This window comes from Corvus kubaryi, unplaced genomic scaffold, assembly GCF_017639235.1.
Source record: "Corvus kubaryi isolate FWS band 111438036 unplaced genomic scaffold, C.kubaryi_AGA036_p1.0 split1-37374, whole genome shotgun sequence".
NCBI classification, from domain to species: Eukaryota; Metazoa; Chordata; class Aves; order Passeriformes; family Corvidae; genus Corvus; species Corvus kubaryi.
In genome coordinates, this window is record NW_024582079.1 from 2657528 (window position 1) to 2796290 (window position 138763).

Consider the following 138763-nt stretch of genomic DNA (forward strand, 5'->3'; position numbering starts at 1 on the left):
CCATGTGCTCAGATGACAAAGCATGAGACTTCACTGTCTGTAATCATACTGAATTTCAGTTCCCAACTCCCAGCTCAACCTTGAGAGCTCGGGGGAATACCGACTATGATCTCATGCATCTTCTGAGTGCTCAGAAATCCTCTGCCACTGCAGAGGGTCTTGAACTGAGCTGAACAAAAAGGGGACTGTTTTCTTTTGGCTTCCCAGTCTCAAGTGAGCTCTCTAAGCTCACTGTTTCTGTTTTTTTGGTTTTTTTGTTGGTTTGTTTTTTTTTTTTAACTGTGGAATGTTAAATGTGACATTTGCATGCTCTGCCAGGAGGACTTTGCTGTAAATGAGCCATGGTTTTAAATTTTAAAATTAAACCTGTAAAAACAATTGTGAGAGGAGACATGGCAGATTACAGCGAGATAACCCTCTTAGCTTCAGTTGGAGGTGAAATCTGAGTTGATCTAATTGTCAGCAGAGAGTGGAATCAAGCAAGGATGGAGTTTAGAAGGTGATTGGAATGGCTGAGTGTTTGATTAAAATCAAGCAGTTAGCCTGGACCAGAGGGAGGCAATGCCTCAGACTCTGAGTCTGATGATTTGTAATTCAGTTAAGAGATTTAATTATGTTGTCTTCACTGTGCTGCCTTGTGTATCCTACAGCCCCCTGCTTGGCCCTCTGCCTGCAGCCCAAAGGTGTGAAGAGCCTTGCAATGTTCAGTTTTTGGGCTTTTCATAGGGGTTTATGGCATCTTCGTCTGATGTTATGGGGCATTACCATGATACTGGTGCATTTGAGGAGGTGGTGTGGGATCCTCTTGCATGGAGAGACTGGATTTCTGGGTGCATTAATGGATTCTCCTTTGTGGGGGGATAGATCTGTCCTGCCCGTTGCTTATTAAGCTGTCCTTGGGCAAAGCTTCTCTGGAGTTTGGGTCTGCCTTTGATGTGCAAGCAGAAAAGTGTGTTGCAGTGCTGAGTGCAACAACCTTGTCAGAGGGAAACACCATCCTATATCAGTTTCCATAGTGTGGGACTCAGCTGGCTTGTGGGCCACACCAAAATGGCTCCTGTATTTCAACAAGAGTCTTTAAGACATGTATATTTTGCTTGATCGTGCCAGAAATTTTACTGCCTGTTCAATATCCAGTGGCTTAAAGAGCAATTTGGGGAGGGTGATTGTGATCTTTGGGCCCAGACTCATGTAGGGTTGTTCTCTTAGAAGGCCTAAGGCCTCCAGTGGTGTCACTCCATGCTTACTGGTGATTAAAGGATGTGAGGCAGAGAGCTGGGTCACCAGCTGCTCTATGGGAACAGTAATTGAGCACCTTTAAGTTGCCTTGGACTTTCTTTGAAGCCCCTTCTTGGGTTCGTGATCAGGAATGTTGGGATTCGTGCTGTGGAGCAGCAGCACTTCGCTGCTTCTCCATTTTGGAGATGAGAGGAAGGGGTTAATGGCAGAGAACACCCAGTGTTTGTTCTCTCCAGTTCGAACACTGATAAGTGGATGGGAGAAACAACAGCCTGTGACCTTCCAGTTATTCCTTGTGTGCCTGTGCATATGTGAGCATTGGATTCACAGGACTGTCTGTTTGGAGAGCTTTCGTTCTTCTGGTCAGGTTCCCCAGAACCCCATTGGCATCTCTGGTGTTGGGAGAAGAGACCTGGACCCTCTTCCATATGGATCTCTGAAAGGTGTTTTTGCTGGGCACGGTGCTGGTCCTTCTGGCGACTGTGTGTTCAGCTGGTGGCACAGCCCTGCTAGGTCTGCACTGCTCCCCTTCGGTCTGGAGGAGACTGAACGTCAGCACTGAGGTACTCATTTAGTGTGTGGTGTGAAGTTAGGGAGTTACCTCAGATAACGCTCTGATTTTGGAGTAGGTGATTTTTTCCCCAGGGTTGTTCCTCTTGAAACTCTGTGATGTTGGAAGTCTTCACTACTTTTCAAGTACATGAAGATATCACGAGCGCCACAGCTGAACTTCACTGAACCCACAGCTGTTCATACACTGAAAACCTATTTCAAGCATTTGTTTCTGTGTGGTTTGTGGGAAATTGATGTCAGAGCTCACAGTGGCTGCAGCTCTTGAGCCAGTGCAGGTGATGGGGGTGTCTGAGAACAAATCTAACCTCTCCTCTGGACAGAGGACAGAAAACCCCTTACCAGGTACTGGTGGTCTGGATACCCTTGCAGAGGAACTGATTTGGGATAAAGCCTTATGTAGCTTTTTTTTGTTCCTCTTGCACAGACCTTAGTGGTGTCTTGGGACCTAGCCAGCATCATGTTAGGATTGATCCATCTGTCTCATGCTTCAGCTTCTCTTCAAGGGGGTAAAGATATTATAGTAAGTTGAGAGGCATGGGAGGTGTTTGCATGCATCTGGCAGCTGAAGAGGGTTGGGACGATCTGGGTGACTGAGAGCTGAACCCTCCCTGATCCTGCTCAGCAGGTAACAAAGGAAGGGAACAGGAAACAAACAAGATCTAGGGAGGGATATAATTGGCCATGCTAATCTTCGGGTTTAGGGTTTCTTGCTTTGCTACTTTTCCCTAGCAGACCTCACCCCCTTCTCCTGAGTGCTGCTTTGAAGAGGCCTGTAACTGTCTCGGGAACCTGTGCAGACGCTGCCTTGGCCTCCGAGGGGGAGCCAGGTGACAGAGGTTTGAACTGAAGTGTTGCATGGAGCTGGAGAAGAGATTCAAGCAGCTCTGGTCTCTTTGCACTACATGCTAAACTATGTAATTTGGACCTTTTCCCTGCCTGGATCGTCCCTGCCAGGCAGCAGGTCAGGTTAGGAGGAGAGATACCAATCGATCCTGCCATCTGCCAGCACTTCCTTCCCCAGTCCCTCTCCTGGGCAGTCAGTGCTGCCTTGCAGCTTTTGAGCCATTGTCATGAAGTTCTGGTCACGTCTCTGCTGCCGAGTCCCCGCGTGACCTTGGAGAGGTCATTTTTTTTGCTGACGTCCGAGTCTTTTGTCTGCAAAACATGGAGGATGATTTGGTTACAACTTCATGGGTCGAAAGCCAGAATAAATCAGCTGGTGTCTTCCTGTGGCAGTGTGGATGAGCCCCATGTCCCACTGGGAGCAGCCGAGGAGCTGGCTGTCATCTCTGCGCTTGTACCTGTGCGTGCAGAGGCACAGCGCTCACCCAGCACACTGGTGTGCTGGTACCAGTCAGTGCGCTTTGGTGACTGGCAGGTGACATAAAGCACTCTGAGGTCGTTTTTCCCCCTGTTTGGAGAGCAGAAGGGTAATGGGAGGTGGGGGCCAGCAGGGAGTTGGTTCCTGCTGGTGCTTGGCCTGCGGCCACGCGGCCCCTCGGCAGTTACGGCTGCAGGTTGCTGTAATAACGAGTCAGTGTTTCTCTTGCGTCAGGGATAGTGAGCTGCTCTTCAGCTGCTGCCTCCCAGGCCCTGCCAGGAGGAAGCAGTGTCTGTACTGGAAAAGGGTGGCTGGAGTGGGTGGTGGAGGTCCCTCCCCAGCTGTAGCTCCTGAGCTGGGAGAAGACAGGCTTCCTGTGCAGGCGTTTGGATTCAGCACTGTGAAGCGTGGCTGGTGGAGGAGCATGGTTGGCGCATGCTTCCGCAGAGAGCAGTGGAGGGGAGATGGGGGCTCATAAATGGGGTGACTTTTCTGGACCTGTCCCAGATACGTGAATAGCAGCAGTAGCCAGATAACCCCTGGGGAGGGGGTATGTGTGTGGATGCATCAGCTTTTCTCTTTAAATGCCCCATTTTAGCATACGGTCTTCTCCTTTGTGTAAAAATACCATCAGGCAGAAATTGAAATTGAGATCCACCCCCAGCACCACCTAAATTAAGGACAACTGCCCTCAATTTAGTTATATCTCCTGGGCTCAGTGTGCAGCAACTCTGGGTATTGGTGCTCAGAGCAAGCACCCCTGTACCACATCTGCACCTTCACATGATGGTCCTGAAAGGCTCTGTCCCAACATCCTGCCAGCTGCCATGCACACCCCTGACCTCATCCTCCTCACTCCTTCCTCCAACCCCCCTCCCCCACCCGCCCCTTCCTGATAATAGGAAGATTCACAGAATGTGTTTTCTGCTGATCTGTTGTAGGCTGTATGGATACTCTGCAGGGCTGAAGAGAATGGTCAGGGGCTTGGGAAGTACCTGGCTCTGCAGAGACTGGTGCTGCAGTGAAGAGATCACTGGTTCCTGTGGTGACTACAGTCCCTTTGTTCAGACACCAGTTTTTGATTTTGAGCACATGCTGAGAAACAAAAGTGTCTGCATGCAAGAAGGGGAAGGAAATGTGAGACCATAGGGTCCAAATTTCGTGGGTCTGCTCATTTGCATTGTGATACTGTTATTTTGTGCTCCTTCCCACTGATGCCTGGAGGGCAGGCTGGGCATGGCTGGGAGGGTGTTGTGCAGGCAGGGGCAGAGCTGCCTGGGTCCCATGTAGGGATTACCTGCTGCTGAGCAGGTGGCTGATGGGATGATGAAGAGCTGCTGCGAAGCACTGTCCTGCAGCATCTGGCCAGTGTTGGGATACCTGGCATCGGGGTGCCTTGCAAGGTAGCAGGTGTGTGTGGTGGGAGGAATTGGTGGGGCTGGTTTGCTGGCTTCACCTTTCTGTGTTGGGACTTGGAGCAAAATCCCATCCCAGTCTCTGTGCCTGGGTCCTTTGTGTTTGAGTTTTAGCCTTGGGAGAGCTGAAAAAGGAGCAGCTGAGCTGGGCAGGCAGCCTCAGTCCTGCAGTGTAGGAGATGGGCTCCTTGGAGAGCAGTCCACGGCTTTACCCACTGGCCACATATGTTTCTGCCTCCTTCCCTACCATGACTTTCTTGGGAAAAGAAAGCACTGCCTGATTTAGACTTCTCTTGGGCACCTGAGGTGCTGCCCTTAATTGGCAGGCTAATTTTTAATTTAAGTTTCTTGTGCTTGTGGGGGAAGAAGGTGTCCCAAAGGGTCGTTGTGCTTGCCGGTCCCTGACTAGCCCTGCCTCAGATGTGTCCTCCCAGCAGCACCGTTTTTCAGAGCAAGTCCTGCAGACTGATTGCTCTGTGCTTGCTCTCAGCTCCGGGAAAAGCTGCCTGCAAGCCCAGTGTTCTCAGTGTCTGCTCTGGAGAGCTTGGAGTCAAATCTGTATTAGTAGTAGGTGTGATGAGTTGGACATGCTCAGCCTCTCCCAGACAAGGGGGCTGAGCACTGGATGCAAGTGTCCTTCCTTAACAGGAGTTGCCCTGGCAAGCCCCTTGAGGTGAATGTGAGCTGTATCTGCCCTTGGCCATCACATGTGGTCCTTGCTTTCTACGGACCTCAGCCATTGAGTAGAGTCATTGCTTTTCTAGTAAGTGTAGTGGCAAAGCTGCTCTAGAGTTGTGGCTGAGCTCAGGAGGAGCCAGGAGAGCCTTGCTGCACATCTAGAGCAGGACAGGGCAGTGGGGAATACAGCGGTGAGCTGAGAGGAGACCTTGAGAGAATGCAAGTTTGGAGTTGTGGTGGTGACATGTCTGATAGGAGATGTTGCTGAGGGGTCACCTGCAGCTGCTGCCTGATTTGGTGGCACTTGTGGTGTCCAGAGCCTATTGTGAGTGGCTTGGTTCTGTGGTGTGTGTTTGATGAAGAGTCGGCTGGACAGCCTAGCAGGAATGCAGACTGGACAACTGCACCCCTCAGGGCACAGCAAGGGGAATGTTTGCCAAAGCCGGGCTTTGCTGAATTCCTGGCTGGCACAAAGGAATTTATTTTATCAACCATTGTGTTGTTGTTATTTATTTTGGTTTTTGGTAACATCTGGTACCGCTGGCTGATCCAAACAGGTGGGATTGCCAGTGTTACCACCTTATTCCTTTGCAGAGAAGCCCAAGTAGGGAAATAAATTGTATCTCGTTTGAGATGTTAAAGGTCTTTTCCAACCTTAACCATTTTATGATTCTGTGAAGTACAGGGTGTTTCAGCTTGCTGATGTAGAAGCCTGAACTCATCAGTGGCCATCACAGAAATATAAGATGTTTAAATGCATTTGGGACATGGGCTGGTGGAGGATTGCAGTAGAACATCCACCTTGCAAAGGATCCAAACTGGTGCTTGGAGACTGTTCTGGATGTGCTGGGCTGTCCTTGATATCATGCCTTCAAATGGCCACAGACCATAACTGTAATAGGGATGGAGGGAGTCTTGATTTAACTTCTGGGTATTTTTGCTCCGCTTGGCTCTTCCCGTTCTTATGTGGGATGAAAGCATCCCTGCCTGAGGATGCATTGAACATGGTGCAAGTCAAAGGAAGAGAAGTTATTTTGGCAGAGGGGTGTTTTTGCTGTTTCTGCATGAGCTGAGCCCAGGCCAGAGAGCATTGCCCCGCCTCAGAGGTAGTCCTTGCTGCAACTCTTGTGATTTTCCAGCTGAATGTGTGTTTTGGGTAGCTGATAAGCAGGAGCCAGGGGTCTGCCCCTGTCCCAGGAGGACCTTGCCTTGCTGGCAGCCTTCCTTCCCCCTCATCTTTCAGGATCCTTGAAGAAAACATAATGTATTGCTCTCTCAAAAGTACTGTTTTCATATCTTCTGGGGGAGCTGTTATCAACAGGGTTTTTCCACACACACTGTCCTGTGTGCTCCTCAGATGAAAAGTCAGGTCCTTCACAGCTACTTAAGTAAATATCTTCCCAGCAATACATAAGGCCTTCCAAGAGAAGGGCCTGTACCTCTAAGTGGAAAGAGCTTGGGGGGCTGGGGAGGTTGAATAATCTGTTTTGGGGTTTGAACCCTCCAGACTCCATCTGTCCTGTGCAGCTGGCTGTGCCTGCTGACACAGACTCCTGAGCTGGGAAGGGGTTCTCCTGGTGTGATGGGTGTTGTGCCAAGGCCCTGGGTGTCCATTTGGTGATGAGTGTGTGTATGTCTGGTGTAGGTGCTGTGTTAGAGCCAGGCACAGCTGCTGATGTCCCTTGTGGCTGCAAAAACCAAGGACCATCAGGAGAATGCTTACTTGGCTTTTGCCTTGGCTTCCAGCTGTGCTCTCTGTTAGATGTTCTCTGTAGATTTCCATCTGATATTGCTGCTCAGGGAGAGTGTGGGGTGCCACCAAGCTCATTGTGTGGATCTCTGTACATCTCAACAACCTTTTTTATTGCTCACTGCTGTCTGCTAGAAGCCAATACAGAAGGTTATTTATGAGAGCAACGCATTCAGGTAAACACAGACTCCTTCAAAATCTTTCTCACAACAAGTGGTTGAATTGTGGTGGGTTCCAAGCTGGATTGATGTTTAACTTGAGATACTAAGAAAATACTTCCTCTGTTTAGCTAAAGCAAACAAATCGAGAGATGAGACCTTTTAAATGTGATTTGCACTCCAGCTGTAACCAATACTGATCTTTTTTTTTTCTTTTACAGATATATTTCCAACTGACGGCCAGTCTGGTATGTATTAAATAAAAATGGAGCTCTTGAAACCTCCTTCTCCCTTGCCTTCCCTGCACTTCTCTTCCTTCAGAGTCAGCGCTAACCAGACTTAAAAGACTGGTACAAGAATATGCAATGGACATTAATGTAACAAAAAAACTCCAAACCAACAAAAACCCCCCAAAAACCAAAGCAAAACAACTTCGTAAAGAAAGTACAGACCTTTAATATTTGGCCATTCCTGTATAGCAGGGAGGTCTTTTATGCTTTCATGTAGTGATGACTAAACTGCTGGAAGGTTCTTTCCTCCCGTACATTGTAGCATAGCAAATTTGGATGTCCGGGGTGAAAGAGTTTGGGAACTTGTAGGTCTTGGTCATCACACATAATTGAAAACACTGATGTGTCAAGATGCAAATGTAGCTCAGATTGTTGTTGTTTATACGTTACCTGTATACAGATGGACGTGCCTATGAACCCGAGGTTATATATTTGAATTTGCAATACTTTGGGAAGACACAGACCTCCCCCATGGCTTGTAGTCTGTGTGTTGCTGTTGAGTATTGCTGTTAAGGACAACCAGGACAACTCACTGTGTTGCCATCAGTGCAGAGAAAAGACTTCCTGGCCCCAGTGGTGTGTGCAGCCTTGCTGGGAGGGAGGTTGCTCTGGATGGAGGTTTCAAATCAGGAAAGGAATTAGTTTTCCGAAGCAGATACTGATGATCTCAATTCATGCCTTTCCCAATTGCCAGAAGCTCCTCATCCAGGTTGGTGTTGTGGAAGTGCCAAGACTGAAGGAAAGGTTTGTGTTTTAACCGGTGATACCAAGATCATTCAGTGGGAGCCTGTTGTCTCAGAGCTGTGGTGCCATGTGGGGATGTCCTATAGCAAAGGCACTGGGAATGGAAGTCAGTGCCTGATGTGGCCTTGTGTCACCCTAGGCATGTCACTGTGTCCACCTCTGATGCCCATCTTTGGCTTTGCATGGGATCCCATTTCACCAGTTCATGGATAGTGTGAGGGTAAATTGCTGTTGATGGTGGAGGTGTTGGAAGTATGGAAATCAGCTCTGTTGCCTTAAAGCTGATTTCAGTAAAAAAAAAGGTGGTCTGGTGTAACATTGGAGGCACTGTAATTTAAGTTCCTGAGCTGATCAGAGGGATGAAATTTGTGGATGTGTTTCCAGAGCTCTAGCCAGCTAACAAGGCCGTGGTATACAACTAGATGCACTGGATTAAGGCTTTGATTCCACAGTTGTAAGTTTCTCATGATTCTGTTGCTTTCTCAACATACGAGAGTGAAATACTAAGGTTTTGAAGCAGCAAAGGTATATTCCCATCTGTTGAGTTAATAGGAGGCTTTTCTTCACCCTGCTGAAGATCTGTCTTCTTTGGGTATTGGGTTTTGTCTGCCTGTGCTGCAAACTCAGAGATGTCCTTTGTTTGGCACAGCTCCATCCTCTGTTCTCCAGCTGGTTGGGGACCTTGCACAGCTGTCTCCAGGGTGGGGCATGAGTGTGTGTCTGCAGCAGATGATAGTGCTTCAGAGAGTGTTTGTTACATGTCAGTAGTGTTGCAGAAGACATTACCTACAGAGCTGGGGGCTTTTTTACAATTCTGTATGTTTTTTAGGAGATAAGTTAAAGCTTAAACAGGATTCCTCTAAATGGTGGCTGCACAAGACACTGTGCAGTCTTTCTCAGAAAAGGCTTAAAGCTGGTGCCTTGCTTTTTCTTCCCATGCACTAAGCTTATCTGGAAGCTCTGGTATCTCAAAACACATTGAAGTGTGAAGGCAGCAGGCGAAGGCAGAGTAGCACTGCTCCTGCTACCAGAGCTGTTGTGCACTCCTGAGGCTGTTGGGTTTGACTCCCTCACCTCCTTTTCATTGCTGAGGTTACTGAATGAGTTGATTTGCTTTGGTCACCAGAACTCCCACACCCGTGTCTGGTCTATTTTTTAAGGTTAATCCTGGTAAGTCAGGTGGGTTTCTATGGCTGGTTTTCCCTCTGGGTGAGAAGTCTGTTCTCCCAAGGAAATGGTTAACAGAGTGATGGAAGATGCTGAGTTGCAGTATCAGGGTTGGGAATTGCATAGGTGGGGCGCCTGAGCCAAAAATCTGCCATTTTGTAGGCTCAGTAGCTGTAGTGTGCCCCAGAGCATGTTCCTGCTTGTTAGCATATGGATGCCAGTGGTATCCTGCCCTCAGCCTGGATCATCCCCATGTCACGTGCAAGCGCTATGGAGGTGGAAGGGCAGCAGTGTTTGCATCCCAGTTACCTAATAGTGTTTGCAAATAAAGCAGTTGTTGGAGAGAGGCCTCACTTTCCTTCTGTCTGGCACAGCAGTTCCTCTGTCCTCTCCTCTCCCACATCCCACAACCAGGATTCAGCAGCTGTAGGGTGCTTTTCAGAAGGAGCCACTTCAAACCATGTGATCTGGAGTTCAGATGGAAAGTTGGGAGACTTCAACACCCTTGAGAGATGCAGGGTTGGGCTTGGTGGGCAGAGGGATGCACTTTGACATTCCCACTTCTGCTGTTGAGGAGGACTGGGAGGGCGCATTTGTAGCTGGATGTCTGCGGACAACTTTGGTGTGAACACCAAACTCCTCTGCCAGGTGACCGATGCTGTTCAGCTCCCAGGACTTGCTACTATGTGAAATTTGCTGCCTGCTCTGGAAGGGAATACTTTTGCCACTTCAAATGGATCTCCTGCTAGCTTAGTGTGCTGTGCCTGTGCCCTCCTGGCCTGCTGTGTGCTGCAGCCAGCCCTCCGCCTCTCCATGGTGGAGGATCCCAGCCTTTTTAGTCTCGCCTCTGGAGGAGCTGCCTCTGGGTGGTTTAATTGCTTTTCTTTGAGCAGCTGTAACAGCTCTGTGCCCTTGTTGAATTCCAGAGACCAGAGCTGACTGCAGGGTGCAGTTGTGGATGCGCTGATGTTCAACAGAGCAGCAAGTGATGCTCTGTCTTGGTTTCACCACTCCTGATGACTTTTTTCATCTGCTGCACCCTGACCTGATCATTTTATACAATTGTCAGCAGTGTCTGAGATATCTTTCTTGAGTTTATAAATGCGCCTTTGAATTAAATGCTGTGAAGTTTTCCGTAAAGAGATGAGGGTGATGCTACCACTGCAAGGAAGTGGTTTTTAATCCTTTAGAAAGAAAAGGAGGGGAGATAGATCTTTAAATTAGGAAAGTGCTATGTTGCACTCTTTTGTAATTGGGTATTCCTGACTCCTGTGGGAAAACTTAGTTGGATTAGGGTGTTGTACTCTTATGCTCTGTATTGACATGGGAGGTAGCCACCTGTAGCACAGGAATTAGCTTTGTTAGAGAGTGGTTTATGCATCAGGATTCATGTGATTGCGAACCCAGGAAGGAAGCTGCTATATCAGAGTGATTTATAAATAACCCAGAATGTCACTGCATCTCACTTAAGCTGGGGGGCATAAGTGAGGATGGTGTATCTTGTGCTTGGAAAGCATGCCCTGAGATCAGCTCAGCTGAGGTACAGTAATCCTGAAGTAACACAAAAAGAAGCCCTTCTGCTTGCACTCAAAGATCACAGGGATATTTGAGTACCTTGTCATGGTTTTAATACTCTGGATTCACCAACAGGAGGAAACCCCCATACCTGTGCTTAGTTTAATCCAGGTGGTTACGGGACTGTAAGATTTCTTCAGCGCATTTATGGAGGCACCTTGATTAGTGGGTGACCTAGGTCTGACCTCCCTAAATTCCTGGGAAAGTTTGCTGCACCTGCTCCTACCACCAAATCCCTATTGCTTTCTCCTGCCCCAGGAGATGGGGCTGGATTTCTGCATGGTGCTGGCCTTGTCTTCCTTGGCCTCACAAGCCGAGCTGCTGCTCAGTCTCTTCTTGTTCTATGCAGTCAGGGAGGCAAGTTTGCAGCTGTGTAGGCTGAGGGTGAGGTTAAGTGGTCACTTAGCAAGTGGCCACTGCTCAGGGGACACTCTGGCCTCGCAGGGATGCCGCTGCAAAAGTTGCTGGTCAGGTACAGGAATCACAGTGGGAGGAACTCGGAATGATGTTATTTAAATTACGTCACCGTCTCCTCTCTGGAAACCCATTCTCTTTGAGATGACAGGTTTTCCAGAGGCATATTTTGTGCAGAGTTTGTACTTTTGCCTTGTACAACCCCTCTCCCCCTCCACTGCCACAGTGGAGCTGCACAGTCTCCTCCTAGACAGTGCGAACGCTTGGAGCTGGAGGGTCTCTCTGCAGGCGCTTGGCTCTCGATTCCTGTCTCTTTGTTGTTAAATATTTACAGTGAGACGTACCAGATGCTTCCCAGGAAGGGTTTTGTCAGCTTCCAAGTCCCCAGATGCAGCTGCAGAAGAGGCTGACGGCCATTAAAGGGATCGTGTCAGCACGGCGCCCTGGGTTCGGCAGCGATGCAGTGACCTCCTCTCGCTCGTGCCACGGGCGCCGCCGGTTGTGCTGTCTCATCAGCCGCAGCGGGATGCAGGCAGAGAGCACCCTTCTGCTGATGACAACAGATTAATGATGTCTGGTCCTAAGGCTTTTTGTTTTTCTTGTGCTTTGACGCTCTTTCACTGCAGAGGGAGCAGGTGATGCTCTTGGATTTTGTTTCTGGGGCCATCTCTCCGCAGTGGTGCTGCCTTGGCTCCCACTCCATTCTCAGCACGCCGGTGTCTGTCTTGGTCACCCAGGTACTCTGAGAGGAGTAGAGTGATCCAGGGAGGCAAACTCCTGTCACCAGCTCTGGCATGGAGAAGCCAGCAGCTGGAGCATTGCTGCTGAATGCCTCTCCTGTGCTGGTCACACTGGTCAGGTTCCCAGTGTGCCTCCTGCTTTCAAGATAAGGTCCAGGACCTTGGGCTAGGCCCCTGTTTGTTGCTCTTGCTGCTTATCAGCTTTTGCTGCTGACAAGGTGACCCATTCCAGAGCACTGAGGATGGAGAGGGAGGGTCCCCCCAGCCTGGACTATGTGCTGGTCTGGCCCCTCCACCCGGGATAACCTGGACATGCACACAGGGCTTGCTCCTGTGCCAGGTGTCCCTGTTTTGAGTATTACAACTCCTGCTGGATGAGGATCTTCCAGGGTGCCGTGGAGGTAAGATCTCGGGAGGTGGCAGGTCTGCTCCTCTGAGGGGGGGGCCAGGGAGGAACAGGCTCGCTAGGTCATCGTTTTTCCAACTAAATATAGTTGCCCGTGCTTTCATAAGGTCGGGATTTTTGCATCACGTGACTGTCTTATCCCTCCCAGCCGGCAGTCAGAGTAGGGGATCGTGTGTCTGAATGGGTAATAATTAACTGTTAACTAGCTTTTCATTAGAGCCTGGCAGAGCTACGGGAGCTGAGGGAACTGCTCCTGATCCCTCCTGGAGGGTGGACACCCCCTTTTAATTTGCAAATCAGTTGTCCCCAGAGGTGAGTGGGGTGGGATTTTTTCTGTTTTATAAGGAGTTATGAGTCTGGTGTCTGTCTTTGCTGTCTTGTAGTTCCTGTTCATGTCAGCCCTCCCTCTCCCCCGTGACTGATTTTATTTTTTAGGTCGTGAACTATCAACTGGTCTGTGAGCTGGCTTGAAGGAGGGCCTGACCCTCCATCTCCGCCACGATTTGGCTCACTTGCATACCCTGGGCCCCTGCAGCCTTGCCTCAGGTGCCCTCCTGTCCCAGCGCTGAGGTGTCCTTGCTGTGCCTCGTGCCTGGAGCGGCAGCTGGATCAACTCGAGCCTTTTCTCAGGGGCCCAGACTGACGCGGCGTTTTCCCTGGAGTGTTTTCCCTGGAGCGCGGCCGGCTTTTCCAGCCCCTCTCCCTGAACCATTTAACTTGACCCAGTGTTCACAGGTGTCCTTGAAGGCTTTTCTGTCTTCCATGCTGGCAGAGGAATTGCTGGTGACATGCTCTGCCAGCTGGAGATGTGTCTGCACCAGACGTGCTGGGTCAGGCACTGATGCTGGAGTAGCCTCTCCTGCAGGGGTGGTGAGTGCATTTTCCCTGCTCAGAGACAACAGGGCGGCTCAGCAGCTGCGGGGGCCTGAGCCAGCCCAGCTTCCTCATTTTGAGTTTCTGAAGTCTTGTCAGCTGGATGACCTTGGCTGTATCCTCTGTGCGATGCTTCTTGGTTTCTGGGAACCACTGGCTTCCCCTGGAGAGCCCTTAGTTTAGGATTCCTTTTTTTTTTTTTTTTTTTTTTTTTTTTTTTTTTTTTTTGTAGAAAAGTGGTTGGGGGGTGGTTCATGTGCTGTCTCATTCCGTGTGTGCCTGGCATCTCAGGGATCGTGTGCAGCGCTGTGAGCATGGGTTGTGTGTCAGGAGTTTCCTAGAAATCCTCCTCAGGAAAGAGGTTTGCTTGAAAAGGCGGTGGAAAGATGTCACTTGCCCTTAAGAGGGAGTTCATTTGCTACCTTTAATAGTAGCTGTCTGTGCCAGGAAGAATCCAGGGTGCCCTCGCTGACACTGTTAATGTTAGAAATGCCTGTTGGCGTTTCCTAACCCGCTCCTCCTGGAGTGTAGCTTGGTCACAAGTTGGAGCATTTCTGTCTTGGACTGAGAGGCTGCAGGGAAGATGATCGTGCATTTTTGGTAAGTCCAGACCCTTCCTGCCCCTCATTTGCTCTGGAAATAAAAGTCAGACCCTGCAGATAACGCACATGTGTAGAGCTTGTAGCAGCTTTGTGTGTTTAAAGGAGCAGTGCTGTTCCTCAGCTCCCTGAGAAGGGCTGTGATCTGCCTGGAGCCCCTGCTTGCTGTGAGGATCTGTGCTGCCCGTTTGTGCTGTCAGCAGATATGGGCTCTGCACGTGTCTTGAGCTGCTCCTCCTGTTCCAGGGCTTTCAGGACTATCAGCTGAGGGATGTGAGGGTTTGGAGAGCTGGGATTATAACTCGGATGCCCACACTCAGCCTGTGACAGCGCTGTCCTCGCTCTACCTGCCTGTACCCCAGCCTCCCTCCCTGTGCTTTTCCAGGGCAAACTCCTGAGCTCTTGGAGCTGCCTAGGGCACCCAGGTGGGAGTGTTCTCATGCTCTCTGTGGGGCTGTCAGATGCCCTTTTTGAAGTTATTTTTAGCGAGTGATCTCTGCAGCAGTTGCAGAGCTTGCATTGCAGAGAGGTGTAGGCAGCTCCTTGCTTCCTTTGCTGTTACAGTAGGGCTTGTACAGTGGAGCTTCTGCTGAGGAGCTGTGGAAAATTGCTTGGAAGGCTTTGAGCTGTGGTACCTGCAGCTTATCTCCTGCTCCAGGCTTTCCACATGATTTACAAGCCTGAATACTGCTCAACCATTCACCTGAAGGATCCAGTCTTCTGCTTGATCCTGACCTTGACCATACTACTGCAGTTTTTCTTGCATGTACAGGAAACTTCTGATATTGCTGAGGTGTTGCAGATATTCCTCTTACCTTTGTAAGCAAGGCCAAATGCTGCCAGCTGGGAGCTGTGAGACCTCATGCTGCAAATGATGAGGCTGACTGTGGTTCTCCACAGTCCCCAGGAGCAGGTGGGAGCCCCTGTTGTGGAGACACCAACCCCTTTGTGCTGGAAGATTCCTTGTGATAACATCTCATTTAAAGCTGTTGGAGAACTCCATCCAGTGCTCCCTCGTTTCCTCCTCCATGCACTCACACAGCCTGTGGCTGTGATTTGGTGGGAGGTAGAGCTGTAAAACATTGCAAACCTAGAGGAGGTGCAGTCTGCGGGCTGAGCCTGTCCTGAACCTTTCTGGCTTTGTGTGCCTTGTGATGCATTCAGCAAAATGTGAGCATGCCAAGCAGTCAGTGCTATAAATCCCAGGCTTTTCCGCCCGTGTGTGGAGCTGCAGCGACAAGTGTTTCCCATCTCAGTCTGGCATTAGCTCTGGCACATGGCTGAGGCCGTGCTGGGAGCAGCTCCTTGGGAGGCAGGGCAGAGGTGGATCTGCTGGTGTCTGGGGGTATCTGTGCCTCTCTGCACACAGGGGTGCTACCAGATGGCTCCCTGGGGAGCCTGAGGTCCCCTCCCATCTGCTGCTGCTTCCCAGCCCCTTTACAGCAAGGGTGTGTTGCCCACCACAGCTTCTTACTGATGCAGAAACGGGTGCAGCACCCACAGAAGGGGCACAAAAGGGACATTTGCCCATCCCTCAAGGCTTCTCTGCCTTTAAGTTAAGTTCAGGGGGTCCTCTTGGGATGGACTCAGAAAGAAAAGAGCTTTGTCACTGCCTGCAGGAGACAGGCTGCTGGTGGGAGCGGGGACTGTTGTTGGCTTGCAGGTCACATCTGGCCTGCAGGACTCGTCCTGCAAATGTCTCTGTGTGCTCTTGGTGGACATGAAGCTCACCAGCTGTGTCCTCTGATGGCTTGGTCAGGCTCAGACTCCATGTCCTGCACGGAGTGCATGGACAGTGAGGAGTGCCACAGGAGAGTCTCTGAATCCATGTTGTGCCTCTGCTGCTGTGCAGATTAGGCCACCCTGAGGGAGAGATTGCTTGAGGCCTGGAGCAAGGACAGGGACAGGGTTGGTGCCCTGAGTTTCCCAGTTGGCATGGTGGGGATGCACCTTTGGAGCTGTTCTCTGTTGGCTCCCTAAGTCTTCTTCTAGGCCCGGAAGGGGATTCTTGCAGCCATGGTGGGGTCCTGGCAGGCTTGGCTGTGGCTAGCTGCCTGCTGGGTCTGTCTTAAGGGAATTTCTTTGCAGGTTGTGTCAGTACCCCAGGAGGGACTTCCCTGCCCTCACAGAATGATTCCGAAGGAGCTACCTCTCTCCAGGGAGAACAGCTAATCCCAGGCAGAAACATTTTTCTCAGTTCACCCTTTTCCCTTTTTCTCAGACGTTTTTCTCAGCTCACCCTTGCCCAAGCTCCATTTGCTCTTTCTCACCTAAAAACCTCGAAGGAGCATTGTGTTGGTTGTGACTTACAGTCTTCACATGTGCCAAGAGTGTCCCGTGGAGTGTGGGAAGGAGGGAGGTTTGTTTGGAGACAGAAGAGTTGAAGTGGATCCTGGTGGACTGCTGGACACGTGGCCGTCTGTCCCACGCGGCACCGTCAAGCTCCTGCCAGGGCTCTGGGGAAACTGGGGATACTGGTCTGGCTCTTCCAGCTCCATCATGACGTGCATCACAGAGCATGCGCCCCTGCCTCAGCCTCTTCAGCACAAAGTCCGGGCTCTTGGCTTGGAACCACCTTTATCAGCAGTTTCTCGTAGGTGCCAGGCTGTGGAGCAGGGAGCAGGATGGCTCCTTTCTGTCAACCTGGCTGCTGGGTAAGGAGGGGGTGCTGTGTCAGGGACAGTGTGCCAGAGCTGAGGACTCTGCACTCCTGCTGGGAGCCTGGGCTGCCCCCTGAGGCTGTCCTAGCTGCTGCTGGGGTTCTCTGAGCCCTGGTCTGCACTGCACATGAGTGGTACACCTGGAGCAGGCATTACAGCGTTCTTGCTATAGGTACAGGTATTTCTCCAATAATGCCAGGTCTCTGCCCAGCACTTCAGATTTATTCCCTCTCTTCATTTACCTTCTCTAAAATTCCATTATAAATGTCATTGGATGCAAGAAAAGGCAGGAAACGAGACTGCTGGGTGTTTGGTTTCATTTTCCCAGATAAGGCAGTAAATATGTTTCCTTGGCTGAGCTCAGTGGTCCTATGTCACATGTCCCTGTTGGGGTGGAGGGACATTTAGCTGTGGATCTGCTGTCTCTCTGGCTGTCTGGTCCTTGTGCATGGGCTCCTCTTCCAGATAAGAGGCATGTGCTCACCTGGATGCCCCTGTGAGCCTTCCACCTCGATGGCTCTGTGCCCCAGACAGGTGTGGGCTGAAGGAAGGCACGAGGTGTCTGCACAGCCTTGCCCTTGGTGTTTGTCAGGTGTGTTGGCGAGTGCTGTGGCTGTGGCACAGCCACGGGAAGGGTTTGACTGTGACAGCAGCATTGGGGCTGCTGTGGGTGCTGCCACCTGTGCCTCATCCCCTTGGTTGCTAAGATGTAGTCTCCTCGTGGCTGGGCAACCCCATGGCTAGGCAAACGATCAGGTTCTGGCTGCAGGCAGCAGATCAAAACTCAAGACCTGCTTTTCTGTTCTTGGCTGTGCCAGCATCTGCCCTGTGGCTGCAGGCAAAGCTGCTCCTTGCTTCCCTGCCCGCTGTCCCCGTGCCAGCCTCACACCACTGAAACTCTGGCTCCTGCTGCAGCTGTTCTGTCTGTCCCCTCACACAGAGAGGCCCTGTTTTTCGGGAGGTGGTCAGGCACTGCTAGTGCAACTGAAATTACTTACTGCCACCAAACAGATGCAAAAGGAGGGTTGTGAGACGCCCAGGGGTCTGAGACATCTGTCAGCAGCTTTTAAAGGCTCGGCTGTGAACCAAGGCAGTATCCCTCCCTGCCTGTCCTGAGCTCCTGTGTGGGATGAGCAGCACTGACTTGCTCTCCATGTCTCAGGCGGATGCAGTGAGGTTTTCCTGCAGTGGGTCTTTTCAGCTGAGGACCACAAGACATGTTGCTGGTGCCCTTGATTATGTCACTGTGCCCTGGAGGGTGCCAGCCATGCGTGGCCTGTGCATACCGTGGTCTTGACTCAGCAGATGGTGTGTCTGACCATGTGTCCACCAGCGCAGTCACACCCTCTCGGTCTCCACCGTGAATTGCTGGATCTCAGCTCCATCCATGCTCCAAGCTGGCCAGAGCTGCCCGCAGCCACAGCCCGGAGCAGCCTCCCTTCCTCCCTCGCTGCCGGGCAGCAGTCCTTTGCTTTGTGTTTTGTCTTCCGCAGTGCTCTGCAAATGCTAATTAGTCTTCTCAGCACCTCAGCGAGATAAGGGATCCCTGTTCATATCTTGCAGATAAGGAAAGCGGCAGAACTTGTTTCAAACAATCTCCTCCCTCCCCCGCAGAGATGATGGAGTCTGCAGCACCCGCCCCTGCAGCCTGTGCCCCTTCATCCTCTTTCACGGGTACTTGTGAGGGCCCCTTCTCTTTGACTGGTTCCCAAAAAAAAAAGCACAAGAACATCTATGGCCTTGAGGGCTCCTGAGCTGAAGCAGCTGGAGGAAAGGGCTGGATGCCATTTCTGTGGTGGGAGCAGGCGCCTGGATGGGATCCTTGCAGGGAGAGAGAGAGCCCTGCTGTGCCCCAGCCCCGAGATTGGAGCCTTGATGAGGCTGTGCCAGTCCCATCAGTGCTGTTGGAGCAGGCAGGGGTGCTCTGTATCTGTGGAAAACCGGGCTGGCTGTGGGTTTGTGCTGTAGCTCCTGGTGCCTTTTGAAGCTATATTTAGTTGGTGACATCTGTGGGCGTTGAGTGGAGGATTTTGGGGGCTGTTTTGAAAGCGCTGGCTCTTCCTACACTAGCAGGGAAGTTTAAAAGGCTTGTGGCAAGCTTTGTGCCGTGGAGCCAGGATTCTCAATGAAGTGCACATGGAATAAATGAAGCACACGTGGGACTGCCGCTGCTCATGAAGGGAGGCACTGCAGGTGGGTTGGGGAGGTCCTGGGGGAAAAAGGGAGGGTTCAGGGACCAAGCTGAGAGCTTGGACTCTTCTGCAGTTGAAATCCCTATGTGGGAGCCTTAGAGAAAGGAATTGGGGAAGGGGAGTGCACATGGTTCTGTCCTGCCGTGTCTGACTCTGCCTTATTGACACTTCAAAGCCTCCTGCTCTGAGCAAGGCCAGGATGAATCACTGGTTTTGAGGCTCAGAAGGGGACCGGTTTTGATCATCCAGGCAAAGTTGTCCAGCCTTGTGCAGGAGATCAAAGGCAGCTTTGAGCAGAGCTGAGTAGGCTACTCAGGGTGTTTCCCGGGGCATCCCCAGATAGCCTCTGCTGATCCTCTCTCCCTACCCCAGTCAGGGCTGCTTTTCTTCTAAACAAAGCCAGTGAGTCAGCAGAAATCCTCACTGCTGGAGCCTGGCACCTGGCACAGGCTGTCCCTTGGGGCAAGGCCCAGCAGGCTCTCCTCCCCCTGTGGAGCACCAGTGTCCTGGAGGAGACCCTCCTCGTGGTCCTTGTGGGGCTGGTTTGTGTTTGGTAGAGTCGTGCTGCTCTGTTGCTTGGAGTCTGCGTGCCATGTGTGAGCCTGATGGGGAGACCTCGCAGCCAAACCTGAGGGAGAAAGCAAATTGAGTTCCTATTTCTGCTTGTGAGGAGGTGGTGTGTGAGCAGGACCCAAGATGGGCCATGGTGAGGTTGAGATCTTGACTTGCTGTGAGGTCTTTGGTGGTGTGAACCCCAACGGTCTCACTCTGATGTGTTAAAACACCCCAGAGGTGCTTCAGTGCCTAAATACTTTCAGCTGTAGCAGGATTTAGGCACTTGATGTATCTGGCTCATTCTCTCTGTACATTTCCTCTTGTGAACTTGCTGTCCCTGCTGGGATGCCTGAGTTCAAACCAGGATTCAGCAGCCAGAGACTTTTGCATCCCTCTGTTGGAGCCCTGCTCTGCTCCCTGGGCAGCACCGGCCTCATGGTGCCGTGATGGGCCTTGGCTCTTCAAGGGCATGTTTGTTTTGCTGTTCTGTGGGTGCTTTGCAGAATGAGCTGAGCTCCTTGTCCCCCTTCCTCCCTGGCTGGCAAGGCCAAGAGGGGAGGGCAGAGCTAAGGCAGGGAGTGCCTTCCTGCAGCAGGTTAGGGTTAAAAGTCCATCTCTGACCCACCTGGATTGGTCAGGAGTTTTCTGATCTTAATGGGGCTGTTTTGAGACTCAAGTCAGGAGCTAGCTGTGTTCTCTGCTCACCTTTTCCTCTTAGCCCTCCTTTGATAAAGGGGGAGCTGCTTTGCTTCCTACCCACTTCTCTCCAGAGCCAACACTCCCACCCACAGCTCTCAGCTGTGTTTTAACACTTTTGTTGTCCTTCTCTTGCAGAACTTACAACTCCAGCGAAAGTGGTGAGGGCTGCCAACCCAAGACAGAGGAAAGGAAGCAAGGTAAGGCTGTGCTGCTGTCCTCTCAATGGCCCCCTATTTCCGGTGCAGTTGTCAGTGCTGCATGAGCCTCTTGAAGGTCTGGAGAGCTCTCCCTTCACAAGCTTGGTTGTGGAGGGGCTAGTGTGCTGGCCTTGTTCTCTATATCCTCTTCAGCATTTTAGGGGTCTTGCATGTTGCTTTGACTGGCTTTCTGCCCCAGCTAGGTCAGGGGAGACCTTCTCACCTCCCCTCTAACAGGGAGGCACCTGGAGGAGTCCGGGATGTGGGAAACATCTCATGCCACTGCGAGGACATCCCAAATTCCTTGTGGGCTCAGCCTGTGCCCAGCTTTGCAGTGCAGACAGGGTGGTGACAGTGGTGTGTCCGCAGCTCTGTCCTTCCCTGTGCAGTCTGTTCCTCACTGGCACACAGAGAGCCACAGGAATTGATGTCAGACAAAGCAACTCCTCTGGAGGAACCAGGGCAGTTTGTTCCAGGCAGTCAGTGGTGATGGAGGGACAGTTCCTTCTGGGGCACAGCTCGGGCCATGGGTTGTTGGTGTTGGCTCCCAGCAGCCAGTGGAGATGTATCTGCAACTTGATAGGACTTTTCTCCTCTGTTTCGTTTTGGAGAGAGGAGGGCCCTGGGGATGAAAGGTGCTTCTCTCTGTGAAACAGGCATGGCCCTGCACTGGAATTGGTTTTCCCAGGAAACTTGCCTCCTGGGCAGAGGAGCATGGCACCTGCATGTAAAGATGTGATCTCCTGAGGGATCAAAAATTAATTTGACTCCACATTAATTTGGAAATAACAATCCCACAAGGGCAAGGAGGAGCCCCTGTGCCCACATAAACTCAGTGCCCAGCCATGATTCATTTGGTACCTGGGCAGCTGTTTGGCTTCTTTCCTCTGTCCTGCAGATTCTCTGAAACCTGAAAGAGGTAGATATAATAGTAGTGACCAGGTCATTTATTCAGCAGAGAAGTAGTTGATGTTCCCCTGTGTGACCATGGGGTGACTGGAATGAGGGAGTCCTCAACACCTGCTTGAATTTTCTCCCCCGCCACGAGACCATTCCCTTACTTTGTTGGCAGCACGTGGTGGTTGTAGCTGGGCACTCCAGTGGGGCTGTGCCTGGCTGTGACTGCCGCTAGGTGGAAGAGCTTCTTCAGTGGGATGTGGTTGCTTGAGGTGGATTTAGAATGCTGGAAGCTGAGTGCTTTCCCTGTCCAAGGGATGGTGCCTGTGATTGAGTGAATTACCCTGGGCAACTTGCTGCTGGGGGAGAATGTTTGGTGAGAGGCTGGGAGCTTGCAGGACTCGTGGCAGCCTCATTACCATATCTGATGGACATAAACTTGTCTGCAGTTACTTGGGATTAGTTCAGGGACCCTGCTTGGGTGGGGAGAGGGACTGTGCGTGTGCAGTGTGAGTGTCCCCCTCCAGCCTCCTGGCGACAGCTGTTTGTGGGACAGTGGTGGGTGGAAAGGATTCTTCCCTGCTGCAGGGAACAGCACCTGCAGCTTTGTGCACTAACAGGACCTTTCTCTTTGGTACAAGGTTGGTGACTTCGGTGATGCCACAAATTGGCCAACACCTGGAGAAATAGCCCACAAGAGTGTCCAGGTGAGAGCACAGAACCATTGTGATGAGCAGGATAAGGCCCTTGCAGACCTCCCTGTCTCTCTGGAAGCACTGGCTGAGCCAGGCCGTTTGGGGTGCTGAGTGTCAGTGCGGAGGCAGCCAGGAATAGCGTGCAGGGAATTTCCTTTTAGGGCTGCCCATGTGGACTCCCTCCCTCAGTGCTATTCTGGGAAGCTGGAGCCCAGTCTAAACTCTGGGTTGGCTGAAGCAGGTAGGGCAACTCCCAGACCTGCTCTTCTCAGGGCTGCTTTGTGCAGCAAGGGGCTGGGCCAAAGTCAGGAGTTTGGTGGGAGGAACTGAAAATGCACGAGAAAGGTTTGATATGCCCAAGGGGCTTGGCCTTTCCTTCCTGCTGAGGACATGGGTGTCATTGTAACCTTTCTATTTTTGGATGCTGCTCTGCCAGCTCCTGGCTGGCTGTCAGGGCAAGGTGGTCACTCACCCTTTTGCCACTGGGACAGTCTGGTTCCTTATAGGACGACCCCGTCCATGAGCACAAGGTCTCCCTGTCAGCCCATCTTGATGTCTCAGCTCAAGCACTTCCCAGCATCTTTGCCCTGCTCAGCCACGAGCCCTTCCCTAGGAGCAGGACAGCTCTGGGAGGTACAGACCAGGGATGCACCCAGCCTAGGGCAAGGTCTTCCTGTTCCTGCTGGGGCAGCTGGGGTCTGCCTCCAGCTCCTCACTTCTCTCACCTCTCACATCTTTCCTCCACTGATGTGTCCCCAGCAGCCACACAAAGCACCATCCTTTCGGAAGCTAAGTGTCAAGAAAGACATGAAAGAGCAGGAAAAGGGGGACGGGAGTGATGGCAAAGAGAGCCTGAAAACCAAATCTGATGAGTCTGGGGAGGAGAAGAATGGTGACGATGACAATCAGAAGTCAGCCCAGAAGAAGAAAGGTAAGGCAGGAGCTGATGGGGACTGTCCCCTGGGCTCAGCTTGTCTCCCCCTTCACAACCCACAGGCAGGTGGAAGCATCCTCTGCTTTCCCTGGGGGCCTTGCTGCAGGACACGATCCCAGCACTTGGGACAGCTGTGGGGAAAGGTGTTTGCAGGCTTCAGGTGTCATTTTGGTGGGAGCAGATGGAGCAGGGCCCAAGGAGGGGCAGGGCAGGAGCCTGCCCTCCTGTGTGCTCCATGGTGGTGCAGAGCAGCCCCTCATTGTGGGTTGTATCAGCTGTGGTTGACACGTGGGCTCAGTCTGGCCTGAGCCTGGGCAGGCAGAAAAGGGCAGAAGAAGGACAAGTGCTGTGATAATTGCCACAGGCAAGTTCTGAATCATGTCCCTCCATGTCTCAGAGTCCTCGTCAGAGCTTTTCTGCACCCAGCAAGGTCTGGAGGGATGTCAGAGGACAGGGCCTGTCCAAAAGGCCCTGCTGCTTTCTTTCCCCCACGTGTGGGGGCTGCGTGGCAAGAGGGGGCTGCGGGAGAGGAAGCAGATGCTCTCTGAACCTGTGTCACACCCAAACCCTGTCCTTTTGCAGGCAACAAACACAAGTGGGTCCCTTTGCAGATAGACATGAAGTCAGAGGTACCTAGGGACAAAACGGCCTCTCGGAACAACCGGCAAAACGAGCAGCACAGGCACCCCTCCAACAACCGCAGCGAGCTCAAAGGTGGGGGCTCGGGCTGGGCACCCGCTCCTGGCCTGCCTGCGGGGCAGAGCAAGCCCCGGTGACCAGGGGGCAACTTTCCTGCATTCAGAGGGCTCTGGGTGCAGCAGGCTTGCTCCAGGGAGGTGCTGTTGTGCCCTAATACCCCTCCTGCCTCTCCTTCCCATGTGCTGCAGGCTGGCACCCCGACAACAAGCACGAGCGCAGCTGGCAGGACCACGACGAGACCTCCAGCGTGAAGAGCGAGGGAGGGGCCGTGCGAGGCACCTTCCGGGGCCGAGGCCGCGGCCGGGGCAGGGGCCGTGGCCGTGGCAGAGGAGGTGATCACTGTGTGTGTGCTCTTGTGACTGCAGGGAGAGTGACGCAGTGTGCAGGGCTCTGTGTCTGTGTGCCTGAGAGACCTGGGGCTCTAATGTGGGCTGGGGAGGGCAGAGCACTCCAGGGATACAGGGGAATATTGTGGCAAGTCTTTCCAGATGGTAACTTGAGCTGCTTTTAACAAAGCAAATAATTCTTATTAGTGTTTTTATAAAAGCAAATGTCTTCCTGCTACTCAGGCCAAGCTCTTTTTCCTGTTTTCTGCTCATTGCAATACCTCTGTGAGCAGGAGTTGAAGCATGTTGATAGTCTGTAAAGGCTTTATGCCATGTGGAGAGCCAAGCAGGAGTCGTGGCTTGGATAAGGAAGAGCATGTGCCCTAGCATTTGACTGGGCAGTGTCTGTGCTAGCCCTGATGCAGCTTCAGTGTAGGGCCTTTGTGTGTCAACTGGGCTGCCCAGTTGCTCCTGGGTAAGAGGGTTCCTGGGCTCTTCTGTGGCAAAGGCAGAGAGCAGGAGGATGAGGGATGTGGGTGCCCCACTGCAGGCTTCCAGGGGGCCCTTAGGAAGAGGGAACTGTTTGTGTAGGAGTCCAGCCTCATCTGGCAGTGCAGCCTGTGCGGCAAATCCCAGGGGCTCTGTGCTGACCCTTCCTGGTGTCCCCAGGGCACTTTGACTATCAGTACGGATACCGGAAATTCGAGGGCTCCGACGGCTCCCGCACCCAGAAGTACGCCAGCAACATCACCTACTACTTTGACAACATCAGCAGTGCTGAGCTCTACAGCGTGGACCAGGAGCTGCTCAAGGACTACATCAAGAGGCAGATGTGAGCACCACCTCCTGTCCTTGTCCCAGTGTTGGGTGGTGGGGACTGTGCAGCCAATCCCACGGGAAGGGTTAGAGCCGAGGTGTGCTGAGTTCCTGCCTCGCTTCCAGCACCAGCACGCCTGGGCTCCCCAGGCTTGCTCCCCTCAGTGTGTGTGTGTGGGTTATTTCCGTGGGGGTGCCCAGAGGATGGTGGCTTGGAGCTTCCTCTCACTGACACATTGTCCATACAGAGAATATTACTTCAGCGTGGACAACCTGGAGCGAGACTTCTTCCTGCGCCGCAAGATGGACTCGGATGGCTTCCTGCCCATCACGCTGATCGCCAGCTTCCACCGGGTGCAGGCGCTGACCACCGACATCAGCCTCATCATCAAGGTGAGGGCAAGGAAAGGTGACCTTTCCTCCTTGTTCTGCTTCTCACCACCCCTGTGTGATTGATGCCTGTTTGCTGTGGATGAGGTGCAAGTGGAGCCTTCTCTTGTCCCTGACTTGCTCCTGCCTCCTATTACTGCTTCCAGGGAGGAATGACTTGAGCTGAGGCCCTCAATATGCCAAAACAAAGCCCTAAGTTAACCAAGTATTGCTTGGTTCCAGGCTCTGAAGGACAGCAAGGTGGTGGAAATCGTGGATGAGAAGATCAGGAGAAAAGAGCAGCCAGAAAAATGGGCTCTGCCTGGCCCCCCTATGGCAGACTACACACAGACAGACTTCTCACAGTTCATCAATTGCCCCGAGTTTGTGCCCCGGCAGAGCTTCCAGAAAGAGACTGGTGAGCCCTGGGGGAATGTGGAGGGAGGTGTGGGATGCAGTGCTGGGACTGCAGCACGACTGAGACCCTGAGAGTCAGGAGTGTTCCCCAGGGCAGGGCTCTGCCGTTGGCTTTCTCCTTGGTGGTGGGAGCTGGTGTGGGCTCTGTCCTTGGAGCCCCAGAATGCTGCTGCCTCTAGACATGCGGGTGGTGTGAGAGACCGAGTGTGGCTTTTCCTCAGTTGAGGCTGAAGGGATTCAGGGAGGGTCAGTCCTGCTGAAAGTCTCTTGACTTGCCTGGAAATAGTGTACAGCTGGTGGGCAGAGCAGAGGGCACTTGTGAATCCAGCCTTTCTTTACTGGTTGAGGAGATACTGGGCACAAATTGGGCAGCAGGTGTGGAGCTGTCAACCAAGTGCTGCAGAAGGGTCTTCTGTCCTTTGTGGGCTTCCCATGCTCTAGTCACCCCATCCCACGGGGGCTGGCAGGAGCCCAGGGCTGGGCCTGAGAGCCCAAGGTAAGGATCTTCTTGGTGCTGTTTTAAGAGTTTTGACAGGAGAAGTTCTGGCTCCAGACTCTCTTGGGAAGGTTTCCCAGAGAGCAGCAGAGCACCTGCTTTAGGGCTTTGTGTGTCTGGGAAGATGTTACCTGCAAAGCTCTGTGGCCACCCCTGGCATCACAGCCTTAACTGGAGATTCCCACTCCAGCACTTGTGGGCACTGTGCTGGTAAGCCTTGGCCACTGGATGCCAGTTAGCCCTACAGGCTGTGCCATGCTTCCAGAATGGTTGGGTAGTTCATAGCTACACACACCCCCTGGGTTCCCTCCCTCCCTCTAAAGCACCTTGTGGCTCTTGTTGGCTCCAGAGTCCGCTCCAGGCTCCCCACGTCCTGCCAGCCCAGTCCCTACCAAAACAGAGGAGGTCAGTAACCTGAAGACAATGCCCAAGGGCCTGTCCACAAGCCTGCCAGACCTGGATTCAGAGACATGGATTGAAGTGAAGAAGAGACCCCGACCTTCCCCAGCCAGGCCCAAGGTAAGTGATGTGGGAGCTGTTGGAGTGGGAGTCTCCCAGTGGTTGGGGTGACTTGGATCATGCATAGGCAGGCTTCAGTCAAGTAGGATCTGTTGGGAGTGATGTCCCAGTCTGTCCCATTTCCATCTGAGCCCCTTTGGAGCTACTCCTCAGTGGTGTAAATGAGGTGTTCTCCCCAGATGGGCTGGGGTAAAGAAACAAGGGGCAAGAGCTGGGTCTCATGTCGGTGTGTGGTCTTCACCCTGTGTCCCCCTTGCCCCCCTACCTGCAGAAACCAGAGGAGTCAAAGACACCACAGCAGCAGAAGCAAAAGGACCAAGATGAACCCGAGGAGCTCGACTTCCTCTTCGATGAGGAGATGGAGCAGATGGACGGCCGCAAGAACACCTTCACCGACTGGTCAGACGAAGACTCGGACTACGAGATCGACGACCGCGACGTGAACAAGATCCTCATCGTGACGCAGACCCCTCCGTACCTGCGCCGGCATCCTGGGGGGGACCGGACTGGCAACCACACTTCCAGGGCTAAAATGAGCTCAGAGCTGGCCAAGGTGATCAACGATGGGCTCTACTACTATGAGCAGGACCTGTGGACAGAGCAGTTTGAGCCGGAGTATTCACAGATCAAGGTGAGAGTGGCTGATGCAAGGATGGGAGGGATCCGTGTGGGCTGTGGAGAGCCTCACTGCAGCAGTGGCTGCTGGGCTGGAGTGAAAAGGGCAGGGCAGTGGGTTGCAGGCTACTCGTGGAGTAGAACTAAGCTGGGATTAGTCCTCTTGCAATGTTTGGGATTCTTGGCTCCCAGCATCATGCTCAGCCATAGCAGCGATAAACACAGCCCTGTAACCAGACGTGAGGCTGCAGCCAGGTAAACAAAGTGCTACTGGTGAGGTGACCTGGAACGTGGGGTCCATTGTTCTGCTGTCTGCCAGGACCTTGGCTGGCAGTCCCAGATCTGTGAGGGGAACTGGGTGTCTCTGCACTGCCTGTAGTGCCCTGCGCTTTGTGGTGCAGGCTGTTGGAGACTACACGTGTTGGGAACAAATTCATAGGTGGCTGAGCTGGTCTTGGCCTGTGCTCTTCTCCATTTTGGTGTCAGTTTGCACGGACACGGGCTTTTTATAGAAAGCCCACCTGCTGTTTTGAAATGTATGGGTCCCAGCTTGGTGACTCTTACTTTTGGGGACTTGCCTAGACTCACTCAGTGACAGAAATCATGGCTGTGAGATGGGATGGGCTCAGTGCTTCTATGTCTGGTACCTGGCCCATTGCTGAAGCAGTGCTCTCTGGGGTGACAGAAGCTGAGGGTGACAGGGACAGTGTGTTGGGGGTGTGGGTCCTTCAGATCCATGGGAGTGTTGTGCCCTGCTGCCAGTGTGGCTGTGAAGATTTGGGGAGGGGGGCTCTAAGGACCCAAGATGGTGGCAGGGGGGTCCTGGCCATAAATAGGTCACTGAGCTCATCTTGAACGTTACTGCACTGGCTCTGACCTGGGTGGTAAAAGCCTGAAAGAAGCAGGTGCTGGTTAGTGAAGCTGCATTGTGGGATCCCTGAAAGCTTGGGAGCAGCAATGGCTCAGACCTGGCCTATGCAGTGCCCAGTTTTGTGTCTGCTGCATCTCCCCTTCCTGCCCCTGTGCAGCAGGTGCCCTCTGGGCACCCAGACCCTGGGACTGCACTCAGGACCCAGCGTTGTGGCTGTTGCACAAGCAGAGCCATGGTTGTGATGGGGTGAGTGGTTTCTTCACCATCTTCCTCCTCCAATGCAGCAAGAGGTGGAGAACTTCAAGAAGGTGAATATGATCAGCAGGGAGCAGTTTGACACCCTGACCCCAGAGCCCCCTGTGGATCCAAACCAGGAAGTCCCTCCTGGTCCCCCCAGGTTCCAGCAAGGTAAGAGATGGGGCATGAATGGGTGGTACTAAATTTGTCCCTGCTCCTCATGGTGAGAGGTTCTTGGAGGTTGGGTGGCAGCTAGGGAGATGGAACTGGGGTCACAGGTGTGGTGGATTATCTAGTTCACAGAGTTCACAGAATATTCTGAGTTGGATCTTTCCCAGATTAATGATGCTCTTCTAGCTGAATACTTTGGGGATCTAGAACTCACAGTCTTTGTCCCAGTGGAGTGAGAAAACCTTGGCAGACTCTGATGTACTTCCGTGGATTTGGCTCTCCTCTTGGACCCTCTCTGAGTACTTGGGAGGCAGCTGCCTGCTGGGCCTTGTTTGCCTGTGTGACACCGGGGCCGTGTCCTTGGGGACAGGGATTTGTTGCTGCTGTTAACCACTAGGAAGCAGATACCTTGTGGGGAGCTCAGTCTTTGCATCTGCTGCTAGGATTTGTGCTTTCTAGCCAAACTGGATTTGAAGCTGCTTGTGTGGGAGAGGGGATGTGTCCCTGCATTCCTGCCCCTGCTGCTTCCCAGCTGCCTGATGGTAGTGACACTCTGGTGCCCAGAGCCCAGCCTGACACGGGGCGGGGGTTTCTCCCTGCAGTACCTACAGACGCTTTGGCCAACAAGCTCTTCGGAGTCCCTGAGCCTTCCACCATTGCCCGCTCTTTGCCCACGACTGTCCCAGAATCACCCAACTACCGCAACGCCAGGACCCCCCGCACCCCACGCACGCCGCAGCTCAAGGACCCGACACAGACGCCCCGGTTCTACCCAGTGGTGAAAGAGGGCAGGACGATAGATGCCAAGGTGGGACCAGGCTGGGCTGGGGAATGGGAGCTGGGGTCTCCCAGCTGGGGCCTAGGGAGGACAGGAACACATCTGTGATGCACTGTGTCTTGCAGACTCCACGTAAGAGGAAGACGAGGCACAGTTCGAACCCTCCGATGGAGTGCCACGTGGGCTGGGTTATGGACTCTCGGGAGCACAGGCCCCGGACTGCCTCCATCAGGTACCACAGACAGGCGTGTGGGATCATGGAGGAGGCAGAAACGGGAAAGGGAGGGAGTGTGGGAAGGAAGGGGAAAGGCAGCATCTGGTCTTGCAGGGGATGTCTCCTGTTAGGTGGCTGCAGAAAGGACAGGGATCAAACCTGCCCTTCCTGGAAAGGCTTGGAGAAAATCTGTAGCCTTGCAGAAGAGCAAAATGAGACTTGATTAGAAACACTAGTTCCCTTCCTAGTAGGCTGCTCCATGGCTCATGTCCCAAACCCAGGGTAGTGATGGCGTGGGTGGGACCAACAGGTGGGGTGGAGTGTGACCCTGCTCTGCTGGGTGGTGCCGAGGAAGGGTGTTGACAGGAGTCTCTCACGCTCAGCTCCAGCCCCTCGGAGGGGACCCCGGCTGTCGGGAGCTACGGCTGCACCCCGCAGTCCCTGCCCAAGTTCCAGCATCCTTCACACGAGCTGCTCAAGGAGAACGGCTTCACACAACACGTCTACCACAAGTACCGGCGGCGCTGCCTTAACGGTAGGGACACTGCACTGAGGGGTGGGACAGGGTGTCCCTGCACTGCTGTGTTTGGGACAGGAGCATGGCAGGGATGGACACAGGCAGGGTCCTACAGGACAGCCCTGCTGGCAGCTGCTGTGTCCCCATGGTTTGTGGGGAGCGTGGGCTGTGCTCAGGGTGTCCAGTGCTGGGGCTGGGTGTCATCACAGTGCCACAGGGCCTTCCTGCCTGTGAGTCCCTGACTCTGTGGGAGAGGATTGGCCTTGTAATCATCTCCTCTTCCCCAAACAGAGCGGAAACGACTGGGCATTGGTCAGTCCCAGGAGATGAATACACTTTTCCGGTTCTGGTCCTTCTTCCTCCGAGATCACTTCAACAAGAAAATGTATGAGGAGTTCAAGCAACTGGCTGTGGAGGATGGGAAGGAGGGATACAGGTAAGAGAGGAGTGACAGAGTGGCCTTTTCTAAGGGTTTGGCCTTTTACAATGCTCACAGCAGATTAAGGCAGTGCCTCTGCCTTGCTTGAAGGTGGGTCTGGGGGTTGCCTTCAGTCACCTGCTGCTGCCCTGTGTTGTGTGCACCAGTGTCTGAGCTCCACATGCTGCTCCCTTCCCAGGTACGGTCTGGAGTGCCTTTTCAGATACTACAGCTACGGGCTGGAGAAGAAATTCCGGCCAGACATATTTAAGGACTTCCAAGAAGAGACCATCAAGGATTATGAAGCTGGTAGGTGCCTCCTTTGGCTTCTCTAAGATTGGCAGTGGTGTAGCTCAGCTGCATGGTGCTCCTGAGCCTCTTCTCATCGTTTTGGGGAAGCCACATAGTGCTGTGTATTGGGGACTGAGATGTCCTGTTGCTCATTTCTCAGGAGAGGGTTGAGTAGATCCTCACCATCCTGAAGATTGCTGGGGGCTGGAGGAGGGCAATGGGAGGCTGCAGCTCTTCCAAAGCCTTCCTCTAGTGGCACCATTTCCTGTGGGATTTCTCAAGGCCCCGCAGTGGCTGAGCCTTGCCACCACCAAGTCAGCGGAGCCTGGGGACATCCCAAGTCAAGGGGGCTGCCCAGGACTGATGTAGGTTTCTTCCATCCAGGTTCTCCATCTTGCCGAGGCTGTGCCCACCAGCAGGACAGCAGGGTTTGTGGGGAAGCCTGGAGGAAAAGTGTCTTGTTTGGTTTTTTGTCCTGCTGACATCTGGATTTTTTTTTATTCTCTCCAGGGCAGCTCTATGGGCTGGAAAAGTTCTGGGCCTTCTTAAAATATTCCAAAGCCAAAAATCTGGATATTAACAGCAAACTGCAAGAATACCTCAGCAAGTTCAAGCGCCTCGAGGACTTCCGAGTAGATGTGAGTAGACACAATTCCTGCACCATTCCTGGATGGCCCCTGCAAACAGCGCTCTGAGGAAGGAGGATTTTGGGGGTCCCCAGGCGGTGGCAGGAGGGGGGGCAGTGACACCTACTGTCACTCCCAGTCATTGCAGTCAGGCTGGGAACAAACGGCGGGATTGGAATATGGCAAATCCACTCGGTGTGGGATAAGGAGCTGGGTGAGCCTGTCCTCCCTGGTGAGGTGAGGAAAGGGAGCATTGATGGTTTGAGCAGAGCCAGCTTTGTGGGGAGGTTTGGCTCCCAAGCTTCTGGATTGTGCCCCTGTGTGGGAAGCAGGTGACTATGAGCAAGTTTGTCACCATTGTGGTCAATTTGGAAGTCAGTCAGTCTTTTTGTCAAATCTGACAGCGGGAAATTTGGACAGAAGGGTAACTGAGTGCTTGGGGTGAATGTGTGTGTTCCTTGTGAGCCAGGGAGGGAAGTTGCAATTGGAGGCTTGTAGGAGGGCTTTTTTCCTGATCCCAAGGGACGGGAATTTGGAGGAGGCTGTGCTCATACTGGGGTGCTTCTCTTCCAGCCACCCATGGGGGAGGAAGGTGGACACAAGAGATACCCCACGACATCAGGGGGAGATGGCAGGAAGCGCTACCCATCCCAGTCTTCCAGCAAAACGGTCAGCCAGTGCCCATCCAGCCAAGCCCACGCCTCACCCAGCCAGCCTGCACAAGAGGATGCCAAAAACCTGAGCCAGCAATCCCCTGCCCCATCAGCTGCAGAGTCGCAGACAGTGGGGAAGTAGAGAGGCTGCAGCATCTGCTTCCTGCCGGGGGGTGGGGTGGGTTGGGTTGGTGGGGAATGGCTCGGAGAAGGGCAGACATGAGGGGGTGGGACAGGAAGGGAGCTGGAAGGTGGGTTCCCAGGAATAGGCTGCTTGGGAGAAACTTCAACGCACACGATTTTCTTCTCTTGTGGCTGGAAAGCAAAGACGATCTGCATCCAAAAAACCATTTTGCTGTTACTACCCTGACCAGAGCCAGACCCACTCCCAGCAGACCCACCCTTTCCCTTCCCTCTCCTCCTGTGCACACACTCATGTCTTAGTGTCTCTTCAAAAAAATGTGTTCTGGCTGGGTTGGAAAGGGGAGATTTTTTTATTATTATATATATATATCAAGTTTTAAATTATTGCTAGAAGTTCGTCTGGATTTACCAAAACAAGTGTGCTCTGTGTGGCCCCAATGAGTCCCCTCTGTGTCCCCCCTTGGATCACGGGGCAGCCGCTCAGGAAGCTCGGAGGAGCGAGGTTCCCCAGTGGGGGACCGAAGCCACAGCGTGTGACGATGCTGCGGAGCCTCTGATCTCCATGACCCGGCTGGCGTCTCCCATTCCACGTACGGCGGTGCCTCTCCGACACCGACCTCCGCGACAGGAGCATCGCCCTGTTCGTTCTCCCGCTCCCTTCTCCCTGACGTCTTCACCTTCCCGAGGGTCTGGCTCTCCCTCTGTCCACCTCTCCCTTTCACCACGGACAATTTGGAAGTCAACCAAAGGACCTTTGCCAAGGATAGGCTTGTTCTGACTCCTTCCTGCGAGGATGGCTGGTTGGGAGGCTGGCAGGCACCTGGACTCGAGCCTGCATTAGACGGTGCACCCGCTGCCCCAGGAATGCCCATCGCATGCAAAGACAGGACTTTGCAAAAGGAGCTTTTTCTCTTCCTTTTCCCTTGGAAAAAAAATGACAAAAAAAAAAAAAAAACCAACCCACAACCCCCTCTACAACAACAACAGAAAAACTCTTTAAAAAGACACATCTCCCTTTGCTTTCTTCCTTGGAAATATTATTGAAGAAAAAAAAGAAAAAAAAAAAAACAAACAAAAAACCCCAAAAACACACAAAAAAAAGTTGCCTTATGGTGGAGCTGGACCGGGGAGGCTTGTTGGCTTCCTGCACCCTGGGGTGCACTGGGCTCTTGGCTCCCCCCAGGCCCAGAGACTCCTCACGGCATTGCTGCCGAGCTGATCTTCCCTGCGGCCTTTCCTCTGACCCCGCAGCTCTCTCGGATGCCTCCCTGCCAGGCCTGAGTCTCCTGGGGAAGGTGCTGAGGGCAGTCACATCCAAGACTCGTGCTCACGCAGTACTCGCAGCCGCTCCGCCGTGTTTGTACCATGGCAGCCTTGTGCCCACGACAGCGACTGTTCCTGTCATGGCCTTGCTCGCGCCCCTGGCCCTCCCTGGGCGGGAGGCGGTCTGCTCCTGTCTGTGCTTCCAGCGTGGTTGGGGAGTGAGCAGGGAGATTGTCACAGCAGCTGGGGGGACTGGTCCTGGCTGTGAGCTGCTTCTGCTGTAGCCTGACAGGGAGTGAGGCAGCCCTGGGAAACCTGCCCCACAGCAGTCACTGGCTCGGGGCTGCTGCTGGGACTTGTGCAGGGCAGGCAGGAGCCCTGCTTGGCACAGGAGAGCTCTCACCTGGGTTTCCTTGTGTGTTGTATTGTGGCAGGCGGCTGCCTGGAGTCTCCCACTCAGGGCACAGTCCCTGTGCATTTCCAAGGGCTGAGATGACACCGTGTAGCTCCTTACTTGGCTGAGGTAGGGGGTGACTGCAGAGCTGCTGTGGCATTTACTTGATAGATCCTTATATCCAGCACCAGGTGGGCTTTGGCAGGCAAACCCTCCCCAGGCTGTGAGCTGGATCCTTTGCGAGGGGTATGTGTCAGACATGATATCTCTGAGATGTCCAGTGCTACTTCTGGAGCTGCTCAAGAGGTAGCACTGGAAAGTCATGTTCCTTTCCAGCCAGACCCACTTGCTTTGCTGCTACTGTGCTCCTTCTGATGGGTCCCTGGGATCCCTGGCTTGGCTCTGGCTCTGGGGCTCCATCCCTGTGAGCTCCAGAGCTGTGCTCTTCTGTGCAGTGTGGAGTGGGCACGTGCTGCACCACTCCAAAGGTGCAGCTCATTGCGTTGCCCTCTCTGCAAAGTCACAAGCTGGTACTGGACAGTGTTTTCCCAAGGGATCCAGTTGAGCCAGAGCTGCATCTCATAGCTGGGAGGAGTCATCATCTCTCCAGGGCTGTCCCTGTGCGGCTGCAGAGTGGGTGAGTGAGAGCAGCGAGGAACTGAAAGCAGGAGCAAGAGGGGGAGCATGGACAAGCTGTCCATCAGCAGTGGCTGGGGGTGCTTGTGGGGCCCTGGCTGAAGTCATCACTTCCCAAACTGACACTGCTTCCAGGATACTGCCTTGGTGGGGGCAGGTGGGCTGGTCCAAGCGGAGTGGCTTCACGAACTGCTGCTAAAATTGAAAGCACAGCTGGGTTTGAGAGGCTGGGGAGCTGCCGCTTGGCCATTTCCTGGTGGTGTGATCCTGCCCTGGTTTGTCCACCCCTGCCATGTCACCCTGCAGCTGGTACCGCTCGCAGGCCTGATGGCTGCAGCAGGCACAGCCCATCTGAGGCTGTGAACTCCGTTATGGCAGCAGTGCTCTGGGGTTGTGGGGTGGGAACTGGGCAAGATGGGCAAAAGTAACACTTGTACAGTGCTGCGGCCGTGACTGTTATCTCTGGATTTCCCCCTCTCGTGAGCTGGAGTCAGATCTCTGAGGTTACGGATATAGGCGGGTTTGTCCCTGATTTGGGAAGGAGGAGGCTGGAGAGTCGATCAAGGACGTAGATGTGTTGCTGGTTGTTTGAGAGTGCAGGCAGGTCTGGATGTGCCACAGGTGATCCTTGCTGCTGTGTCTGTGCTCCTTTCTCGTGCTTGTTCTTTCTTGAAGCCAATTGTCTGCGTTTTAGCAACAAATTAATAGGAGATGGGGAGGGATGGGCTGCTGCTATGGAGTTGTTGCTTGTGGCACAGACTGTGAAATTGCTTGGGTGGTAGAAGAGGTAGGACATTTCCCAGAGAATTTCCCAAAATATTGATTGATTTTGAGTAATTTTTAATTTCTGATCCTGAGGCTCTAGTCTTAGCATGGAAGTGTTTTCCCTTCCCCCTCTGCCAAGTCAGTGGTTTGTCATTAATGTGTGCACCCAGGGGAAGGTGGGTCAGAAGAGCGATCCCAGCAGTCCCAGTGCCCTCCAGGTTTGTGGACTGTGTGCCTTGTTTTGCTGTCCATGGGACAGCAGTGGGCAGGACAGAGCAAAGATGGACATGACAGCCTGAGGCAGCTGCTGCTTGCTCACACCTGTCTTCCTCCAGGGAAGAGAACACAGAGCTGTTCCCTCCTGCTCTGTGCTGGGGTGGGTGCTGGTGGAGGGCAGGGAGCTCTCCAGGTGCCTGGTCCATGCCCGGCTGGGTCAGGAGTGGCTGCAGCAAGGCTGCTGCTGCACGCAGGAGGCATCACATGCAGCTCATGTCCCCACTGGATGAAGGGACAGCTGTCCAGAGGGGGTTTGCATTTGAGGAAGCTCTTGCCCTTCTGTAGAGGAGGGAGTTAGGCCTTGCTTTTAGTTTGGATGCTTCACCTCCACTGTGTGTTGTGCTTTTTTTGATTTCAGATGACCGAGTGGTTGCACACGTGCTCCTGTGAGCGCTGATTGTCCCACAGCCCGCGAGGGCTGTGCGGTGCTGGCATCCAGCCACTGGCACAGCCTGGGGGGAGCCCCAGCTGCTTTTGAAAGGCTGAGGGAGGCTGACTTGGGGCACCATTCCCCATCCTGCCCCTTTTCTTAGGAGGTCCTCCAGGCTGCTGGAGCTTAGGGGCTCCTTGCTGAGGTCAACTTGTCTTTGGAGTGCAGGTGGCTGCAACAGGTACAGAGCTGTGGTGTGGGGTCAGAATGGAGGTAGAAGGTGTGTTTCTGAGGAGGCTTTGTTGCTTTGCCATGCTCATTTGTGGAAAAAAAACCCAACAAAAAACAAAAACAAAAAAAAAACCCTAAAAAATGTAATGATGCTGCTGCTCTGTTTTTGCCTATCCATCTCTCTTCTGCTGCCCCCCTGGCACCCCTGATGGCGCCTTCTCACTGTAGCCCTTGGGGTCCCTCGAGTTTCAGCACCTGCTCGGGACTGGTCGTTGTACTGTAACAAACTGATGTGTTTAACCTCAGTGTCCTGCCATGTTCCATGGCAGTGCAGAGGGGGCCTTCTAGCTGTTAATGCCTTTCCAGTTACTTTATCAAAAGGAAAAAAAAAAGGAAAACTGTAAATGTAGCAAGCTGTGTTTGCAATGCTTATTGTCTCCTGTCTCCTCTGAGGCTGGTTATGTCACTTGTCACTATTTGAAATGGATACTGGGCTCTTCTTGAGAGGGTTGCTACACTTGATGTTAAATGCCTCACTGACTTTTTTTAAAGTTTCCAGTACAGGTAACAGATAAAAGAATTTCTTTCTTTCTTTTTTTTTTCCTAAGCAAACGTTCGTCTCGGTGGCATGGAGCAGGTGGCTGGAGGGCAGCATTTCCAGTAGTTTACAGTTTCACTTTCTGCAGACACTTGAACATAGGACCGATGTATCTGTGACAAGCACATCCCCTTGGGAAGCTCCAGAGGAGCAGGGAGTGCCCTGGGTGCCAGCCGGCCCCTGTGGAGCGTGCTGGGGACCCTCCAGCTCCCCACACTGTCAGCCTGCTCTCTCCCCAGGTGTCAGCCCTACACCAGGGTGGCTTGTGCCTGTGGTGCCCCTTGTGGGAGGGGCTGCTTGGCACCACTTGGTCCTTCAGGCCTCCCTGGTGCAGCCCTGCTCCCCATCTTCCCCCCCAGCCTGTCCTGGTCCCATTGAGGTTGGAAACCTTTGGATCTGTGGCTCAGAAACACCCACTGAGCCGCATCCCAGCGAGTGCAGCCTTCTGCTTGCTCGCCTGGAGCTAAAGGGGTGATGGTTCGATGTGCTGACCCTTCTCAAACCCTGTGTGTCCAACCTCAGCCTTCTGTTTCCCAAAACTAGAGAGTGTGTGCAACCTTCTTCAGCTGCATTTATAGTAGAGACAAACTTAAAATGACTCATCACAGACCGTGTATCACTTGGGAGGAAAATCTTGTTAATATGGCCCGCTGTACATGATCCATCTCTGTCGATAGTACATAATCTTTGACCCATGTGCTAGGATCATCATCGCGTATAAAAGGAAAAGAGAAAAATGTAAAATACTTGAATGAGAGCTTGTATTATAACATTAATATTATTCAGAGTATCTGCTTTCTAGGCTGATGTGATTCATTATTCTAGTAATGCTTTAGTCCTTTGTAATTTGTGGTAATTATGCTTTTTCCTTTTTAATACAAAAAAAAATGTATAAAAATAAAAACTTCAAAAGACAGTGGTGCCTGGATTTTCTGTTCTGCTGACTTGCCCTCCCCAGGGAGCTGCGGGTGGGTGACTGGGGTGAGTTCATCCTGGTGCAGCTGTAGGGACTGGAGAGGAGCAGGGCAAGTGACTTTGGTTCCAAGGGTGGAGCTGGGCTGACCACTGGTCAGTGCAGCACAGGTCAGCCCTGTGTGCCTGTTCCTCGAGGGGCTGCTCTAGCACTGGGGAGAGATGGGATGTTTTTCTTCCAGGGCCCCAGGCAGGATTGAGACTTGAGATCCTTGAGAAAATTCACAGTGTGTTTCGGATGGTCTGTGGGTACTTGGGGATGTGCATATTGTTCTTCTCTTAGAAGGTTTCATTCATCTCCACACAGCTCAGGGCAGCAGGGACTCTGCTTTCCTTAGAAAATCTTTCTGTAATTTCTCAGAGTTTTGGTTGTCTCTCAGAGCAAGGGGAGATGCAGCAGGAGGAGGTGACCCTGGAGCACATCAGCTCCCAGCTCTGCTTCCATGTCCCACGAGGGGAAACTCCCTTTGTTTGCAGCTGTCTGTGGAGCAGTGATGAGGCTGTGGCAGCCCCAGTTCAGCCCTGTACTGACTTCCTGTGCAGAACAACTGTTCATGGGAAGTCAGGCCCTTGTTGCATGTGCAGTGTTTCTAAAGCTGTGGCCCCCGTGATTTTCCATGGGGTTGCGTCCTGGATCCCAGGTGCTGTGAGTCACAAAAACTGGTTTTAATTGTATCATGTGTAGATGGAGTGACTTTAATGTTTCTATAGAGTGAGTGGTGATAAGAGAGGCCAAATCATCACCTGGGAAGTCTGGTGCTAAAACCTTGATAACGAGAACCCCGAGCCACGTGGCCCAGAACACACCTGGCTCATACACAGGCAGCTGGAACCAAGGCCAGCGCAAGTTAACAGAGGAACAAACCATTAAATTTAGTTTAAAAAAGATTTCTAGAGCAGGGGTTTTTGTGTGTGTGTCTTGGGTAGAAAATAATGGCAGCAAAAGTGCAATCATTTCAAGCAGCATATTTAACTTCAGCTTCACATTTTGTTATATGTGGACAAGAACTTGTTTCTCAATTAAAATACTATTTGGCATAAATCACTGTCTCTCACTCTGCTCATCATCCGGCTGGGCAGGAGCTGCTGGGCTGGTTCACTCAGCTTTCTTGGGTAGCTCAGGGATGCTTTCGGAGAGCGGCGTGAGGCCGAGCAGGACCTTGTGTCTCTCGAAGGCTTTGGTTTGTCTGAACACTCTGTCCGTGCCGTGCAGAAAATCCAGCACTCCCAGCACTCCATAGCACTGGTTGAACCTGGGAACCAGAGATAAACATCACTGGAAGTTACTGAGGTTACCTTACCTATCGTCCTCTTTCCTTTCTGAGCCCTGATAATCTCTCCATGTGATTTCTTGTCCCTGCAACAGGCTCCCTGGCAGCTCTGTCGAAGCCTGGGTGAACCTTTTGCAGCTTCTCTCTGGTGCCATCACTGCCCAGAAGTGGTGGCACTGAGCAGCAGCTGTGTTTCTCCTGGGCAGCTCAGAGCTGTGGGAGCACCGGACACCCACGTTACCATGCCCATGTGTTCTCAAGACCTGGCTGTCCTGGGATATGGAGCAGATGTGCTTCCAGCTGGTACAGCTGTTCCACTCAGAGTGTTTCGGCTCTGCAGTGATCTGTGTCCTGGCATGTGGTGACTGAACTGTTCCCTGGGCTGGTTCTGCAGGAGGGGCAGACTTTTCTGGGGAGTATGTCTGAATGTAGTGCCCACTGGGAGATGGGAATGTTTCTCTACTGCTTGGGTATGTATCCTCGAACAACCTGCTGCAACTGCTCTCTCTCCAGCACAACAGGCTGAGAATCTCTGTCAGGAAGGGTTAATGGTGATTGGCTGGGCAAAGTGTAATCTGATCAGTGTTACTAATCCCAGTGTATGGGAGAGGGACAGACAGGCAGGCTTGCTTATTTCACTGTGTGACTTGCCCTTGCTCTGTCTTTAGATCACATGAAGCGTCTTCTAAACTTCTAGGAAGAGCCTTGCAGAGAACTGTCCTTAACAGGGCTGGAATCCCTTGAAATCCCAATCTCCATTTAACTGCTGTAAGAACTGGCAGCACTCAGCCTGCTCTCAGGTGAACTGCAGAGCTGCTCTGCTGGTGCATGACTTCGGCAGACCCACTTGACCCTCAGAAAGGAGCTTTTCCTGTCGGTGCCAGGACACAGGCAGGAGAGGAAGGAGAATGGGAAGCTGAGCAGTGCCCAGACATACTTGAGGTGGTGGAAGTCATGGAACTCTGGAGATGGCAGGAAGGGCAGGTGGTAGCCACAGTGAGAAATGCTTGTTGTTACCAGAGCGAGGGAGAACCATGCTGAGATTGAAACAATATGAGATCCCATGATCATCGGGCCAGTCATGACAGGCAGAGTGTTGGAGATCTGGAAATGAGAAGAAACTACCTCATTAATGGGTCCACAACCAGCAGACTCTCCTCTAGGAGCTGAATTTTGTCACGTGGTGATCCATCACACTTGTTTTGTGCGGTGTAAAGGGAAGATCCCTCTGCAAACACCTTACTAAAGTTAGGCAATAATCCCAAAAGTAGTAATAGAGATAAGAGAGTTCTACTAACTGCAAACCATTGTCATAGCCCAAGCTCCCCAAGCCTGCAGTAGAAGTTAGACATGACACCAAACAGTGGGTGTGAGGGCAGCATGATTCCAGTAAATCACCCTGGAATCTGAGGTGTAAATTTCAGGTTCACCTTGGAATAATGCTGAAGCTGCTCCTGGGAAACCTTGCTGTGAAAGGGCATGGCCTGCAGACACACATGGCAATGTGAAAAACCCAGTTGCATCACTTCACTGTGTCCTGCCCGGGGCACAAATGGCTCTGGCTGCCCAGACCCAGCTGCCTGCACCAGCATGGCTCAGCTGGGCTCCTCAATCATTATACTGCCCAAAGACTGTCAGCTGGGGAGACCCTCAGAGCTGGTGTTGCAGCCCAGGACTATTGGTAACAGGCGATAGAATTTGTAAGTGGAATCTTTTGAAGTATGTGTTTTCCTGAGAAGTCTCAGCTGGAGGAGTGTTGGGATACGCTCCTTGCAAATACTGATCCCAGCCACCAGCACAAAAATCCTGACAGAATTCTGAGTCCACACAATTACTCAGACTGTGTGTCAGATCTCTTGCTAAAAACACTGTCTGTGCTCCCAGGCCTCTTGGGGCTCATGGAAGCCCTGTCCAGTCAGTTTCTTATCTAGTGGAGGCCCTTGGATCTGTGCTTTTAAAGCTACTGGAGTCCAGTATAAACAATTACTGCAACCCTCCTAGATCCGAGCTTCTCGGCAATGCAGCTCAGCTTCCTCTTCCTAAGGAAGAAGCCTCTAAGGGCACATTTGCTTCTCTTCTCTTACCATTCCACCTCATCCCATGGAAATCACACTCCACACAGCAACTGGAGGGTGACCATGGGAGAATCCACTTACTATGTGTTCTATTGGGTGAGCATAAATGGAGACCACACCGATGGGGGCTGTCCACTCGTGGTGCTTCTTGTGAATGTACTTATACAGGACTGGGTGGTGAACAAGCCTAGGTAGAGCAAACAGAGAAAGGCAGGTTTTAAGCTCTGCAAGAAAGGAGTAACAGAACACAGAATTTCTGCAGGTGACTTGCTCGTGTCTCCTCTAACATAAAGATTTCAGAGCAGCTGGCAGTGAGAGTGTAGGACTCCTTGCTTCCTTTGCTCTCTTTGTATTGGGCCCTTAATTAATGTGTCCGGTGGCTGATGTTAAACACAGTCCAGATAAATCCCATAAATCAAAGTCCCTGAATTACTTATTTATTCAGATCTGGGAGTACTACTTAGGGGAAGACTCACTTTGTATTTTCACCGGTTTGACTTTTTCTGCTGGAAACTGTCAAAGAATCACAATTTTCACTTCTGCAGGTCCTTTGTAAAAAATGGCATTTACATTTTTTGGGTGCATTTGTCCTAAAGGGAAACCTACATATTTCTGAGTGTACTGTGCTTGCTTCTGCACAGGCTTCCGTCTTCCTTGCTTTAGTTCTGTCCTCCAATGTTGGTGTCAGTGCTTGGAAATCCTGCACTGTTGGGAGCCAGGCCCTGATTTGTAGGTGCTGTACAAGGGAACGGAGATCAGTCACTGATCCCTGAGATATTTTCTTTCAGGACAGCCAGTCTTGTTCTTTTCAAAGAATGCTGGGTTACAGCTTCTGTGCAAAACTGCATGTTTCTTCCTGTTTTAAGCTGTTCCGCCTTTAAAATTCTACACATTTTTGTTTACTGGCAGCACCAAGGCCTCATGTTGTGAGGGGGGATTTCAGGACCTGTAAGATTTCCCACATAAATACAAGATTGGTGGAACAGAGGGACGAGGATTATTGCTGTTGTAGGATATGAGCATAAGCTTAAAGGCATGGAGGAAAATCGAGAGTCCTGTTCCTGTGCTCAGCTCACCTGTGTGTATAATAGAAGAGAATTTCCTCTACTACAGTAAAAATGCTTAGCTCCACAAGAAACCACTGGAAGGTTGGTAATTCCTCGCTGAAGGTGTTGCCCCACGATTTCATGATGTAGAACATGGGCACAAGCATGGGAAAGGAGATAAAAAACTGATTACCCAGCGCCGTGTAGATGGCTTTCCACAGTTTCTTTGTGTCCACCTGCAAAAGAGAAGTCAGGACTTGAGGCTAAGAAAGAAGTGATGCAGTTTCAGTTGGAAGGATGAAAAGCTTTAAGATTTGTAGGCAGTTAGTTTTGGGATCAGCTCTTTAACAAGCAGCCAATGCAGATCTGATCAGTAGCCTCATTACAGGATCTGCCTTCCTCCCTGCAGTGGGTATACAAGACTTGGCTTGATCCTCCTGGAATCCTATCTGGTTGCAAGAGAAAAGCAGAACAGGTTCTTCTCCCCATTCCTGGCCTAAGAGAGTGCAGGAAGTGTTTAGCCAGCAGAAAAGGCAGAGTGAGAAGTACTTACAGGATCATTCTTGCCCAGCTGAATGCGATAGCGAGTAATGAAAGTTGGCTTTCCTGTTATATCAGCCACCAGAAGGATTCCATTGAAGCCCCAGAAAGCAAGTGCAGGCACCAATGCAGCCCCTGTGGCGTGAGGAAAGGGCAGAAATGTGTGAATGAATTGAAAGCAATGGCTAAATCAGGAACAAAATACACTGGCATAGTACCCAGAGGACCTTGCTGGGACCCAGATGTGCCAAGTGCACATCCCCTGCCCCAAGATGCTTAAAAATGGAATATGGGTGAGTTCTGACACTCAGGTAAGATTAAAGAATGGGAAGGAGGTTAGAGCAGACAAATGTCTCAGAGGTTGAAACTTGACATAACTGAAGCTAAGAAAAGGCTTTTCTAGGTGGCTGGGAGGTCTCTGTTTCTTTTAAATGCAAGTAGGATAAAGTTGAGTTGATCTCTAGCACCTTGCAAGGTCCCTACCAATTCTGTTCACCAGCTGTTAATCACAGAAGAGAGTTTTGTAAGTACTACAGCAAGAGTAAAATTCACTGATTTTACTTACATTTTTAGTAATTAGTTCTACTGAGTCATTCGGTTCTCACAGGAGCAAAGTGTCTTCACAGGGAAGCCACTTGAGCAGCAGCAAAAATATCAGATTTTTAATCTGTACAGGGTTCTGATGATGACCCCATCCGAAAGCAGAACAGCTGCACCACATCAGCTGTGGGTGGCTTCCAAGCCAGTGCTTGTCAGTGGGAGGATTAGTGAGTTCAGGAACCTTGTCCATGTCCCCCTTTTATATGTAAAACATAGATGGTTTCTCCTGAGGAGCATTGTTAAAACTCACCAAAGAGGAAGATTGTCCACTCATCTCCTTCCATATAGTTGTAGAACTCCAGCCATGCTGTTTGCCAGAAATTGCCTAAAGTTATATTCTGCATAAACCTGTGGGAATAACAGTTCTTGGTTGCCCATCTTTCCATCCGCCTTTCCACAGAAAAGTTTCTCCTCAAGCTGTTTTGTTTGAACATTCTTACCAAGAAACAGAGTTCACTAAGGCAGTGAACATGAGCAGGCCTGTACTGAAGACATAGGCACTGATCTTCAAGGCATCCCAGAGCTTCTCTCCCTGTGAGAAGCAACAAGAGTAAGCATGTGCTGCTGTGTCCTGCCCTGGCATTTTTGGTATTTGAAATGACGAAGGCAGTCTTGTGATGGCCTGTTTTGCTTCACACACTCTGAAGAACACAATAACAAAGCTGTTGTGGGATACGGTGTGTAATGGAGGGGGGAGTACACACACATCCATCTGCCATGCTTACAGAGACCTGATGCATGGCTGATGTGGAATTTCTCTGGAATAACCAAAGGGAGAGAAAGGACCACTGATTTTTTCCCTCTTTTTTTTTATTTGGCATGCTGCTCAGTACCTGGAGGGCTATAACTCAAGGGGCTTCTGGATAACTCAGAGCTGTGGGAAAGGAACACCTGCCGATAAGGAATGTTGCTCCATCTCAGCACCTTCCTCCCTCAGTATTTTCTCCCTCCCAAGATGCAGTGTTTTCTCCCCACAGCAGTCAAGAACTGCTGTGTTCAGATGACCTGGTTAACAGGAATAAGTACGTTCAAAAAGCAGTATTCAATATATTTGAATATTTAAATATTCAAAATGAAGTTGTTTAGCAAATATACAACGAATTTATAACTAATTATCTGTCTTTTAGAGTAGTCCAAGTTGGAATTGGTTCTGGAGTGCAATTAATTTGGTTTTCATGAGTGAATATGAATTATATTTATCTGAAATATAAATGTTTTTTAAAAAATCAATGCAATACAAAAATGATACAGTATAATTAACCAGCTATTGTCTTCTTCATTCCTCTGTCCTTCCTGTTTTTTAACTGTGGTGTTGTGCCGCACAAACACACTGTAGTAAAACCAGTGTGATTCATAGCTGCTGTCCTGCTCACCTCCTGTCAGAGAGGACAAACAAGAGAGGCAGCTCTGAGAAATGCCAAATGCAGGTGGTTTAGGGTAATGCAATATAAAGGAATCCTCTTTACATGGCTTTTAGATTCTGTAACAGTTACAGTACATTAAACGTGGCCCAGGACTTATGAGCAATATTTATTTGTCCCAGGACAGAACTTTGCTCATCAGCACTGAAACATTCACTATTAAAACAAACAACCAGTCATTTCCTCCTATCACCTCCTTCTCTCTCTCTTTTTTTTTAATCGAAAAAGCAGCCAGGGACGAAGTAACTTGCCATGACTCTTGCCCTACAGTTTGATGTTTGTGAACCCTCTGGATTTATTTGAGAGCAGTGCAATCAGCTGCCACTGTTATCACTGGGTGTACTGAAGTGCAAATGCCAGGCTGGCAAAAGCCTCTCCTCCAGCATCAGATAGTGCCTGCTGGATCCTGGACCAGAGATTTGCTCTCTTAGCAATTCCACTCTTTCAGTTGCATCCATATTATGCCCTATGTATGCTGATGTAAGACTTTCTTAACCTTTAGACCCTGGACCATCACTTACATAGTCCTTAGAAAAAAAGGTTACAGAAGCTATGAAAAGCTTTGAGCTTTTTAACAGACTTGTATCCTATAAATCCTTTTTCTCCTGGGATGATGAGAGAGCATACCAAACAAAAATTCTGTCTTACAAGTGTCAGATATTTCAGTTAGACCAAATAAAGTTTCAGTTGCTTTAGCATCCTCCAGCTCAAGAGTTTCAAACATTAGTAACTCATAATACTCACAGACACTGTGCATGTTGTGCTTTGAGACAGGACAGAGAGGAGCTAAAGCTCAGCACTTCATCTATTTTAAAAGCCCTTTGGCTAGGATATGTCTTGTTTTAAGCCTGTGTTTTTATTGCATGTGATGAAGTGATTATATGAATCCCACACAGTATAATTACATGAGCAGTAGAAGCAGAGAAGTTTACATAGAAAAAAAAATCTTGTTCATCAAGTCCAAGTGCTTAACACCCTGCTTCTTCTCATGCCAACAGCTATGGCACAGTAGTTTCCAAACTAATTCATGGATTGCTTGAGTTCTTGCTCTTAAATTGCTAGTTCTTGTTCTTAAAGTGCTTGTAGAAGTTGGCAAATTCCTTAAGTGCAGGACAGGGCTGCTGCTGGCAAGGTAAAGAGACTGGGGCACATCAGCTGGGAAGTAAGTGTTTAGCAGGACCACTCTGAGGACCAGGCCCAATGAGGTGGCACAGCTTCTGGTTATGGGGGACTGTGGTGGGTTCTTGCCATGCAAGCAAAGATAACAGGCCCTTCCCCACTTGCTGCTGTAGCTGCAGTCCACTGGAAGGGAAAAATGCTGGGGAAATGTTGCTTTAGTGATAAGAGGTGAGCTCCTAATTGCACTAAAATGTTTGGAATGAGGATGTCTGTCACTTCTCTTAGAAGATGATTCAACGCATCCAGCCTTCCAAAGCATCTGCATAACGCTTCCTTTAAAAGATGACCTTGAGCCTTTACCTGCTTCTGCAGCTCAGCAGTGGAGGAATATCCAGAGTCTCTTTCCATCTGAAATAAAAGGTGATCTAAGTAAGTGAACCTTGTACAGCTGGAGAGTGGCAGAATATGATGCTGACAACACCAAATCCCCTCCACTTGCAGCTCAGTGGTAAAAGTGTAAAACATTTACTCTCTGTGCCCTGTCCTGTCCTGCTCCATCCTTCATGTGTTGGCCATCAAGCAAAGCTAAGTTCTTGAGAAGAAAAATGCCCTTATTTCCTGAGGAGTTAGTAGTATCCCAGAAGATTAACAGGGATGCAAGGATAACAAAGAAAAATGGGAGAACAGCCAAAACTAAAGATTTTTGATTGTGTCACTGGTGTGTTGTGGTAAGACCTCCTCCCTTGATCTGGCCCAGGAATACACTGCAGCACTCAGTAGCTACTCCAGCCCTTCCCAGGCTGTAAGGAAATGATAATGTGGGACATATGTTCTTCCATAATGACAACATGCAACTAAATGAACAGGGATGAAAACAAAGTGAGTTTGTGCCACAGAGAATTAACACAGTAGAGCCCCACAGCCTTTGCTCAAACTCTAAGTTACAGTTTAAGAATATGGTAAGTAACAAAATCATCTTTGCTTCAAGTCCTGCTACAGTCACTTAGAGGGTTAAGGTCCTAAATGGGCACATGGCCATCTCATAATAAATCTCCCTGCATTTAGCTCTGGCTTGACCATTTGTTGATGATTTTGTTATAAAAAAATTAAAAAAATAAACCAAACCCAAGATTTAAGTAGCTGCTGAGGCTTCACTGCTGGCCATGGCCATGAAGGGTTCTGTATTTCAGGCCATGTTCTGGCTGTCCTAGGGATTATTGCATAGCTGTTTTTATATTTCTGCACTCTTATCGTCAAATATAATTAGCAAAAGTTAACGAAACATTCCTTAATGTTTTCTTGGTTTCACATGGTCTTTAAGAACAAACACACAACTTCTAATAATATGACGGCCAGATTACTGAGGATTGCAGAATTTAATCCATTTTGCTTTTCCTAATCAGCAGAACATTCAAGCACAGGCAAACTGTTACCTAAAGTACAAAGGCAAGCACAGAGAAGGTTCAAAGGTCCCTGTGTAGGGTACAAATAGTTGGAAAATTACTCATTAGGAAGATGATATTCTATTACCTTGATGATGGAGGGAAGCCTCTTGGGAGTACTCTTCTTGCAGCATTTCAGAGAGGAGGAATAAACTGCCAAGAAGAAGTCCTGTATTAGTCAGGAGGTTATAGTTTAGATTTGAAATTACAGCCTTCTGGGTATGTTCTTACAAATACAACTGTGTTTATTTACAAGTGTTTCCAGCTCTGTTACGTTATATATTAGTATGCAAGTTAAAGGGCACGAGACAGATGAATTAGACACCTTCTTCCTGCTTACTCACAGACACAAAAGAGCAAGGCCAGCCCACCACACCACACACTTTAGTGGAAGAAACTGATGTTAGACAGTTCTGAGGAGGAAAAAAGAAAAATAAGGCGGAAAGGGATTTGAAACCTGAAACCCTGAGGCCAACTCCCAACCCCGAATTTCAACACTAGGGTTGGAAGTACTCCTATGGGAAATGCTAACTTTCGGTAGCCGTCTTAAAAAAGAAACCAAATCCAAGTTTAGTTTGTCTCCCTTGGCAAAAAAAAGTAGCGTGAGAGGTGCCCTAAGGTGCTATTGCTTAAAATGAGGATGTGCTAGGGAACCTGCAGTGTCCCAGGGCTTCCTGTCCTTCCCCAGATATGGAGCTCCTCACTACTGGACTTTGTCAGCTACCAGAGCCAGTCTGTGGGATTTTCTTTTCCTCTCATATTGTTTGCCAACCACATCTTTATTGATAAAATACAGTTGAACTCCAACATATCTGATGAAGAATACCCATAAGAAACAACTAAAAATAGCCTCTAGCCTGAACAGAACAGCATAAATAACATGCCACAGGTCAAATTTAAATGGATCTTATCTTAATTTTTAAAAGACCTTCTAATCACGTCCGTTACGTAACATCCACTACGTGCCCATCTTGTCACACAAGTCCCCTCAGGGCAGGTGTGCCCACTGTCTCCAAGAAAACACTACTAATGCTTGAAATATGTCAGGCTCAAACAATCCATTCCTTTGAGGCTTTGCTCCATTCCAGCTTCCTTAACAGGTTGTTCAGAGCCTTGAACAGTTGACTGTCTGCACAGAGGGAGACTTCACAGCTTCTCTGGGAAATCTGTTCCAGTATTTGACAACCTTCACTGTAATTTTTTTCCACTTGGAATTTTTTTGGTTATAACTCCTATTATTTGCCCTGTGCACATCCCTATCTTTACAACCACCCAGCAGGGAGCTGAAAAGAGCAATATCCAATTATTCTGCTCAGATAGTAGAGTAAATAGTGCTGGCCATAGTTTTCCGTGGTTAAAGAGATTAGGAGAGGAGACCCGAATTCTGCTCTGATGACTTTGTAGCAGACAACATTAGATCTAGGTGAGGCAGGTGTAAAAGGGGAACCTCACTGAGCTGGAAGGCTGATGCTCCAGAGGTTCCTGTATCCAGCAGTGCTGACTCAAACCTGCTGAAACTTTGCATGTGAAGAGCTAGAGAGCAGAGCACTGTAGAAAATGTGACTCTGCTTTGAGTTTTTAGAAGGAGAAGGAGCTATTACTTGATTGAGTCACGTATTCTGTGCATTTAGGAAAGAGTTAAAATTACGATCACATTTCTAGCACTCTTTTTTAAATAATCAATTTATGACAGAAGGCTGGCTTGGGCAAAGATTTCCCGTTCAAAACAGAGCTTCCACATCTGCTTACCCTCTGTTTCAGAACACTGCCTTTATTAAGCCACTTTTCAGGATAAGATTTTACATTACTTACATTAAACCCAGATAAATTTGGATAGAGTAGGTTTTCCCCAACATCTCATTACCTACTCTTTTTTTATTGCATAATGTCTCTCCTGATTCAGAATACAGCAAATACATTAAAAAACCATTCATGTAACCATGGCTGTTTCAGCAAACAAAAAAGCCATTCAGCTGCTTGGCACTGCTCTCATGTTGGCATGTTTTACAGCCCCGAATCAACCACTGAAGCTCTCAGCTGCCTGTAGCTATTTCCAAATATCAGCTAGAACTAGTGCTGCTTAAAAAAAAAAAAGTTCCTTTCCAGTTATTTCCAATTAGTTAATTGAAATTTGCTCCAAAGCAAATTCTCAACCATAAAGTAAAATAATTGCTTTTCCAATCAGTCTCTTGACATTAAAGGGGGAACATACACTAGTCAAACAAGGATTCTAATGCACTTTCTTATATTATTATTTCCATGTATAACTTCATTTGCCCAAAAACTGTTCATTAAGTCACAGATCTTGTTTTCACTGAATTTTCCACTTCAGGTACCAAAAAAAGCTAGCTTGTCTACGTCATGTTTCAAAATGCTCAACATAATCTGAGTATAATCTGAAAAAATCCCTGATGCATTTTTTACATTTTTTATAACATGTGAATTATCATTTATGCCCCATGCCTGATGTTCTCTTATATTTCTGGTGCCCAGACAGCCCCAAGCTGAGGCAGCACGGGTGCCCTTTCCCTGTACTGTACCCATTGCACCACCTCCTTCTGCCACCAGCCACAGACCTGCATGGCAGGTGCAGCTCAGTAGCAGCTCCATCTGCTGTGATGGACTGGCTGCCCACCACAGCTCCTTGGGATTCCTTTTGCCTTCCTGCCTGAAGCTTCTGTTGTAGATCTTACTTCACTGAAATCAACCTTTATAGGGCACAGACAGTGGAAAACTGCTCCTGGGAGAAAAAAGGCTGTGACTATCCATGAAAGTACAGAACATAGTGAACAAAAACCACAGGACCACTTACCTGGTCACCTGAACAGCTGCATATCAGCCACTCTATGTGGACAGACACAGGACCAGACGTGGTGTTTGATGTCCTACCAAGCACTGCACGGATCTTAGGGCAACCACTGCTCCTAGAAAAGCTGACAAAGGACTTCACACAGACACATGACATTGCCTTTAAATGACTTCCTCAAAGTTTCTATCATATCTTTTCAAGCTGCTATACCCTTGAACTCTGGCTGCCTGTTCTTTGCTCACCTCCTGCTGATGGTAGCCTAGGAGAGGTCCTTTGTGTCTATTCAGAGCCCAGAGCTCAACTCCTCACTTTTCACTACTGCTCTCGAAACTTTATGAGAGTTTAGGGAAGGGTGACGGGGGTGTGCTTCCAAGCCGGTGCTGCCTGTCCCCTCCCAGACAAGTCATGTGAAGCCAGTGCCATGTCACTGTTAGTGCTGGCAGTGTTCCCCGTGGGTATGTGCACGCTGTTACTCAGTTAAGCACGTGGAATAAATCTCTGCAGGTAAATTTTTCATCGTTATAACAGAAAAGCCACCAATGCCCCTAAAGATAAGCATTTTTTATAATTCACTAACTCATGGCTGGAGCACAAAATAGCTACTGCCAGTGCAACTGAATGGGTCAAAGGTGTATTTGTTAAAAGCAATTAGGGGTCACTGTGGAATTTGGCAAAAAAACAGCAGTCCAGCTTTCATGCTGTTGTAGTAAGTCTAAAAATTACACCAACTCTGTTGCTACACAGTGCTCTCAACCAGTTACAGACTTTGCTTCCATGGGTAAGCTGAAGATACATACAGGTTAGCATGTGCTTGGGCTCAGCTGTCTTTAAACATAATGTTTACAGACCATAAAGAGTGTAATTATAGTATTGCAGAGAGCAAGATGTAATTTACAGTAACATTAGTCTTTATTATGCAAATGTGGCCCCAATCTGTTACTTACCCCATAAATAGTTCCCTATTACGAACTAAGCTCTGAGAACTGAGGGTGTTACTATCATAACTCCCCAGATTTATTTTTCCACAAGAGGAAAGACAGGGAATATCACCTCTGCCTCACAGTTAGCCTTGTTTGCCCTTCACAGGTGAAGTAACACAAGCTCCTTCTCAGTAACACCTCATGCCAGGAGAGCTGCAACTGCAGAGAGCTCTGCAAGAGTGAACAGGATTTAACCCTCTGTTACTGTTTCCATCGACACTTTCTCTTACCTAATTCCAACTATTCCCTGGTAGGGACAGAAGTTGTCATTCTTAGCAGTTGCTACCAATTGGTATTTATCACACAGAGCAGACTCAACAGGGAGGAATGTGATTCCTTCAAACTATTTACTCACGTGCAGAGGAGGAAGTGGAAATGAGCATCTCAAGAGAGGGGTGCCATAAGGATAATGTCCTCAGCTCATCTTTGGATTTAAACTTGCAGGGGGAGGGCTGTTCATCCAACAGCCAAAAGGAGGTGGTAAGACAGTGAATTTTGGACCTCAGTGTTCCTTTTTAACCACGGTTCAATTCCAACATGGGTAATCTCTGAAATATTCATACCCATAGGGACAGCTCAGCACATTAGTCATAGGGTTGTAAATGCCATTTGTCTTCTGCTGCAGTTTTGTGCCTAGCACAGGTTATCACTCATCTAACAGCTGCTTCTGGCTGCTCTGTGCCCTCTGCTGATGTCTCCACCACAGACACTCCAATGCTGGTGCAATCTTTGCTGAGCCATGCAAAAAGTCTGATTTCTTCTCAGCAAAAAAGCTTTTTGATCAGACACTTCATAAAATAACTTTGTTCACTCCCCACAGTTTTTGTAATAGCCACTAGTTGTTTCACTATTCAAAAGGAACATCAGGGGAAAATCTACGAAGAATCTTTCAGAGTGTTGTACAAGCCCATACTGACAGTTCCTCTAAGGCTGAAGAGGCATCTGAACTTGGCACACATCACCCATTGCCTAATTCCCTGCATTCTGAACCAGATTTCTCACCACCTGCCAGGGCATGTGTGCCACGACCTAGCACTGCAGTGGTTGCTTTTACGGAACAATGGAAGGGTGAGGACAACAAAAGTTCACGTTTCAGGATTCCCACAAGTTAAGTTTTCCTGTGGTGGTGTGACTAAACTCTAAAGGAAAGGCACAACAGGACATGCAGCTCAAGCTGCCCAGTGTGAAAGTGTTGAGCTAAAGGCCTTTACTCCACTTTATAATGCAGCTCTACATTCATGTGTAGATGTGAGGACTCTTCAAGACCTGCTTTGGAGTGCTGGAGTTGGAGGCAAAATTGGTAACTTCCACATACAGAAATGATGGGACTTTTTAAAGAGCAGGGTGCCTTTTCCAGCTATTCTGAACCTTTATTAGCCATGTCGTGTTTGAAAAAAACGAATTCTGACCTCATCAAGCAAAATGCATCTCCAGCTCTTCCCACCAGTGCTTGCAAACATCCTTGAACGGCTTTTTTTTTTTTACACACGAATTTTTAAACACTACAAATGTAATTTATCACAGGTGGTTATTGCCTGCAACACATTTTTATTACAGTACCAAGGCACAGATATTTACAATGGCCTGAAGAGATGCATCCTCCCTTTTTCCCTAGATTCAACATCCCTTCAAGCACTGGGTTTACGAGTAAGAAAAATTACTCTGAACTCTTTCGGGAAATAAAAACTTGACCTTATATTTACAGGGTGCTGTAATCCAGCCTGCTAAATTTACCTGCTAACAATATAGATTTCCTTGTAGAGAATCCCAGACTCAACTGACCACAGGAAGAAAGGTGATTACTTTCTGGCAGTGTAGCATACTGCATGCTGCATAAATAATGCAACCCTAGAGACTGCAGAGCTAAGGCAAAACGGTAACTCTCCATCATCTCTGAAGATAAACTCTGAATCAAAATAATGCTCAATAATGGGACGTACTAAGATGCTGACAGCAGCAAGGTCACTTGACAGAGCAGCACGTGAAAAATGCTCTTCTTTTCCAAAGGTAACATTTCTGCTGAGGCATGAACATTAAACCTGAGACACTGAACGATGTATGACATGTGAAAGATACCAGTATCTGGTTTTCCAGATACTTTGATCAAAACGCTGGGCAAGTAGCTGAGATTCAGGGAGAGGAAAGACTCCCATATGGTGGGCAGATAACCCAGTGCCAGAACATATATAGATATAGGCACACACGCATTTTACAACAGATGCAACCCTGTCCAGAAGGAAGGCAGTCTAAAACAAAGGAAATACTATCTAAGCTTAATTAGTAGACAAGCTTCCAAATGAACTGCCTATCTGCCATCAGCATCAGCCAGCAAAGCAAGTGTTGGCAGCCGTGTTCCACAAGCAGTAGCTGCTTTACCAGCTACAACCTTCTGTTGCTAACGTAATTTAAATTCCATTCCTGGAACAGGAGAAGCCAGACTAAAAGTCTGCAGGTGTAGTAGGAACTTAAATGACTTCTAAGCTCCTGCAGGAAGAAGCAGAACTTGCTCAATTAATGAGCTTCATACCCACTACACCATAGGAGCAACGCGTGCTAGGACAGCAGTGGTTTGCTCTCTGGGCTTTAGAAAATCCCCGTTGGGAAACAAACCCTCATCCCACTCCCACCCTGCGCGCCCGTGGCCTGGGAGCCCGGGGGGGCTCGGGCCTAACCCCGACCCGGGGACCCCCTCACCTCCCCTTGGTGAGGGAGGGGTGGCCTCTGCTTCTTTCGGGGACGCTCAGCCAGGGCCCGGGGCCGCCCGTGTCCCAAGGGATCGGGGTGCTGGGGGCTCCCCATGCTGGGAGCCTAGCCCAGCCCCGGTGGGCGTTATGGCGCCGGTTCCCTCACGGAGCGGAGGCATCCAGCTCCCTCATCCCTACCCCCCGCCCGCGGACTTTGGACTCGCCCGCCGTTTGCAGCGCGGAGAGCCCGGGCGAGCCCATTAGCGGCACTGCGGGGGGGAGGGAGGAGGAGAATCACGAGTCAGCCGGAGCCGGGCACATGCGCAGTACGGGCACCACGGCCACGCGCAGTAACGGACCCTCCCCCTCCCCCGTCCCGTCGCGCGCGCCGCCGGCTCCGCCGTCTCTCGCTGTCTCTCGCTGTCTCTCGCGAGAGCCAAAGCGGCGCGAGACCCGGAAGCGCCGCCCCTCGCGGCGGGGGGGACTCGGAGCCATCGCGGCTGCGCGGGGCGAGAGCGGCGCGTCCCGGCCGAGGCTGCCGGGAGGTACCGGGGACTGGGACGGGCGGGCGGGCGGGCACCGGGACAGCCACCGGGGCAGGCACTGAGGGGCTGGGGCGGCGGCGGGGACAGCGGCCTTTCCGCTTCCCGGCCGCGATGAACCGTGTCCGGCCGCCCCCAGGCTGTGAGGGGACCCTGAGGTGACCCCGGGCCGCGCCGGGCTGTGGCGGTGCGTTCGGTCCCTCCGGGTAACTGGTGGCGCAGGGCCCGGCCGTGGGCTGGGCTGGAGCTCCCTTGCAGGCGCCTGGGGGCGGTTCGCCGGTGTTACTGCGGGAAGTGGGCACCAGCCGGGGGCTCAGCCGGGCTGTAGCACTTCGGACACTGCCGGTGGTTTCAGCTGAAACACCCCGGTGCGGAGTGTCTCGAGTTACGTCAGAGAACCATAAAATCCCGGCATGGGGCAGGTTAGACGGGACCACAGTGGGTCACCTGGTCCAACCTCCCTGCTCGAGCAGGGTCATCCCCGAGCGTATAGCACAAGATTGTGTCCAGACAGTTCTGGAATGTCTTCATTGAGGCAGACTCCTAAACCTTTCTGGGCAGTCCGTTCCCGGTCACTGCACGGTTTTTGGTCATGTTCTTCCTCGTGTTCAGGGTTTCCCCTGAAACTTTCTGTGCATCAGTTTCTGCCCATTATCTCTTGTCCTATTGTTTGGCATCACCAAGATGAGCCTGGCACCCGCCCTTTAGGTATTCATACACATTGAAACTCGTGCCACTGAGGGTTCTCTCTAATGCGTTCTGTTACTGTGTTTAAACAATTGTCTTCATCATAGAATCAGAGAGTGGTTTGGATTGAAGGAGGCCTTCAAGATCATCTTATTCCACCCCCCTGCTGTGGGCAGGGACACCTTCCACTAGACCAGGTTGCTCAGAGCTCCATCCAGCCTGGCCCTCAACACTTCCAGGGATGGAGCAGTAGCTGAGGATTAAAGATGGGCATTCGTTGCCTGTGCATCTTGTGCCCGAAGTTTCAAAGCTTATGCCAGGAAAAGGAAGATAGGGATAATGATTCTTTACATAAATAACTGGACTGTTGACTGTGCATCTGCTCTTATATTGTGAACAAATGCTCCAGATTTCATTCAGCATGCTTACAGAAAGTGATCAAGAAAGAACTTGGTGTAAGCTTTAAATGGGTTATTTGAAGGTGGATGTGTGGCTGACTCCTACAGAGCATTTATTCACATGTCACTTCCTTCACCTAAAGCATTATTTATTTATCTCTTTACAGCAGCACACTGATAAGATTGCACAGCTCGTGATTCTACGCTATCATTTGAGGTCAGCATCAGCTGCCTTTCTTCTGGTCCCTGCAAGATGCCAGCAGCCCTTGCAGAGAACAGCCAGGTTATCTGTGAAGTATGGGCCAACAACCTGGAGGAAGAAATGAGGAAAATTCGGGAGATTGTTCTGAGTTACAGCTACATTGCCATGGTGAATGTTTTATACTTGACCTAATTGCCTTAGTCAAGGGATTTTTTTGGGTTGGGGACAAAGTTGATTATTGAGTGAGAAGGTGAAAGTATTTCTCCCTACCCCCAGTCAAACTGAACTAGAAGAGGTGAAAACATAAAAAGCTGTTCAGTAGCTTTCCAGAATTTAATACAAACATACAGTGCTGAGTATGGGTTGATTGAAAGAAGGGGAAGAGGGAGACCAACTTAAAAACATGAATTTATTTAATATTTACCTATTCATTGTGTATTACTTTGTGCAACAGGAAAATGAAACAAGTCACAATTGGGTTTAAATCCCTATTTTTCCACTGGTGTGTTTGTCCTGTGTACATGTTTCTCCATTTGGCTATGGAAGATGCCATGGGACTGGAGGTCAAAAGGCCTGCAAGTGACTGCCAGCCAGCTGGGCTGCCTCCCTTTTAATGAGTGCTTATGTTGATTCTTAGGGAAGAAAAGTATTCTGGCTATAGATAAGACAGTGTTCAGAAAGCTTTGTTTAAGAAGAGCATAATCTCCCCCAGGTGGGAGGAATCTCCTCCTGCTCTTACAAGTCTGTATCTGCTTGGCAGCACCCAGTGTGTTAGATAAAGAACTGGTTTTAGCTGTGATACTGTAAGTTCTGTCAGTTTTGCTTAGGAACACTGAAACTCAAGCTAGGAAAAGTCCTTATTAAAAGTGTGGCATAAAGACAGATGCCTCTGCAGAGTGTGTAGGATTTTGGTGTCAATTTCAGCTTTGGAAGTGAATATGATTTTTTTGTTAACATTTGTCAATGGGAAATTAACTTCTTGCTTCTTTATAATCTCACTGAAAGTGTGCTTAGGACCAGCTTTAGTGGCTGTGCAGTAAGAGTGGACAGAAATACCTCTTGGGCAAGGAAGAGATTGTGTCAGGTGCACAACACTGGGTTCGTTGTGAAAGATTTTGTGTATAGTCAGTAGAAATTAAGTGACCTAATCTGAGGGTAAAAATAGCGTGGCAGGTTGGTTTTCAGCAAAGACAGCAGACAATCACTGGCTAAGTAGGAGGCTTTTCATCTAATAGATGGCTGCTGTTGTTAACATGTGTTTTGACTGGCAGTAGTTTTTGTTAATGTAGGCATTGACTGTTCCTCAGAAGCAGTGAAGGTTTTCACTGTCTGGACTACCCTCCTAACAGAGTGCTAGTAATGACTCCTAATAGAATCCATGGTGAAATCAATTTTCCCTTCTCTCCTAGGACACGGAGTTTCCCGGAGTTGTTGTCAGGCCGATCGGTGAATTCCGCAGCTCCATAGATTATCAGTACCAGCTCCTTCGCTGTAACGTTGACCTGCTGAAAATTATCCAGCTGGGCCTGACTTTCACAAATGAGAAAGGGGAATATCCTTCTGGCATCAATACCTGGCAGTTCAACTTCAAATTCAACCTTACGTGAGTCTTTGAGCTAGGGAATAATTTCCTGTTCCCTTCTGCTGGAGTAATGCTTTCCTTTGGTGAATACCAGTGTCCATGTGCTCCTCATTGCTGGCTGGTTCTGAGTAATAAGAATTTAGATTCTAATACAGATTATGTGGGAACCTATTTTGGAGTGCCAGGAGTTAACAATGGTCCTGGAGTTCAAAGCCGTGCTAAAATTCTATCCTTATTACCCTTTCTCTTGATAATTTTATGTGCCTTTTTTTTCTGGAACAATGTTTGAGACTTCATATATATATATATATATATATATATATGCACATTCCATCTCTTTCTGCTAAAAATAAATGGATGTGCTGGTCTCATCAAAAAGAAAAAGACCTCTTTACAGATGCATGCTTAAGTTGGTGTAATCATCACATCTGTTCAGGAGAATGAGTGTGGCCATTAAATGGAGTGTGGCCATTCTTGTCTCCTCCATACTGTAATATTCTGGGTTGCAGCTGAAACAAGTTTCATTATCCCTTCCCCTGTAATTATAAAGATAAACTCAGCATAATTACCACTAGAGCTGTCTGGAAATAAAGAAAGGGTTTATCTGGCAAAACCACACATGTAGAGGAAATCAATCTATTTTTATGAAACTCTCATTGGAAAGCATTACAAAAATTTGTAGCTACTATGTGCAGATCATCCAGTTCTTGAACCCAAAAATTTCACTATTTACTCCACAAATTTGTGAGCTTAAAAGTATAGAAATCAGAGTGAGGTGGTTTTTGCTGTGTAATCATTTCATTAAATGAGTTATCATATTGATAGAACTTTGCTCTGTGTGTTTCCTCCCCCTCAAATGACACAAACCAGTAAAGAAGTCAGGTTCCTGCTCAGCTCTCCACCGAGCGCATCATTCTTGTCCTCCTTCCTGAGTCAAGGATGATGCAATTCTGTTTACTCCCAGAGATGGAAGTGGAGGTGCTGATGAGGTGGTACCTGCTGTGGAGTGAAATGGAAAAATGTAGACAGGAATGATGGTCAGTGCTTCAGAGTTGCACATCTTCCCGTTTGGGAAAACTCCCCTTTTCTCTGGGCCCTCATCTGTGGTGCTTCCCTTCGCCTTGCAGAAGCGACATTGTTCAAAACTCTCAGTTTCAGTCCTATGGAGGTGGAATCTTTGGAATTTGCACTAGCAATGGAATTGTTAACTAGTTGTGATCACAGCTTGTTACGGATGTAGGAGGCTGCTGTAGTGGTATTAAAACTGAGTCAGTTTGAATTCTAGAGAGACAGAGTGGAACCCACAGGTATCCTACTGGTTAGTCCAATTCTTGACATACAGTGTGGGGAGAATTTTTCTAAAATGAGCTTGTCTTGGCAGCACCCTGAGTGCAAACCTGCTTTTTTTCCCTTCAGGGAAGACATGTACTCTCAGGATTCCATAGACCTCCTTGCCAGCTCTGGGCTGCAGTTCCAGAAGCATGAAGAAGAAGGGATCGATACCCTGCATTTTGCTGAGTTGCTGATGACATCTGGGGTTGTTCTCAGTGACAGTGTGAAATGGCTGTCCTTCCACAGGTGGGTCCAGGATGGTCACTGACCCTGTTAAATCTCTTCTTAATTCTCTGCATTTTCCACGGAAATTGACAGATTTTAAGGAGAAAAATTAGCAGTCCTGTAGTTCTTAAAATAAACATCAAGATACAAAGGCCAAGTTTAAGAAGTAAGGACACTTCATAGTCTGACTTTCTGACTGCTTGCGAATCCTTTTGCTGTTACAGTCTCCCTCTCTTGAAGAAGCTACTAACAAGTTGAAATGTGATTTCTACACTTAGTAAATGCATTGTAAAGTAAGGATTTTGTTTCTTTTTCCTTCCAGTGTTGGTGGTGCTCTGAACTTCCATCTGTGTGGTTGAGACATCTCTCTTGTAGCATTTCAACCAACTTGATTAGGAAGCCTCTGGTCCTTGATACTATCACAAATGAAAGGACTTGGCACCACCTCCTTCTCCCTCAACAGATACTTGCAGGGTTTCCTGCTTTTCTGTATTGCCCTTAGCTGCAGAAATGTACAGAGTTGGGAAGAAACGTGTATCCTTCCCAATGGCTTAGCTGCTCCACAAAAGGCCAGTGAAGGCACTTGGGGAGCATCCCAAAATCCTACATTGACATAGAAAATCAGGATGTGTTCTGGCTGGGATCTAGAATTTTATGAATGTCAGAAAATGTTAAGGCTTGAAAGGCACAGCAAGTAAAATGCTATTGAAAAAGGAGATACAGGACTGATTGGGTTATAGGTGCTGCCTGCTTACCTGGTTTCTCTATGGTTTTGTTTTCAGTGGTTATGACTTTGGCTACATGGTGAAGTTGTTGACAGATTCCAGGTTACCAGAAGAGGAACATGAATTTTTCCATATCTTAAATCTTTTCTTCCCATCTATCTATGATGTGAAGTACTTAATGAAGAGCTGCAAAAACCTCAAGGTATCTCCCCAGCACGCAGGTGATGGGCATCAACACTGTAAATGTACAGGAATACAAGTGGCAGAACTCCTGCAGATGTTGTCTTAGAACTGGAATGTGTTAAAAGCCAGTAGTGACACAGAAGCACCTGAGACACAGTTTGTGTCTAATGGATGCTGCCCTCCCCAGTTTCAGACTTACCAAGTGTTTATTATAAAGGGGACATTGCCACAGCCTTCTGGTTTGTGTATCAGAGGCTAATTATAATTCAGCATATTTATGCTTCCTATGCAAGGCTATTTCTTTTACATGAAATACTCTGACTTGATTAACTGGTAAGAGGGTTGAAGGTAATTTATCTACTGAATCACAGCCTTGAGTAAAGGGAGGGAAAGGCCCAGCATGTGTAACCTATGAATGTACCCACAGTTATCTCAAGTATCTGCAACAGGAAAGGAAGGCACCTAAATTTCCAAAGAGTTATTTATGGACTCTTGAACACCATTTCCCACTGTGTTTTGCTCACAGCTGGAGTGTGTGTACTGCTGGGATCTGCACTGGTTCATCACAGCCTGTTTGCCCTCATGTTTTGGAGAAACGTGGCAATTTTGGCAAGAGATGGATCTGCCAAAATAAAATCTCTTCTGTTCTCTTTGCAGGGTGGCCTTCAGGAAGTGGCAGATCAGCTGGATTTGCAGCGAATTGGACGACAGCACCAGGCAGGATCAGACTCTCTTCTCACAGGAATGGCGTTCTTCAGAATGAAAGAGGTACTGCAGTGTTCCTCCTTCTCCACTTCCTATCCATAAATGTCAACATGTACAATGTGGTGTTTGTTTTGGTTTGGGATTTTTGAGCCTTGTGGCCGTTACACTTCAAACTGTCAGGAACAGGAATTGCTGATACTGGCACAGACTTGTTCTGTTTACTTACCTTTCATGTGCTTACTTTAATTTACACACTCCATCTTGGAGGTGGCTGATTTAAATGAGCTGTTCATTAACACTGGATGTTTTCTGATTTAGAGGCACAATTAAACAATACCTGTTTCTCTTCTTTTTTTTTAAATCTGCAGTTATTTTTTGAGGATACAATTGATGATGCAAAGTATTGTGGACGACTGTATGGCCTTGGCACAGGAGTGGCTCAGAAACAAAATGAAGATGTGGACTCAGCCCAAGAGAAAATGAGCATTTTGGCCATTATCAACAACATGCACCCATGATGAGCGGTGCCCCTCAGCAGAACATGTTTACCATATTGGCAGCTGCTGTCCTCAGCCATTTTCCCTAAACAGTATCTCAAACAAAAAGTATCTTCAGTGCACAGGTTGCACCAAGCCTGCAGTTTTGCTGAAGAGCTGCATTTTCCTTTGAAACCCAGAAGAGTTGACTGAATTCCTAATGCCAGCATTTGTGGTTTGCCATATTTTTAATACCAAGGGCAAAGGACAGAATCTACTGTGTATACCTCTGTTTTTTTCCTCTTTATACTGTACAGAATCTGCAAGGAAGATTTACCGGTAGAATACTGGGTAGAGCTATGGGTTGGGAAATGCAGTGAAAATGGACACAGACATACACACAAATTTGTAATTTGTGTTTTATAAAGCTTATTTTAAAACTTCTGCATGTTGTGAGGGTGACAGCTTCACCTCATGTGTTGCTTATTTTATCTCTCTCTGTGGAAATTGCTCCCTTTGATCACTGCAGAAGTTTGGGAACGGATGACATTAAAAATGATCCTTGCAGCTAAAAATACTCAGAGATTTGCTTTAACAACAGAGGGAATGGAGAGTAATGGAGCTGATTTGATCAGCACTCCTTAGTTTCTAATTCTCTATGTTACAGGTTTGACCCATACTAAGCCTCAGCTTTGTTCTTACGGGTATTAAGGAGCTGTTCTGGAAATACATTCAGAGGCCCACAAGTTCACCTTTGACAGGGGATTGGACCAATACTCTGACTTCAGTTTTCTTCAACTTAAACCTACAAATTTTATTCTTCTCCTGCAACACAACTAGGTCAGCAGATGGAAAAATATTTGTTCCCCCCTGCCTCTCCAGCCCCTAATTTTATGGCATGCTTAACAGATAAAACAGCTGTTTCTTTTCATTATAATCACCTGAAAAGTAGTTAAGAGGATGAAGAACTTGGGATTCTGACTTTGAAAAACATTCTATAGTATTTTTTTTTTCAACAGCTCTGTAATGACATTTCTTAAAAGAACAAACCCTTTTGGACATGTCAAAATTTTTAAGACTGGCATTTTGAACAAACTTAATCCACTATTAAAAGTTGAGGTTTAGAGCTGGTATTTGAAATGTTTGTAAAGACTAGTTTTTATTTTTTGTAAAATAAATTTTTTTAAACCAGGCTTTGTTTCGGATTTTCCATCAAGCACTAAAATTTCCACAGTTGAGGCTTTGGAGTCTGAATTTGGGAGATACATGCGTAAAGATGCTCAAGTTTGTTTCTTTTACTGTTTATGATGTGCTACTGGGGTAGTTCTTAGTAAAATGTCTTTTGAGCTTATTGTACAGTAGCTGAGGAAAGCTGAGCTGAAGAGCTCTGGAGAGTTGTATTCTCTCCCTGCTGGTCTCTCAGCACAGCTCACAGTATGGTGCAGTATTCCTGCAGTGCAGAGTGGCCACTTAAAGGGACAAACTTGTGTGTGAAGTTTTCCTGCTCCACCTAAACTCCAGTGGCTCCTGCTGTAAGTGCAGGAAGGCAGTTTGGTTAAGCACTGGCTCCCCCGCCTGGTTTTCGGGTGCTTCGTACAGAATTTAGCAAATTCAAATTGGTGGCAACACTTTACTGATTAACACATCTACCGCAGGATCTTGTTTCAGTCTAACCCCTGGCTTTCACCTGCTGCTCTTGAAGTTGTTCTCAGGCTTTACTCAGCTTGAAGCAGGAATTCTGTCAGGATTAAGTCTGCATTTTGGCTGGAAGAATCTGGAATAGTTTTTGATCTAAAAAATCCATCACTCCTCCTTTTAAACACTCTTAAGCAATAATCTTTACTTGAAACTTTCTAAATTCATGATGCACGCTCTCCCAACTTTCTTTGCTGCATTTAAAACCTTGCCTCTAAAAATGACTAAGACAGATGCTGTGTTCACTGACACTTATGCAGCCTTGTGTTTTTAATGGGAAAAGTTACTTTTTCTAACAAGCCACGCAAAGCATTTAAGTAAGCTGCAAGACTGGTCAAAATACTGCATGTTCAAGACTGCAAAATCCAGGATTGGTTTTGGCACTGTCTAGAATAGCACTGGTCTAGAGAACTAATTTCTGTACATCAAATTTAATACCAATTCATGGTGGTAGAAGACTTTATTTAAAGGAGAGAAAATAAACTCACAATGCTTAAAGAACAATACTGGCCTAAGGGTCAGTTTGCTTACAGAAACCATTGATTTTCCTGAGGGCAGCTCACTCTTCCTCCTCTGCTGAAAGACTATACAGCTGCTCAAAACTTTCTCTTGCACGTAAAGAGCAAGAGCTTTCATTAGCATAATGTCCAACAAATAAAAAACTATACAAAAATCCATTATAACAGTTCAAGCCCACACTCTACTGCTTTTCAATTTTCTAACAGTCTCCTTAAATAGTATCAGTGGATGAGCACAAGTGGATGTGTATAAACCTGACATTTTGTATCAGTAACAGCCACAGCCATCAAAAGAAGCCTTCACTTGAAGAAAGAACAGCCTTGGTGTTAAGCAGCTGGAGGCAGCTCAAGGGAGACAGTTTGGTCTCCATGTCATGTCAAGAAGCTCCTGCCAGCCTTTTTGTAAATCCCAGCACTACCGTGTTTCCTAAGGAGAGCGAGAGCCTCTTCCTGCAGCTCAGAAGGACACTGGGATCCAAGGTGAAGGAGTACAAGGCAGCACTCCAGCACGTCAGGGAAGGGGAAGACCTGCAAAAAAAGGAACATGAGGTGATGTCTAGAGTTTATATTACAGTTGTTCCACATAATCAGCCAGCTCTCTAAAGACACTGCTTTGTAGCATCCTCAGAACAGTCAGGAGTGAGATGCATTTTCTCCTCACATTTATCCAGGTTTGCCTCCTCTTGCCCAGTCACCACGGTGACATATTTTCAAGCATGTGGTGTGTACTGTCTACAGCTCCTAATCTATAAAGGCCATTTTATAGCTTAAAGTTTTGATTTCATTGTTTATAAATTTTTTCATACATAAGTAGCAAGGGATTACTCTTAAAATGCATGGGATGATCCATACAGGATGTCTCATTGAGTTCTCCCACACAGGAGCTTTAGCTATGCTTTCCGACTGCATGGGGAAAATTATGCTTGAAAGAAAAATACCACCCTGATGCCATGTGTCAGTTCTCTCCCAAAACTGCCACAGGATCACAAGGAACATCACTGTTCCTTTCTGTACAAAAAGGATTCTGTGATGATGCTGCCCTTACAGAATGACTGTCTTTTTTCAGAACTGCAGTGGCTCTTCTGAAAACTTACCTTTAAATTGTCTGGAAATTCAGCTAATTTCTGCTTTGCTTTCAGAAGCTGCTTTGTGAGCTCAGGGAGCGTAATCGGTTGCTTTACTTCATCTTTGCTGTCAAGAGAAGAGCAGGTGTCATGAGTAACTGTGTTGTTAGTTGCCTGTGTAGCCTCCCTCCTGGACAAGGAGCACAGGAGAGAACTGGCCAAGTGTTTTATGCTCGAGCTTGTTCTTGCCAAAGTCCCAAATCAATGTTCAACAAAGAAACAGAACTCTTAGGTCATGCTTGGCCTTTTCATTATCCTCCCTCTTTCAAGCTGCCTTGTTTATTCACTGTAACAACACCTCATGCATCACAAAACTGTTCAGCTGAGTTTATGCACATGGTGGTTCACCCCAAGGGAAATGCAAGATTTCTGAGCTGTATATTCAAGTGCCCCTGGGGGATGAGATTGAGGTTAGAGCTAGTCTAGGCTAAACAAGAAATTTCCTGCACAAACACACAAGCAGCACTTTTTAATCCACTCATTTATGTGCTGAATCTTACCAATTCATCTGGTTGCTGTCAGAGCATCGTTTGTCTGATTCAGTCTCTGAACTCTGTTCCAGGTTGCTTCCCTGCGTGTTTCCATTTGTGTTTTCCTGGAGATTGTTCCTCTGCTGCTGATGCTGCCGGATCATTTCTGCTAAAGTCTCCTGGACCTCAGCTATGTCTCTCTGGGTGTTCTGCAAGGCAGCCATCTCTTCTGAAAGGAGCACTTGGCAACCCTTCAGTTTTGACTGTCTGTCTACCATATCAGTCGAGTCAGTTCCTGAGTCACTTTGTGTCTCACACTTGTGAACGTCAGTTGTACTGCAGAGGTTTTCACCCATCTCAGCTGCAGTTCGAACCGTTTCCTCAGGGGATGGGTCACCTGAAACACAACTCTTCTCAGGAGCTGTCTGCTCACTGGGACACAGCACAGGACCCAACACAGCCTTCTGCAGGCCAAGGCAGTCTTTGGGTGGGTTCCACCACAGGTCATAGAGCAGTCTGTAAGCCACGAAGCCCTCCAAACTCCTGCAGGCATCCATGCTCTGAGAATTTGTGCTGTCCAGTTTGTGTCTCAGGTCATCACAGCCTAATAATGAGAAAAGGATTACAAATAGTTCATAGAACTTTCCAAAGACAAAGAGCAGATCTGGTAAATGAACCAGGAAACCCTGGAAACCCCAATCAGGGATTTACTCAGATACTGGCAGAGCAGTACACTAAGCATGAAAGCTAAAACATCGTTGGCATCTTTGTGAACACAATACTCTATTCTAGCTAAAATGTTCTCATCAGCTACAGCAAATTTCCTTGGTCCCAAGCTGCAAAACACAAGACTCACATAATCAAGAGCCACAAACTAAATGCACTGCATACTCTAAAGAGAATGGAGGACAGGTTGGAGTATGTGTAGCTACGAAATGAACACAGCATTCTAATGTTCCCCATCTCCCTCACAGAAGAGAATTCACTCAAGTTTCCTACATCACTCACACCAGGTGGACATAGCTGAGCTTCCTTCCACAGTCAGGAATTTTCATCGCCCAGTGGCCTTTTCACTAGCCAAATTCCACACATATGTGTATGTCTTGCTGCTTCCAAACATTATTTAGCCTAGGAACATTAATGGACACAGCTGTGTTGGCAAGGAAGAGCCCTGTCAGTGCCAGCAGAAGAGACACAAGGACACTTACCCTCAGGAAGGATGATACTGCAAATCTCCTGCATCAGAGTGAAATTCCCAGCATGAAAACTGCGGGTCACAGCTCCAAGAATATTTTTCACTGCCTCATCCCACGTACCCAAGTGACAGCTCAGGGCTGCAAGGGCCAGGTCATGGGAGATATGGAAAAGCACCTACAGGAAGCACCAGAGAGCACAGTTAAAAGTTACACTGCAAAGTGTGAGCTTATGACCATCATGGAAGAGCCCAGGAGCACATGACTTGACCAAAAGCAATTTTAATGACAATGCAATTTACACAGTCTCCTTCATGCAGGAGATAGAGCATTTCTACATCACTTTGAGCTGCAAAATCAGCCACTGTGCTTGCCTGTGTCCTGCTAAGCAGATGAGAAGCGGGAGCGGTGATTCACTGTGGTCACACAGAGGAGCTGCAGGAGCACTGGTCTATGGACAGACCTTGTGAACACCAGGATTTTTGACAACAAGCAGCCCTGCCTCCCTAACAGTCCACTACAACCCCCGAATCAGTGCTGAGACTCCTCAGCTCTGTCAGTAATTCCCAGCCAGCACATCTCAGTGACCTCAGGCTGACTCCCAACACCCTATGTCAGTTCCTACCCTGCACACAAACAAATGCAGAAACTTAACTGGTGGCTACACAAAGCTGCCCCAGCTGCTGATCATCTCTCCCAGACTGTAACCCCATGCTGCAGCAGGGTGCAGACATCAGTTCCCTGGGAATGGCTGGTGCAACACCACAAAGTGGCTGGGTTTACTGCCTATGCCACAGTAAGGCTTCATGCCTGCACAGACTGAAATCCATTTACCTGCTTTGGGTGTGTGTTGCTGGTTGAAGGAGGATGCTCAATCCTGTGCAGCTGCTCCTGTGCACATGTGGCTCGTTCAGTGGTGTCCATGCCCAGCACATTCTGCCACACTTCTGTCACCATGTCAAAAAACGAGGCCTGTCTGTTCAGCTCCCAGTTGTGGTAACAGGGGGGCACGGGGCTCTTTCGCTCACAGGGATTCCTTTCACTGAGGCACCTGCAGAGCAGCTCGTTCAGGCAGAAAACAAGGCTTTGTCCCTTTGACAAGGAGGAAAAAAAACAAACCACTGAGCTGTTGCAACAAGAAAAACAATCCCTTGCTGACCACAGCAGGTAGAGTGACTTAAGAACATCATGGCTGGTAGCAGCTTCTTGGTGACAGAGCCTAAGGGAAGTCAGACGGGAACGTCAGAGCAAGCCAAGGTAGCCACCTGCTTCTGAGTCCACAAGAGATTTCAAATTCAAACCTCCAGCAGCTGGACTTAGAGTTGGCTCATTTGTTCCTTTAATGTAAACAGCAAATGCTTTACCTCTTTCTTCTCATGATCAGTATTACACTTAAAAATGAATCCCACTTTCTCAACCACCTCTCATGTAACTAAGAAGCAGAGCCTACATACCACCCCACCATGGCCCTCTGCAAAGGTGCACGCTTTTCCACAGGGTCATTGCAATATACTCCCAGAAAAATATTTTGAGGCAAAACCAGCTCAAAGGACCACTTGTGGACTCTTCAGGTATGGGAAGTGGTGCCAAGTTAAGTTAATCTAGAGAGAGAAAACACTGAAGAAGGTGGAAAGGACCAGACTCACAAATAAAGTTTTATGTTGCTGAAGGACTTCCTGAGCTCCCACCCAGTTCCTGGATAACAGCAGGTCTTGGGCACATCTCAAAGACAAAGTTGCTGACAACTCCTCCTCCCCAGATATCAGAGCAAGCTCAGCAGCAGTTTTAAGGGATGTCACATCCCCCTTTTTTGACAACACTTTAACTGCATCATAGGGCGAGGAAGCCCCCAGATAACTGAAAAAGATAAAAGCAAAACAAATTGATTGGTACTAAAATAGTTTTTAAATTGTGTTGCAACACAGTATCACAAATATGCAAATGAAGATGATTGTGGATTTTCCACAGGTTCTCAGAGCTCTCACCACTTTTTCTTATCAAAGTTTACTATAGACATATGGTGAACAATCGGATGCAAAGCTACCAAGGGGAAGTCACACAGCCTTAAAGTCAGGGACTGAAATTTCTGGTGGTCTGCATACCACACATGGCTTGGATGAGCAATAAAACAAAACAGATTCAATAGACAAAGGTTATATGCAGCTGTTTGTCCCTACTGCATTTGTCTGGGTTTCATGCAAATCCTTTCACAACTGTGATTATCCACAAAAATGCCAGAACTGAAATCAGCATCAAGCAGAGGACACTACTCCAGCCAAAATATTTCAAGTGGTATTAGTAATTTTGGTAGTCACAAAGGATAAACACTCCAGTTGGAGCAGGATAACCCAATGACCAGGATATTAGCTGAGGCTTCAAGAAACTCAAGATGAACTGCTGCACTGCATGTTTCCAGTGGAAAGGTTGGAAATCTCACATAGTCTTTTTGTAGACAACCTAATCTTAGTCTTGCTAGACTAGTTTTCAAAAACTTCCAGTAATGTCTGTGGAAAGAGATGGCTCTACTGTAATATGACATTTGGATCTTTTGCTCTGAACTGCTCTCTGGAGCTTCTTTTCCTACCTATATTAGAGGAAATTTAGTGAGATCAGGCTCAGAAAGCACCTTATACAACCAATGACCGGACCAGTTAACAGATTTCAACTGCTACAAACCCAAGAACTTTCTTTGTTGTAGGCATAGAACCAACTCTGTCTTCTCCCCAGTAACACTCACCATTTGGCAGCCATGGAATAATGACCATCTTTCTCTAGCAGAGCTGCCCAGCTGGTGTAGAGATCCTTCAGAATTGGATCTTCTGGACGCAGCCTGGCCTTAGCCATTACAATCGCTTCCCTAATGCACATAAGGGAAACCAGACAGAAAAGTTAATCTGTGTGCAAAGAGTGAACCAAAATGACAAATCCACCCCACAAGAAAACCAAGATAAACATAAATATACAGCAACCTGTAAAAATTGTTCACTTTCAGGAGCTCAATAGCCTCATAGACTTTATGGATGGACAGGAGATGGGAGGCAGCCTTCACGTATTGCTCCTGGAAACACAGCTGCTTGGCAAAGGCTTCCACTGTCCAAACCCAGGCCTGGTATCCAGCTGTAAAAGAGAAGGCAACACCATTGGAGACAGTTTTATAACTGGAAGAATTCCTGTGGGATACCATCAGTTGTTTCTTCAATATGTACCTCTTCTCTGCCCCAGAGTAGTTTCTTATTTCTTAACCATCCTAACACAAGTCAATGAAGTGGGGCAAAATTAGGCCTTGAACATGACTGCAGGACTTCACTGCCAGTAAAATAACTTACAAGGATATTTAAACCAGCAGCAAGCTGTAAGGAATGCTAATCATATTACAAAGAACCAATTCTTGAGCTTCTGTCCAGAACCACCAGAATGAGGGGACCTTTGGCAGCCAATTCCACCAGCTTATGTGATGCAAGAGCAAACATACCCATGGGTGACATGGCTACGAGCTGGTCTGTCAGCTCCCCCCTCTCAGCAGCTGCCTGGAGAACACCCTTCAAGTCTCCTTTCCATAGCATGAGCTGCTGGAAGAGCTCTGCATGCCCATTCTCCAAGTGGTGCTTTCCTGTTGGAAGCAAACACACTTCCCATCAGCATGAGTGCAACAGCATCGTTTGTCACAGTAAAATAGCTTGGGAGAATGAAATAACTCAAGCTTAAGGTATGGCAGGTTTGCAACTGAAAGATGTAAAAACTATCTGGGAAAAAGATGTATCTTCTTCTCACACAGAGCCGCATTCTTAATCCTGGACTGTAATCCACAGTAAAGAAAACTCAAGCATTTTTCCCAATTTATTTTCTACTTGAATACAAGTTAGAGTGGGCACACTCTTTATGCCACTTACCTTCCATATCAATCATCTTGTGCAGAGAATCCCTGTCTGTGAACAGCCCCAAGTGGATGCAGTCCTTGAGGTCAGGGGACACATCTTCATTATTATCTAAACCAGATAAGAAGAATGAATATTTAGGATTTAATACAAAACTGGGAACTGGAATGTGCCAAGTCACTGTACCACTCAACTGTTGGCAAGTACTTCTGTTTTCTATTTTCTTTCCTGTATAGCAGATTTAACAATTTGCTGGTCAACACTCAGTACTTAGATGTAAGTTTGATACCACAACTAGTCACACTCTTTGATAAAGGTGAGGATTTAAGAAAAATAATGTCCTGTGATTGAAGTCAAGTCCCTGGACACTTATTCTGAGTACTTGAGAGCACCTACCCTCTCGGTATTTTAAGTTTTATACTGATACCTTTAGTTTTCAGACATGCAGCCAGCTTCAAGCAGTCCTGATGCAATTCATCTTTTGATCTGTGATCCATTAATGTGCTGAAGGGCAGAATAGAACGAGGCTTCTTCTTCTTTAGAGAGGCATCAGGAGCTGAAAGATCAGACACATTTTAGTCACTGCTGCTGCAGTTACAGCAGAGCTCCTCAACATATTTTAAAAGCACCCTCTTCTTTCTCTGGCATTTATTTGGTGTCACATTAAGAAGAGAAGCTCCAGCCAAACAAGTCCAGAATGGGGAACTCTGCCTTGATACAGGACTGTAAAAAATCCCTGAAACATACTAACCTGGCTTCTCTTTAGGTGGATCCTTTTTCACGGGAGCAGCTTTCTGGGTCACAAAAGGCTTTGGTGAGCTGAACGAAGAATAATCACATGCAGATGAAGATGTATCCCTGGACACTGTGGAGCCAAGTGATTTAAAAAAGGAAAAGCAATGAATGGAAATGCACACAGAATAATTCACATATTCACATTCTGGTACACTAATTTTGAAACATACAGAAACCAAGCTTTGCTTTGCCATAGAACTTAACAGCTTTTTAGGGAAAGGAATCATCAAGAAAACAGAGAACTGTCAGAAGGCTAAATGAGATGTCAAAAGACACCAATGAAGATGCACCAGTATTATAAGATTTATCACTGCTGATCAAAAATGACACTGTTTCAAGTCAAACATGGTAACTGTTCATGAGGCCAGAATCTTGTTATCTAAAGACAACTAGCCCCAAACTAGTTTGGGAAATTACAAAAGGCATTCCAGAGCCTTTTTCCTTCAAGTGGACAATTTCAATAAAACCATACAATGAGAAAATCTGCATGAAAATTAAACTTGGTGATGCTCTGAGGGCTGAACAGTCTGGAAACATTGAACTAAGATGATTTGATTATTACCAGTCACAGAGACTTTATCAGCCAACTCTGCCTCCTGAGCTTCTTTTTCTCCTTCATGGTCTGACACTCCATTTTCCTCCAGCAACATTTCCTTCATGCTGTCATCTCCATTCATGGCATCATTTGCATCCTGCTTGCCTGGACTCTTGCCTGTTGGCTTTTTCTTCTTCTTGGCTTTGACTTTTGGCTGCATACTTCTTTTCTTCTCTAATTCTACACTCTTTTTGCCTGTAAAAGGTGGCAATTTTAGTGAATTAGCTGCCTGTATCTCAAGATCAACACTTTCCAAGTAAGGATAAAACTCAATGTAAACCTAGACACAGTTTATTCCTGAAGAGGAAGCAGATTTGGAATTCAGCACAAGAACTTGCATAATTTCAACAAGGCAACCCTCCATTTCTTAGCTCCAACATCACCTTCAGGAAAGGTCTTCTGTTTGAATACACTCACCCTGAGGAGGCCGTGTATGTTCCTGCTTGGAGATGTGCCACTTGTGAACAGAAAAATCATCTGCTCCTGTATAAACACAATCTGAATCCACTGGTGACCACTGGACACTCAGCAGGCGGCCCTGGTGCCCTCGGTAGTTGCAGAGTGGCTCTTCCTTCATCACATCCCACACCTTGGCAACAAGACAGAAATCCACTTACTCAGAAAGTCTCTTCTTCACCTAATACTCTGCATTTTCTCATGATTTGCACATGCAGGAACTTCTCTATTGGGATTTTGCAGGGGTATTTCAAATACCAACATGCAAATGGAGAAAATGTAGGGCTTCCTTTGCTTGCACTGATACAGCTGCACAATGTCTTCCTTTTCTAAGGATCCAAAAGTGCTAATATGAAAACCTTAATGACTGGACTTAAAAATCAATTCACAAATCACAAAATAATCTGGATATCAGGTATCCAGAACCAGCAGATGGTTACCAAAGGTAAATTTGCAGTACTTCAAAAGTTTATGTCACAAAAACAAGTTTTGCTCTTTAGTCAGCTGTGGAATGGATGATTTGAAATACAATTCTGAGATGCTTTGGACAATACCTGTGCAGTGCCATCATAGCAAGCAGACACCAATCTTCCCTCATGGTGGGGGCTCCAAGAAAGACTTGTGATTTTAGCTGTGTGCCCAGCCAGAGTTCGAAAAGGCTCTGTTATTGTCAAAGGACTTTCTGAAGAGTTCTCTGAAAGAAAAAAGAAAATTACTAAGTATGGCCAGAAAGACAAAACAGAAATAAACAAAAAAAAAAAAGATGCCAAGACTTGGAATATAATCTGCAAACTGTTACCTACAACATTCTTCAGATTATGCACATAAATGGTGGCATTGATGGAGCCTGAAGCTATCAGGTAACTCAGCTCTGGCTGGGTCCCGTGCTCATGGTGCCAACGAATGGCATTGATCAGCTTGTGATGCTGCTGGATAGTGCAGAGCAGCTTCAAGTTTGGTGCCTGAAATATTTCAATTGAGCTGAAATATAAGAACAACAGTGTAAGAATTCCAGTAGTTGGAGAAAATGGGAAAACTTTTTTGTTATCTTGCATGAGCAGAATTGGAGCACGTGAATTAAGAGTCACTGAGTTTGTGCTTTCTGGATTCAACTCAAACTCAGCAAAAGTGCATTTCAACCATGAGTGGGTCCTTGAAAAAGAATTTAATGTGATAATGAGGATCCTCCATGCCAAGAGCAGGTACAACAAATAACAGCAGGGAATGCTGAATTATGATGATTCAAATACATCAGCAGTGGCAGAACAGATACAAACCAGGGCAACAAAAAGTGCTTTTGCTTCACCACAGTGACTCCAGTCAAGATCAGCACAGACACCACCTTAACCTACAAATGGAACATACCCATCCTCATTGCCAAGAGCCAGGAGTTTGCCATCTGGTTTCCAGCTGATCTCTGTACGTGCAGGCAGCTTGTGCTGCAGAAAGAAGACACAATTATTGCCAAAACCTCTTAAATCTCTCTCACATACATTCAACAGAACAAGGCTGGCAACTGGACAGAGCTGCAATTAGTCTGCAAAATGGAAATCATAGAAGTGTCCATTGCTTTTGTAACAGTGACATAAACCTGAGCAATTAAGACTGAAAGAACTGATGCAAGAACCAATGATTGTTTCTATCAGTTCTGGGAAATATTTTGAAGTTTTGTCTGGATTCCAGTAGGACCTGGATGTTTCATCTCCTTACACTCCTTGGAAAGCACCAGACATTGCAACCAAATTCTATCGCATTTCAAAAGAAACCAAAGTTTACTTGTAATTATCCCTATTCATTCTAATTCAGACAAAAAGTACTTACAATTTACAATTTAGATGCCTAAATATGATCATTTCAATGCCTGTAACATTACTCTCTTAACTCCCAACGAGTCTTCACTTAAGAAAGAAGCCAAAACCCAGCTGATACAAATCAATACCCTTTGACTAACTTCAACTGACTTAAAAGAACTGAAGATCCAACCCACTCCACTTATTTTATACTTTCAACTAGGAAATGACTGATCACACTTGAGAAGATACTCAGTGATCACCAACCACTCTGCACTGGCTGCAGTATAAATGGAAACAGCCTCCTGCAAAATCATGATTGTTTTTAATGAAAAATTTGTCTTAAAAGGTTCATGGTTGAAGCAAGGGAACTAAAGGAATTGAGGTAAATAACTTATGCATGCCCACCACGTGGTGAAAGCTAGGACATGATTCAGGTTATCACTTCAAGTGCTTTGGAGCTGGAAAGCTCTGTATGAACCTACTACTTTAAGCAGCCACACACAGCTTTAAAACCAAACTCTATCCTCCAATTTACCTTTCCCAGTTAAGCAAATTATAGTGTAGAAAATTAAGCAACTGATGCCAGAAAAAGATGTGCCATGTTGACACTGAGAGAAAAAAAATACCAACCACCCTCTTCAGACACAAATATATGAACTGTTTAAATAGTTTGAGTCAGCTAGTGTCTCTGAAGTTCATCTGTGGAGACTGAGGGGTTCAAGTTTTTTGTTACAGACATCACAAAGGCAAAATCAGAAACTTACAACTACAAGGCCATGGAAACTCTGGCATGGTTACTATGAATCCATAAAACCCCCTCAAATTCATACTCACTTTGATTGAATTGGTGTCTCGGATGACTTTGTTGATGTCATTTGCTTCTCCATTAAGCTTCCAGGGATTGTGTTGAAAAACAATTCCTTCTCCAGCACAACTGTACAAAGTTACAGAGGGCTGTTCACTTTCTTCTCCTATCCAACAGAGAAAAAGAGCTAATTATACTCTGTTCTTCATCAGTCTTCACAGAACTAATCCCTCCCACTATAAATCAAAACATTATTTCAAAAAGCAATATACATCCTTCTGTATGTGTGTGTGTGTGTGTGTGTGTGTATATATATATACATATACACAATTCACAGCTTTAAAAAGCAGTATCCATCTGGCCTGCAGTCCAGCAGCAGGAAATTTTCACAGTACAACCCTCTGAAAGGAGCTCTCATTTCTACCAACAGATCCCTCATAGCACAATCACTGCAAACACTAAAATTTCCTTTAAATTTTGGTCCTTAAAAGAAAAAAAATCCAAGTTGTGTGAGAAGAGCTGAAGTTCAAATGGCAGAAACTCTGGAAGGCGTATTTGATTTGATACAATTGCTGCAGGAAGCCTGTGAAGTTCCTGGTCTGTACCACCCTGAAGCAAGCCCAGAGGTGTGGAGCACTACTCTCACCTATTTCCTGAAGGTACCAGAATTCACAAACTACAGGAGTTTGTACCCTTGCAAAACAGTTACGAGTTCCTCAAGCAGAACACATTCTTAGCTGCTCTAAAGGATTGCCACCAAGCAAATGGGGCTCCTTCTCCAAAGAAGGGAGGGAATAGCAGCTTCATGGCATCCCTGTGCTCTGCATGGGCGTTTTATTTTGCCACAAGGTGTTGGAAGACTCACCAGAAGTCAGAGGAGGAGTTGGAGGCCCCCAGGCTAATGTGTACACAGTCTTCTTGTGGTAAGTACTGGAGATCTGAGGTGGCTTATTCTTAGCACTGGGCAGGAAGATAAGGAAGCAGGGGCAGTCACATTTCACCAAATAGAAATTAAAAAAAGATAGAATCAAAGCAACATACTTGAGACACCAGGTGCTTTAATATTCTAAAGCCATGGCTCAACCAAGCTTTCTTTAACATCTGCTGTAGGACACTACTAAAATTGTAACCCAATTGTGCTGGTGACCTTCTCCTCCTTGCTGCTCCTCCTTCCCTGAAAATGTCTTTCTGGATAAAGTCTTCCTGAACTGATGTCCTCCCACAGGTGATCTCGGGTCATGCAATTTTAACTTATGGCAAGTTTACCACTGAAGCTCAGATATAATGCAGACGAAAAAATCCAACTGCTCGACTAATTTTAATTAAATCCTACTCATCTAACAGCAAAGGTATCTCTCAGGAAAGACCACACCACACCCCTGTATGGTAACACACCAGCAGGATCTGACACTAATGAATTTGAAAGCTGCTTTTTTACCTGCTGGACAAGGTGTCAAATATGCCAACTTTTCCATCATCTGTTCCAAAAGCCAAGGAGCCTTCCTTAGTTGGATGCCAGGATAACTGTGAGAAAAATAAAAAGAGACACATAATGGCCTAAGTTACACTTTATTGCTAAACAATAAACAAAAGGAAAATGCAGAAACTGATGAAGAAGGACCATGCCCTATACCCACCCTTCCAACCACAGCCACTTGATTTGATCACTCTGCTCTGAGTATCAAAGGCTCTCCCCCTTCCATTTTTGATAGGATAAGATGAAAGGGACTAAAATCATTAAAATGCTATTTAATACCTACATTACAAAACAGAAATAGCTACCAGCTCTTTTACCAGGCAGTAACTTTTGACCAACCACTGGTTAAACCCCAGCTGAAGAGACCTGTGTTGGTTGTACTGGTTTTTGTATCTGTGAAACTTCCTAGCACAGCAAGGGTAACCACGGATGAAGCAAGGAAGAATCATGGAGGATAAAAGTGAAAAAGTAACGTAACAGCCAGCTGGACTTCAGCTTATTTCCACTAGATGTAAATGCAAGCTTCTAGGATTGTAAATAGGTCTAAAAATTTGTTGCCAGATTCTAAAATGTATTGTATACAGAAAGAATTGAGTATAAAATTAACAACTTGGCTTTATCTCGTTTTAGTTGGGAAAAACCTTCAGAGTGAGAAAAACATACTTGAAAAAAATTCAGTGAAAAGAAGAGATAAGGGGGAAAAAACAGGAATCCAAAGCACACTTACTGCTGTAACCTTAGACTTTATGCTTTGCCAGAAGGTTTTGACATCATAAATATTGTTCATGGACAAAGTATTCCACACGCGGATCATGCTGTCTCCAACCCCGATGGCAAGACAGCCTGTGTCCACAGGGGAGAAAGCAAGGCTGTAGACAAATCCTCCAAGGGAGGGCATGGTCCAGCTGCAATCCAGAGTTGACAGATCCCAGCATTTCACCTGAAGAATATTTAAGGAGCAAGGAGTGGTCAAATACAGTGACTGATAGGACAAGAAAGAACAAAGCAGAAGTGCAATGAAGAATCAAAAGGTCGAATGCAAGGCTTGACAGGATGTGATCCCAGAGGATTCCACGTCACAGACAGGGCTGCAGTAGCTGCAAGACTGGAATGGACACAATGAATACATTTTACTAAGTTGCTCTTCCAATTTCAGAACAGGAGACACTCTGCTGCCTGTAAAACCCCAAAGATTGCAAAAAAACCCCATAAAAAAATAGATGCATTACTTTGTACAATTAAATGATTTTAAGAAGGAAAACCAGGCCTTTTAAAAGGGAAACATAGAGGAAATGAAGTGGAAAACACCTTTCATTAAACCGTACTATGCAAGTCCAGAGCATCATAAACATTCACTCCACCATGGTAAGAGGTTGAGCTTATAAACTAACAGAAACATACACAACCTGTGCTCAGAACAAATGTTATAAATTGCTGCAATTAACCCACTTCAAGAGAAAAACTGTGGCCCTAAAAGGGTTACTCTGACTCCCTCAAACTGCATAGTACAGGCATTTCTATGTTAATTTTTAAATGGTTCTTACATCTCTGTCCATTGAAATGGAAAAAAGGAGCTCTTTGTCTTGGTGCTTCACAGAACTGAGATTGAACACAATTCGGGAGTGGTTTTGTCCTTCTGAAGATCCCAGAAGAGTCCATTTGCGTTTGCCAGGCTGGGTCAAATTCCAAAGGAGCAGTTCTCCTCTGCAAAATTGAAATTTATTTAAATTCTTCACTTCAGAAGAACAACACGGCTCTTTCCAGACTATATCACAAATATCCTACAGGTCAGGAGTAACAGAGCTCTGCAGACATCCAATGCCTGTACAAAGCTACACACACAAACACCACCTGAAAACTGACATTTTTTCCCAGTAGATGGGCATAAACCACAATTAGTGCTATTAGCAGTCAATACTCAGTCAGATTCTTGGACAAATTATGGGATAAACAGTAACTTTCTCAAAGTCTGAACTCTTGGCCTGTTTTCTGCTGTTACACTGGAAAGGAAGGAGTTGTCTTCTATTCAGCACTTCCTTCGGTATCAACAAACGAATGCAGCTGCTGCTGGTCCCCAGGCTGCTGAGTGGCCCACTTACCCAAAGCCACTGGACACAATCTCAGTGGGATGGCCAGCAGGCCAGTGCACAGTCAGCCAAATGCGCTCCTTGACCGCCGGATCCACAGCTCCACCTCTCCTCTTGGTGGGTGGCAGCTTCAGAGTCATCACACCTGCAGAACCAAGAGGGATCACTGGACCTGACACATCAAAAATCTCAGACAGACAGAGGAGTTCTGTGAATCTGCAGCTTGAAGTACATTCCCCATGCTTTAAGCACACCAAGGCTGCAGTTCAAGAGCTGTTCCACACCTTGTTACTGTTTATATCTTACTTACTCCTGCCTCTGGTACAGCTCCATATTCGTATGGTTTGATCCTTGCTTCCAGAGGCCAGGTAACAACCTTTCTTCGTGGCTGTGTCCTGTGTCAGCTCCCCATTTGGAACCTTGCCTTCCTCTGAAGGAGCTGCTGAATACCATTGAAATCATGTTATTATGCTTTCAAATTCAAAGCTTTATAAAAATGAGCTGAATATTACCTTGATTTGTATCAGAACGTATTTTCTGATATTGAACTTATCAGTTGCTTAGCTACTTACTAGCCTTCTGTAAGGAATTCAGTCCTCTGGAAGGACATTTACATGAACTAAAAACTACTCCACAAACTGTTAATCATGTCTACATACCCTGGAGCTCATCCTGCCAAGCAGGTAACCTTTCTTCCCCAGGCACAGGGCACCAGGCCAGGCAATGTATTTCATCCTCGTGGCCTCTCAGCCGGTGCACAACTTCTCTCTTCCTGCTGATATCAATTACAACCACCATGCCATCCTTGTAGCTGAAAGCAGAGATTTAAACAAATGAAGAGATTCTTGGATGCTTGTGGAATACTATCTGAGGTGACTTACAAACTCTTTCCAGGTCACTGTCACCCTATCACAGAGAAGACAACCTGTACCATTACTCTGTTACAGATTTCTTTGCCTATGCAGGTTTACCACATCTAGATGTTATTTCTAATTTGTTTTACTCCTAAAGTAAAAGAACAGCCACCAAGACCTCTTAAAGTTAGTCTTTCAACCATGTAGCAAAACGTCCCAATAAATTCTTGCAGAAGAAGAGTGGAAAACAAAACATAACGAATATTTACTAATGAGCATTTACCCAATGGCCACCAGGTTTTCATGATGAGGAGAACAGGTGAGGCAGAAAACTGTCCGAGGCTCTGGGAAGAACTGCTGGCTGTCATTTCTGTTGTGCCAGTAACAAACAATGACACCTTTCTCATCACCAGACACAATCAGATCTTTCACAAGAGGTGACCAATGCAGCGCCGAGATTGCATTCTGAAAAAAAGGATTGAAAACGTTTAAAGCTGGCTTACTACTATCTAGCCTAGGATAACAGGCAGAAAATAATCTGTGAGCACTCCCCAGCACCAGTTCTGTTTGTTCCTGAGTTCTTTTAGGATGGATATAGCTGCTGATGGGGAATCCTGAGCCACAGTAACTTCTTCAAATATACATTCAGTCTGTCCTGTGGGCAACAGTGACTTGCTGAGATCATTTTAAGCGAGCTGGCTTAGGCGGCAATGAGTCCAAACCACGAGCACGCTGGTTCACTGCGGCTTTGATGGTAACCAGCAGCTCATTAAGGTGATGCAACAGCGCTGCAGGGTAAGAACAAAGAGCCGGCCAGCAAAATCCAACGGATTTAATTCCACCGGGCTTGAAATTCACTTTCGGGCAAAGCAGCCCCACCGTGCTTTGAGTGCGAGCTCTAAAACACCGCACCCCCGCCCGCGAGTGCCCCGCTCTGCCTCGCCGTGCCCGGCTGTACCTGGTGCAGGCTGTACTCCAGCACCGGCGACAGCGTCCCGGTGTCCCAGATTTTGACGCTTCCGTCGTCGGAGCTGCTGGCGCAGAGGCTGCTCTGCCCGGGGCAGGGGCAAAAGGCGAACCCGGAGATCCTGTCCGTGTGCCCGATGAGCTCCCCTGCAGCGACAGCGAGAAATCGTCACGGGACACCCGGAGCCTTCCCACACCTCCCGGATCCCAAAATCCCGGGGCTCCCGCCGCCGCCTCCCATGTGCCCTCCCTGGGCTCCCGGTGGCGGGGAGGCCCCACGTCCCCGCTGTACAGCGCGGGGGACAGGGACGCGAGGGAAGGTTGTGACGGTACCGTAAAACGCGGGCGCGGCGGCGGCGACATCCAGAAGGCAGACGCGGTGCCTCGCCGCGAAGCCGAAGAGGCGGCCGTCGCTGCTGGCGTCGCTGCAGCGGCTGCTGTACCAGTTGGGGGAGGCGGGCAGTGCCCGCACCCCCATGCCCATCCCCGTTCCCGTCCCCGTTCCCGTCCCGCTCCCCGCCGCCATCGCCCCGGGTCCCCCCGCGCCGCCCCACGTGCCCCGGGCGTTGCCGCCGAGCGCTGCGCACGCCGCCGCAAACTGTCGCAAACCGAGCCCCGGTCCGTGCTCCTGCCCGGGGCTCTGCCGCAAAGCGAGGCCGGGAAGATGGCGGCGCGCTGGGCGCTGGGCGCGGGTGAGGCTGAGGGGACGCGGCTCTGGTTTGGGGGGTCTCGCTTGAGAGGAGGCCACCGAATTGATCGGAGGGGGGGGAGCAGCTCACGTATGAGGAAAGGCTGGGAGAATTGGGATTGTTCAGCCTGGAGAAGAGAAGCTTCAACGACCCAAGTTGTAGCCTTTCAATGCCTGAAGGGAGCCTACAGAAAAGACGGGAAGAGACTATTTACAAGGGTCTGGAATGACAGGACAAGGGGGGATGGCTTCAAACTGACAGAGAGTAGGTTTGGATTAGATATTACGGAAAAATTGTTCCCTGTGACGGAGGTGAGGCCCTGGTATAGGGTGCCCACAGAAGCTGTGGCTGCCCCATCCCTGGAAGTGTCCAAGGCCAGGCTGGATGGGGCTTGGAGCAACCTGGGATAGAGGAAGGTGTCCCTGTCCATGGCAGGGCGTGGGACTAGATGTGCTTCAAGGTCCCTTCCGGCCCAAACCATTCAGTGATTTTATGGTTCTGTTCATGCCTCGCTCACTGTTCCTTCTCTTCAGGAGCTGCCTGGGCGCGGGGTCTCCTCAGCTGGGCACGACCAGAGAGGTGAGTCTGGCTTTGTCACCCATCCCTCGCTGCCCTGGGCAGTGGGACAGGCACTGCCCTGCTCAGGGGTACCTGGGGCTGGGTGCCTGGTGTTGCCTGGTTTGGCCTTCTCACCCAGCCCTGGAGCTGGGGGAACAGGTCACCCTCTGTCCCTGTGGTGTCCTTCTGTGTATTTAGAGCTTGTGCCATGATGGAAGCATCTCTCTCCTCACTTCTTTCTGTTGGACATCCATATTTTCTCTGACTTTATGGTTCGGGTCACAGTGATGTGGTACCTGTGCTGTCCCCAGTCACTGCTTTTCTTAGTTGCTGAAGTTTCCCCTCTTTCTGGAGGAATCACATAGTTGTGCTGTAGGTGCACTGGTACTGCCAGCTGTATCCCTGCAAATATCTGAAAAAAGTATTTCATGACATTGAAATATGTGTGTTATGCTAATCTCTGCTTTTAGGATGTGAACAATGGTGTACAATGCCCTTTTGAAATCAGCATGCTCTGTTTGCCTGTCATTTTTAAGATGTTTTGCACGGGTTGGCCACACACACAAAGGCGTTCAAGGCTTAGTAAAACCCACAGTATTTGGTCTTGAACTCATCTGTTTGTTGTAGTCAGGAATAGCTGCCCAGTGCTGCTTTATCCAGGCAGCTGGGGGCAAAATGCAGCTTGGTTTTTCAGAATCTGAGGTGAGCAAAATGCCTGAAAACTAATTTTTGCTATTAGCTGTCTGGTTTTTGTATTGAGTTGATTGTGTTTTGGAAGTACTTTAGAACACCTCTCCTTTCAAATTTCACAATGTTTATTGACCTCTGATGCTCTGAGATACTCAGCCCCTTGAAAAGCTAGAAGTTTTGACTGCTAAAGATGTTGTTGGTAAAAGTTAAGTATGGAAAGTACCTTGGAAAAGTTATAAATGGTTTGTGTCAGTCCTGAGCCCCATGAGAACATCAGAACAGAGGTGGCTGTGACTTTGTGTGGCAATCTGAGGACACTTAATGTGGAATCTCATGATATGCCAGTGTTCATAGCTTGCTTTAGGAAGCCTGAGGCTTTTTGTTGAATTAAAAAGGCCTTTCAGCATAAACTATAAAGGACTTTAACAATTTCATTTTGTGAGTAGGCAAATGTGTCAGTTCTTTATCAAGACAGCAAATTCACAATTTTCCAGATAGGCTGGGCAGGGACAAAGAACTCTTGTGTTCAGCAGCTGAGGCTGTGGTCTTGTCTTGCAGGTGGCTGGCATCTGGTAGCCTTTTTCCTCTGTCATGCATCCACACAAGCACATCTCTGCAGAAAATTGGGAAGTGGGAGAAAAAGAACAGGATTGTTTACCCTCCACAGCTGCCTGGAGAGCCTCGCAGACCAGCTGTAAGGATCCACCTGTGAATGGCCTTACCTGTGAATGTTTGGCAATTTCTGAACAGACTGTCACTGTCTGCACAGGGTGACTGCACAAGGCACTAGTTTGAAAGCTTATTTGCTCATTATTCAGGATTTTATTCAGTTTGGCTGTATTGTAGAAGTTAATATCACTTCGAATGTTTTCCATCTCTAAATTATATTGGAGCCTTGTGTGGTTCAAGCTGTAAGGGGCCCATCCTCTGTAGAAGTCTCTGAACTACAAGGAGGTAGAATTTGTACTGTCAAACAACTGATATTTTGGAATTCCATTGTTATAATTTTTCTTCATTGGGAGTTAATGTGTTGTGGCTTCTGTTAGACACACTGCTCAGCAAAGTAAAAGTATTTACATGTCAAAAGGAAAGGGTTTTTTAAGGCATGTATTTTGTGGGCCATGGGCATTTAGTGATTTTTCCTGTGAACATTATGGCCTAGGACATAAAAATCCCTGCTGTGGACTGTGCTGACTGATGCAGTGTGTGTGAAAATGCAGCTATTGACAGACTCGTTTATTAAATCAGTGTTTTACCCGTTCATAGAGTGCCATCTCTTTCAAACTTGTATTGATGTTAGATTCTACTAGCTGGTGTTGGTCCCTGTTAGTAATAATGTTAAATGGGTCTGTGGAGGCAGCTTTTTGTGCCAATCAAACTTGAAACCCTCTTCACTTCTGAAGAGCTAATTAAGTTCATTCTGGTAATATTGTTTATTTGCTCTGCCAGTAGGTTGAGTTGACAGCAGGGTAATATTTTTAAGGCTGAATGGGCATGTCAGTCTTTGCTTCTAAAGGTGGAGAGGATGAGAGGAAAAGATGGTGAAAAACCTTCTGATTATCCTTTTCAGGGACTTCTGCTTATAAACGAAGTGTCATAAGATTGTATTAAAATCTCCTGTGTGCCAGCACCTTTTTTTAGTGCTTTTAGTTTCAAATGTCAAAGCTATGCTTGATATGCTGTTCTCATAGTAGGCAGAGCCATGCCTTTTTATTCCTAGTAAGAACATAGATTGTGGATCAGACATGGATGCTCCATTCTGTTTTCACAGCAAAATTATCCATCCTTTCACTTTTTATTTTTTTGCCCCTAGGAAATATATCACTGTCGGAGGGAAATAAAATACAGCAAAGATAAGATGTGGTATCTGGCAAAACTGGTAAGCCAAGAGTACTTTGTACTGGGCTTGTTAGAATGCAAAATTTAATTACTGTATTTGTCTTAACAGCCTCATTCAATCACAGTTTAATCAATGTCTTTATAACAGAGTCCTGGGGATGAGCATGGATCTGGGCAGGGAATGGCTGTGGTTTGGTTTAGCTGTAGGATATTACACTGAAGAAATGGTAGTTAAGGAAACTACAGTATTTTTGCTTTTATAATAGCAGTATAATTTAAGGAATGTCTTCTGAATAAGAGAAAGGAAATATTTGTAATTGCAGAAGTTAATTTTAACACTTTGATTGCAGATAAAAGGAATGTCCATTGATCAGGCTCTCGCTCAGTTGGAATTCAGTGACAAAAAGGGAGCAAAGGTGATCAAAGAGGTAAGTAGAAGTATTTTTTAACACTCCTGGTTTCCAGAAAACTTTAAAATCAATACCTGTCACCAGAAGTTTGGAGGTGTTTCTACTTCTGTGGGGTTTTATGTTTCAAGTAAGCCTGTTGGGAGCACATTCTAGCAACATATTTTCATTGCAATCATGTACTGTTGTGGCTTATGAATATGTTGGGCTCACTTGTGCTGGCTGTTTTAATTTGTCATGATGAGAAATTCCATGTGGGTGTCCTGTCTAGCAGTGCTTGGTGTTAAGTTCATGGTAAATGGTGCAGAATCCTGGTCACTAATGGCTGCTACATCTGTGTGCTTTGGTTCTTAAACTGTGTGAGATGAAGGATATTGTTAAGGAGGCTGCTGAGTTCTCTAAAGGCACAAAAGCTTTGAATACAGTAGTTTGGATTCTCAAATTACTCATTTTCTTGGCTGAAGCGTTGATTTCTGACAGTCATGGCAAAGAGGTGTCCTGTATTAGCTGAAAATATTGAATGGACCAAGTTCATTTTGCCCACCTTGGAATTTATTTCTAGTCTGATGTCTAATTACACAAAGGTCCATGGATGGAAGGCTGACTAATGCTGGTGGAAACCATCTCCCCAAAAATGTAACAGAATTGTCCTGAGGCTTTTTCATTCTATGCAAGGAGCATCTTACCTAAAAGATGTTTGTCTTTTTATCTCTATGAAATACTTTTTCTATCACCGACTTAAACTTTCAATTGCTTCCATGTTATCTAGAGATAAGAAATACCATTGCTTAAATTCCTCCTCAGTATTTCCATTTCTTTTCTTTTTGTTACAGGTTCTGTTAGAAGCACAGGAAATGGCTGTAAGAAAGCACAATGTGGAATTCAAATCAAATTTACATATAGGTACATTTTTAAAATTTAGTACATTAGAAAAATGTCATCCTACTCTATCCTACCCTATGAAAATGTTTTATATTTAATAAAGTTTTGATGCTTCAAATCACCAGAAATGAATAGAGGACAGTTTCTGCTAAACTTTACCAAAATGTGAAAGGCACATGTTTGCAGCATTTTTAAGATGGAGAGCAGAATTTCTGCTCCCTATCGAGCATAAGGTCCTGAAGAGGAAGATGCTTGCCATGAATATGAAAGACCAACAAGAAGCAAACTGTTTCTAGTTTTTAGTGTTGCCAGTCAGAGATGCTGGGAGCTTTGTCTGTGGCTGGTACAATTAGATTTGCAGGATCAAAGGTAAACTTCCATCAGAAACAGTATAAAAGTAAATGGGTATTGACTGTAAACTTATTAATAAAAAGACTTTGCTATAGATGATTTGCAGGATAAGCTTGTAACTAAAGCACTTTTTAATCTAGAAAAATATTATAGAAGTGTTTCCTCATAGGTGTTTTTAGGACCGAGAAAAACATATTCATTTTGTCTAATATGGTATAAATTTTACCAAACTGACCTCATAAGCTAAAAGTCACCTGGACGGTAAAGCAGATTTGATTAGAATTCTTTGGAGCCTTCCAGGCCTCTGCCACAAGAAGACTGAGCTGCTAGTGCAGGACTGGATGTGCAGATAATGAAAATACCTGTGATAAATGCAATAAAGGGAGAAAGGAGGGAAAATGAAGTCTGTAAGACTTCACAGGAATTCATGAGACAAACTACTGAAAGGCAGTGAAATGAATACCACCTTCAGAAGAGCTGTATAATCTAGTAAATGCTCAGTGTGATTTGTCCTTCCCCACATATTTATCTTGGTGTGCTTGCTTTCCAAATTCACCTTTTTGGTGCTCCTGAAGAGCGTTAAGTGCAGCTCACGGGTTTCTCTGTAGCAGTGATCTGCTAAATGTAACAGAAGAAAGATGGAGGGGAGAATCCCGAGTAGAATTAACTTTCTAGAAGCAGCCATGAAAAATACACTGGCAAGACAGGTGTTTTATTGCAGCTGTGGCAGTTTGTTCTTGACTGAATAATCTTCTCTCCCCTCTCCTTTTCACTTCAGCGGAGTCACTGACGGGCAGAGGCCGCTACGTGAAGCGGGTGCGGTGCCACGGCAAGGGCATGTTTGGCATCATGAAAATCAGCAGGTGCCACTACTTTGTGAAGCTGGTGGAAGGTCCTCCTCCTCCCCCAGAGCCACCAAGGACTGGCTTTGACCAAGCAAAGGAATATGTGCAGCAGCTGCGAAACAGAACTCTTGTTCATACACTGTGACACACTCTTGTGGCTGTATAGGTATCTCTGGTTGGGCAATGTAATTGTGTAAAAGAATGATTAAAATCATGGTTTAGTTATATCTTTGGTGCTGCTGGAGCTGGATGATGTGAGAACAATCATAGGGTTTTTTCTTATTTGTGAAGTCGTGGGTATGGAAAAATCTTGGAGCTGCAGCTGTTACTTTTTCTGAGGTACTTGGACCACATTATTCAAGCTCGACCCTGGACTGCCAAATCTAGAAAATATGGTACTGTGATAAAGCTTGGTGTCTCTGTTATGTATGGTGGGTCTTTTATTGTAAAACTGTGTGCTTGACAGTCATGTTGCAAGATCAAGCCTCAAACTAAAATTTGACGTCTTAAAGTAGTTTACAGCATTTGGAAAAAAACAAGTAACAGTGGGCAAAACCAAGTAATAATATTTCAGAATTTTAGACATCAATTTTTGGTTTATCTGGGCTGTAACAGCCTTTGTTGTGCATCTTGGACATTGTGTCTGGGAGTGGAAAATAAAAGAAATCCGTGGAAGTTCAGGCTTTGGGAGTCAGTAGGTGGCAATGTTTAGTTTGTCAGAGAGGAAGTGGCAGTGAAAACTTCCAGCATGGTCAAACCGTTTTGGATTTTGCCCTTGGCATTAATAATCTCATATGGGCATGGAGTTCAGGCTGTTCTCTCTGGAAACTCAGTGTGGGTAACAGGCAAATTATGGAGAAAAGCTTGTTTTGGTGAAGAGTGAACTAATTCTGCATTGTCTGGAAACAAATTGCTTTTTTAGCATTTAGGAAAGTAAAACACTCCATGGATTGAATATGGAATTGCTTGTTGCATATACAAATCAGGCTTTCTGTTCTCTGAAAACATTTTTATCATTACTTCTTTGAAGAGAAAAAGACTGAGGTTGATAGGGGGAATCTCATTTCACCCAGTCAAATTTTCAAATCCAGATGGCCAGAGTTGATGAACATCAGCATAAAAAGTGAATGGGCAACTGCTTGTCAATGCAAATGTCTGATATTTAGACCTTTCTTTTCCATTCTGGGAACATTAGAGTGGGAGATAGATTGTTTACCTCATTTGGGTCTTTCTGCCACGCCAACTCATGGTAGCTTTTCTTACATGTGTTTACTTTGGTCAGTACTTGGATGATGGCAAAGGGACAGTTCCTATAAGGAAACAAATTATTTTTATTGTCTTAAAAAATGTTGGTACAGAGTGATTTCTTTTGGCTACCAAAGAAAGGGTCTTATGATGTTAAAGATTATGAGGGGATGGTGAAGTTACACAACAAGCATGATGAGAGCTCAGTACCATTAATGGGGGTGTATTTGCAGTCTGGTTTTCTGCAGTGCACTTTCAAACACATTTCTTGCTGTAAAGCCACGATTTAGTAACTTGCCTGAAAGGTGTGTTCTGATAAAACTCTCTATCTCTGTAGTCCCTGATGTGTGTTTGAAGAACTGTTTCTGTTGTACTGTGATAAACAGCTGTGCTGGGCTCTGCCAGCTGCCCTTAAACTCCTCTCTGTCAGAGTGAATCTCTTACAAGTTGTAGCAAACTTGAGTTGCCCATAATCTTTTTGGGGATCAATGATCTGGGAGAAGACTAAAGAATTGCAAAATAATCCAAGTTTAATAAGCACTCACATATATTATGCTTAGAAACATCTAAATATCTAAAACCTGGTTTCTAGGAATTTTATTCCAGTACCTATTTCTCCTGCATGCTGTAGATTTTGCTTCAGGTCTTTTCTGGACCTCCAGAGAAGGCTGTGTCCTTAGAGATATCATTACTCTGGTTATGAATTTGCAGACAGGGAGGGAAGTGAGAATGTGACTGATGTATTTTCCAGCTTCTTTATGATGTAGCAGGTGGCCCTGAAACTCCTTTAAACAAACAGACCTGGGCTTTAAGAATTTCTCAGTTAAAAAGCAAGGTTGTTGCTTGTCATGCTTGTTTTCTTCCTCAAGACCATAAGTGGGAAAATTCCTTTTTGGCATGGTTTTAGTATTCTTCTGTTCCTTAATAGCCTTTTCTGCTGTCTTAAACGTGCATAACCCAGAGCTGATCTTTAAAGAGGTGGCTGAGGAAGCTCCACAGCTGTAACAGGAGTGATGGGGGATTGGGTGAGGTGAGGAACTGGCTTGGTCCCTGCCTTTCCCTGGTAGGATGGTAAGGATGTCTGGAGTGGTTTCTGTGGTAGGTGCATCAGCGTGTTGGGAGCCTGAACCTTTTCCAATTCAGTAAGACCTAGTGATATACAACTTTATACTGGCAAGTTCTATATATAATTGTATATATATAAATTTTAGAGGTTTGATTCTACTGTGCTTTCTTGTTAATTAGTACATTGGCACCTCAGGTATTTGATACAGATTCAGACACAAAATTCCATGCTAACTGCAACAAGCTTTTAGCAGAAGATAATTTATTGTAAAAGAATGTCTTTAAATGAGCTGTCACCAGGAGGGAGAGGCAGTGAGGCCTCTACTTGGTGCTGATTTCATGAGTAACATGTGGGGGCACTGTAAACTCACCACTGATGTGTGTTTGTGCTGGTGGTACAGAAATGGGAAAAGGAGCAAGTACATGTGAAGGGAAATCTGAAGATAGCAGAGCTGTGAGCTCTGCTCAGCAATGTGAGATTTAACTGAGGAAAAACTTGCAAACCTGCTGTTGGGCTTGTTCATAAATGTTTTGAAGTATCCAATGAGAAAGTAGAAGTACTTTTGTCAGGCAGCCTGATATTTTTATGGACCTGTGTGGTTTGGTTTTTTTTTTCCTTTTTGAGACTCCTGGGCAGTTATTATGAGGTGGTTCATCAAACGTAGAGCAAGAAAGGCTCATGACTGTAGTTATAAAATGATCAGCAGCCTCTTTTAAAACATGGAAGATAAATGAGAGCGTGAGTCAGTGTCTGGACAGTTGGGTGCCGCTGGTTCTGGCCAGGTCTGTGCTGGGAATTGCTGTGGTGAGGTGGGTTGCATTAGGGCTCAGCTGGTACCTGGGCACTGCCAGATGTGTTCTGCCCAGTGCTTCAGCTGTGTTGCTGTACCTGTGAACTTGGCTCAACCAAGGTGGTGCAGTGCAAGTCCTGTCATTCTGTGTTGGCACAAGCAGGAGCAGTGTGACAGTCCTGTCTCCACTGCACTGTCGCTTGGGAAGTCCTTCAGTCACTGGAGTGAAGGAACAATAGGAATCACTGCTTTCTGCCAGTCCCTATGAAAATCCACTGCTGGGATGCTGGAAAGTAATTTGCAAACAGAATTCTGCTTTGAATAGAAATAAGGTTACTCCTAATGTCCTCAATGAACCACAGAAACAGTGTGACATTCCCCAGCATATGAGCTACAAAGCCTCCTAGTTCAGGCTCTTCAAAGAACAAGCCTTTATTGCTGAATGACATCTATCCAGCAGCACTTCAGCCATGTAATTTAAAATAATTAAAAATTGACCAAAGTAAGAGATTGTAATGGCAGAAATAATCACAGAAGTTGCTGTTTGCTGGAGCCTTACATGGCAAAAATAAGGGGAAAGTTTCAGGAACTGACTTTTGAGTAGTTAGACTGAAGTAAGGAGCATCTTGGGAATAGTCAGTGAATGCAGAGCTTGTTTTGTATTTACTCTGTAGCATCAACACTCTCTGCTTGTTTCAAGGAAGTTGTACATTAGGACGGAGGGCAGGCTGCCATTGAGTGGAACGAGCCAAGGAGAGCCTAACTTTACCTTGGGCAAATTAGGCATTCACCTCAAGAGTATTAGCTGAGGAAATTAACCTGAAAGTCTGTGTAATACACTTGAAAACAAAGACAAAACGTGGGGCAGAGCATCTGAGTAACTGCTGCATCTGTGGGTGCTGCTTTTGTGTATTGCACAGCAGTGCAGCCATCAAGCTTTGTGTGGTAGAGGACTTGTGGCACCCATGTTCCAGCTGTCAGTGCTTTTCTGTTTACACTGAGGACTCCTTTACTGCTAGGAAATTGTTTATGTGGGTGACAATTTTCTATCCTAATAGAAAAGTTACAAACCAGTCTTCTGGCTTCTGTTATTAATCAAACTCTGATGCCAGCCAAGAGTGGAGTAAAGGCATTTGTACATGCTGTTGTGGGAAACTCCATCCATGTGTGCAGCTAATAAGCTGGGAAATGTGTGTTCAACTCTCCTATTGATTATCACCTTCAGAGCAAGACAAACATGGGTCCTTACTGTATGCTGGCCATGTAAATTAAAACTTCATTTAAATGAAAGCAGAGTGAGATGCACTGCACTAGGCCAGTACATGATTGTTGTTCAAAACCAGCTCCTCTGGATGCCCAATTCCTTGCCTTCTTTTTTCCCCACTTAAGATTCCCCCTAGTGCATTAAGATGAACTCAGTAGTTAGTAAATTTTCCCCTGTGTAGTTTAAAAGCTCAAGGTTATGGGCTAGAACAAGAGGTGTCATGCTATAAATCAGGTGTAATGGAACAGCTTGGGAGAGTGCACAGGAGTCCTTCCCCTCACACTGTGTGTGTCTGAAAACTCAGAAGGTAGAGCTGGCACAAGCCCAGAAACCCCCACGAATGGCTGATTAAATAATTAGTAATAAGCCTCGTGCTGCTACCCTCTCTCTTGACAGGTGAATGAGGGAAGACAATTTTCATCTTCTAGATCAAGTTGTATCTAGAGAAATTTTAGTGTGAAACAACCAGAACTGAGGTGCCCTTAGGAGGGGAAGGTGGATTCCAAAGTCAGCAAAGGGAATGGGCAAAATTATTTGAAGCTTGGATTTACTTTGGGCTGAGTGGAGTCAAGAGCAAGAATCAGAAGTCTGGTGCAGTTACACCTCTTACCTACAAAAGTCAGTGAAAATTTCTGAGGTCAAGGCAATGCCAACCAAAGTATTGGCTGAGTAGCCAGAAATGTCTGCATTTGTCTCTAGCATGTCACACTTCAAAGCAGAATTTCCCAGCTGTTCTCATCAAGTCTGAGGTGTTTCAAAGATATTCTTCATTTTTCTTTTGCTCTTATTATCTGTCTCTTTAGGGGGCCTGCACTCACTGCTTTTGTGGGGATGGATGCTTGGAAAGAAATTACTGTTCATCTTCTCCATCTGTTCTGATGCTGGATATGCCTGTCTTTTTGAAGGCTTTCAGAGTCTGTGCTGGGAATGCATTTCTCTTCCTAGTATTGAGAGATTTGTATTTTTAATGGGTATTTGTTTTATCTATCACATGCTAGATTTAGTCACTTGATAATCTCTCAGCAATGTAGGCAATCTTCTCATGTCCTGATCTAGTAGGCAGGGATTTTATTCATTTAACAGTTTGGCTTTGGGCTGAGATAGCCATGAGAGGTAAATCCTGCCTTGTGCTGTGTGCTCACCACCCCCAGAGCAGCAGAGACTTGCAGGGAGCTGCAGCTGCTTTCAGGATTGTGCTCTTAGAAGCTTTCTTTACACCTGTAGTATATGAATAAATTACTGTGTGGTACATCTCTTTCCTTCCCAGACCATGCCCTGCTTTAATATGATTTCTTGCTGATAAGTGAGGCTTCTTGATGGAATTTTTGCAATGACTGCATGTGCTCAGTTAACCACTTTTGGGTATCTTAGGAGTCCTTTTTTACATCTGTCTGCTTTGATACAGAACAAAGGTATCCTTCCTTCTTCGAGTTGTGTTTTGTTAAAGTTAGTTGGAAAATGAGGTGGAAAAGCAAACAGAACTGCTTTAATGAAGTGACATTTCTGCCCCACTCCAGCACAGTCCTGGAATAAACTCAGTATCATTTTGCCTGAACATAAGATGTTAACATTTCTTTCTATCTGCAGCGGAGAAAAAACAACAGGTCTTTTGTTCTCTGACACAGAAGCTTCCAAGTTATTACTCACTTAAAAAAAACCTCCACAAACTTAATTCAGATCCTTTATCACACAGCATCCTATCTTCATTTTTTCAGTGATATTTTCAGATGTTGTATTTGTTCCTGATAGCAATCATGGGGGCCAAAATCCTAGGTTTCAGAAGGAGGCTGATAATAAATCTTTCTGATATGGTTCCTGGGAAAGCAGGGCAATAGGGGTGATGACCCAGAGGTGCTTCATATACCCACAAAGTAAAAAGCAACAGCAGCCCCTGTGGTTGACAGTTCCTTGGCACAGCTGTGACTTTGGCAAGTCAACACCCTCATGGCACTGACAGCATAAACATTTTGTGGCAACTGCGCAAAACAGGCAGCCAATTATTTTACTAATGATTTCTTCTCACTGCTCTCCTCCTCCTTCATCTGCCCTACAGAGGAAAACTTTCTCCCCTGTACTTTGCCCTCATGGATAATGGCAATAATGTTTTGTTTTTTCTTTTCTGTAAAAATGTGCTAACACTGCAGTAACCTGTGCTGTGTGGGACTTGGCTGAGTGATTACAGTCCTCCTCTAAGTTCCCCCATTTTCCAGACATTTCTAGATCCTGTCTGTGACTGTGGTAGCTGTAGCAGGGATAGTCTGAGAGTTTGCATCCCCAGTGACTCCTCTCTGAGCTCCATCCTGTTGGTACCAGATTTCTATCAGCCTCTTACATGGGGTAAAGGGAGGGGAGGCATTGAGCAGTGTACAGGTGACTTCAGATACTCTCCTCCTCCATCGATTTTAAAAGGAGAGGGGTGCAGCTTCCCCATTGAAGACTGTCCTCTGCCTCACCACTCCTGTCAGCTATGGAATCCAATACACCACTTTCATCTAGAGACTGTGATGAAGCAGTTATTAAATGCAATAGAAATCATTCAGGGCCCTTTTGATTAAAAGTTTCACTCTTGCCTCTCTGGCTTTTTATGTTTTTCGAAAAGAGCTCAGCAGCGACACAGAATCAGGGAGGGAAACACTTCCCTGCTTTGTTATTTTGAGGGGATGGGGCTTTCAAGCAACAAAGGTAGGTGTTTGCCTCTAAAACAATGGTTTGATATATTATAAATCTTGAGAGGCTGTGGTCCCTCTCCTCCCCAGCTTGGGCATTTGAGCAGTGATCCAAGTGCATTAAGCTGTGTGGAAATGTCATCTTTTGGGTACTCATCATGGAATAAAACACCAAACATTTAAGAAATAACCATTACTTTGCATATAACACATGCCAGAGAAAGAGTGTGAAAAAAATGTCAGCACCCTTCTATTAGCCAGCTCTTTTGAATAAAAACATAAAATATTAATTTAAATCAACTGAAAGGCATTAAAAACTTGATGTTCTCCTTGCCCCAGAAGTACTCTGCTGATAAGAAACAAATTAAAAATGCAGAGTTTTCAAATAGCAAAAATGCTGCATATTTTAAATGAAGTTGGTCTTTTTATGTATAGCGTTTTGAAATAAAAAAAATAATATTAAATGCACATAAAAATGATTACTGTAAATGGTGAAGACATCAAAGTTTGGCATCAAAATTAAATGAAAGCGCTTGGAAGTCTGTTTGTTTGATCTGTACATAAAAAAAAGCTTAAAAAGAAGCCAGGGCACTCTTAAGCGGCTGGAACTGGGTAGCCAGTTCAACTTCCTCTGCATCCCAGAGATTCCCAAAGTAGGTTAGATCCAAACATGGTCAGTGTTTTTGTTGGGATTTTTGTGTTTGCCCAGCATGCTTCTCTGCCAGTGCACCAGGGAAAATGAGCTGGCAGAAGACACAAAGTTACAGGCTCTTATAAAACAGAGTGAATGAACTCCGGGACAATGAAATAAATGCCTCTTTCCTCTTCTGGTTTTGGCGTGAGGGTTATCAAAATGAAGGTGAAAGATGAGTACTTGACCTTGTTGAAGCCAAGGCTCATATTAACTATATTCTTCCTGGTTGTGTTTCAGCCCCCATTCCTGGCTTGGCAAGAGGTGTGAATTAGGAATATGGGTCAGAGCTCTGTTAATTTCTATCAGCTATCTGCCACAGAACTAAGCCACACTAATGTTCAGTTCCTTTTAGTTTGCTCTTAAAAAAAACCCAACAAACTTGAGATGTGCGATCTGTAGGAAAAAGTGGGACTTAGTGCCTTTCACCAGAAGACCCCACTGTTCTTTCCAGGGATGAACTCCTACAGGAACCTGCATGGTGCAGAGGAGTGCCTGAGCTCTGGGCGCTCCTTGGGTGTAGTGCAAATCTGAGGGTGAGTGCAAATCTTTGTCTACAGAGAGCTAAAAGGCAGCTCATTTGGTTTGAGAACTGCGAGTTATAAGCAACTAGAAGCAAGACTTCAAAGAAAACCTCCTTGGTTCCTGTGACTTTTATTTAGCAGCCCAGACCTTTGGGATCAGCAGACTTTCAGCACTTAAGGGTGTGTGGCAGTCAATAAAACTTATTCTCAAAACCTCTACAAATTTACCCTGTTTAATTTGGCTTCTAATCAGAGCCCTTCTGATCACAAACCTTTCTCCAGTACCCTAAGCTGGAGCTGCCTGTGGCTCTGTGGTCCAAAGGAAGATGTTCTGCTTTGAGGAGCAGCTTGAAAGGCTGTGTGTTACCTGACACAGGAGAACATGCTGCTCCTTCACCTGGCCTCTGTTTGTAGCCCTGGAGTTAAATGTGCATTCTCCTCAGGAGGCACATCCGAGCCTGTGCCTTTGGAGATGGAGGCTTCAAGGCTTCTACAGGGGCTGCTGCATGAGGTCACTGCAGGGCAGCCAGTGAGGAAAGTCTTAGTAGAGGACTTGCCCTTCAAAAATTCAGCTACAGCCTCAGGGTGTGTGTGCCTCTGATTTACAAAGGTATTATTTTTCCCTATTGAGAAAGTCAAAATTTTCCTACTCCCATGTTCTCTTCCATTCAAGTGTTCCACAACACGTCCCCCAAAACAATTAATTGTCTTGTTAAAGCAGTGTTTCTTTTTCATCCTGAAAATTTCCCCTGTCAAGTGCTAGAAGGAGAATCTGGATCACTTTCCATTTTCTTGCTGTGAGCAGGAGTGCGGGAAAGATGCTTTTTATGAAAATAGGTATTTTTTTAAGTGAAAGAAATAAAAACCTCCCCTGGAATGAAAACAGAGCCTGAGTCCTCCCAGAGGGGTGGCAGCTGAGGTGGCAGGCTGCAGTTTGGCACTGTGCTCTGCTCTTAGGGCAACATGCTGATTTTTATTTGGTGAGCCCAAATTTCACTGGAGCCCTGTGAGAGGGTGACTGGGTCAAGGGTGGGTTGTCAGGATGTGGTCACCCCCCTGCTGCAGCACAAAGCTGAGGCTGCTGAGCTTACCTTCTCTGAGGATGTCAGTCAGTTTTTCAACCTGCTTTCCTGGCTCTTGCAGGTGTTTTTATTGTAGTTGCCACTTAACAACATCTGGTTTATTTTGGTTTTGTACAGTATTCTCCATTTCTTCCATTTAGTGCCAGGTTGAATTTCACAGGGACCTGCAATGCATCCCAAGGGAGGGCTGAAGGAAGGAGGCTCTCAGTGCATGGCAAGCTGGTTTTCGGGGATGAAATTAGCTCAGAAATCCTCATGGTTTTGCCTTGTGGACAAGAGGAAAAACCAGGAGGACTCAGTATTATCACCTGCATCTCCCTTGCCTGGGAGAGCTTCTCTGCAAGTGCAATTAATCTTTTTTCCTGTGAATGAAAGAGAGCTCTTGAAATAATCTCTTTCCAACCCCTCTTGTTATTTTTAATGGATTCCAGAATGAGCTGGTTGCTACGTGTAGCTTTTTTACATACAAATTTGGGTTTGAACCCAGCTGAATATTCAGTCCAATTAAAAGCAAAGTCTTTGCTAAAACAGAGGCAAGGGGAACAGTGGGGAAGTCTTTCATGCAAATGAGCGAAACAATGAAAACAGGAGGACTGAATGTTTGTTATTCATACATATTCTTACAGGTAATTATTGTGATTTCATTCCTAAAAACTGCCCGCTTTAAGAAGAAGTGATTGTATTCCAATAAGTACTTGTTTATTAAACTTGCAGTGACTGAAGTTGAATATGAATTATTAAAATGTCTGTGAGGTGCAGGGTTGTTTTTCTTTTGCCAGGTGTCTGTGAAAAGTAAAAACGACAGGAGAACATGCAGCAGGAGAAAGCCAAATGCAAGGCTGGAACTGGCCTTGGATCAATGGTCCCAGTCCCAGTCCTGCTGGCCACAAGACAAGATCCCCAAAGTCTGCCAGCAAAGCCAGAGCTCTGTCACCTGCAGGACAGGGGTGGGGAAGGGCCTGCACTGCCCAAGGAAGTCAGCTGAGAGTTTCCTGCTCTCATAAACTTGTGTAAGGCTGAGGCATGTATTTCTCTGGAGAAATAAGAGGAAATCTGGGAGGGAATGAGAATACCAGGAGCGCAAGAGTAACAGCAGGTGTGTTGCAGCACATGGCAAAGAAAGAGAGAGAAGGGGGTGGTCTGTGAGGACAAGTGGCATCTGTCTGTCTGTAAAAGGCACAGTGTAGCCCACAATTTCCAAGTACCAAGAGGATTTTGACAGAGAAGTAATAACAGAGCAAGGGAAGCCTGGAGAACTCGATAGATTTATTCTTGTAAGAGGTTAATGGCTTAGCCCTTAAAATGTACAAGAAAATTCAAGGCGGTTTATGTGATGACTTTGACACATTCTGGCAATAAATGCAACGTGAAGATGTTCTCTCCATTTGCCTTAAGCCTTTGACTTTACTCTGTCACAGTAGGAAACTCACTGTACATAAGAGAAAAGAGCAGATGTGAATTTGTTGCAAAATAATTGTGTTTCTTCGGCATAGTTTGCTCCAGAAAGGAAGCTCTTGCCTTTGCACTTGGTATCTCCCAGGCTTCCCAGCAGTGTCAGGAGATGTCAACCAGGTTTGGCAGTTGAGGACAAGTGCAGAAGAGATTGGAGTTTATAGAAAAGCAGTGACAGAAGAGGGGAGATTCTGTAAGTACCTGAAAAAGAAAAGCTGTGATGCCCTCCAGAAAAGAGACCTTGTCCTGGCCCTGCTCCAGGAAAACTCCCACCTGGAGTTCACATCTTCCTAAAGCATGAATTCCATCAGTCACTTGACACAAGCCACTAGAAAATCAAGCTAAGTTTTTTCTTTTTGTGCTAATGTGGGTGAATTTGGGAGAACTGTGGAACCAAAATGTCCTGAACAGGTGATCCTCCTGATCTTGAGCAGCACCTGTGCAATTGCAGGCTTTAATTGCCCCTGATTCCTGGGAGTTTGCTGCATGGTTGTACAGTTCTGTCTGAGAGAAATTTAAGTCCAAAGATTCTTCTTTAAGCCCAACAACCTGCTGGGTGACAGAACACAGGTACAGTCATATCCATATCTTTGATTGCTGGTTATTCATGAGGTGCTGCAGGCATCTGTGCCTTTTTAGCTGAGTTCCCTGCTGTGTAGTCCTGCTTCTGTCACTCTCCCAGTAGAAAAACACGCTTTGGCCCAGTGATGTCTGCACTGCTGTTTTCTTCACAGTGCTCATAGTCTAAACATTTATAATTCAAAGGTCTTCAGAAAGAAGTGACAGTTTCTCTTCTACAAAATAAAGAGCATAATGACTTGTGTTAATTATTCCTTCTCAATTACTCACTTACCAGGTCATATATTACTCCAAGGCTTTTAGTGCCTTGGGCCAAAAAGGGTCATTACAACTCACAGCCTAATGACCTGACCAAAAAAATGTAAGTGAGGGAGAACAAGTCCTGAGTCCTCCACTGAGCTCTCTGGAGTCATTTATGGATGCCTTGGGAATTCTACAAAGGAACAGCTTGGAAAACAAACAAGAATTGTTCAGTGTTGAGTATTGCTCTCGTGACATCTATGCTATTACAAAGATTTACAGCTGGAATAATTCGATCTGGGTTTTTCTCTTCCCCCCATTGAGTCACATTTTGGAAGGCAGTCAGGCCCTGAGAGTTGGGTTTTGCATAATTGAAGCACCAGAACATATTAAGTGGAACAACTAATGGGGACGAATTTTTTTTCCTTTCCTTCCAGACTGGGTTATCAATTATGAATTAGTGGCAATCTAAGATCAAAGGGGTTCCATTTTTGCAGCTGAATTTGAGGATTTTGGAACTGAACAGATGAAATGCAGCTAATGACTCATTTCAGGAAGGCTGAGACAGGAGATAACTGATGGGTGGAGTTAAGTGTTTGCTTTAATGTGTTTCTGACCACGGACATACATTCTCAAATGTAAAACTGGACACTGAGATCAAGTTAATCACATAAAATGATGCTGTGAGTTCCTCTTGTGGGGCATGACAGACAGCAATCTGATCTGTAGCATTTTTTTATTCATGCTGACTATGACCTAGTTATTGAGCCATATAGAAACATGTTAAGGTTACCACGTATTGGTTACACAGAAGGCTGCTTTGCATCAGTACAAGTTCCATTTCTGCTGAGAAAACACATCTCTCCAGCAAGAACAGTTCAACACATGCTTAAAACAAACAAAAAAAAAATTATGAGGGCTTTAAATTAAAAGTGGCTACAACCCAATAGAGGCACATCGAAAAGAGCAGCCCAAGGCAGGGCTCAGCTATGTGCTCCCTGAAGTGGCAAACAATCAAGCAGTTTATGATTCAAGATAGTAGATGGTGAGACAAAAATCTGGGAGCCTTAGGGGACAAACAATAATCTGCTGTGCTTTCTAAGGAAAGTGCAGGAACACTGGACAAATCTGGCAGGAGCATCAGGTGCCTTGGGTTTAAAAGTATTTTCTCCTTGAAACACTCTGCTCCTGAGTAAGTGGCCCAGGTCAAACCAGGTGAAAAGGGTTTGTGGTGAAGTACTCAGAGCTTCTCCTCACAGCTGTTGTTGGAGGCTCTGGGGGTGTGGAGCTGCCCAGGTGAGGCTGTGGTTACCTGCTGGTGCTGGCAGGAGGAAACACCACCCATGGAGCTTCCCTGCAGCTACAGGAGAAGAATTCCTTAGCCTGGAGGCTTGAAGGCAGGAGGAAGAAGCTTCCCAAGGAGTCCTAGCTGCCCTAGTAAAAGTGAGTTTCTTACTGGTGTAACAAATCTCTAAATTCCTAAAGTAAAATTATTGGGGAGGGTGAGACAGCCTGGGTGAGTTGAGGGGTCCTGGGTGGGCTGCTGGGATCAGCCCTGGGGGTGTGAAGCCTCTGTGGCTGCCCAGCAGTTCTGTTTGTTTTAGCACTAGCACTGGCTATCAGCTCCTGCTTCAAGAGCACAGCAGAAAAAGTCAATTACCTCGTGTGCCTTTATGTAAAATATTTTCTTTGGCCTCAAAGTTATCATTTTTAATAGGATGTTAGATAAATTTCATGCTATGTATTACTTATTTTGTTTGGATAATACCTTCTAAATAGGATTTTAGATAAATTTAAATTTAATTGTTTCTTATTTTGTTTGCATAATGCCTCATAGTAGGACTTTTGAAATTAATGTGAATCTATTACTAAATTCTAATGGAGCAATTATGAAAATAATGAATTTATTATCACAACTGCTGTTGGAATAAAAAGGAAGGCAATTCTAATGACCTGACTCACCTTTGCTGATGTATCAGAGAGAAAATGAGGCTGAGAGTACTAAATGTTATAGTCAAACAGTTTAATGTTTGGAGAGAAACTTTCAGAACTTCACACTTACATGAAATGAATATTTATTTTGGAATAAAAAAACCGTTTCTAACTGCTGAGGCCAAATGGACAAAACCTGCTTCAGCTTTCATTAAGAAATTGGTGCATTTTTTTTCCCTCTTGTCTTGAGGACTTGAAACACCTTTTTTGGGGGGTGTTTCATTTTTTCTAATGAAAAATGCTTTCCCCCTCCATAAATTTTGCTTTTCATTTGAGTTCTGATGTGGGGAAGGTGTGTTCTCATGCTCTGAGTTGCAGAAAACTTTATTGTTGTCTGGCTGTAACAATGAGCACCAGGAGATGAGAGTATCTCCCTCTACAAACCAGTAAGGAATCTGTTCAAATCCATGGCTTAAAAGTTTCTTCTTCTTTCTCTGGATCAGTGTCTGCATTTGTTGATCTTGTTCATGTTTCTCCAAGGGCTCCTCTACTTCATGATACTAATTTTATTCAGGTATCTGCTACCTTATAAATCTTTGTCAGAGACAATAGAAGACATGACCTGGGCATGGCCTTTTAGAAAATAAACCTGAACCAATTACTATAGGGAAAATACTCAGCTCCTGTTTGAAACTCTGAGCTAGATTTGGTGATGACTCTCTTTTCAGACCACAGTGTAAAGCTTTTTTTCTCAAAAGGATCTTCTTGTGGCTGCAGAGCTATTGCTTAAGAAGTTACTGCTCTGTCCTCTTCTGTGGTTTTTGGGCTTTGATGCTCGATGCAGGCTCCCTGCACAGAGGGAGCCCTGTGAGCCTCGGGGCTGCTGTGTTTGCCCAGCCTGAGCTGGAGGCAGAGGGATGCTGTCCTGATCCAGGGGCTTCCCGAGGTGAAAATACGTCAGAGCAGAGCACGAGCAAAGCTGTGCCACTCGTTGGGCTGCGGGGCTGGGCTGAGGTGTTAAACCACATTCCTTATCTCTGCATGGCTCTACATCCTCTGGCTTCTTCCCTGGTGCTGCCAGGACATCCAGCAATTTCACTTCCTGGATTGTGCCAGCGATGGGGGTGGGAATCTCCTATCCCCTCTGTTTGCTGTTTGTTTTATCTGAGGCGGTGTTAACCTTTACTCAGTGCACTTATTTACTTCAGGTTTTAATAGTGTGATAAGGTCACTACAAATTTAGTGGGAGGCATTTTAAGCACTTGCAGCAATAAATCACAGTGTACATCACCCTTGTGCAGTTTATCCAGACCCAGAGAAATCCAATTGGGTCCATAATATGAAGGCCAAATAAAGCCAGGTATCATAGTGAGAAAGCTTTGACGTATGGCTCTGACAGAACCTGCACACTTCTCCTCTATAAATTAACAGCTATTTTGCAGAGCTGACAAGTAGCTGATATTCTTGGAACTGATCCTATTTGTGGCTTTTTTCCCCTTCCCTCTTCCATTCTGGTCCCTTGTTCTTTCCCTTTAGAAAATCCAAAGGGAAGAAAAAGCAGTCTGTTCTCTAAAGTAGGTTTTAAAACACTGGTGCTACAGACCCATGTCACAAGTCCGGTGAACTTGCTGGTAGTGCAGGAGACTCTAAAACCTCAGGGACTCATCTCTGCAGGAATATGTTCTTATCTATTCCTTTATGCATTGGATTTTTTTTTTCTTCTTAGACAAGACAGCCTTTGCAGGTAGGATCAAACCAGCCTGCAGGTCAGCCTAGGAGCTGCAAAGTCCTAGTGACCAGAAAGGGGTAGCAGCAAGCTCTGTTCCAGAGCTGTAGATAAAGCACAAGGGAACGTGTGGCCACTAAACTGCACTGGCCAGGAAATGGGCTCGATAACCTGGCATGTATATCCTGCTTTAATTCCTGTTGCTTTATGGCCCCTGCAGTACCCCAGGAGCCCAGCCAGTTGTCTGACCTTACCCCTGCCTTTAGTCCAGCAAAATTGAAAGGGTGTTGGAGAGAGGAGGGAAGAGGGGGAGGAAGGGATTATTTGCCGGCAGTGATGTCGGACTCTTGAACTCTCCAAATGACCCAAGAGGAGATTGATTTCACCTGTAAAGCTCAGCAACCTCCTGGGTTTTAAGCTAACATTAAAAATTAAATGCCAGTTTCCATGTTATTAAAGGTGGAATAAAATTGCTGCATCTTACCACACTCAGAGCAAGAGAAAGATGGAGACTTTGTAGAGCTCAGCAACGCTGTTGCTGTGAAAAGTAAAAGCAGTGTGAGGAGGAAGGGTGACTGTCTCCTCGAGTTTCTCCTTCATCTGCATAGTGAGAGAAGAAAAAACTCTCTCTCTCTGAGTGAGAGACAGTGCTGTGATGTCTGCCAAACTTTCCAGAGAGCAGAGTCTGGCTGGGCTGTGCGTGCAGCACACCTGATGGATGCTCAAACACAGCCTCCGTAAAAACAGGCAAGTCAGGTTTTGCCAGGCACTGCTGCCTCTCACTCAGTGTCAAATGCTCCCTGCAAGAGCAGCTCCCTGAGTGATAGATTAAAAAGCAGCAAGAGCTCATCAAAATCTGGATACATCTCTTTTAGGTGAATAAAGCCTTGTCACTTTGGAAAACTGCAGGGACTGGATGAATTTTTCCAAGGCCTGAGGGTGAGGCAGTTTCCCTCTCACCACTACGGGTGTGTTTTGGATATACATAACCATTGCTGGTTCTGCCATTTTAAGTCCTTGCCTGATTATTTTCTGAGGAACTACAGCTCCTAGAAATACCTTAGTTGTTTGTTTTCAAAGGTACAAAACTCTTACCATCACCTGTGTGGGTGGATTACAAATATCTGACCTGTCTGCATCAGGCTGGGAGAAAAGCCAAACCTTTTCTGACATCAAACCCTATGACTTTTATCAAAGTACACATATTTTTGGAGCAATGGGGCTGAGAATATGTAATGCACAGGACCTGTGTAACCTGATGGAGGTCCCTATGACAGGACACAAAAGTTGTCGGTCTCTGTCATGAAATTCAGGGATCGGGGGCCAGAGGTTGGAATAAATTGGATGTGCCCTTGCTGCAACCTACCAGGGGTGCAAACCACAGCTGTCTCTGGCAAAGAATAGACTGGAGCCAGCATCACTGGGAAAAGGGGAACTTGCCTTTAAACAGGGTCTCTGCTCAAGGCACTGGACACAGTCCATGCACCGAAAGCTGCAGCTCCAGAGCATTTTCCATGCTAAGCTTAGTCTCTCTCCAGGTCTCTAATGCCTAACCATACTGATAATCATCTTTTAATTTTTTCCTGACTAACTACATCCATAACTTCTTGCTCTAGTAAAAGTCTGCTTAATGCACAGCCGTGTTGTAAAGTCAGGCTGCTGTTCCAACATGCCCAGTCCTAAAGGAAGCATTTGTTCCAAAAAGATCCATTTCTGTGGGACATTTGCTTTGATTTGTAAAACAGAAAACACATTCATTTAACTGTGCCATTCCTTTGATAGGTCACTATTTCACCCTTTTGGTGCAGTAGAAGCTTATTTTTAATAGGTTTATTGCTTTTTGGTCATTTGTTTCCAAAGGCCTCACGTCAGTGCTGCAGCTCTGATCTGGAGTACAGAAAATTAATTATTTTTACAGTAGTCTATTCCTTTCACAAGGCCTCATTTTAAGTGTAGCTCAACTGTATTACAAGTAACAGTATGTGGTCCTGGAGGGACTACCAAGCCTCTAATTTAATATTGTCCTGGAAGCCTTATAATGTCAGCACTGCCGGATCAAGCTTTTCTCTTTCTAGCCCTCCTGTGTCCCAAGGGGAGTCATGAGGGACCAAGCTGGCTGTTGTGAGTGTGTGTGGATGCTGCTGGGTGTGTGTGTTCACTCTTCTGGCTTTGGATTTTTTGGTCTCTGAGCCTCATTAACAAAAATGAATGTCCAGAATGAAGGCTTGTCTCAAGAATCTGAGTGGGGAGGGTTGAACTAGATAACTTTTAAAGGTCCCTTCCCACCTGAACCGTTTCATGACTCTGTAATAAATAGGAAAGAACTGTGTGTAGAAATAATCTGTCACTGCCAGGGTTTCATGGTGAGAGCTTCTGCTGTGATGGCGCCAAACCCCATGGAAATGTCCTCAACTCCCTCTGCTGATGTGTGTGCAGTCCCTGGCAGATCACAGTGCCTGAGGAGAGGACACCTGAGTTTACAAGGCCACCCTTGGGCATGGTTCTGTGTGTGCCATTTCCTTTCTGTCTGCTCCTTCCTTCAGTGCTTTGAGAGAGTTTGGGGGATAAAACCTTACAAATTGTGGTTTGGCCCCTGTAGAACGGATATTTAAATGGAAATAATACTTTCATCAGTTATGATAGAAAGTGATCCACATTAAGGAGTGGGGTTGAGGCCACCCAGCATCTCACAGTACCACTAAAATCCACCATTTTCTTCATCTGTAGGATGATTCAGAGCTCTGGAGAGCTTTTTCTTACCTCCTCATTTTTTGTAAAACTATTCCACCTTCACTTCCAAACTTCCTCCTCCTTCTCCTCCTCTGGCTAATTCTCTCTGGGGAGGTTTCCTCCTCACTGCTGACAGACAATGACCTAGATCTTGTGCATCTTTTCTGGAGAAAGCAACTGAGCTGATGCTCCTTGTTCTCTGTGCTGTTTAAAGCTGTGCATGGTTCAGCAGACTCAAGCACTTTGCCCTTGAGAGTAAATCTCAGATTCCAAGATGCATCTTTACCATTGTGTTTCATGCTCTGCAGACTGAAGTGCCTGTCAGGATTTCCTGTGAGCTGTGGGGATGAGTTGATACTCTCCACCTCACTTCTGCCTGCTGACAGGGCACTTACCATGAAATGCTGACTGGCTCAATTTAATTTTGCTTGTGTCATGTTGGTATCTCAATCCCTGTGAGATCAGAGACCCTGTGCCTTTTGCAGGACTGGATTCTGTGTGTACTTACAGTGAGCAGTGGTTGGACTTGCAGGAAGAAGTGATCTGGGTAGCCAAGATGGAGGGCAAGAAACAAAAATGTTTTCCCTTTTCCATAGAGAATTTAAGGCAGAGAGTGGAGAGGAGCAGCCTTCCCTAGGGAGCTTGGTAGAAGCCCTAGCAATGACTTTGAGGCTGCTCTGGACGTTGGTGGCAGCACAAGAAGCACGTGTGATGCTCCTGGGTGGAGGCCTGTGACTCTTCCCTTGGCTGGGGACGAGTAGAAAATGGGATTTAATTGTCTGAACAGCACAGGTTACTTTTGAAACAACTGTTTATTGTCATTTACTCTGGTGCTATTTCTGCACTGTCAGCACTCAAGGCCCCAGACTTTTGACATGGGATGAGAACCTTTGTGTAGGGCTGGCGGGGTCCAGCGGGAGCACATGGAGCTGGAGGTGATGCCCGGTGAAAGAGGGAAAGGGCACAATTTCAGGATGTCATTTATAAATATGCTTCTAATTGTTACCTTGCTTTGAAAGACTCTGTGAAAGTGTGGACATATGGACTCCCTCAGCATTCAGTTGTTTTCAAGAGGCATATTGTGTGTGGGTGAGTGCTTGATAGTATGGATATAAGGAAACCAGAATTTTCCCAAATGGTGAACCACTTCTGGTTCTCCCACTAACGGGAGGTCTCCCTCTCAAGGTGACTTTATTAATTGGGCCCTCTATCATCTCTTGCATCACAGAGGAAGTGAAAAGATACCAGCAACTCTGTGTGGCCCTGCAGACAGCTACCATCTGCAAAATCAAGAACTTTCCATCAAAAATTAATTAAATTAGCCCAGATTCCATAAGTAATATAACTGGATCTCCCTGGCACCTCCCAAGAGAAACACGCTCTAAGTCAAATGCACCCAGAGACCATATTTGGAAATGAAACAATTATTAGTCTAATTCAGTCATCAAATTAATTTTACAGAGGCAGGAAATGTCAATCACTGGAAGAGGTGGCAGCAGAGTGTGGCTCCCAGCCTGCTTGGGACTGATGGATGCAACGAGAGGACAGACAGACTGACCACAGTGTCTGACCATGGGTGGTATCCAGACCACCCTGAGCCAGGAGCAGCCCATTAGTCTGTTCTCTGCTTGTTTTCCTCGAGGGAGTTTTTCTTTTATACAATAGCACCGAAGATACAGGACTGAGGGGCAGCTCCCTTGGCTGCTGCAGCTGCTGTATCCATGAGCTGCAGGGAGCACGGAGAGGTTAAGACCAGGAACAGGCCAGGGCTCCTCTTCGTGCATCAGGCACTGAAGAGAAGCAGTCATGACACCTAAATTAGAGCCTGGGAGGACTGTAGTCAAACTACATCCTGAGCATTGCCATGAAGTGCAGTAAGCGGCCTGTCACATGCAGTTTGCTGGTTTGCTCATCCCCTGCCCTGGAGATGACTGTGCGCACCAGGAGTTATTTGCAGCAGCAGGAATTTTCCCAATAACTGTATGCTTTCCTGCCTGCTGGAGAAGCAAGCTGAGATGTGGAGATAGTTACAGCAGAGGGTGTGGTGAAGGTACTTTAATCAGACAGTCCTTGGAAACTCTTTGATAGGGACAGAAAAACATGGATGCAAAACTTTCCCTTTTTTTTCTTGGCTTGTTCTGCATCAGTCTTTTATAGGAGTCAGGACTGGGTTTAGTATTTCCATTTCAGTGTCCATATCAAATGCACTGCTTTCCTGAGAGGATGTCTTTTCCAGGCTCTTTGGGAGTGCTTGTTTTTCCTTGCATCAGTGGAAGTGCTTGTTCCATCTATACTCACTTGTCCTAAACTTGATTGATTTCTTGAATTCCTTTACCTGCTGATGGGCTGTCTCTACTTGATGCCTAAATTTTTCACAGCTGCTTTCCAAAAGGTATTCTGTTTTCTGCCCAGCACATCTTAGCATTGGTATTAGATTCAGGTACTGGTTATATTCTAATTCAACCTGTCCAGTGTTGATTTTTTTTTTTTTTTTTTTTTTTTTTGCCACACAAATGATTACCTTGACTGATCTTCACTCTCCTTGTAATTATGCCTCTATGCAGGTTTCTCTGTATGGTTTGATTGGTGGGTTAACTGCTTGAAATGTGACATTTGGCAGCTGAGGGGTTTCTCTTTGCTGGTACATGTGGGCAGTTCAGGCAAAGTGCCTTGAGATCTTGGGCTGACAGATGAAAATAAACTTCTTATTGTGATTTTTTTTAATTGGTTAAAGAAACCCAACATTATTGGCTTTTCTTCATTGTTTCATGCATTAAAGAAAGTCCTAGATGCAGACATGTAGCCAGAGTTGTGATACTTTGGTGTGTTTGAAACTTTGGGTTGGGTAACCTTTCCGGTCCAGCTTTGATCCAGACTTGAAGTGAAATAAGACAGGAGGGAGCCCTTGGAGGTAAATACTGAGTGCTCTGTGGGGGAGTTTAGCCATCCACATGATTGCTATTAATTGTAATGACGGTTGTGAATCTACATTCTCATGCATCAGGTTGTACAATTACCCCTTTGGTGCCATTAGAGCATCTCTTGAGGTTCCCTCTTCACTTTCTGCCATCAGCCAGAGCACCTGCCTCCCCTCCAGAGTCCCCCATGGGATCCACTTCACTCTCCTCTAACAGGTCTCATTATCTGGGGTATTTCATCAGTATTTACCTCAAGGAGAAGATCTAAATAATGTTGCCAAGGCACAATAACAAAAACTGGAAGGGACAATGTAAAGTTGGCACCCAACACCCAGAGCAGTGCCCTGTCAAGTTCCCTCTCACCCTTCCCACGGGTCAGACTCAGTGTGACCGTCACAGTCAGATATCCTGCTCCACAGGCATGTGCTGAATCCAGAGCTTGGACCACAAGCATGAACTATTTTAGCATTTGAGTTCCTGTGCTGTTGCAGTAGTGTCCAATTTTGCTCTAGATATGATGAGAGAGAGATGGTCTACAGGAAACTGTGGCAGTGGGAAGGGACTTTGGCCTGGAGATCCCAAAATCTTCCTTCTGGCACGGGGGCTGAACCATCCCTGGTGCAATCTGCAAATCCTGTTGGTGGCACTCCATGGAGGGATCTGACCCCAGCTGCAGTTTCCTTGCCCACTTAAGCGTGTTCCTTTAGCTTTGCCAAAAAGGTGGTGTGTGAAAATTGCTTTTAGTACCAGAAAAAGAAGTTTGCAACAAAACCTGTCTCCTTGGGTGCACTAATTCTATTTTACAAAGAAAGAACATATTGTTTTAATTAATCATATGAAAGCAAAATTAGCATGATTATGTGAAAGGTGCTGTAAATCATTCTGATCCACATCATTGAACAAAGAGCACTTAGTTATTCCAGAGTTGTTAAAGATTTTATCTACCCAAGTGAAAATTCAATTAGCACAAACCAGTCTCATATAAAACTAAGGATCCTGACTGCAGGAAAAACTTTGTGTGTGAATACTACCTTGTGCCAGTTTGATAGATTACTGTAATTAACTGTATCCCACGCAAGCTAAACAAAATTTACAGAAATGTTGTTGTACAAAAGGAATATCTTCTCTCTCGTTCTTGGCTAGAAATTTGAATAGTCTCCATAATATTGTTCTGATGATCCTAATCCATGTAATAGAAAAAAAAAAAAAAAGCTGCCAACAAATGCAGAGGGCTCTGACACTCACTGTTTGAGGTTTTCCCCCCTCCTGCTGCATCAGAAACAGGCACTGCATTTAACATGTCTCAACTTGAATTCAATTAGTTACCCCAAGATGTTTCAATTAAGCAACTTGAATTCAATTAGTTAACCCAAGACATTAGTAGAGAGAGACAAACTAAGAAAGAAATGAGATTGCTTAGAAAAAGAGCCATATTCCTATTCCTGGCCTTCCTGGCAGACTGGCAGAGTGCTAGAGGGATAGAAATGGAGGGCATGGCAGGTTATGCCAGAATGCATCATCTTAGTGCAAAAATAACTGTACAAACAGACCAGTTTGTTCTTGGACATGTCTTTCCTCACCTTTTAATTGTATTCGTCAGGCTTTGGCTGAGTTTTCCTCCTGCAAGGAAGAACTGCTGTCGGTGTGTGCAGGGTCAGGCTCTTTGCTGGCCCACATGTGCAGTGACATATTGATGCAGCTCTTGGGCTGAGGGTGGTTCCCGTGTCACTGTCACCCTGTGATGCTCTTGGTTTGTCTTGTAAAACACTTTATTAAGCAAACAGTAGTGGCCTGGTCCAGTGAGAGCAGTCGGGTAGAGAGGAACTGGCAGTTCTGTTTCAGTATTCCAGGGAGGGGCTTGTGACTTCTGTGTAGCTGGGGTAAAGCAGAATGTGCCCTGTCCCTTATCCAGGCATAATTGTATTTAGAAGATGAAGATTATCATTATTATCCCCAAAGATTTGTACAACAGTCTCCTGTGGACTGGAGCATGTGTACTGAGGGAGGCAGCCCTTTAGGGTCCTGAATGTAATTACTACATATTCTTGTTGAAAATGTGGTGGTTCAAGATACGACCTGGTAGTGTCTGGTGTCCGTCCTTTGTCTCATCTTGGGCTATGTTTCCTGTGGAGAATTAGGAAAAACCATGATTTCAGCCTGAAGGAAGAAAGGGAGAATAAAAATCCACTTCTCTTTGGATGCTTAGGTGTAAAATGTGACCGGTCTCTTGTGTCAGTTGTTTGCTTTGATTGGATTTTTTGTGTAGTTTGAACTTCCTTTCAAATTTAAATAAATTGTCCCAATTTGGATCTGAAGATGGCTCTGTTGGCCAGAAGTGGCACATATTGAGGGTCCTGGCCCTTGCAGCAGTACCACACCAGACTGTCCGACTTATGGGGTCTCTCTTGCTTTTTGGACTGAAAACAAACAAAAAAAGGAATGTAAGTAAGCCTTGAATTGTAAAATGGGCTGGTGCATGTCCCTGGACTCCTCACCCTGGAACTAAACCTTGTGGCAGATTTTGGCTTGTTAGATAATCAAAAGAGTGCCTGAATAAGATCTCTGTGTGTCCTACCCATTGCACTGATCATCCCTGTTTGATTCAGATGGGGAAAAAAAAAATCCATACAAATTGCAGAATTGCTGGCACTGCTTTCTGTAGCACCTGAAAGTGTCTTGGACATCTCCCAAACATGTAATGGCCTGGTCTGATTCTACTTCTATTACAGCTCAAGCACTAGAAGTCCTGTGGTCAGATCCTCAGCTGGAATAAATGAGGATTGCTCTGATTGCAGTGAAAGATCTCTGCCAGGAGGCATCAGTGGAGGGCCTGCCTTCTTTCTTTTTAAGGGAAGAAGTGGGCAAATGGAACTGGTAGCAAAGAGAATACAAATGTCTGTAGATATAGGCAAAGTAAGTATAAGTGTGGCAGAGGGGAGTGAGGTGGAGAAGATGGGAGCAAACACTTAAAGCAGCTGTCATAGAATCATAAAATCATTTGGGTTGGAAAAGACCTTTAAGATCGTTGAGTCCAACCTTGATGCCACTGCAGTTTAGACTACTTAAGTGAAAACATTCACCTGCAGCACAAGTGAAAGGTCTGTCTGTGTGACTAAAGTAATGTTTGAGCTTGTTTCCGCAGAGGTGAACAGGCAGGGAATTCCTTTTTCTGCTTAATAAAGAAAAAACCAAGTACAAACCCCCAGAAATGAGCATCCCCCCATGCTAGTGAGGGCATCACTGGGGTGTGACTGCTACACCCTCTGTACAGCTCCCCCCCCCGTCCCACAGCAGCTCTGCGTCCCTTTCCAGAGCAAATCCCTCTTCCTCAGCAGTTCGCCTTCCCTGCCAGTTTAATTTCAATACAGTTGGATTTCAGGCTTCCTCCTCTTAATCCCCACTTATTTCTTTAAACAGAAATGGTCAACCATTTTGGGGCAAGGTGGATTAGTGGAAGTGTTGGCAGAGAGCAATCTCTGTGCGGGAAAACCCTCAGCGTGTTTCCTCCAGTGCCAGATTAGCTCAGCTGGCTCCTGCTGAGGAAATGGGTCATTGCTAATGTTTAATTTTGCTTTTTGAGATGAGCTGTGGCTGCCTTAGCTCTGCGTGGCTCGGCTCTATTTCGTTTCCACTCATGAGCCTCTGTGCCTTTCAATAGCAGGATGACAGTGGTGGCACTTCTACAGAGCTGAAGTGGGTCAGTTGTGGGGTTTTTTGCCCTCCCCAAGTTTTGCACTTGTTTAAAGTCAATCATTCACTGAGTAATTTCTTCATCCTTTCCTCTTTGGCCCCCTTACGCTTTCTTGGTCTGTTTGCTGACCAAACAGTGACTCGTAAGATTACAGCTGTCAGCTTGTGGAGTTTATTTACCTAGTCACTTTTTGTTTTGCAAAATTAATTAGATAAGGATAGATTTAAGTGACTGTGGAAGTCGGCAATGAAACATTACGTTCTCATTAGCTGGAGTAATTCAGTTGCTCTGCTGTAATCTGCAGAATCTCCACAGACTCAACAAGACAGATGTGAGTGAGAGGAGGGGAAGTTTTGCAGTGACCTCTTGCCAGGGGGTGGTGGTGGGCTGGTTCCTTGCAATCAATATCCCCCCTTTGGAAAGGACATCCTTCCTGGCCAGAGCCATGGAGGTTTTTCAGGGGCAGAGTCAGCACTTCTGGTGCATCTCCAAGGCACTTGGCTGTCCTCCGCTTCCCACTACTAAAGGCTTCCCTTTCCCACCCTGTCACTGGAGATTTCCCACTTGGAAAGGCAAAAATTATTTCTTCTTTTACAAGTGGAGAAGAATAGAGAGGAAAGGAAAGAGAAGAGAGAGAAGACCAAGCCAGACAGGAATCTGTGTAGCAAGTGAGATGGAGGCTTGGTTTTGGGCTGGTGTGTCCAAGCATGTGTGATTTGAGCACTTTGAGTTGCTTTTTGTCATCACAAATGCTACCATGATAAAAAATAATAAGGCTTTCTATTGGGATGAATAAAGAGCCAAATTTTATATCAGAGTAAAATAGGATGTCGATGTTGTCCTAGATTTAATAGCCTAAAAAAGTAGATTTTTGGGGACCCCCCTTTTAGAATTCATGCTTCCATGTGCAAATGGCTGTCATGGAGGCTAAGTGGAAATCTTCCATGTGGTAAGATTTCTGCTCCTGCAGAGAGGATGAGCTGTCAGGAATGTTGAGTTGCAATCTGAGAGCAAAAAGGTGATGGAATTCCTGGGAGGCAAACAGCTGGAGCTGCACTGAGATACGGCTGGGGCACAGATCTGGGGCTGGATGGGTCTCTTCTATAAATAATTGCTGAGGAATACAGCACTCGGGATGCAAAGGACAGAAAACAATGCCAAGGACAAAAATGCACAACTAGGGAATACTCTGAGAGACTGGAATGAATCATAGAGTGAAAAACAAAGCAGACCAGGGGAAGGTTCTGGGGTTATAGCAAATAATGATGCACCTCTGCTGTAAAGAGCCTCGAATGAAAGGCACTTGGTGAAAGTGCTTTATAAGCTGTACACTGGACTGAATTCCCACTGAGGCCAATGGAATTGCTCCCATTAATTTTTTTTAATGAGTTGATTTGGGCCTCAATGGCCATGTTTTGATCCCCTGTGCTTTGTGGATGTTTTCTTACTCTACTGAACAAATATATCAGTTGGTTTCAGCTGTACCATTTGAGCACCAAGACTGTGTTAATTGTGAGTTGTGTTATTCCTGTTGTTGTTTAGGACCATGAGCTGTCATGGCATCAAGGACATCTTTGCCTATCAGAGCTTTAAAAAGCATTTCTGCTCTGGACACAGATAATGGTCTGGTGCTGGCAGGGCTGCAGTACCTTAAGGAAAGATGGAGAGCTAGAAAATAGAACTCATTTGCAACTGTGGGGAGAACTTGGCAGATTTTTTTAGCTGAGAGATCAAGACTGGTGGTGGGTGTGGATACAAATATTGCTGCTAGCAAGAATTTCTCTTGCTTCCTTCCAGTCCTGTGGGATACTTTTCTCTCTCACGGAAGATATTAGCAGAGTTCTATAAACTATGAACACCTGCAACCTTGCAGAGCCTTTTTCATAGCACAGTAGAAAAACATTTTGACAATGGATGTTTTAGGATTTTAGCCAACCACCCCAAGGGGTGGCTGATCCTTTGACCAATTAGACTATGAAGAAAAAAGTCTATAAAAGAGTTCGTAAAATAATTAAATAAAGGAATCTTGCTGCACAGTTCCTGCCTGTTGGATTTCTCTTCTCCTCCCTACCACTGCAGGATACCGTGATAGGTGGGAGCTTGTCAAATCAAGGCTCCCTAACTTTTTCTTCAAACCAGCATAAGAAATTCACCTGGATTAGATTCATGACCTAAGTAAAATTAATTCTTTAATCTGCTAATGATACCAAGCAATTAGCTTGTCAGATATTTGTAGCTGACTCAAAAATATTTATATTTTTTAGCCTTGAAATGGAAAATAACATTTTGCCTTTATGTCTTTAAAACTGCCAGACATTCAGCTGACAGCAGCGGGAATCTGAGGAGCAGAATGCCCTTAGTGGAGGCCACACAAGGTTCAGGTTCAGATCCCCATCTCCAAAGCTCTGCTGGATCTTTAACTCTTGCAATTTTCCCTCCCAGACCTCCTGGTAGTGCCAGGACACTGACACCTCTTTGCTTTTTCCTTCTTTCCTTTTAAATTACTAACCCCAGCTATCTCTGTTTATTTTGAAGTTTACTGTGACCACGTACCACATAGTTGCAGATCTGAGTGTAAATCAGGAAAGGCACCTGGGGCTTGAGTTTTATTGTCAATAAATCATCAGGAGAATCTGGGAGCTGCAGCAAGGTGAGGTGTACCTGTGGGCCAAAGGGGTAGGACGCCGTAAGTGCAGTGAAGCAGGAGAGTGGCGAAAAAAGAACTAATTAATGCTTATTGAATAAAACTATTCTGCTCTTTATCTGTGGGAATTAGATTTAGGAAGAATTAGATTTAGAAGAGGCTCAAGCAAGCTGATTCAGTGGCATGGATTTTGGTGTAGCACTGAGGCCAGCGTTGTTTGCAGAAGCAGACACCAAGGTCGTGTCTTTGAACTACACATGTTTTTGATGGGAATAAAAATGAAAGACATTCGTGATGTCTTTGAACTGGTATCAAAAAACAAGAACTGGAGGTCACAAAGTGACAGTGAAGGAATGGATGCACCCGAAATATTCATGACAAAAATTTCTTCAGCTGGGTAGCGCTTGGTACTGCAGAAGGAATTGGCTGCGTAAAAATACCCTGCAAGAAAAGGCTGGAAGGGAGCAGAATGGGTCTGCTTTGGGAAAACAATGCTGCAGCCTGTAAATCAAATTGTTGGGAGTGATGGCTGGGCCAGTGCCTCAAAGGTCTGTTGTGGAGAGCAGCAGCAGCCAGGCACCAAAAGAGGGCCTGGGTCCAGAAAGGCACCTCCACGCCCTTGGCAGGGGACAGATGCTCCTCTCCCCTGCGGCTGGTTTAGTACAAAGGACTGGTGAGTTGGTGGGTGAGGTGAGAGAGGCAATGGGAGTTACACAGGGAGTTTAGTGCTGGTTTCTATTTCCCCCCAGCTCTTTTGCAGCTTTTCCTGGAGGTTTCAGTCCTGCAGATATCTTGGGTCCGTGCAGTACAGCTGCTGCTCGACACAGCAGCATCCCTCTGTGCTGTGACACAATGGGCATGTCCAGCTGCATGGGGAAGGACAAGTGCTCCCAGCACAGGCCATGCCACTGGCAGGGCTCCTTCCCAGGTGGTTTCTTGTTTATTGGTGAACGTTCCAAGCCTGCAGCAGTGGAGTTGGAGCCAAGAGTCTCTCTGAGACAAAGGCAACACAAGGAGGGTGTTTGAGCTGGGGAAGGCTGAGACGTGTCTTGAAACAGATTATAACGGTCGAGTGTCTGAAGTGCCCCATAGTTTTTTCCTTATGGAAAGTACATGGCTGCAACAGGACCCTGCTGAGACCCCTGACTCGCTGCTCCAGCTCTTCCTACCCCATAGGTTACATCTCAGCTGAAGCAGAGCCCCTTGGAACTCAGTTGAGCTTAAGGTAAAAAGCTTGCCTTGACTGTTGTTGGTTTGTCCCCACTTAATGACCTTTCCTGGCTGGTTCCTCGCCCTCCCCTGTGATGTTTCCTCCTGTAATTGTGTCAGCCTTATCCATCCATCCAAGGAGGAGCGTCCTTAGGAAGGGCTGTCACTCCTGATGATTGACGAAAGGAAGGGCATTTGTCCTTTTGTCTATCAGTGTGATAAGCAAATCCAGTGCCAGTCATTTGCATGCAGGGAGGATGGTTTCATTAAGAATTTCATTAAGATGGTAATGTTTAATGTTTCCTGGAAAAAATGAGTTTTTAGGTTGTTCAATTATATAATTAAAGTCAGAGAATTAGGGAAGATTGCAAGCTGCTTGCATAATGTGGGCAAGTTTAATGGTAAAACTTGTAAATAACCTCAAAGGAAATGAGCTTTTTTTATGTTACTTGCCTTGAATGGAGTTTGTCTCCTGCAAGGGTGAGGGATAGGGAGAAGGGCAGAGGGGGACTTACCAGGCTCTGACAGAGGAATGTCTTAACAGACAGGTGTCAATTTTCCTTGAGTTTGAGCAACAGGAGATGGGTGACCTGGTAAAATGCAGAAACTGCTGCCAGGCTGGACCAGGCTGCTCTGTGAGCTGTACCAAGGCTGGGGTTTCAGAGTACTTCTACTTTATTTAGTGCAGCATTGGGTTCCAATGGCTTTGGCCTGGTGTTTTACAAGGTTGTTTTCCCCCCTGTGCTGTTATATCTCTGTCCCCACATTGAGATGCTGCACAGAGGTTGTGTTAGAACTGGCTGCCTGTTCCATGTGTGCTTTCCTAGAGCACAAGAGGATCTGAACCTGGATTTGTGTCCAAATGGCTCATGAGACTCCCTGATTCCTGTCCTGCACCAAAACCACTGATCTCTAAGTGGGGTTCTCCCAGGGAGCTGCTGTGCTCCTGCCTGCTGAGGGTTACCAGCTGCACGTAGTTATTCCAGAAGATCTCCAAATCTTTTCAAAGCATCCCTCAAATGTCAGTCCAGAAAAGTGACATAGAAAGGAAATTTATTAGGGAGAATTCCCAGCAGAAGCTCAAGCAGTATAACACCTTAAAAACAAAATGGTGACCTGACAGAGGAGCAACAGTGTCGTGTATTATGTGCCTCTCCTTCAGTACTTTATATAGCTTATTTTAAGGAAATGACTGTTTTGGATGCACCATTATTCTTTATAAGGAAGATCTATTTTGAGTGATTTGAGAATGACAACTGTTTCCTCCTTGCTTATTTTTCCTATTTTACACAGTGTTCCAGTTCATTTCATTGCAGGCTTTTATTTTGATTAATTTGTGACTTTTGAATGCTGTCCAGCATGTTGAAATTTCATAGGGAAAATAATTTATATTAATTAATTTATCAAGTACTCTTTTACTCATTCAGTTTGTGAAATATCCACAAAAAATTCCTTTAATTTCTCAAATCCCATCATTTTTCCCCCCAATCAATATATCTTTTGCAACCTTTCCTTGGACTGTGAGGTGGTTTAGATCATTTCTTTTGGAGCATGTGGTGATGCTGCATTTTTGGACACAAGATCAGGCTGTGTATTTTCCAGTGCTAATAAGCTGGTCTTGGTGGCAGAGTCCCTTTAGCCCCTGAGTGAGCTTTTGCCTCAATATCTGTTACATGTTCTTTCAGATGAACACTTTGATTGTTTTTTTTTTCTTTACCCCCAACCTCTGTGCATTCAGCAAATTTCAGCACATCAACGAGAATGATGCATAGGTCTTTCATTATTATTTATCTGCAATGTTTTATGAATCAATGAATCACATATTTGCCTTCTGCCTGATAAATACTTGCCTGCAGGGAGAAATGTACCCACCCGGTCATTAGTAGTCAAAGAATGGTGCATCCTAGGAGAATACTGCTGGGTCAATAAAATTGTGTCTAGGCATTATGCTGGACAAAAGGGGATTACTGGGGTATTGAATGGGAGGTGAGTGATTATTGATTGAAGTATTTGTGTTTTGAAATAGCTCTGAATAAAAACATACCACGCGTGCTGTCACTTGTCAAACTTTTGGTTTTTCTCTGTGCTAATGGCAGCAGTCCTTTTGTGCTGCTCATTAACTGTGATGTTACTCACCTGTTCAGTTGTGGAGCCTGCCTTGTACAGCATTTCAGGCTCCATTTGGAGTTCTGAGTTGTTGCCAGTGAAACTGTGACTATTGGGTCTCACAAGGTCCAACGTGCACTGTGTGGATTTGCCCCTGACCTGTGGGTCCAGCCAGGGCCAGCCCTTGCCCCACGGCTCAGTCTGGCAATCACACAGTGGTCTGGAGCAAATCTCTGCTTTAGCACCACTCTCCATTTAACATTTCCATATTTCCTGTCATCGGAGTACTGAGAAGAGTGGGAAAGTATTTTGCTTCCCAAACTCCCTGGAGGGATCGGATTTCTTACTGCAAAGTAGTTAAGAATGCTGCATAGATGGGGAAGATTGATGAGCAGTAAGTAAAATATTTGAAGACGTGTGTAAGACAAGCTTTGCATGGTATCCATTTATCATCTTGAGCAGATTTCATCTCCAAGCTGCATTCAGACTTTTAAAGGAGAAAACGAGAGCCCCTGCTCTTGGAACTGTGGCTTTAGAGAACTTCAAGGAGCAGCAGCCCCTGCACAACGAGTCTATCTGCGGATCTTTATTGAACTGTTACTTGCTCCACATTTATTGCTGCAAAGGCTTGGTTGCTGCTGATGGCAAGAGGGACACAATCAGACATTTCAACAGTGTAATTACTCTGGTTGGAGGCAACAAAGTTGTTCCAAGGTCACGTTGTCACATCAGAGCAGGCTGTCTCCTGCATCTCATTTTTATGCCCACACACAAAGAGACACTTTTCTGGCTGATATTTATAGAGAAGTCCTACAGTCATTTTAATTATGCACAACATACTGATGCCTGCTTCACTGATCATAATTGCAGCTCTGACCTGTTTTATTTTGTGATTTAGATGCTTTCTTTTAAGCCTTTCTCTGGGGTATGATTTACAGCAGCAGGTACTGGAAGTGAGGAGACAGCCATTGATAACGTAGCTTTGGTTGGTGGAGGCTGAGACAAGCTGTGGGCTGTCACTGAAGGGCTCCTACGTGTTCTTTTGAGCAGTCTTGCCATGCCTCAAACCCCTGGGAGGGAAGAGACCAGGTGTCTGAAACCAGGCCTGTCCCATTCTGCCCAGATGACCTGTCTTGTCCATCCCCTCTTTTTTTCCCTCTCTTAGCACTTTCCAGCATGAAAAGTTCACAGCCAAAACCTTCACACTCTGTCTATTCCTTCTGAAAGGGATTTTATTTCCCATCTGACTGCTTGGTCATGCAAAGGCAAGTCCAGGAGCAAGGTGACTGCTCTACCACAGGCAGCCTCCTGCATGGTGGTGTCCAAAAAAAGCATCCCAGCACTACTGCAGTGCCCCTTCTTTTGTCACCAAGTTTTACCAAGCAGAGAAATCTGTATCTTGTAAACCAAGGAAATGTAGGAATGTGGCATCTCAGAGCAGCAGTGCTGCCAGTCTGTGTGTTGTAGCAAAAGACCCCCAGGGAGTGTCTGGGGAGACTTAATTTTTTAAATCCCTTGTCATGTTGATATGCCACTTGCTTGTTTAGCAGCAGAGGTGTCAGAAGACAAGGTCCATGGGGCCTCTGCAGCGCTTGGCAACAAAACATTTGTCACCTAATGCTTTTAAGTGGGCAGGAAAAATGTGTTTGGGAGAGAAGATGACCCATTTCCATCTTTCAGCAGTCTTCCTCAGATGGAAGCTTTGCTAGGGGGGATTTCTGCTGCTGCAGGAAACACAGGATGCAACAACTCGAAATCTTTGGAGAGTTGTCTTTCCCTGTGCCGGTTGCAGAGCCCTGTTTTGATCACTTTAGCCCCATTAATAGGTCAGGGCTTGCATCCATCCTACCACATCCAAATCCATTCTAACCAGCACATCACTACATGAACCCTTGGTGGATCTCATGAGCTGAGTCTGGAGTCATGAACCCTAAAATTGAGTAATCCCATGACCTGGGGCTCCAAATAAGACCACTCTGGCTGCAGCAAAGGCTTAGGGTATTCCACAGGGGGAAAGGATCCTGGCTGCTGAATGAAGTACACCAGGCCCCCTCTGTCACCAGGCAGGTACAGAATAGTGGTTGGTCCCTGTGTCTGCTGAGGGAACTGGGAGCAGTTCAGCTCTTGCTGTGCATATTCTTTTTAAAACAAATTTAGCATTTCCCCTAATTCTTCACTTTGTCTAAAAACAACTGGTGGTGGTGGTGGTGGTCGGAGGGACTGGAGAGCCACATCCACAAATGATAGACAGAAATTTAATCAAGAATTAGTGATCAGGAAGGTGGCTTGCTGCTTGCTGTGCTTCTCCCCTGGAGTCAGTTCCACTGTATTTCCCTCCAAGGAGGGGAGTCTGCCTTTTTTTTTTGTGTGGCTTTCTGTGGTATTTTAAAGAAACATGACACACCATAACTCTTTTAGGAGAATATTGTATGTTCCATTACATAACACTTTAATGGCTGTAGGAATATTCAGCACCGGGCACCTAACAGCCCACTGGAATGGACTATGGCTTTTCTCACCCCCAGGGTAATGGTTTGCAGTGCAATTACCTGCTCTGGAATGGGCTTAATGCCACTTGCTGAATCTAGTTTGGAGAAGATGCCATAATAAGAGAGGAAATGTTGAGATGTATTTCAGTTGCGTTGTTGCTTTGTTTGCTTTTTGTATTTTTATTTTTCTGTGCATAAAATAAATGCAGGAAGTGTTGGCCTTACTCTGTAGCATTCACAGGCTATTTCTGCTAAATTTTTTAGCAGAAGCTGCCACAAAAATTCCCCTTGTCTCAGTGTATCTTCAGCCCAGGTGCATTGCACTGGCATGAGAGAGCTGGGAGCAGCCATTCACTCCGTGCTGGCCTGAGGTGTGAAATTCATTTTACCTAAGCTACTGAGCTCCTGTGCTTGTTCCTTATTGTGTGAGAGTAAACGGAATGGGAATCCTCTGTGTGCCCTCACCTTCTCTAGTTGCATCACATCATCTGCTCTACAAAGCTTGTCAGGAGATGTATGCTTGTACAGGGATTTCAGAGTGGCGTGGGCTTTGTTTGTGTGGGTTTGCAGGGTGGGGGTGGTTTTTTATTTGTTTTCATTAAAAGGAAAAAGCAAAAAGGGAAATGGGATCCTGCCTGTTTCAGAGCTTAAACCTACCCCACTGAGCATGGTGCAACTGCATTGTTTCTGGATGGATCTCTGAATCATGCAGGAGGTGCAGGCTCTGCCTGTCAGTCCTTGCTGGGAGCTGATTTCAGATGGTTTCTCTGTTGGGTGCTCATAGCACCTCTAGAGCACAGCTGGTGAAAATAAACTAGATGAGATGGATTACATAGGCAGTGAGTGATAATCTATCTTGAGGAGCTAAAGCCTGAAAGTTTTTTTGGTTTTTGTGTTTGTAACTTGGTATCTAATGTATCCCTGCTTCCTCGCTTGAGTCAAGTGGAAGTTGTTTAGAAGTTACGAGTCAAATGAATTTAGGTACTTGGCTCATTCCATGCTAAACCCCTTGATTTCCCTTTGCTTTCTGTCCTTACAATCTGTAAGGTGTCACTGAGTGATTTTTTCTGTCCTTCTGCATGATGGAAAGAAGTCCAACAGTGTGAATAGATGTCACTTGCTATCAGGTGCAGATATGAAATAGCCAAGAAAAACGTAATGAAATCTTAAGTAATTTCCTTTGCTGTCTTTTGAAGCTGGGAGGATGCTTTATTTTGATGTGTGGTTCCTTTTTTTACCAAAAAACATTTCTCCTTCACACTTAACCTTTGGTATTAGCAGGTCAAGTGAAGTTGGCAGGGGATGAGCAGAAAGCAACCTCTCAACCCTGGGGCTCCCCTGAAGCACAAGCACCACAGACCTGTGCTGGGTGAAGCAGTGCTCTCCTGCCACAGGCTTGGTCCTGACTCAAATTCATGTGGATGCTGGCTTTTGTAAGCATAAAGCTTTCTGGGATCTGCCTCCCTCACTTAGAAGCTGCAGCTTTTATGCTGGCACGTAGTTATTGGAAATCACCAAAACGCTGCCTGTTTTTGCATGTCATTAAAACCATCACTGTCAGCCTTCTAATTCCAGAACACAGCAATATGCTGACAGCAAAGACTGAGGAGAGTGGTAACAACATCAGCAGGACAAGCATGGGAGCTGTGAGGGGCTGTGTTTGCCCCGAGAGAGCCTTCCCCAGAGAGCAGCAATTGCACGGCTCACCTTCCCGCTCCGACCTGGCAGTAATGCACCATCAGCTGAAAGCCAGGAGCTGTTTATTGATTATTACACACCGTCATTAACCAGCACATGCTGAACAGAGGCATTCAAGTAGAGAGTGAAAATCTGGCTTTCGACTCCTGGGACTGATTTTCCAGGGAGTTGAAAGCAAACCTGTGACAGTCAACAAATTGGGAAATTCCTGATGTGTCACACATCACTGCCAGCCTGTGGAGCAGCTCAGGAGGATCTGATGCAGAAATATGAGCCATTAACAGACCTCATATGTTGTCCATGTTCTCACGGATGGGCCAGGGTGTAAAATTAGCCAGGCAGTACAACAGACTGCAAGCCTGGCACTTTGGGAGAGTTCACCTTCCAGAAGTGCCCAGGATGAGGTGATGTCACTTTGAACGTGCTGGCTTTCTGTTTCAGCAACTAGTGGCCCAAAACAGCTGGGGCAGTGATGATGTAGCTTTGCCAGCTCAAAAAGGGGAGGTGGGCTTGTAGGCAGGCAGAGGAACAGGACTGGTTTTTTTCTGTTTATTTTGTGGAAATGTGAGTTGCACACTAAATATTGAACCCTTCAGTAGTGGTGCCTCTTGTTCTTCAGGCCAGGTCCTTGGGTTTTGGGTGTGTGCTGCTGAGGCTGTCACCAGTCCTTCTCTGCTCATCACCTGAAGCCACTTTGTGCTGTAATCGGTGAGAAAACTTGCCAGAACGGGCATGTGTTAGAGCAGCTTACTAATTTTTATCAGACAATAAATATTTTCATTTATTCTCTGCTGCAAAAGAGGCCTTGGTTACTCTTTGGGAAAATTGAACAGAGATAATAGGTTTCTGCTAATGCTGCTCTTCTATCTTGCTTACTCAGAGCTGACCCTGTCACTGTGGTGGGGAACCAGCCTGTCCACTGAACGCGTCACCGCCAAAGCAAACCGTGTAAATCTAATGATATTACACACTGCTCTCAAAGATGGAGAAAACATCTGTAATACTCTGGCTTATCACTAAGCTGCCCAGTCATGAAAGAAGCAGAAAGTTGGTGCGTTCAAATAATAGTGTAAAAAATAACAGAGGAAGAGAAAAATGTTTTAAGAAATCCCACTGTTATGTTAGCTATTCCTGTCAAAAAGACCAATGTTTTGGCTGGGTCAGCATGACTGCAACAGCATCTCTGAGATGTGGTTTGATGCAATATTTGTGGAGGTATTGTTTGCTAAGTTTATGTTAGTTTTTCCCTACTGATCTCATTCCCCATTCTGTAGTTACACTGAAAAAAATAGGCATTATACACACTCTAAATTATTAAGTTTTTTTTTTTATGGCTACTACCCACTGGTGAGCTTTAGTAACAGTTATCTTCCTCCCAAAGTGCAGCACTGCACAGCAGATTAGATTGGTTTTGTGACTTTGCAACCAACTTTCTTTCTAACCTTGGGTGAACCTTTTGATCACAATTATGTCTCAGTGCACCATTGTTATTAAACCTAATGATATATAAACACAGAACTGAAAAAAAAAAAAGTTGTGATATTAATGGGTACTCTGACATAAGTCTGCCTCTTTTTTTTTCAGAAGATCTCAACTCAGGGCTTTCATTGAGCTTGGGGACAGCTGACCTTTTGTGTTTTGAGCTATTGGGTTGCTTTGTGCCAACTTCCTTGTTTATGTGAACCAAGCACAAACCTTTGTATGGCCAAGGACTGCAGGTTGTATGCAATTTATGGGGTTGAGAGAATCCAAGGCAGCACCTCTGCTTGGAGTAGACGCCACAGCTCCTGCAGCATCGGTGCAGGGTATCTGGGGGGGTCCCTGTTGTGGACTGCTTTGGTTCACATACACCTGGGGCTGTGAGCATGGCCTGGGAGCTGCTCCCAGTCACACCAGCAGCGGTGTGCTGCTGCCCAGGGTTGGGCAGTTGGTGGTGTGTAAGAATGAAGAGCCTTGTGCTGAGCATTGCTCTCAGCCAAGGTGATTTTGCAATCACCTTGTTACCTCTGTTGATGTTTTGGTGCCTTTAGCCTGATTGAATTGGTGTCTTGTGCCAACAGAAAAAGTGAAAAAACCTCTGGTGTGCCCAGTGTGTTTGATGTGAAGTTCCCAAAGAACAGAAATCATTGCTGCATCCCTGATCTCTCTTACCTTCGGCCATTTCTGTCTCTTTAGTAGAGCAATATCCATATAAAGCTGTCTAATTGCTTGGGAAATCTCCTTTTCCAGGCCCTCCCCGAGTCAGCCAATGCACTTCCTGGACATGCTGTAGATAATGAGTGCAAGGTGTAGCCCCAGGGACATCCTCTTGCTCCACCTCCATGTTTTGCTCAGCTTCTCTTTCAGGAGAGGACCGAAGGTCATGAGGGGGGTTCCCAGAAATGATCCATCAGCACAGTGAATCCTGTCGCTTCCTCCCCATCACTCACTGGAAGGGGACACTGCATTCTAGATATTGGACTTAATTGCTTTCTGAATGACAACACATTAGGTTTAATTACCCATAAAATTGAAGTACAGAGACTTTGGGTCCAAAATAATTTTCCAGCTCAGTAATCTATATGTGTCCAACCTCTCAGCATGGTGTCCTGTATTTCCAAAGGCGTTTCAGGATGCAGTGGACACACGTGTGTCCATCAAAACACTTTTACCTGGAAAGACTCCTTTTGCATGTGGCATTTTTGTGATTGCAACCAAAAAGCAAGACTCTGACTGAAACAAGTCTGCAACTGAAATAACCTCTAGGATTGCTAAGTAAATGTGAAATTCTCCCAGGTCAGAACTGTAGTGTTGCCTTTTATCTTTTAGCTGATTGCTCTTGTAAAAAGTTACACTGGGAAAAACTAAACCAAATAAAATAGATGACATGCATCCTCTTTTAACTCTGCTGATATTAAAAGAAATAAGCCAGATCAAATGCAGAGGAAATAAGTGCAGGGAAACTTTAATCTGCCTATGAAATCTTGTAAAATTAAAAGAGAAAGTTGTTCTTGTTCCTATATTGAAGTGAATAGAAACAAGATTAAAAGAGACATCCTTAAAAACTCTATTTCTTTCTGTTTCTTTTTGGTTTCACCCCTTCCTGACTCCAGCCATTGGGTTCTCCTGTTCAGGTCTGTCTGGACAGCGCTGGGGCACTTTCAGCTGCATGTGCTGTCTCAGGTTTTCATGTTGTCACCTGCTGGGGCTGCATGGGGAATCAAACTGGGCAACACTTAAATTGCTTTAAAGTGTAGCAGAGATGAGGCTTTACAGAATGAAAACAGGGCCATTCTGCCATTGCTTTGCTGGTTTTTGTGGGTTTTTTTTCTTTTCTTTTTTCCCTTTTCTGCACACAGCTCTCATGTATTTGTAGGAATTCATTACCAGAACCCCTCCTGCACACCTCCAAGATTTCTGGAAGGGAACATTGTTCTTTTTGTGAATAAGAATACCTGGAATTAAACAACCAGTATTGGAAGAATTAAGTCTTTTAAAGAGATTAGGCAGTTACTCCCTCACACCTTGGGATATTTTGGGAAAAATTGCTAAATGAGAGTTCTGGGCCAGTGTCCATGCACAGGCCACAGCACTGGGAGCCTGTAGCACTGAATCTTGCACCTTCAGCTACTCTCCGTAGAATAATTCCTCCTTCATCTGGAAGGAAAACGGTAGATTCTAGTTTTATCCTGTGTAGCTGTGACTGTTCCCATTTCTTCCCAGTCTGTGGGAAGAAGACACAGCAGAGTCTGTTTTTCATGATGGCCCTGAGTTCAAGGAATTAAATAAGAGGGGTACAGGTTAGGTGAGTTCAAGCACGAGCACATATTAATTACCTCTATTTCCATGGTGGCTGGCTGGGATTCTGCTTGCATTGAGTCCCAGCTTTGCTTATGCCTGCTCTGTATCTCAAAACCATCATGAGATTTCCTGTTGCTTTCCCTATAAATCATTCTTTGTCGAACAAGCTGCATACCTCACTGAGCAAAAGCTGAACATTCCCTCCTTTATTTAGAGTATATATTATTCTGCTAATGCTCATATGGCTACTTTTTATTTTTTTTCAAGGTCATTAGTCACTTGCCACGATGGTAAAACGTGATGAACAGCCCCATGAAAAGTTCAATGAAATGAATAACTAGCTTTAAACTATTTTATGAGGAAAGAAAAAAAAAAAAGGCAGCAGTAAACCAGGCAGTGTGTTTCATGTACATGGGTTTTCTATGATTAACCTTGCAAGGCTGAAATTCAGTCTTGTGCTTTGATTTTTAGATACCCTCATGAAATTACTCTAATGATCAAGAATTTCCTTTATTATTTTCCTATATTCTTTATCTTCTCAGATAAGACATGTGGTAACAGGAATTTCTCTGCCTCTGAGAAATAATGCTATTCCTTGAATGTGTTTATTTTTAGTAATTCCAGAGCTTTCCCCCATAAGCCACAGAGTAGATGAGTAATGAACTGGTTTCACTTGGAACTGTTCTCCTCAACATAGAACATGCTGTGACAAAGTAATAAATTCACCACAGAAAGGGTTTATCATAGTAGTGGGTATCCTGATATAGGGAGAACCTGGTTCTTCAGGGGGAAGGATGCTATAAAGATATCAACCCTTGTGTTTGTATTTACCTCTTCAGGTGAATAAGTAAATAAATCAGATGCAACTGGTGTAGGAAAATAAATAAATTATAGCAGCCTTCAGGCTGAGCTAGGAGAATGACCTGTGCCATGGTCCGGGCAAATGATCCAGCACCTTGCTGGGAACACATCAATCTTCTCCTGTAGTGACACAAAGGATTAAAGACTCATCAGCAGTGTTATCTAATTTAAAGGTGTCCAGTGAGACCTGAGGAGGGTTAGCAAGGTGCTCTGAGGTTTTGGTTGGAGATTGTTTTTTTTCCTGGGTAAAACATTGCCCTTATGAACAGAAATGGAAGTGGGTATGACTTTTTTTTCCCTGCTGAATTTGAAGGTTTTCAACTTTCAGTGTTTTAATTTCTGGCAAATTTTTGTTTCTTTAACTGCTCCGATGCACACAAAGGTGAGATTTGTCCTTCTGGGAAGCTCAGCACAAGTACATTAATCTATTTGAATCCCAAGGGCTCTCTGAGAGAAGTCTTGTATGGATCTTGATTCGCCTTTGAATAGCAGTGAGTTTTTGTTACAACCATAAATGAGGAGCAATTTCAGTGTTGCTTTTTTATTTTTTTGCCCCCATTTCTTCTTCTTCTGATTATATTTGAAGTCTTATGTTATTTTACTTCATAAATAAAGCTCTTCAAAAAAGGGTCTTTAAAAAGAGCAGGCTTTTGCATTGAAAAATTTTCCTTCTGCCCTTCAATCAGAGAGTCTCCCATAAAAGTGAAAGCCCAGGAAACAAGCAGAACTAAATTTTTTCTTGTCATGTCTTGCCACTGTAATTTTTGGAATATGGCAGATTCAGGTTTTTTGACAGTTAATTGGTGGCAACTGCTGCAACACTTTGCATTCCTTCCAGTTAGTGCCCTGTGCAAAGGTAAAAAGGCATCTAAGCAACCTGTGGTGTTTTGGTGGAGTACCAGATGCTAGCAGAGTTGGGAGACACCTTTTGTCACTTGTATCCTGGTCCCTGGGGTGACAATGCAGCTGCAGAGGTGACTTGCCCAGAGCTGGAGAGTGGCCTGGGGATGCTCAGAGCAATCACTCTGAGCCAGGCACCGTCTCCTTTGAGTCCTGTTACTCTCCATATGCACACGAGTGTAGCCTCACAGATAAATGAGGGATAGACCCACTCATTCCACTGAGTCAATGTGCTAAATCAGCAATATTTTGGAGAAAACTACTCCCAGTTTTGGAGTGCTTGATGCTGGCCAGGGCCAAAACGAACTACTCTGTGGGCAGGCCTGGTGAAGAAATACCTCTGCTTGTTTCTCCTGGGGCTATAAGTGGCTTGAGTTTCCTGAGGATGGCTTCTTGTTGTCAAATTATCAGTTATTGTACTGTTGTTGAAATGCTAGACTGAATATCTCAAGTGCCACTTGAGCTGTAGCAGCAGATTTGCTGGCGAGCGGTGGAGACAGGGAGAGAACACAATGCTCGCCCAGGGAGAGGTTGAAGCTGTCACTTCCCTCTTTAATGGAGACAGGAAAGGTAATTAACAGCCAGCGTTGTGTACAGATTCCTATTTCATGGGGAAGATGACTCATTTTGGCTCTGAGCAAGCATGAGAATGAAATTAAACCAATGCCTGGTGCCATGCCAGTGGCTGTGGCATTTTAAAAATATCTCCCCTCTGTGTCCCAACACAAGCTCACTATATTTTCAAAATCAGTATGTGCTTTGTGAGAACAGGGGTTTCCAGGCTCTCTCTGTAGGTGAAATATAGCTTTTATTTTCCTACTTGCATCCAAATTCATTCATTTAGTAACCTCACTGTGCATTAGCTGGGTGGTTTTCATGTGCATCAACCTGTTTCCATAGAGTATTTAAAGTGTACTAGCTCAAGGTTAGATTTATTGGGGCAGTCAAGGAGTTTGTAGGAAGGTGTGTTGGGCAGGATACCTGGAACACAATATTGGGAAAGGCTGCAATTATCCCCTCTGTTGGGATTGTGCTCCCTACAGTTTTCTCCTGCACCCTTGACAGTCAGGATGGCTGAACCACGCTCTGCCTGGAGCTTCTCTCCATCTCCAAAGGGCTGTAGGTTTCTTGTGTGTGATGAGTCAATGGGAAATTCCAAAGAGAGCTGCAATTTATGCATTAAATTTTGGGCACAAGTGTTGCAACTGAAGTGCAAGACACACTGTAATAATTAGAGCAATGTATTCTTCGTTCAGTGATGTGGATTTACTCTGTTACCCTCTTTGGGAAGCGACTGATGGCCAGTTAGCCCGGCCTTGTCCTTGCTTCTCTGTCTTTTCATTCTGCAAGTCTTTGGGGTTTTTTCTCTCTGAACAGCCTGTTTCCACATTTGTGCCTGTCAGTGGGAGGCTGGGTGTCATCAGCAGTTCGTGGAGAGACTCTAAAGGCAGCATTTAGGTCTGTCCAAGGCTGGGTGAGGAACCTTTGTGGTGGGTGGGATGAAAGAGGGCAGCTACCTGCATCCTCAAGGAGGCAGCTTCCTAAATGCCACACCCTGACATGCAGGAATTGCTGCTGGACGTGCCTCCTGCACTGAGAGGGAGATGGGGATGAGCAGCAGCTGGCTGAGGGCAGGACTGTTCCTGCCCTGTGGAGCAGCCTTGAGTCTGTCCCTCCGTGCTGACCACAGTTTCTCCAGGGTCATTTGCACTGCCACAGAGCAGTGAACAAATGAGTTAGAAATCCAGCCTATATTTACCTTTCACAGGTGTAAAGGACTATCTAGTGTCTTTTTATCCCCCTGGCAATGTAATAACCAGAAATAAGACATATTTTGAGACATTGTAAAAACATTCCAGTGCTTATGCTGTCAAATTTTTGTACAAGGTGGTAGAGACCTTGGTTTATTTTTTAAAAAATTATTTATTAAGGAAAAACAGCCATAAATAAACCTCTATTGATGGACTGATTCATTACCTCCTCCCCCGCCCATTTCCAAAATAACAACCCAGATCCAGCCCCCCACCAGCTTTACCACAGCAGGAGCAGAATTTAGATAATGAGGGCATGAGGAAAAGGTTACCAAACAAAGCTAAGGGAGTTAAATTTAGAAAAGAAAGAGCTAACAGGTGGCTAGAGAAAAGGGAGGGAGGAAGACTTTGGAAAGGCAGTGAATAGAAGTGTGATTGCATTTGTTATGGGGTTTGTATAATAAGGAAAATGTTGGGAGTAAAATAAACTCCATAAAGAACTATTTAAAAATGTATTGTTTGCAGAAAACTGTAATCAATCTAACTGACAGTCAGAAAGGTCTATTTAAATTGCAGGGCTTCTCTCCCTTACACTTTTACCAAAATCTGCTTCAACAAATTGGGAAGGGTATAGAAACAGATACTGAACATGACAAGTTAAACAATTTTTAATTTCTAAGGGTATTTGCACCTCTCCCTTTATTTTATGGTGTGGTCTGACATGGTTTTGGTCCAAGGGCTCATCTTGGGATGATAACACCAAGATCCAAATGCTTTTCAGGCCTTTTCTTGCTTGTGTGTCTTCATACCAAGACGCTTTTTGCCTCAAAGCCAACTTTTCTCAAAGGAAGTGTGTAAAGCCAGAGCTATAACACAAAGTCATTTACCTGCTGCTTTCATTTGGCAATGATAGCTTTGACTGCAACTGTGCTCCATAGCCTGACTCCTAAAGCAGAGATTAATTGTCCTTGTGGGGGACTGAGATGTAGCTAAAGAAAGAAACAGAATTTTGGCCAATGCCCTTGGTCTCACTTCTTATGATGTTGGAGGATATTGCCTGGAAGAAGGATTTGGTTCACAGTGTGTGATAAGAGTGACTTTGTGAGTAACACAATGCTGGGTTTTCTGTTGCTGGGGTTATTTTTGAATAGTTGTTTGGAGTTTTTTTTGTGGGTTTTTTGGTTTGGTTTTTTTTGTGGGGGAGTTTTGTTTGTTTGTGTTTTGCCTGTTTGGTTTTTTGTTTGTTGGTTTGGTTGGGGTTTTTTATTTGTTTTGTTTTGTTTTGTTTTTAATTGGTACCAAGGTTCTCTTAATTTTTTGTTTTATACAAAATTGAAGAAAACTGTCTTGGCCACAGAGCCAACATAATTTTCAGATATATTTAACTAAAAATAGGATTCATTTTTAGCATTAGTTATCTGCAATGCTTCTTGGCTCTATCCATCAGTAATGGACTCCAGAAATGCCTAGCTCTTCACATACGGAGTCTAAATGAATTTTCATATGTAAATGTTAATGTTGCATGCATTTGAAGTTGGACAGATGAATCCCAAATGAAGTGCTCCCTGTACTGAGCTGGAATTTGGGAGTCTCAGCTGCACTACATTTCAGAGGTTTTTGTCAGTATAGCAGTATTAAGCCCTTAGGTAATATATTATTGTTTATACTTAGTGGAAATCCTCCGAGGATTACTTTCTTTCTTCTTGTAGAGTGTGACTAGATTAAGGAGGTGTATTATGACAGTGCTGTATCACTACTGGGCTTTATCTGAAGGAGTACCTTTAATTTCTACTGTCCCTGAACCATTCACTGTCAGCTGTACATTGATAAGGCCATGGTCCTTTTATGGTACCTAGATGTGGCCTGTGCCTGGTGTGTCAGAACACAGCATTATCCTGAAGATGATCCCCTCTTTTTATGATTCAGGGACAAACTCTTGAATTTCTTCTTTGACATGATGGCAACTGACACCATTTTCAGAAATATTGATTCTGAACATTTAGGTAGTGCCACAGCCATTGTTATAAGGAGAATAACAAGGTTTTTCTTTCTCTCTCCTGTCTTAATCCCTGGAAAACACAGCCCTGGCTGCCTCAGCCAGCTTTAAAAACGAAAATGCAGCATGCATGCTCCTGGTCTTCACTCAGTGGAAATAGTTTTATTTTGGACATCCTTTTTATTCAGCAGATTGGCCCAATCTCAGATGGCCTTTTGATCCAATTCTGCCCTGACTTTGATTGATGCTATTTCTCTATTTGGGGATTGACTAATTAAGGCTATATTATCTAAAATCAGTTTGCTTTGCTTGTTGGCTTTTTTGTTTTGGTGGCGTTTTTTCCACTGAACTGTGAGTTTTAAATGGAGCAGGGCACCCTGTTGTACAACTTCTTTTGAAGTGTTTTGTTTCCCAGGGTTAAATCCAAATCAGATTTAAAGTCTTCTCTTTACTTTAGAGTTTTCTTTGATCCAATCTACCTGTACTTATTTAACCCAATCACCCTATTTCAGATTACTGTGTTGTTAATTATAGTATTGATTACCTCCTCTCCTCATTCATTTTTTGATTTTCTTGGCTTCTTAACCAGTAGCTTGAAATTCTGAAGGGGAGTTTGCATAGCATATCCTTGAAATTACACTTGGAAACTATTACTTGGACAGTTGCTTTAGAGGCATTCTTGGAGGTCATTACAGTTTTTGTCAAGAACAGTTTAATTCTCTGCCATTTTCCCCTTTTGTTATTATTGTGGATTGTCATGGGAGCAGGTTAATTTGGTCCAATTTCCTCCTCGTGTTCTGTCCCTCATCTCATGAATGCAAACACGTGGAAACTGGACTCTGCAGAAGATTAAACCTGTGGCAACAAGTAATTCCTGTGACAGAGGCCTTAATGAGAAGAGAAAAAGCCCTTAAGATATCTCCTTTCACTTAATAAGGATAATCTGAGCAGTGGTACGAAAACCACAGGAGGAAGCTCTGGCCTGTGCTAGTCACGTTGCAAGTCATGATGGGACTGGCCTTTGGGCATGTGCATGTGAGAAAGTGACTCCATGGGCAGGCAGGATTAAAGCCCATCTCTTTGAAAAGCAAAGAAATCTCCACAGCAGTGACCCAGCAGATAAATGTGCCTGAAGGGCCAACTGCTGCAGTGGTTTATTCTGCACTGTCCCCTGCCCCTGGTCAGTGCCAAGGACAATGTGGAAATAGCCATCACCTGGTCAGCCAGAGCCAGTCTAGTGGCAGATGTGTAGGAAAAGGCATGAGAAATGAATAGACATTAAGCCTGTCTCAGACAAACCTTTCCAGTTTTTGGCAATCGCTGGCTTTGGGGCGTTCAAACCATACCTTTCAGTACTAAGCCTTCATGACTTTGTCTAGTCCTTTACTGAATCCTATTGAAACTCTTTGTCTTGTGCAATAACTTGTGTCAAGGAGTTCCATAAATTAACTGTGTAAAAAAGCACTTTATTTAATTTGTGTTAGACATGCTGCCTGATCATTTCATCAAATTCCACCCCTCACTCCCATTTATTAAGTTGGTAGTAGGTGCCCTCTCATTACCTTTCTACTCTGGATTTTGCAGACCTGTTACTCCCCCTTCCATCCCTCTCATTCCATGCTCTAGAGAGAGCCCTTGAGGAATTCAGACCTGTTAAATGGGAGAGGCCAGCTCGGAGCTGCTCCTCAGGGTCTGAGTCACCAAGCTGTGCCCTGGCCCTCAAAGGCAGCACTCTCTGTGCATGTAGCACTCCCGTGACACTGAAAGGACCTATCCCTATGGCTGTCCAGGCAGGCTTCAGCGTGGTTTTTAGGGGAACTTTTTTGCAGCTGGAATCAGTGAGTTTGTTGTCACTTGCCAGAAACACCTGCCTAGGGAAAAAAATCATTACTTTTTGGGAGTTTATTGATAGCAGGACTCTGATTGATAACCAATCCTAGCTCTGGGTTTCTCCTAAGACTTTCTGGCTCTTCTCTTGGCTTTTCCCTAACCCTCAGCATCCTTTGACCAGAGGAGCAAAGGGAGCAGGATGAAGAATAGATGCAGTATTTCAGTGAGATTGCCTGGTCCATCATTTAGATGAGTGTGAACTTAGCTTGGCAGGTCGGTCAAACCTTCCTCCTGTGCTGGCATCTCAGTGGCTTCAGTAAAAACCAAACACACATAAACCACGTGCTTCTGGTTTCTCCCTGGATCAGGATGAGAGTGGTCTCCTTGCTGTGGCAGAAGCCAGTGCCTGCTCTGTGCTTCCAGGCTCCCTGGTTGTCACTTGGAGCAGTAAGTCCTCTGCCTCCCTGCAATCTGTGGTGAAGCATCTCTGTGTAACTTACAAGTGTTACTAAAAGACTGCCATGGCAGCAGCTTGGAGGTTACACCCACCATCTGAGAGGCTGTTGTTGTTGCAAACTGGCTCATTTATGTGTGAAAAAATCAATATTTTTATAAGCTGAATGTTGGGGGCTTTTTCCCTCCAGTTCTGGATGCTCCCAAAAGAAAGAATGTTTCCATCAGGTATTAAAATCTGACTTTTGCTTTCAGCAGCAGGCAAGGATGTGTGTTATTACTGTACTTGGACTAAATGTCACTCAGGATAATACAGAGCTGCAGACAAGCACTGCTCTAAAAGCAGGGCCTTGTCTCTCTGTATTTCCTCAGCACACTGAATGTTTGGCTAAGCTCCAGGAACTTTCCAAACACAAACAAGCATTTATGTATTAAGCCTTTTTATCAGTCTATGCTCTGTCTGAGCTGGAATGTGGACAGCCTTTCTAATAAGGTGTATGCAGAATTGTTAATGGCTTTCCCATCCACTTGTGCAACAAAAATATCCCAATTTTTAAATATTAAATCATTAAAAGTTTGGGTTTTTAGAAGTACATCGCTATCTTCCTTTCACTAAACAGTATTAGAAGAATAGGGTAATATGGATTTACTAAAAAACATAATTTTTTTCTTAAGTAGATGGATTGCTGCATGTGCATGGTGAGGACATGAAATGCAGGTTGAAGCTTTTGGACGTGGCTTGTGCTGGAACGAACTTTGGCAGCGCTGGCCCGTCCCTCCTCCCTGGTCAGTGGGTGACAGTCCCACCAGCTTCCAGTTAGAGCAGATAACAACCAAGCTAATAACGCTTGTGCAGCTGTGTAAAACAGCCAGCAATTCAGGATTTCTCAATGCATTTCTAACAGAAATAGCACTGACTACCTCTAGTGGCAGGGAAGGGTGGGAATTGGGAACAGCAGGGTGCTGTGCCATCTCCAGTCCCCCAGCAGCATCTGGGGGTGACTGCCCTGGAGTCGTTGCAAACTCATTGGCATTTCAGCTTGATGAAGTTTGAATTGCTGATGCTCAAGATGAGCTCGTTGCAAACTCTAGTAAAGGATTCCAGGGTTTTTACTCTGCTCTCTTTCCTTCCCCAGACTCGCTGAAATGAAAGAGAGATGCATTTAAAATACATACATTTAAATATGTAGATGTATTTTAGATTTGAAGATGCAATCTGTGGTTTAGCCCTTAGTTTGTGTCTCTTATGGCAGTGGGACAATCTCCAAAATAAGCTACTACCTCTGAATGCTACCACAGCAAAACTTGGTCTCAAATAGTGCCTTGAAATAAAGTCTCATCAGCTGCAAGATGTGCTTTGTATTCAGAATGTTGATCATATGGACTCATTTCCCATACATTTATGGGTCCCACGCTATCCTCTTCCTCCTTAGGCAGCAGCAGATAGTCCTCAAAAGCGAAATTTAAACATAAATGTTTGTCTCTTTGGATTCCAATTTTGCTTGCATCAAATAGCATCTGAAATGATCTCATTTATGTTTTCATCAAATAAGTAAGTAGGAGTTATTGAGTAATACCCTGGATCTCAACCCAAGTGAGCTGCTTGTGTGCAGGTATGGAAGGGGACGGGATTGGGGTCCCCCAGCTGCATGTCCTGTGCTCCCTTATCAGGATCCTTATCACTAAAGCAGCTGAGAAAGGGGCACAACACCTGAGGGGGAAAAGCAGCTCTGGAGAGCAGGGGTGTGATGGTGGCAGCTGCTCAGGAAGGTGGCTTTAGAAGCACCAGGTTTTGCCTGTGTCCAAACTGAAGGCTTCAGAGAGCTGTGGGGGAGGACACTTCTGAGCAAGCTGCTGTCACAGGAGTGGGTTCATGTGCTGAATGAATGGGGCTTTGAGGAGTAGTCTGTGATATGCCACACTGCTTCTTGAAAAATCAAATATTTGGGTTCAACCACAGTTCAGTTTTAAACCCCTAAGGTAATACTGGAGTTCATCGTGCCTCTCTTTCATTCCAGGAGTATTTATTTATTTTTTTTTTCACCCCTGTTTCTGGCTGGTCCCTCTTAGCATGCAGGTCTCCTTGCATCTAGAGATCAAAAAATCCTGTCTATATGACAGGGCTATTGAAAGTAAAAAGGGGATAAAAGAGTGATAGCTGGGAATAAAGCCAATGTTGTGATTTCTCAAAAAGCACCCTTCTGAAGTGCAAGTGCTCTGAAAAGGCACCAGATGTTGTATGTGTGTATTTTTAATATAGCTTCGACTAGAGGGAAGACATAAAGATGGTTATCTCCGAAAAAGGGGTTTTAGGGCAGGAGATGATGAGCTGAAGACCAAATGCTCCTCTTTGTTTGTACTTGTCAGGGAGAGGAGGAACATTTCAGCTGACTGATCTTTGGGCTGGATCATCTGTGGCCAGTAGGCAACAGACACTTTACACCACAAGTTTCTCAGCATTGGCCTTTCTTCTTCTAAAATGAAGAAGAGATGCCTTTAGCACCTGCTGTGGCTTGGGATTCCTTTACCAGTGCATGGGATCCCCTCACATGTGCTTGAGGCAACGAACCTCCCCTGCAGAGCAGATCTCCAGGGCTGTCAGGAGAGAAGGAAGAAGTGACAACAGCTGTCTCTCCCCATCCTCCTGTTCTGCTGATACTTGCACAGGCCCTCCACTTTGGGGAAATGGGTTTCTGACAGGATTTCTTGAGTAAAGTTGTGGGAGATCTGTCTGCAAGGTGGGGTAGGGCTCGGGGCTGCAGAGGGAGTCAGATTGGTCCCTGCAGTCCAAGATCGATGCTGGGGCTTGGCAGCAGTTTCAGTCCTCCCAGGGGCTTCTTGCTTTCTTTTTGTTCCCCATTTTAGCAGGACAGGTGTCTGGTTACCCATAGCTGGATGATGCACTTACCTTGACCCCTGTGCATCTCTTCAGCAGAGACCTCAGGCCAGGGAGAGCTCCTAGATGTGACCCAGGTCACACTGGGACAAATGTGAGTGCTCTGTGAGAGAAATCCCCATGTTAAATGGTTTGAAGGCACACGGCTAACATGACCTCACTGAGATCAGAGGAGCTGTGGCAGAAGTTTCTGGTCAGCAGTTGTGGATTGTGAGCATTGCCGAGCCTCGATTTTGTTTCTGAACACATCTCCACTGGCAGGGTGAGCTGTGAACAAAACAAGGTGTTGGGAGGAAAGGGAGTCAGCTCAGTGGGCTGGGAAGGCAAAGAATTTTTTTTTTTTCCTAGTCATTTATCTGAACAACTCAAATTACAAAATGAGGCTGCTAGTGCTGAGGTAGGCTGATGATTGCCACGGGGGTCAAGGAGCCACTGAGCTCCTCGATGCCAAATCACTAATGCTCTGAGCAGCTCTAAGTGGTGCGAGTCCCCTTCTGTGTCAGTCACTTCTGCTGTACAAGAAAAGAGAGAGAGGGAGGAGAAAGGGAAAGAGCAGGAATCTCCTGGAAAACCTGGGAGACTGTACCAGAGCATGAGCCCTCCTGGGGCAGATTAGCAATCTCAATGTTTTTTGTGGGCGTATTGTTAAGGAAATGTATCTAAATAATAGCTCTGTCGCAGTTTGTCTATGAAGAAAGCTTATTTAAGCATGATTTCTCCCAGGATGTTTAGTGGTTTTCCTTTCTTTGGACAAACATAAAAGGGTAAAATGGATCCATCCACAAAAGCCCCAAAAGCTGCTGCTTTCACCAGCAGAGCTGGCTGTCAGCTGGGATGGCCAGGAGCATCACTCTTGGAGCATCTCAGTAATTGGACTTTGCCAAGGAAGAAGTAAATAAAAGGTATCCGGTGAGGATTGCTCCAATAGCTTGGATTTCACAAATTGAAAACATATTAACTTCTGACAGCTCTGTTCTTCTATAGACAAAACAGCTGCATTCCCAGGAGCTCTGTGCTTAAAGTTTTAAACCTTTTCCCTTCTGGTGAATTCTTCGTGCATCTAAAGAAGGCTCCCACACAATTTTTTTTTTTTTCACTGTTTTGCACCTTGGTTTATCATTCAACACCAAAGCCAGAAGGCTCAAAATGTTCTTTTGCATCTGATTTGGCAGCATTTCACATCCACTTGGCACTGGGACATGTGTTCATGTCTCTTACTCCATAGGGTATGAGGCAATAACAAATTTGGCCCTCCAGATATTTCTTACATTTGAATCCAGGGTTACATATATTCTCTGGGACTCAGCAAGATTTCCATTCATTTTTCCTTTCCTCTGCCCATCCTGCCTCTGTTCTTGGTGCCTGCTGATATAACTGAAAAGAAAACCTTCCTTAAAGTTTTGGAGACAGAAGATGTCAGATGCATCTTAGAAACAGACTTTTAGTTCGAGTTCATGGCTGCTCTGTCCTGCTTGGCTGTGCACAGTGTATTCCAGACTGGGAAAGGCTGGGAGGAAGGAGACTTGTTAATATCTCATAACAGCCCTTTCTCAGGCTCCTAGAGGGAAAGCTCAAAGCTTTGCCTCAGTCTGCCAAAATAGTTGAGTCAATAGGGGCCTTCTATTTTTCTTTTCCACATGAATGAATTTGGCTCGTGGATTTTCCAGTAAATCACTAGAAAACTATTTGTGATTTGGCCTCCTTTGTATGACTTCTGCTCCGACTGCCAATTACACCAAATAGAAAAACTGACAACAAGGCAGATTTATACTCCTTGTCTCGATATAAATTTGGGACACTTTTTGCTTAGTAATGGGCTGTTGCCAACCCTTTCCTGTATCCACGAGAAGGAGAGGTGGATCCAAGGTTGTTTTGTTAACAAGTAGAGAGGAGTGGAGCATGAACGACTTGTAACGTGCCAGGTAGTGTTGGATGGAACTGGGAGCACTGTTTTCCAGGCTTCTCAGGAAGCTGATGTGCTGCTTTTATGGCATTTTCATGCAGACATCCCTTGGAAACATCCTAGCCTTGTATACGTCTTGTCTAGCCTCCAGTGATCAGATTTGTGCCTTTGCAGAGAAGAACCCAAGAATTCATTTCTGCTGAGCTGTTCCAGACATTGCTAACTGGCTTTGAAAACTTCAGCTTATAATTACTTTTGATTATATCAATGTTTATATGCTACTGTGCGTGCTATGGGCCAGATGGTACAGCTGTCGTTACCTGCACTGCAGATGCAATTTGGCCCAAATGGTGGTGTTAAGTCACCCCCAAATGTCTGTCGGGTGTCAGAGTTAAATATTAGCTTGTGTGAGTATTATTTTTCCCTCCTACATATGAAACAGGGCAAAGTAGGTAGGGTGAAAGGAAAAAAAAAATTTAACCAACCAGTACAGCTGATACAAGGCTAATCCCTGGCAGCAGCTTTGGGATGTCACAGCACAAGTGAGACAGCAGCCTTCAGACTTCACTAGTCGTCCCAAAAGAACAGGTTCCAGACACTTAGGATAGGACTAGGAGAGCGCAGAAGCATAGAGGCTGTGCTGTTTTTGCAATTCTTTCCATCCCTGAGCTGCTCTTTGCAAAGACATCCTACAGAGCCAGCTGGGCAGAGGCAAGGCTGGAGACAGCAGGAAATTTCAGTGCTGCTCAAAGTGCTTCTTCCTCATCAGGGGGATTTAGTGTGGTTGCTTAGAAAATAGGCTGCTGGATTGATTTAGCAGCTGTTGTAGTGTATGGTACCTAATATACTTGACATCTGATGGAGGGAAGGCAAAGAAATCAGGGAGGCAGGCTGAAGTGACCTGTAATCACAGTTGGCAGCACTCGTGATTTTACCAAATGTCTTGGGGTGTTTGGTAATGTTTGAGAGTCCTGTGATTATGTAAGACTGTTCCTTTGCAAAGAGGGAAATAAAAAGCATTTCAAGAGGCCTTTCTGTTCTCCCTTTCTGCATCCTCACTGCTGTCTCTGCTGCATGTCCCAATGTACTCAGCACCTTACTTGCCATGGCTCTTGTCCTTGATGTCTGCAATGCATCCAAACTTAGGCTGAGCCTTTTGAAGTGACACCTTGGAATTAGGCACCCGAGTCCTAGGAGGTTTGCTGGACTCTGGCATCATTGCAAAACTCTCCCTTGGTGATTCTTTTGGTGCTGTGACTCTTGTGAAAACCAGAAACCCAGGTTATGTCTCCCCATTTCTCTTTGCTATTTATAATAAAACTTGGTTTGTGATCTGACAGTTTTTAATCTTAGCAGAATCTGTGCCAAGCTAGGTGGGGTGACTTTCTAGGAGTAGTTTCTCATGTCTCTTTACCATCCTCTTGGTATCTCCTCATATATTTTTTTGTGCATTGCTGTTGGTCTGTGCATAAATACGTCCATGGGAGCCACAGTGAAATGACTTCAGTTCTTCAGGACTTCCTGAAGACTGTGGCCTTTTCACAGGCTGCTTCTCCATTTCCCAGAGGTCTCCCAAAGAAATCAGGGATTACTACACATTTTATTGCCTTCTAACCCTTTGAAAAGCCAGTTCACTCTGGGCTGGGCAGATGTTGCAGTGGTATCTGCACATCATGGGTGGGTTTGGCTGATTTGGGTTTCCTTTTGAGATCCGCCATGAGTTTTCCAGTTTCAGGTAATAAAACATGTCAAGGAACTAATATTTTCTCTTGTTTCACTGCTGCAAAGTTGCAGTTCCTGGCCCTTCTAGAAGCAGGCAGAAACTTGAAACAGTTGGAATTAAATGGTTTTGTATCTGGATGGGTCTCCTAAGACTTTGAATGTTGCCTAGTTTAAAAAAAAAAGGCTGGTACTCCTAATAGTCACACTTGTAAAAAAGGGAGCAGTCTGCAGGATTTGGGGCCAGCATTTTTGGAAACTTCTACAGAGTGGAGGTACTTAAAAACTGAATTTTGCAGCTATTCACTTTATCAGAAGTGGGTCTGATCCAGCCCAATGCAGAGCTCCCACATCTCTCTGACTTCCAGCAGAGATGGTTACTTCTTGTTGGGTTTTTGCATGTCTGGGAGGGTTGCCCTGCTTATCTTAGGCTGGAGTCCAGGCAGCTAAATTTGGAATTTCACAAAGAAA

General features: G+C 46.1%; 5 protein-coding genes and 1 long non-coding RNA gene across 18 annotated transcripts; 3 read left to right on the plus strand and 3 right to left on the minus strand.

Annotated features, from left to right (window-relative positions):
- Window positions 1–7355: 7355 nt before the first annotated feature.
- Window positions 7356–37397, plus strand: LOC121657866 (la-related protein 1-like). 2 transcript variants are annotated; one of them, XM_042014032.1, is made up of 19 exons: window positions 7356–7382; window positions 20184–20245; window positions 21784–21849; window positions 22597–22768; window positions 23354–23485; window positions 23659–23802; window positions 24466–24628; window positions 24861–25005; window positions 25225–25399; window positions 26244–26413; window positions 26685–27044; window positions 28184–28307; window positions 28910–29115; window positions 29211–29317; window positions 29683–29834; window positions 30108–30252; window positions 30434–30543; window positions 31036–31163; window positions 31725–37397. In XM_042014032.1, the coding sequence occupies exons 4-19, from the start codon at window positions 22645–22647 to the stop codon at window positions 31944–31946; spliced, it is 2607 nt and encodes an 868-aa protein (XP_041869966.1). In that variant the 5' UTR covers window positions 7356–7382; window positions 20184–20245; window positions 21784–21849; window positions 22597–22644; the 3' UTR covers window positions 31947–37397. The 2 variants fall into 2 exon arrangements, with proteins under 2 accessions (XP_041869966.1, XP_041869968.1); XM_042014034.1 differs by having other exon boundaries at window positions 22600–22768.
- Window positions 37398–38404: 1007 nt separating this feature from the next.
- On the minus strand, window positions 38405–53631 carry LOC121657867 (fatty acid hydroxylase domain-containing protein 2-like). 10 transcript variants are annotated; one of them, XM_042014041.1, is made up of 12 exons: window positions 53451–53631; window positions 49780–49891; window positions 48420–48535; window positions 47056–47120; window positions 45886–45933; window positions 43426–43517; window positions 43236–43333; window positions 42399–42520; window positions 41876–42081; window positions 40881–40986; window positions 39662–39828; window positions 38405–38706 (listed from the first exon to the last, which is right to left on the minus strand). In XM_042014041.1, the coding sequence occupies exons 3-12, from the start codon at window positions 48490–48492 to the stop codon at window positions 38550–38552; spliced, it is 1134 nt and encodes a 377-aa protein (XP_041869975.1). In that variant the 5' UTR covers window positions 48493–48535; window positions 49780–49891; window positions 53451–53631; the 3' UTR covers window positions 38405–38549. The 10 variants fall into 10 exon arrangements, with proteins under 10 accessions (XP_041869975.1, XP_041869969.1, XP_041869970.1 ...); XM_042014035.1 differs by having other exon boundaries at window positions 49780–49900; XM_042014036.1 differs by having other exon boundaries at window positions 49780–49911.
- Window positions 53632–53892: 261 nt separating this feature from the next.
- Window positions 53893–61689, plus strand: LOC121657816 (CCR4-NOT transcription complex subunit 8). 2 transcript variants are annotated; one of them, XM_042013943.1, is made up of 7 exons: window positions 53893–53985; window positions 55235–55437; window positions 56679–56872; window positions 58268–58429; window positions 59191–59335; window positions 59974–60084; window positions 60390–61689. In XM_042013943.1, the coding sequence occupies exons 2-7, from the start codon at window positions 55321–55323 to the stop codon at window positions 60537–60539; spliced, it is 879 nt and encodes a 292-aa protein (XP_041869877.1). In that variant the 5' UTR covers window positions 53893–53985; window positions 55235–55320; the 3' UTR covers window positions 60540–61689. The 2 variants fall into 2 exon arrangements, with proteins under 2 accessions (XP_041869877.1, XP_041869878.1); XM_042013944.1 differs by having other exon boundaries at window positions 53908–53985; window positions 55238–55437.
- A 944-nt stretch (window positions 61690–62633) lies between these two features.
- LOC121657815 (gem-associated protein 5-like) lies at window positions 62634–79735 on the minus strand. Of its 2 annotated transcripts, none has more exons than XM_042013942.1 (28): window positions 79534–79735; window positions 79193–79347; window positions 78518–78699; window positions 78040–78191; window positions 77691–77819; window positions 77393–77525; window positions 76838–76997; window positions 76021–76233; window positions 75255–75340; window positions 74682–74776; window positions 73846–73982; window positions 72584–72657; window positions 72018–72199; window positions 71773–71912; window positions 71180–71351; window positions 70730–70957; window positions 70124–70237; window positions 69800–69928; window positions 69388–69483; window positions 68970–69107; window positions 68467–68614; window positions 68235–68354; window positions 67144–67354; window positions 66332–66589; window positions 65513–65675; window positions 64335–64908; window positions 63805–63901; window positions 62634–63238 (listed from the first exon to the last, which is right to left on the minus strand). In XM_042013942.1, the coding sequence occupies exons 1-28, from the start codon at window positions 79724–79726 to the stop codon at window positions 63083–63085; spliced, it is 4635 nt and encodes a 1544-aa protein (XP_041869876.1). In that variant the 5' UTR covers window positions 79727–79735; the 3' UTR covers window positions 62634–63082. The 2 variants fall into 2 exon arrangements, with proteins under 2 accessions (XP_041869876.1, XP_041869875.1); XM_042013941.1 differs by having other exon boundaries at window positions 77691–77822.
- A 93-nt stretch (window positions 79736–79828) lies between these two features.
- LOC121657831 (39S ribosomal protein L22, mitochondrial-like) lies at window positions 79829–85688 on the plus strand. The gene is made up of 7 exons (XM_042013969.1): window positions 79829–79892; window positions 80423–80468; window positions 81696–81831; window positions 82951–83016; window positions 83327–83404; window positions 84217–84286; window positions 85395–85688. Exons 1-7 carry the CDS (start codon window positions 79865–79867, stop codon window positions 85604–85606), a joined length of 636 nt encoding a protein of 211 aa, XP_041869903.1. The 5' UTR covers window positions 79829–79864; the 3' UTR covers window positions 85607–85688.
- Window positions 85689–94910: 9222 nt separating this feature from the next.
- LOC121657832 lies at window positions 94911–114702 on the minus strand. The gene is made up of 3 exons (XR_006013724.1): window positions 114691–114702; window positions 98301–98306; window positions 94911–94992 (listed from the first exon to the last, which is right to left on the minus strand). It is a non-coding gene; the product is annotated as an uncharacterized LOC121657832 (long non-coding RNA).
- Window positions 114703–138763: the final 24061 nt, after the last annotated feature.

What these genes read in the sequence shown, in the direction of transcription:
- LOC121657867 (XM_042014041.1), bottom strand. Translation starts at nt 48,492, where the DNA reads ATGCAAAGTTTCAGCAGGTTTGAGTCAGCACTGCTGGATACAGGAACC. An exon ending in CTCTTCTATTATACACACAG is followed by an intron (nt 40,987 to 41,875) that starts GTGAGCTGAGCA and finishes TGCTCTACCTAG; the next exon opens with GCTTGTTCACCACCCAGTCC. An exon ending in CATGACTTCCACCACCTCAA is followed by an intron (nt 38,707 to 39,661) that starts GTATGTCTGGGC and finishes TCTGGTTCCCAG; the next exon opens with GTTCAACCAGTGCTATGGAG.
- LOC121657831 (XM_042013969.1), top strand. Translation starts at nt 79,865, where the DNA reads ATGGCGGCGCGCTGGGCGCTGGGCGCGG. An exon ending in TGTGGTATCTGGCAAAACTG is followed by an intron (nt 83,017 to 83,326) that starts GTAAGCCAAGAG and finishes CTTTGATTGCAG; the next exon opens with ATAAAAGGAATGTCCATTGA. An exon ending in GAGCAAAGGTGATCAAAGAG is followed by an intron (nt 83,405 to 84,216) that starts GTAAGTAGAAGT and finishes TTTTTGTTACAG; the next exon opens with GTTCTGTTAGAAGCACAGGA.
- LOC121657816 (XM_042013943.1), top strand. Translation starts at nt 55,321, where the DNA reads ATGCCAGCAGCCCTTGCAGAGAACAGCCAGGTTATCTGTGAAGTATGG. An exon ending in AGAGCTGCAAAAACCTCAAG is followed by an intron (nt 59,336 to 59,973) that starts GTATCTCCCCAG and finishes TTCTCTTTGCAG; the next exon opens with GGTGGCCTTCAGGAAGTGGC. An exon ending in CGTTCTTCAGAATGAAAGAG is followed by an intron (nt 60,085 to 60,389) that starts GTACTGCAGTGT and finishes TTAAATCTGCAG; the next exon opens with TTATTTTTTGAGGATACAAT.
- LOC121657866 (XM_042014032.1), top strand. Translation starts at nt 22,645, where the DNA reads ATGAAAGAGCAGGAAAAGGGGGACGGGAGTGATGGCAAAGAGAGCCTG. An exon ending in CCGTGGCCGTGGCAGAGGAG is followed by an intron (nt 23,803 to 24,465) that starts GTGATCACTGTG and finishes TGGTGTCCCCAG; the next exon opens with GGCACTTTGACTATCAGTAC. An exon ending in TCGAGGACTTCCGAGTAGAT is followed by an intron (nt 31,164 to 31,724) that starts GTGAGTAGACAC and finishes CTTCTCTTCCAG; the next exon opens with CCACCCATGGGGGAGGAAGG.
- LOC121657815 (XM_042013941.1), bottom strand. Translation starts at nt 79,726, where the DNA reads ATGGCGGCGGGGAGCGGGACGGGAACGGGGACGGGAACGGGGATGGGC. An exon ending in TTGGCAGGATGAGCTCCAGG is followed by an intron (nt 77,823 to 78,039) that starts GTATGTAGACAT and finishes AATGGTATTCAG; the next exon opens with CAGCTCCTTCAGAGGAAGGC. An exon ending in CCATTTCAATGGACAGAGAT is followed by an intron (nt 76,234 to 76,837) that starts GTAAGAACCATT and finishes AATATTCTTCAG; the next exon opens with GTGAAATGCTGGGATCTGTC.